The 144179-nt window shown below is 40.8% G+C and overlaps 1 protein-coding gene across 11 annotated transcripts; it reads left to right on the forward strand.

The window, feature by feature from the left end:
* The first annotated feature begins 32420 nt into the window (after nt 1-32420).
* Nucleotides 32421-119559, forward strand: SNAP25 (synaptosome associated protein 25). Of its 11 annotated transcripts, none has more exons than XM_025398269.1 (10): nt 32525-32704; nt 40404-40506; nt 40985-41136; nt 88361-88495; nt 90616-90657; nt 97948-97996; nt 105318-105435; nt 109088-109213; nt 111423-111567; nt 118266-119559. In XM_025398269.1, the coding sequence occupies exons 4-10, from the start codon at nt 88424-88426 to the stop codon at nt 118332-118334; spliced, it is 621 nt and encodes a 206-aa protein (XP_025254054.1). In that variant the 5' UTR covers nt 32525-32704; nt 40404-40506; nt 40985-41136; nt 88361-88423; the 3' UTR covers nt 118335-119559. The 11 variants fall into 11 exon arrangements, with proteins under 11 accessions (XP_025254048.1, XP_025254054.1, XP_025254052.1 ...); XM_025398272.1 differs by lacking the exon at nt 105318-105435 and adding an exon at nt 105033-105150 and having other exon boundaries at nt 32586-32704; XM_025398267.1 differs by lacking the exon at nt 40404-40506.
* Nucleotides 119560-144179: the final 24620 nt, after the last annotated feature.

The following is a 144179-nucleotide window of genomic DNA, read 5'->3' on the forward strand; positions in this document are numbered from 1 at the left end:
TGGTGGGAAACTTTCTACTCCTTTCTGTCTCCTTGAAACTTTCCTTTAAATGTAAGCTAAGTTTTTTCTACTCTGCTTTACAATGAAACTGTGTTCAGTCTCCGCACATTGCTCTTAATATGTAAAGAAAGGCTTCACATTTTTAAAAATTTTTTTCTTTGCTGACAAAAGTTAGCTTTCTAAACTTTTGTTTCATTCAACTTTTAAGTTGTGATTCAGTGACACCCCATATTGTCTAGGGACCCCCGCCCTCCCATGAAGATACACATATGCCAGTGACCTAATAAGTAGAGAATGGTAAGGCAGTAAGAAAATCAGGTCAACAGGAAATTCAGAGTACATGAAAAAAATATGGGCTGGGTTAGATGGCTCATGTCTATAATCCCAGTACTTTTAGTGTCTGAGGTAGGAGGATCTCTTGAGCCCAGGAGTTCAAGACTAAGACCAGCCTGGACAACATAACGAGACCCTGTCACTACTGAGAAACAACAACAACAAAAATTTAGCTGGGCGTGGTGGCGAGACCCTATCTCTACTATATATATATATATATATAGGCACGGTGGTGTGTGTCTATAGTCCTAGCTACTTGGGAGGCTGGGGTGGGAGGATCACTTGAGCCTGGGACTTCAAGGAAGGTTGCAGTGAGCCATGATTCTGTCACTGCACTCCAGTCTAGCCAATAGAGTGAGACTCTCTCTCTCTCTCTCTCTCTCTCTCTATATATATATATATATATATATACACATACACACACACACATATATATACACACACACTCTTCACACCCGTACCTGGTTTTTCCTCCAGGTACAGAGAATTAGAGCCTTCGAACTCAGACCTTATCAATTCAGTCCCTGTTGCTTAAGATCCAGTTGGCTTCCTTCCTAGCAATTATTATAATTTGTAATTATCTCCTTATTTGCAATTATACCATTTGTTTGTCTGCTATTTTATTGCCTATTTCCTGCACTAGAATGTAAGCTCTATGAGACTTCAACTATACTGTTCATTCATATTCCTAACATCTAGTTGAGAACCTGGCACAGAACAGGCTTCCAATGGTTATTAGTTAGATGAATGAATGAGTAAATTTTCCCCTTCTAAATTGAATGGTCTTAACACAGCTTAGCACTTTCGGGCCCATTATGTTAGCTGACTCTCAGAATGAGGTTACTCCGTCTACCAGATAATAATAATAATAATAGTAAGTATTCAGCATCAGAGATGTTAAGTGACTTGCTTGAAGACACCCAGTAAGTGTGAAATATGAATCTTAAATTCAGATCTTTCTTTCAAGTCCTATATTCTCTCCATTTTTACTTGTCTTAAAGTTCTTCAAGTTTAAGAACCATTTTAACATGGAGAGATGGTAGAAAGCCTTCTCATGTCAAAGTGAATAGGGCGAGCAAAATTAGGGAAGGCAACAGGGAGCATTCTGGGAGAAATCTAGTGGTGCATTCTGGGAGCCCTTTCACGTACTTAGCCTCATCCAATGCCCAGGGAGACGTGAGACTTCCCACAGTCCACAGGGCAAGCTTTTGCCTGCCTGTGTTTGCCTGCAAAAACAACTACTACTGTCTCTAGCAATGCCTAGAACCATGTTTCCTGCATAATAAGAAAGTATAAATGGAGGACACAGTATTGAAATCACAAGATAAGGAAGATTAAATTAGGCTCTGCCTTCCTGGAATGCTCCCAGAGCTAGAGCTACATGGGAGCAAGGCCAGCTATCAGATCTTAGGGCTTCTCCTTTAGCAAAGGGGAAAATCCCAGGCCCTGAAGGCATTTCAAGCTTAGGAATTGGTGGAAGCAGGTCTGTCAGGAGCCCGGGTAACACTACAAACCAGGAGAGAAGCTGACAGGAGGACAAGCAATGCTGGCATTTTCCTCCCTTGGAAATCCCAGGGACTCTAACACCAGAGATCTGAGGCTGCTCTGATGCTCCAGCAACTATACAACCTCCACCCTGAACAGCCTCCTACAAATAAGAAACTATAAGATCTGCATTATCTCAGAATAACCATTTGTAGGACTAGAGTCCGTCCATCAGCAGTAACTGTTCTTACTCAACCTTGATAAAAGATTTGCAGATGAGTTGGGCTCTGTTTAAGTTTACTAGGCCTGCCACAACAAGGTAATACAAACTGGGTGGCATAAATGTAGTATCACAGTACTGGTGGCTGGTAGTCTGAGATCAATGTGTTCACAGGACCACGTTTTCTGAAATTCTGGGTAGAATCCATACTTGCCTATTCCTCGTTCCTAGTAGTGGCCATCAATTTTTGGCATTCACAAGCTTGTAGCTGTTCTATGCCAATCTCTGCCTCAGTCATCACATAGCATTCTCCCTGTGGGTCTTTGTCTTCGTGTGATGTTTTCTTCTTCTTATAACAACACCAGTCACATTAGATGAGGGCCCATACTAATGACCTCATCTTAACTTGATTGCACCTGCAAAGGTACTATTCCCAAATTAAGGTCACATTCATAACTACCAGGGGTTAGAATATCTACATGTCTTTTGGGGAACATAATAACCCACGACAGGCTAATACTACTATATTCATTTTTTGGAGGTAGAAACTGAGGCTCAGAGAAACCAAGAGATGTATGTAACATCACTGTGGTGAATCAGTGCCATAGTGGCCCCAATATTTTTCCTGCCTCTCTGGATCTATCTATTGGTAGTACATTTCCCCACAGATGCTGGGCTTGGCCATGTGACTTGCTTCAGCCAATAGGACAGAGCAAGCATGATGCCAGCAGAGGCCTGGGAAGTGCTTGTGCATCAGGATTTCTCCTCTTGCATACTCTGGAACACCATGACCATCAAGTAAATAAACCTAGGCTAGCCTGTTGAGTGATGCATGACCATGTGGAGACAGACTCCAATCATTCCCATGTGACCATGTGAAATCAGTCAGCACCAGCCAAACCTCCAGCTCACCACAGATGCATGACCAAGCCCCACCAAGATCAGGCAAGCTCAACCTGAATCAGCAGAACCCTTAGCTGATCCATAGATTCATGAACAATTATGAGTGAATGATTGTTTTGAGCCACAAAATTTGGGAGTGGTTTGTTACACAGAGAAAACTGATACAGTTACATAGGTGTTAAATGGCAGAACTGGAACTTGTATTCACTTTGAGACCTGTTCATACACTCAGTTCTGAATCAATGGGATGATGGTTCATAATTTTCCTGTTGGCCAAAACATGAGTTTCCCATGTGTCCACCAGCATCAGGCCAATATACAGAACTTCTAACTATACTAAGTTAAATATTTTTCCTTTCCTTCTTTTTTTCCTCCTTCTCTAAACTATGAATAGAAAGTTATGGGTTTGCCCTTTAATTGTATGCTTTCTGGCTTTGATGAGATTGACCAACATCTATGGTGTTAGCAGTGAAGTAAGCAAGAAAAGGGAGAAAATGAGGGCTCTGTAGGTGAAAGAACAGTCATCTTAGAAACCAGTCAATTGGCCCAGTATAACGTAGCATTTGCCTGCCTCAGATGTGTCCCAGGGCAGACAGAGAGTTTAATCCTTGCCCCTCACATATGAAATAGGCCACTGCTAGGATCCTCAATATATTTCTTTTTTTTTTCTCTCTCTCTCTTATGCAGGCTTATGGGTGGAATGCAAGCTATTGGAAGTATTTGAAGATGTGACCAAGGAAGCCATGAGAATTGGAAATAAGGCAGTTGTTTAGAGATGGTCTGATGTGCTTTGGTAAGGTGGAAGGAGGAAAGCAGATGAGGAAAGGAATGTGCAACTGAATCAATTAGCTATTACTATGTAACAAACCATCCCAAAACTGAGTGGCATAAAAGAACAACCATTTGTTATTTTTCATGAACTTACATTTCTACTAGGAAGTTCTGCAAATCTGGATTGGTCTTGGCTGATCTTGGCAGGGCTTGCTCAGGCATCCACTCTCAGCTGCTGAATTAGCTGTCAGTTCCTGGTTCAGGGTGGCCTTGGCTTGGATGACTTGGCTCTACTCCATGTATCTCTCACACTCTTCCAGCAGGCCAGCTCAAGCCTGTTCTCTTGATTGTGGCAAGGATCCAAGAGAACCAGAGAAAGCCAAAATGTTCATGCCCTTTTTTGAGTCGCTGCTTTCAATGAGTCGGCTAGTGTCTCTAAACACATCTCAGCCAAATCCAGAACCAGCGTGTAAGGTCACTAACCAAAGCTGTGGGTAAATGGAGGCATGGAAATCTGTAACCTTTAATGCAATCATCTACAATAGCAAGCCAATGACCATGAAGCTGGACAGAGAAATAGATTCCTGGGAGGAAGAATAGCAAAATGTCTGGAGTAAGAGGAATTGGGGTACTTCAGGGAACTCAGCAAACAGTGTGATGACAAAATGAAAGCACAGTCATGTAATCAGCACATGGGTAAATATTTAGGTTGGAGTCTGTGGTGACCCAGTCTGCAGGTAACCCTCAGCCTGGCCCAGCATTTCACTGCCCTCTTACTACTTACCCAGAAATGACTCTTCTGTATTGACTAAGCAAGAAAGAAGAAACTCTCCTGGAAGACACAAGGGCAGATCCAAGGTTTTCCAGAATGTGGTCTTAGGTCTGTAAATGGCTTTTGGACAGAGGCACGACTGAACATTTCCATGGCTTCTGTGACTTTAAATCACTATCACCTCTTGACTACGCACCTCTTGACAAATTTCTATTTCTTAAATTATAGAATAAGAAATGCTGATTCTAATGATAAAAACACAACAAATAATCCAAAAGTATATAAGATGAAAAATAATAGTGTGGGTTCTATTCCATTCTCCAGATAATAACAACTGCTCTCAATTTGGGCACTTCCTTTCTGTCTTTTTCCTGCACATGTATTTTTTGCATGTGTCCTTTGCATATTATTAACCAGGACTTGGGTAATGATGCCAACATTACAGCATCACTTTCTGACAGCCCTGAAAGCCAGCCTTGTCTCTTCCTTGTTCAACCCTTGTGCCATTCTTCCCTAACCAGAAAAATACTCTACTTGGTAATGATTCTCTCTCTGTGTCTGTGAAAAATAACATGGGAAAGTCTAACGTGGAAATGCTGAACCAGGCTGGGCATGATGGTTCATTCCTGTAATCCCAGCACTTTGAAAGACCAAGGTGGAAGAATGGCTTGAGCCCAGGAGTTCAATACCAGCCTGGGTAACATAGTAAGACTCCCGTCTCTACAAAAAATTAAAATTAACCAGACATGGTGGCATATGCCTGTAGTCCTAGCTACTCAGGAGGCTGAGGTGGGAGGATTGCTTGAACCAGGAGGCTGAGGCAGCAGTGAGTCATGATTGTGCCACTGCATTCCAGCCTGGGTGACAGAGTGACAGCCTGTCTCAAAAAAGAAAAGAAAAGAAAAGATACAAAAGAAATGTTGAATAAAAAATATAGGTAAGAGGGAAACAAAAGGAAATTTAAAAATAAATATATATCAGTAGATAAAACATGGTAAAATGAACAATATGTGGAAAGTGTTGTATCTCTACATCTGGCCCAATATTTAATCTAAGAATCTAATGCAAATTTCTTACATCATGAATAAATATGGGCGATGGGCCTAGAGATCATTTTAATAATGAGCAGACTAAGTGAGGCCTCATACCTCTCATCTCCATGTGTAATCTAATTAATTGGGCCATTTCAGTTGCAGAACACTCATTTCCATAACTGTCTTCTACTTCAGAAGTGTGTGTGTTTCAGTTAGAATTTGATTTGGGTGCAGATGCCTATGATAGAAAATGCAAATGGTGACTTAAAGAAATGAAAGTTTATATTCCTCTCACGTAAGAAAAATTTAAATTTAAATAGTGCAGGGCAGGTTTAGCACTCCATGGTGCCAAGAACAAGAGCTCCTTTTATTTTGTTGTTCATGGCCTTCACCTTATGGCTCAAAATGGCTACTGAAACTCCAGACATCAAACCTGCATTCCAGCCTGCACAGTAGAGGAAGGAAGTAAAGAAGGGTAAAGACTCATTTTCTAAGGAAATTGCTTATCAGCCTCATACAACACTTCCTCATATACTGCATTAGCCCAATTTAGTCATATGACTGCTACACCTAGCTGCAAGGAAAGCTGAGAAATGTTATTCTTGTTCTCAGGGGAAATGTATGTGCCCAGCTAAAAATAAGGGGTTCTGCCACTAAAGAAGGGAAAGGGGATATTGAAGTTCAAGTAGTAATCTTAGACATATAAAGTCATCAAATTACATTCCCCCCGAACCCTTTTGAGAAACTGTGTGCGTAAAGATAGATTATGACTAGGCACTTCAAACTTGTTTTAAATATACAATTGGCTGGGCATGGTGGGTCACACCTGTAATCCCAGCACTTTGGGAGGCCAAGGCGGGTGGATCACCTGAGGTCAGGGGTTTGAGACCAGCCTGGCCAACATGGCGAAACCCCCTCTCTACTAAAAATACAAAAATTAGCCAGGCATGGTGGCATGCCCGTAATCCCAGCTACTCAGATGAGAGGCTGAGGCAGGAGAATCATTTGAACCTGGGAGGCAGAGGTTGCAGTGAGCCAGGATTGTACCACTGCACTCTAGCCTGGGTAACAGGGTGAGACTGTCTTAAAAAAAATAAAATTAAAAAATGAAATAAAAATACAAATAAATATGTTATTTTTTTCAAAGGATAGAAGGAGCATTGTTTAAGTTAAATAATGCAGAAAATTTTAAATGATTGCAGCCCAGTTGATTTCCATATCCCCAGAGGCCTTCCCAACCCAGAGGCTTTCCCATAGAACCATGGGAAAAGATCTCAATTGCCTGCACTCTAGCTCTGAGATAAGACAGGGCTCTCTCAGCCCTTTAAAGCGGGAGAAGGGAGTTAGTTCTACTCCTTAGGCAGAGGGCCTCACCTGTGGCCAGTCAACCCTAGGTTCTGCATGAGTGAGAAGCAGAAAGCCTACTTTGCGTTGCCTCTACCTGAGGAGAAGAAGCCAGGTATGCTCTCAGATGGTTGGGGTAGTGCTTGGGAAGATGTCAGGAGGACCGGGTAGAAGTCTGAGAGTGATCTTCTCTTTGCTCACTGGCTTCTCAGCTAGAAACTGCTGGAGAGGAAGAGGGACATTATGGGCCTGCAGCAAACTCTCTCAGCCTTCAGTTTCCCAATGTATAAAAGGGGATGATAAAACTTGCCTCATAGATTCATTACAAGAGTTGCTTAAAAAACGTTTACCAAAGTGCCTGCCATACACCTCCACTTAACGCAAACAAGTTCCTTTCTCTTCTTCCTTTTGTAATAACATAACCTGATTGTAAGAACATGTTTCCACAAGATAACATGATGAGAAATGTTTGGCAAGATGTTTAGAATTGCAATATGGTAGCTACTGGCCACATGTGGCTATTAAGCACTCCAAATGTGTCTGTTGTAACTAGGAACTGAACTTTTAATTATATTTCATCTTAATTCATTTAAACTTAAATTTAAGACCTGATGCTTGATTAGAGTATTGAAAAATGTTTAAACATATTTGGAACAATTTGCGTATGTGAATTTCCTTTTTCAACTATAAATCTTACAAAATCTAAACACAGACCGAGTATTCCGAATTAAAATTTAACATTCAAATTAAAATGTGCTATATGTAACAAACACATACAAGATTTCAAAAAATATATACTATAAAAAAGAGAATGTAAATGAACTCATTGATAATTTTTATGTTAATAACTTTTATATTGAAATATGTTGGATATATTGGGTAAAGCAGAATACAATATAAAACTCATTTTTTTCTGTTTCTTTTGACTTTTCTGATGTGATTATTAGAACATTTAAAGTTACATAAGTGGTTTGCATTATATTTCCAATGGACAGTGCTAAGCAAGGATAGCAAATAATCATTTAGGTTGAGTCTTCTCATCAAACTGGCTAGTGATTTTGGCCTTGCACAGACATTTCATTAATTAACTGAGCACCTATTCTGAGCTGGGGATAAAGTGGAAGTTGAATCAGAAATAAGCACATAAGAAAACATTGTAAATAAGACAATTTCAGATAATTACCATAGGTAGAAGGATGGAAATAAAGTAATAAATGAGAGAATAATTATCCAGAAATGGAGCTGGTTTCTTTACATGGGAGGGCAGGCAGAGAAGGCCTCTCAGAGCAAGGACATTTGAGTTCAGATTTGAAGGGTAAAGATGAGCTAGAAGTGCAAACATTTAGATGAGGGAAACATTTTACAGAAATATTAAGTGGTTGTGCTCAAGGTCAGTTAGCTAGCTGCTAAGTCAGACTAGCGTTATATACCCAGACTGATCTGTCTCTAAGTCTGTGGTCATATCCATTTGTGAGAGATGCTAATTTTCACTCTGACAAAATTGTTGACACTAATGAACTGCTCTCCCCCTACCCCATTATGTAGAACATACTTCAGCAGGGTATTGGTTGGGCATTTCCCAGTTAGATTCCTAAGAGCAGAAATCCAAAACAACAGTTCTATACAGGTAGGCATATGTCACATCTTGGAGAAAAGCATCCTTTCTACTCTTTTCAGTCTTTTGACTTCCTATGACAAGGACCAATTACAAATATTGCAGAGAATCAATGAAATAGAGAAATAATGGGAATGATTTCTGAGGACAGGAATTAAATAAGTGTATCTTTCCAAAGCTATGACTTATTGGGGTCAGAATAACAAGCTCCAGGAATAGAAATGACCTAATGGGAAAACAACAGCAATTCTGAAAGAGGAATAGTGGGGATTTGGGTGTAAGGGACTAACCATCATGACAGTCCCATGGGAAGTTATTAGATCTGGAAAGGTAGCCATCGCTTCATGCTTCTATAGACCAAAAAAAAAAAAAAAAAAAATGGATGTACAGCCATATTGAGTTACAGAATTTCATAGGCGAACTGATGATGGACCACCAATTTTTTCTCAGACTTAGGACCTCCAGTATTTTTCTTTAACTCTGGGGACTGCTGTGAAGTTACAAATATATGGTATGGAGCCATTTAAGCTCCAGATCTTGATTTTTTTGTTTTTTTTCTGATGCTGCTGCTAAGAGTCCAGAAATCTGGTCAGCCTTTGCTTTACTTCATAAGGAGAGAAGAGGACTGAAAGAAATATTCATAGACACAAAAGCAAAGATGGAGAAAGATGACCCTGGCATTACAGGAAGAAGCCTGGAGCTGAAGTGATTGGGAAGCCCAAAAGGACATTGAAATTTACAAGATTTAAGACCACACCCAAAGTAGCTGTGTCAAAAGAATAATTCAAGTTTTAAAAACTAATTTTTGTTTAATAAGAAAAATTATATATCTACCTCAGAACTCTTTCTTGGGCCCTAGGTTTGTAAATCCAATTTCCCACTTGACTTCCAACCCCAAATAGAAATTAGGATATTTCATGGTCACCCCAAATGAAACATGGCTAAAATAGAACTTTGAGGTTCTCTGCCTAGCTTTTCCTATCTGGGGGAATTGACACTACTTAGTTCCTCAAGCCATACCATCCCACATCCATTTTATCACCAAGTCTTATTCATTCTGCCTCCAAAATATGTTTAGAAACTTTGTCTTCACCTAACCTCCAGAAAAGAGTTTAAGGTTAGGTTTAGGGTTCGGGTTAGGGTTAGGGTCCAAGTTGTCATCATCCCGTGTGGCAAACTGGTGCCCGGGCTTCTCTCCTTGACCTCCAACCCCCAATCCATTATTCAGATGGCAGTCACAAGCCCACCCAGATCCAGGGGAGGAGATATAGACCCCCAAGCTCCCAGTGAAAGGAGTATCCGAGAATTTGTGGCCATTTTATTCTAAACTTACAGAAATCAGTCTCCATCCTACCCATTGTAGAGCACTTCTGGCACTCTCACTGCTTCTGGTCACTGGCCTTGACCAATACGGAAAAAAAAAATCCACACCAACTTCATTCTTTACAAAGCCAGTATTTTGCATGGTTTACCCACAGAAACAGGGTAGGCCTCTGTTGAAACCTTGAGGTATTTAACTCAGTCCAGTTCTATACGTCTTTATTATTAGCTCTGGTTGTGTTTCAACCATTTATTAGTCAGATGGTCTTTGGCAAATTATTTAGTCTCCCTGCGCCTCAGTTTTCTCATCTGAATTAAATGTCCTTGTATCTCATCATTTCTAAGTACCCTGCAAGTCAGCCGGCTCTATGAGAGTTCAGCCATTGACTATGCTCACAGGCCATGGACACACAGTTAATAATAATTTTTTAGGCCGGGTGCAGTGGCTCACGCCTGTAATCCCAGCACTTTGGAAGGCCGAAGCGGGCGGATCACGAGGTCAGGAGATCGAGACAATCCTGGCTAACACGGTGAAACCCCGTCTCTACTGAAAATAAAAAAAAATAAAAATAAATTAAAAAAAAAAAAAAAAACTAGCCGGGTGTGGTGGCGGGCACCTGTAGTCCCAGCTACTCCAGAGGCTGAGGCAGGAGAATGGGGTGAACCCGGGAGGCGGAGCTTGCAGTGAGCCGAGATCCGGCCACTGCACTCCAGCCTGGGCGATGAGTAAGACTCCATCTCAAAAATAATAATAATAATAATAATAATAATAATAATTTTTTAGTTGCATTAGTTATAAGAGGCTTGCTTCTATTTCAACTTTTCGTAGAACATGATGCAAACCTCCTGAGGATCTGAGCTGTCTTGCCCTCCCTCCTCCCCAGCATCTCTAAATTATTCTTACCGACTTTTGATGCTTTGATTGTTTCCATAGCCAATTTTCTAAAAGTTGCTTTTCTTTCTGACCCAGCCAATTTGTCCCTATACCAGTTTTCCAAGCAAGCCCCTATCTGATTTGGCCTTCTAAAAATTTTCTGCAAGGTCTTCTTTTCTTTCTAACTGTTCCAAGTTTGTTCTTGAGTCTTCTTATTCAAAAGAGGCTTCTATACCTTTTGTTATCATAAATTTATAACAAAAAGCAATTTCTCTTGTTTGAATTTTCTTTTGCTCTATGTTAAAAGGACAATGCATGCTAAGGCAGATAACTAAATTCCTTTTACATACTGGAGATTCATTTAAGCTGGGGTAGAAGACAAAGGTAATAAATATTTTTCAAAACTATTAAAAGTTTTAAAAATCAATCATGATTAAATTGCTTACAAAGAGAAGGAATTTGTTTCGTTTATTTCCAAACCTCTTTTTCTAAATTTTGGCTCTGAAATATATATGACTATATCACACATATACACAAATGAATGTAATAAAAGTAAGTTCTTATGAAACGTCATTTAGCACCTTAATCAAACTAAGCCACTTTGAGGCCTCAACAATCCAGAGGAGTAAGGCATGTATGTGGGTTTTAAAATTTTTATTGCAGTATAACATTGACATAGAAGAACACATAAGTAATAACTATGTGATCTGATGAATTTTCACAAACTTAAAACACTCATGTAACCAGCAAAAGGGTCAAGTTTTCATCTTATTTTAAAAGTCTCACTGATGGGCTCTTGAGAAACACCTATGTAGTTGTCCTACTTTGTTATTGACTTTATGTAAGCACGAGGCTGTCCCTCCAACTCAATGATATATTCTACATGACCAGATAGTAGGACTGTGGTTTATACCTCATATTTTTTCTAACATAGAGGTAGCTAAGTGCCCTGAAATGAGGACACCCTCAGTAGATGAATATGAACTATATCAGACTCAGTCTATTAAACATTAATACACACAAATCTCTGCTCTACATGCTTTTGCTTCCTGTTTTATCTTCTACATCACTGACCTTTCCTTCTAAGTCTTTTTGCTGTCACCAACCTCATTGATAAATTATTTAATCAATTATTGGCAAAATGCTTAAGTTTCCTAGAATTCAACTCTTCTTCATCTAAACCTCTCTCTGGCTGAGTTCAATTGGTCCCATGGCTTTAAATAACACCTGTAAGCTAAAGATTCTTGAGTTATAACCTGTACTACAGCCAATTAATTGAATTAATGGCCCCAATTAATGGCCTCTTTATATCCCTTTCATATCTTGATGTGAGCTGTTGCAAAGTCACATTGCGACAACTCATATCAAGAGGTGGAATCTATTTCCTCACCCAGTGAGTCTGGACTGGTTCTATAACTTTCTTTGGCCAATAGAAGGTTGGGGAATGCCAATTGCATTACCAACTTTAAGCCTGTGCTTACTCTTGGAGCCCTCCCTCTACCATATGATCAAACCCAAGGCAGCCCACTAAAGAATGAAAAACCGCACAGAACATTACACTAACTGACCATCAAACAACCCCCAGAAGCAAAGCCATCTAACCAACTTGCAGCTGACTACTGATGCATGAGGTAACTCAGGCAAGACCAAATGAATCCCTCCAGCTTAACCCAGCTAAATAAACAACGTGCAACATCATAGGATAACAAAATAGCTATTGTTTTAAACTGCTGACTTTTGGTGTGGTTTTTTACACAGCAATAGCTAACTGATATAGCAGCTTAGACATATGTGTAGACATGTATTCAATACCAATCTACACCTCCATATAGATCTCTCACAGCCATTAAAAAAAACTACACCAAATTTGATGTTTACCCCATCTAAAAACCTCTTCAGTGTTTTCCTTTCAAAAAGTGGCCCCCTTATTTGTCCAGTTCTTCAAGCCAAAACTCTAGACAATACCATTTAATTCTTCCTTTCCTTCACCTTCCACATTCAATCCATCAGAAAATCCTGTTGATTCTAATTTCTAAATTTTTCTTGAATCCATTTAGTTCTGTTCACTCCACTCACATCACTTCTACCAGTCTAAGCTGCTCATGTCTTATGCCAACAGCACTATAGTGGCCTGCTGTCTGATCCCTTCTGAACCTCTCCAAACCTTTTTTACACAAAAGCTAGTTTTGGTTTAAAAATCCTAGATCAGTCAGTTACCTGCTTAAACCATTCAGGAACTTCTCATCATGCTTAGAATCAAATCCAAATTGGGTATCATGGCCCATGACCTATTTCCTTTCCTTCTCTTCATCTTTCTTCCTGCCACTGTCACTCTTTGACTCACTACATTCCAGCCACATTTGCCCTTTTTTTTTTTTTTTTTTTTTTGAGACAGTCTCACCCTGTCACCCAGGCTGGAGTGCAGTGGTGCAGTCTCGGCTCACTGCAACCTCTGCCTCACGGGTTCCAGCGATTCTCCTGCCTCAGCCACCCTGCTGAGTAGCTGGGACACCAGGAGCACGCCACCATGCCCAGTTAATATTTGTAATTTTGTGTAGAGAGGGGATTTCACCATTTTGACCAGGCTGATCTCAAACTCTTGACCTCAGGTGATCCACCCTCCTCAGCCTCCTAAAGTGCTAAGAGTTCAGATGTGAGCCACTGCACCCAGCCCATGTTTGCTCTCTTGCTTCTCCTGAAATAGCCAAGCTCTTCCTCATCTGAAGGCTTCCGCTCTTGCTCTTTAATCTGCTACAAAAGTCTTTTTCCTTGCTTCTTGCTCTTTGCCTGGTGGCTTCCTTTACCTCTTTCCTATCCCAGATTAAGTCTCACCACCTTTTGAAGGTCTTTTCTGGCCACTCTGTCTAAAGTGGTCTTCCTGCCCCACCATTTTTCTCCATTGTCCCATCCTGTTCAGTTCATTGAAAATGTTACGATTGCTGATTCCTGGTGTATTTACTTAACAATATGTGTTTTCTTGCCTGTCTTTTCCACTAGATTCGAAATCCCATAGGGGCAGGATACCATGTCTACTTTGTTCACTTAGCATCATAAGTGCTTTCCACAATTTTGGCCCATGGTAGGCACTCAGTAAACATTAGTTTAATAAACTAATCTAAGTCTTCTAATAACACTATCAAGTAGATTTTTATCATCCTGGTTTTACAAATAAAAAATTTGAGGGCAGGCATTATTTGTATTACTCATACTCAGAGTAGAGAGACAGTATGGTAACCAGGCCAATTTGTCAGAGAAGTAGAGTGGGGACATGAACCCTATAGTTCCTATACAGAGCCCAATCCTTAATAGCTCAATTCCCATGACTTGAAAAACAAGCAACTGTGCTCTTGTGGGAGGGAGTGTTGCAAAGGGATGTGAAGAACAGAATGCTCCAACCCAGACAGGTGTTTCCCCCTCCTTGAACTGCTGCTGCCACTCACATCCTCACCTAATTAAATCCAGATGCAGGAAGGATGGGATAGACAATAATGGCTGTTCCTCATACTTTCCACTTAGAAAAGAGGAAAATAGTTTCCTGAAGCCTTCAGTGGCTATCTAGTTACATTTCATTGACCAGAATTTGGTTCCATTCCAACTACTATCATTTGCAAGGGAGACCAAGATTGCCACTTCTGATTTATGTTCATCACCATTCATCATCACCTGGGCTAGGCTGGTTCCGCTCGAATGTATCAAGATTCTGATATCTATGATGAAAGGGAAGAATGGCTATTGATCATACTGGCAACAGCATCTACCATAGCAATCGAATTACTTTAGGTTCTTTTTGTCCCACTTTATTCTAGAAAATATGGATGTTATGGATTAAGTCCATGGCCTAAGAAACTTAGAGCTCAATCTGATGACATTGAGTCTTGAAAAAGTTAGTCTACTCTTCTCAGTAATTGATGAACCCACATGTTGTATCCAAATAGTTTCAACCTCCCAGCAATGGATAAATTTATATACCTGGCATAGAATAACAAAACCACACAATATAACAAGGCATTGCCTAATGATAAACCTAAAATTGTCCTGATAGATAAATCCAGCTATGTTTCAAATTCAGCACTTTATAAGCAACCTAAATATGCTAATATCAAAATAAATCACTTTTGGTAAACCTCAGTGTTATCTTGTTCTCTTCCCCATAAAGACAACTTTTATTTGCCATAAAATTCAATATACATATTTCTGTTTTACCAGCAGTCATACAAGAGTTGTTGAAAACTATTTATAGATGAATAGAGACAAGTTTGACCTTGTAGAGCTGAGCTTTGACTGGAAATTGGGAGACTGGGTTCTAGTCCTAGAACTTCCAAAAATTAGCTGTATGAATTTAGGCAAGTTACTTCATTTCTTCTTTGGTAAAATGTGGAGATTGTAAAGATTATATCTGATAACCCAGTTGAAACCATTTGAACCCTATATTAGCAAGGGTAATTGATTCTAGCAGTTACAACAAACAGCCCCCAGATTATAGTGGTTTAACACAATGAAAGTTTATTTCTCACATAACAGTCCAGTTGGATTCATGAGGCATTTTTGCTGTCTTTCCTCCAAGCAGTGCTTCAAGAACCCAGCTCCATTCATCCTATGATGCCACCATCCTCAGCATTTGGCTTCCATGGCTCCTGTAAGAGAAGAGAACATGAAGAACAGAACAGGAGATTTTTATGGGAGGCACATCAATTTGACCAGATACCTTGCCCAGAACCTTGTCACATGGCCCCTGCCTAAATGTAAATGAGGCTAGTGACTGGGTGTGGTAGCTCATGACTATAATCTCAGCACTTTGGGAGACTGAGCCAGGAGGATCACTTGAGCCTATGAGATCAAGATCAGCCTGGGCAACACAGGGGGACCGTGTCTCTACAAAAAAAAAAAAAAATTAAAATTAAAAATAAGCTGGACACAGTGGCACACGCCTGTAGTCTCAGCTACTTGGGAGGCTGAAGTGGGAAGATGGCTTGAGCCAGGAGGTTGATGCTGCAGTGAGCCGAGATCATGCTACTGCACTCCAGCCTGAGTGACAAAGTGAGACCCTATCTCAAAGAAAAAACAAAAAATGAGTCTGAGTAACGTAGCCTGTGAGACCAGAAAGAAGCATCAGGATTGGTGAATATTAATGCCATATCTACCATAAACAATTTTGGAAATATTTCTTTCTCTAAATTCAAAGTAACTAGGGGGAATATTAATCTCATTCTAAATATTTTATTGTGTCACTCCCTATCCTTTGTTTTCAAGCACCTCACACTACTATTATGTGTAATCACAAGTCAACTGTTTATATTTTTATCTCCAGCTGTTGGCTGGGAGCTCACCGAAAGAGGAAACCTTTGTAATTCATCTTTGTACCCTGAGGGCTTAGCACAGAGGCACCTATTAGACCTAAGAAGGATTGGCGACTCTGGACAAATCAGAAAAGAAGTGTTGTCAACTGTTTTCTCCTGGTGATGATGATGGTGATGGTCAATGTCCACTCCCAAATGTTTATATTTGTGAGAGCTGGTTTGTAGGGTGAGCACTTGAGTGTATACTTGGGGGAGGGATGAAATTATGTTTGTTTTAGACTCTAGAAAAATTGGATAAAACAGCAAATGTAATTTTACAGAATGATGGAGAGTGCATACTGAGGTGGGAGACAAATAATAGAAGGAGATGTAAAACTGTCAACCTTGATCCCCACAGTGATGGGGGATGATGGCATAGGAGTAAGTTATGGGATGATTGTATGTTTGTGAACCTCAGTTCTTCTGCAGCATGAACTGGCAGGACCTTCTCCTTGACCACTTCCGGTGACCTTCTGGAGCCCATAGGTCTCACCAGGAGAGGGTATCAGGCCACCAAACCAACTGACGTAATAGTTCTTCTTGAGGACAATCTCTAGCTTGCCCTCTATCCCATCCCACAGGCCAAAAATGCCACTCAGCATGCCCTAACCCAGAGTCTACTCCCAAATAAGTGATTCTGCAGGTTGCTACAACTGAAAGATGCTCACACCCCAGAATTAGAAAACATCCCTGTGGCAGTCTCAGGTTCTCAGCAAGCAGACGAGGAATGCACATGTGAGCTTCCTTTATTTCAAGTTAAAGATGCATTTTCGTTTTTAAAAATTCAGCAACAATAAACATTAGTTGAAAGCCAACTTCTACAGCAGTGCTATTCAATATAGTAGCACTGGCCTGTGTGGCTATACAAATTTAAACTAATAAAAATTCAACAAAATTTAAAATGCAGTTCCTCAGTGTCAGTAGCCACATGTTAAGCACTAAATGGCCACATGTAGCTAGTAGTCACCTTATTGGATAAGGCAGCTGTAGTATATTTCTGTCATCACAGAAAGTTATGTTGGATAGCACTGCTTTAGAAACTGTTTCCATGAAGCTGTGTGCCAGCTTTCTAAGTCAAGTTCTGTCAATCTTGTTTGGTAGAAAATATGATAAATGTTTTAGAAAATCTCAAGAGGACCTTTATTTGGCTGGAATTTAAACATATGCATGCCATTTCTTAAAATATATTCTACATATTTGAAGGTTCAGTGCACCTTGGACAGCCAAATTTCACATCGACAATATGAATAAAATTTTAGCTTCCTGGAGCTCAGTGATAATTATGGATTATAGGTTAAAAATAAAGTCAGTAACTCCTAACAAGAGCATGAGCAATGTAAGACTTTTTTCCAGGTAACATTGGAAGCAAGAAATAACTGAAAAAAGATGTTGCTTATTTTTAAGGGTATTATCTCCAGGTACATATCATTTTAAAGAATAAAATTTTGCATTACCTTTTTCAAAGCACAGACATTTCTTGTACATGTTAACCTTCTAAGCTGTATAGTAAGATATGACATCATTTCTTTCCAAGAAGTTAGTTCACCTAAGAGAAAAGTGAATCAGCTAGGATCCTACTTTATTATTGGTCCAGGAGAAGCAAGGACCCTACCTGACTTCAGGGAGACCATCTGGGCTAGTTATTAGAGCTGTTTATAAAACCCTGGTTCTCCTTCTCTAGGGGTGTGGGAGGACTCACTTCCCCACTCCCTAAAGTAAAAAAAGGCCACATGACTTGACTTGCACAATTAAGCATGAGTAAGAGTAATGAATGTCTCTTCCAGAAGAAGCATTTAAGTACCTGTGCTTGACTCATTCCCCCTTTCTCTCTACGTTGACAATCATGGAATCCCAAGTTGGAACCTCCATCAGCAGATATCCAGTAGTGAGTATGATGAAGAATGGCTCTGGAAATCTACGTTGGGCACATAGCAAGTGGAAGAATAAACTTTTCTTATGAGCCATTATGAGCATGATGATGTTTGTTACTGCAGTATAACATGGCCTTTGCTGACCAACACATCATCCAAATCTAGGTCATATGGTACCAAATGACAACATGGTTCTGAGTCTTTTGTTTCTATGAATACAAAGTAAAAAAGCTGTATGTGTACAGATCAAGAATCAGATAAAGGTGTAGAATCACACTTGACAAAAGCAATCCTAGGGGCCAGGTATGGTGGCTCACACTGGTAATCCCAGCACTTTGGGAGGCCAAGGCAGGTGGATCACATGAGGTCAGGAGTTCAACACCAGCCTGGACAACATAGTGAAACCCTGTCTCTACTAAAAAGATAAAAATTAGCCAGGCATGGTGGTGGGCGCCTGTAATCCCAGGGAGGCTGAGGCAGGAGAATCACTTAAACCTGGGAAGCGGAGATTGCAGTGAGCTGAGATTGTGCCACTGCACTCCAACCTGGGTGACAGAGCAAGATTCCCTCTCAAAGAAAAAAAAAAAAGCAATCCTAGGTCTGATTTCCTACAGACAATAAACATAGAAAGAAGAAATGGCTTATTCATGTGAGCACAAACGGTAAAGAGGTTTATTTAAACTCTGCTGTGAGCTTGGGCCTCCTTTCCTGTCTGGTTGAATTTTAAAATACCGTATAGACTGTGTATACCTATGACGCTTTTCCTACAAGAGCCTTACAATTTTCATTTCTTTCTTTCTAGATATGCTGCCAAGACAATTTTTTTTCTTTAAGAGCAAATAAACCAAAGAAATCAACATCCAGCTTGCTGAGTCACTTGTTTTCCACTTGAATTTTAACTGCAGGGATCTGAAGACAGCCTGTGTTAGGCAGAGAAAGAAAGAGAGAGAGAACGAGTCAGGGAGAAGAGAGGGAGAGAGACATAACTGGAGAGTCAGGGAGAAATTCAAAGAGATGGAGAGAAAGACTGATTCTGGAAAGAAAAGATAAATTAAGTTAAATAGAAAAAGCAAAATTAATCTTTGAAAGGTTTAGTTAAGATATCTATTTTCTTACTCTGCAGTGGGAGCTCTGAATAAAAATATTTTAATAAAAACTGTAATGTGATTAAGGTTTGAGTTGGGTTTTCATAGTGGAAAGAGCAAGGTATTTAGAGTGAAAGATCTAACTTTTGTATTTATTTTTCATTTTTTAGTGTTTTTGCTTTTTTAATCCCAGGCCCTCTACCATTGACTATCTGACTTTAACAAAATCAGCTCGCTTTTGTGTCTTGGTTTCCTCATCTATGAAAAGCGAATAGTAAAACTTACCACATAAGTTGGTAGGGAAGATAGAATTCTATAAAATATATTGGATGATCTGTGAAACCACCTGACACCAAAAGGGAATAACAAATCCCACTTCTCTCTTCTTTTTTACACCATCTCTTTTTAATTCTACCAGAAAGTTTCTTTCTCTATGAGGCTTCTTGAAGACTAACTGTATACAGGAAAATTGTAGTTCTAATTCTGACATTTATTGGAATACTGGGTCAAGGTTCTCCCCTTTCTTATTCTATTTAATCTTCACAATAACCCTATGTGAGTTTATCTTCATTTTACAGAGAAAACAGAGGCTTATAAAGGTTAAAAAAATTTCCCAAATCCACACAGATAGTCTTTTAGTAATCTGTTGCCATAATAATATAGTATTGAAATTTCCCCCAAATTCAGCTGCTCACAACAACCATTTTGTGTGACTCATCAACCTGTGGGTCAACTTGGCAGCTCTGCTGGTTGAAGCTGGCCTCCGTAGGGCCCACTCCCGCAACTGTAGTCATCTGGGCTTTGGCAAATCTCTTTAGTCTATAGCCAAAGAGCAATAAGTGAGCAGCAAGAAACTGAGTAATCTCCGACTCCTTTATGAAATAAAATGCTGATCTTGGACCAGCTAACTAACCTTCCAGAACCCCATGCCAAGGCTTTCCTTTGGTCCAGTGCCTTAAACCCATGCAGTCCTGGGGTAGAAAAATGAGGAAGCCCATACTTCTGGCAGAAAAGCTGCCTCTCATTCCCAAATCCCCCTGAGACAGATGAATGATAGGAGGATGGAGCCTGCCAAGGGCACACAGACAGGGCATACAGAATCGTCTAACCTCTCACCAATTCAAGGGCAGGGCGATTAAGATGCAGAACTCACCACAGCTAGAGATGATTTACATTAATGCTTTAGCATAGCAGCATGCCACAATGTGGTCCACTAACCAACAACATCAGCATCACCTGGGAGTTTGTTAGCAATGTTGACTTTTGAACTTCATTCCAGACCCACCAAATCAGAATCTGAGAAGCATAGCTTCAGCAAGAATTGCAACAGGATTATACCACTGGAAAAGCATCTGTAGCCAGATTTACTGTATTAGATGAATTGACCCTTCAAGGCCCAGCACCTTACTGAGTTTCTGACCTCCCACTCAAGCACTCAATACCTTCCATTGTCAGTTGGCCCTACTCTCTGGGATGAGTGGCTGGTATTTTTGCTTGCTCAGCATGCATTTCCTTCTTTTTTGCCTCATTCTGATTTTTCCTTGGAAGGAGTTTCCTTCCCCACTCCTAGTCAATGTGTGTCAGGTTGGACTTATCATGGCTTCTGGGAATGAATATATGACCCAGGTCTGACCAATTAAAAAAAAAAAAAAGGGATTTTACTGGAACGTTTGGAAAAGTGGCATGTTCTTTTCTGCTGCTGATGGTAATTGGCTGAGTGTATCTGAGAACGAAGTCAACACAGAGATGATGAGAGATAAGTTCCTGATGACATTGTTTGAGCACCTAAATCCAGCCTTGCTTGAAACCATAGATCTGATCCCAGACTGTTGAACTGCATAAGCCAATACATTTCCTTTTATGTCTAAGTTATGGTGGTCTGGTTTCTATAATTTGCAAGCAAAATGGTCCTGGTCTACAAAGCCACCCTGTATTGTAATCTTAATGACCCCATACAAGTTTTTGCCTCAACTTCCTGTCTCTCTTCTGTTTCCAGTCACCTGTGACAGTCATTGTCCAATTTCCAAATTACAAAATTTTTATCTCTTATATTTGCTGTCATAATCACAAGTGGGAATTGACCCCAGAGACTTGGGATAGACACAATTCTTCAATAGCATACAATGGGCCTGGAGTGCTGGGTTCTGTCTAGAAGCTCACTACTCATACATATAAAAAGGGGGAAAGTAACTGCCTGATGGTTAGAAGTATGGAAATGCAGAAGTGTGAGTCTTCCAACTTTGTTCTTCTTTTCCAAGATTTTTTGGCTATTCTGGGTTTCTTGCATTTCTATATAAATTTTAGAACCATACTGTTTATTTTCCCAAAAACATTTGTGGGTTTTTCAGTAAAGTTTTTGTTTTGTTTGTTCGTTTGGAGATGATGTCTCACTATATTGCCCAGGCTGGACTTGAACTCCAGGACTCAAGGGATCCTCCCACCTCAGCCTCTTGAGTAGCTGAGATTACAAAGGTGAGCCACTGTGCATAGCTGGGAAGTACAATTAATGTGATAAGTTTTAAAAATCTAGTTCAAATTAATACCAACTTGATTTTGATAGTACACCAAAACTTTGCTCTGACATAGCTCTATTCCCTCCTCCCTCCTTGGTGCTTTTATTTTCATACAAATTACACATTTATACATTATAAATTCATCAATGTAGTTTTACAATTATTGCTTTATGTAATTTCAATCAGGTAGGAGAAGAAAAAAATACAAACCAAAATAACACAATAAAGCTGGCTTTTATATTTTTCCTGGTACCTACCTTTACTGATACTTTTTTTTTTTTTTTTTTTTTTTTAATGTGGATTTGAGTCACTGTCTAGTTCCTCCATTTCAGCTGAGGCACTTCCTTTAGTACTTACAGGGAAGGTCTGCTAGCAACAAATTATTTTAGTTATTGCTGTTTTCCTTCCTTTTGAAGGATAATTTGTTGAATATAGACTTCTTGGTTGAATGTCTTTTTCTTTCATTATTTTAAATATGAGCAAGTCATCCCACTGCCTCTGTGGTTTCTCATGAGAATCTTAATCTTATTAAGGATCCCTTGTACATAATGAGCCATTTTTCTCTTTCTGTCTTCAGTATTCTCCCTCCATGCCTTTTAGTTTTGATTGTGATGCACGCAGATGTTGCACTCCTTAAGTTTATCCTACTGGAGTTTGTCAAGCTTCTTGGGTGTCTAGATTAATGTTATTCCTTAAAATTGTGTTAGTTTTGGCCATTACATCTTCACATGTTCTATTTACCCATTTCTCTCATCTCCTTTTGGTTTTCCTTTATGCTTACTTGGTTTGCTTGATGATGTCTCACTGGTCTCTGAGGCTCCATTAGTTTTTGTTCATTCTTTTTCCATGTTCCTCAGACTGAATCATCTCAATTGATTTATCTTTGAAGTTGCTTGTTCTTTATTCTGCCACCTCCAATATGTTATGGTGCTTCTCTAATGAATTTTTTATTTCAGTTATGATATTTTTCAACTTCAAAATTTTTATTTGATTATTTATAATACCTATTTATTTATTGATATGCTCTATTTTGTGAGACATCTTTCCCATATTTCCCTTTAGTTCACTGGACATGGGCTAGTTCATTAGTTCTTTAACACATTTATAAGGGCTGATTTTAAGTCCTTGTGCAGAAATTCCAATGTCTATGTATCCTCAGGGACAGGTTCTCTTGACTGTTTTTCTCCTGTATATGGGCCACATTTGTTTGTATGTCTTAATACTTAGTTAAGAACTAGACATTTTAAATAATATAATGTGGCAATTCCAGAAATCAGATTTCTACCTTCATCCCACAGCATTTGTTATTGTTGCTATTTGTTACTACTGTTGTTACTGTCCCTAGCAACAATTTTTCTCTTAAATTCTATTTTGCCTGATATCCACTTTATTCAATTCTCTTTTGATTATTTGCATGGTATATATTTGTCATGTTTTTTTTTCCAATCTATTTGGGGGAGTTTTGTTTGATTGTTTAGTGATTTTGCTGAACCACTCTGGTAAGTCTTCTTTATTGTGTGTGGCCCTGAAATCTCTAGTCAGCTAATTTAATGTTCAGCTTATGTTTGGACAGAGATTTCCTTAAATATCTTGCACAAAAAAGGCTCACAGTCTTTGCTGAGAAGTTCTGTGTATGTATTTTTTGGAGTAATCTTTCTATGCTCCACCAGACAGGTTATAAATTTGCCTTAGTCTTTGCTTCCTGATGATGCAGTCTCAGGTTATGGAGAGGTGAGAGAATAGGGCCTTCTCAGATTTGGGGCATGCACCCAGCTTTCTGCATGTGCATGGCTTTCTAGATTCCCAGGAATATGTCAGAACTTTTCAAAACACCCTATGAACATCCCATTTTCCAGCATTTCCTGTTACAATTTTTGGTCAACTTCTTGTTTGTCTCAGGCATTATCACTGCCTCAGGCAGCTGCTGTGTGAAACATTTGATGCTGATTGTTTTTGACAAATGCTTTGGGGAGATACTGTTTACACTATGTGAGCTCTAAGTTACATCAAATAAAGATAAGCCTCAAGAGTGGTAGTTTTTAGGGAACTTTTTATTTTTTATTTTTACTTTTTTTCTTTCCAACTTTTATTTTAGGTTCAGGGGGTACCTGTGTAGGTTTGTTGCATGAGTAAATTGTATGTCATAGGGGTTTGAGGTATGGATTATTTTGTCACCAAGGTAATGAGCATTGTACCTAATAGGTAATTTTTTGATCCACACCTTCAGGAAACTTTCAGACAAGTTAAATAGTGACAATTCTCTCTGGATGGGACTCTGGGGAGCTCCAAATCATTTCTGCTCCCCTCCCAATGGCATGTAAGTTCCTGGTTTTCAAGGTTGCTAGAAAGCTGCAGAAAGGGGAATGGCAATAGGGCAAGTGAAATGCCACAAAGTTTCTTGTTCTTACCAAAATGCAGATATTTTTCTTGAATAAACGTTCCTCAGATTGTTGTAAGCCTTTGGTTAATTTCTAGATTTCTAAAAAAAATTATTTTAACAATTTTTGCTAGTGTTCTTGTTGCTTTTATGAAGGAACAGATTTTCAGAAATCCTTATTCAACCATCCCCACAGTGGCTCTTTCATAATCATAATTTTATTATTAAAATGTTGGCTCCAACAGACCTCCTGACCAGATGTCAGCTCTCATATCTCATATTTCAATTTTAACCTCAGTATCGTTCCTTAGCATTGCCTAGGAAAACAAATGGGTTAAAATACATTTCAGGGAATCTTTTTCTCTCCACTTTAAAAATCAATGCTGTTTTGGTATACTGAATAAGAAAGGTTGTGGAGTTGCCAAAGCATTATAGGATAGGACATTGAAGACAGAACTTTGCAGCCCACCCAAACCAGGAGAGCTTGCATAAAAGCTTTTTGAAATAATTTTGTTAATGCCATTATTTTAAAGAAGAGTAACACATTCACAGGAAAACAATAATGAAGATTGTTTAAATAAACTAAAATCTTTTTGCATCTTGTTCATTATCCTTCCTAGAAGTAACCATCTTTAAATACTTCTGCTTCAAGTTATCTTTGGTGTTTTAAACCTTAATTTTAAATAATATCTTTTTATTTCTTGATTTACCAATTTTAAATAATATATAAATGTCCTTCATGAAAAAACTGAGAACATTATCTTATTGGCTCTTTCTCCTTTATTACAACCACTGAACTTTGGTACTTCTATTACTTTTTGGGTTTCTGTTGACTAACTTTAAAATTATACATCTAACTTTACATATAATTATACCATGAGTAAATTTTATTTTTCCTTCTATGAACTTTATACTGATTCTTTTAATCCTTTACCATATAAAATGAGTAAATTGTGTTGTTTGCATTATAAAATCTCTTTACATTGCCCCTCCTAAGCCCTCTCCTTTACTTCCCACATCTGACAGCTCTCTCACTACTTTTATATATTAGGCCCCATAATATTCAGATTCTGTTTGGTAAATATTAAGTCATTCATTCTTGGTCTACAGTTTAATTCAAACTTCAAAGATCAAAAAAGAGCATTTACAGCTTATTATTATATAAATAGTATTTATTGCAGAACCAGGTAGGGTGGTAAACTTTTAAAGAAAAAATATTTCTGTGGCACTAAATTTTCACACCAAAAAAGAAAAAAAAGTTGAAGATAAAGGACAAATTATAAATCTTTCTTTAAACTCCATCAAAAAATGCTCAAAATTGTGTCCTATAATATTGACTTCATATTTGAACCAAAAATATATGATAAATTGTTTGCTTTTTCTGTCATTATAGGGGCATTTTCTTGTCATTACTGATAGGAGATATCTATGCCATTGTCTGGTTAATACTATAATTAGCTTTTAAACTACACCGTTTGTCAAATAAACTAATTTTACATTGATTTATTACCATACTTGTTTCCTAGCTTTGGTTCTAGGAAAAAAAATGCTGTCTTAGTTCTAATATTTCCTAAGTTCCTGGTCTTCCTCCTTTGCATAGATTCCTTTGTGAGTTGTATTGTTAAGGTACACTCCTTAGAAAATATTTTTATTTGCAAAAAATGTTCATGGGAGGTAATCGCCCTGAGTCTGTCCACATCTAGAAATGTTTTCATTTTGCCCTTCATTCTTTATTAATATTCTGGCTTAATATAGACTTATAGATGGAGATTTATTTTTCTTGCAGTACTTGAAGACCTGTTCCATTGACTCCTACCATCTGGATTTGTTTTGAGAAGTCCAATTTTGTTGTAATTCTTCCTCCTTTGTATGTAACCACCTTTTTCTTCTCTATGAAGCGTCTAAGAGCTTCTCTAGGGAAAGTGGGAAAATATGCAAAAAAAGAAGCATACTCATTATGTGGTACTACTTACAGTGAACAATATTTACGTAGACATATTCATGGCTGAGTGACTACTTAACAGTTTTGTTATTGACAGGATGGGGAAAAGAGACAAGGGTGATGAAGAGAGTCTTATTATTAGGAAGTCAACTGATGTCTATTTTATAAATCAAGAATTAACAATGTCTGCACATTATTTGGAAACAAAAAAGAATTTAACCAAAGAAAACGCAAATGCCATTGAAAACCATTGCCTCTGGGAAATATAATATAGATGTAGCTATAAGCATATATATAATGTCAACAGGAGAAAACGGCTATGAAGAAAAATAGTGCAGGGTAAAGTAATTTTTAAAAATAGAGATTAGCAACTTTAGCTAGATTGTCAGAGAAGGCTCCTTTGTAAACGTGGCATTTGAGGAGATGACATATAAGATGATCTGGGAGAGACTATTTCAGGTAGAAATAATAACTAGTGCAAAAGTCTTGAGGTAGGAGTACACTTGGTTGTTCAATGGACAGCAAGAAGGTCAATGTGATTGAAATGGAGAGGTGTTGGGAAACGAGTCTGGAGAGGTGGCCAGGAGCATGATCTTGTAGGGTAAAGGAAGGACTTCTAAATGTGATGGGAGCCACTGAAAGTTTTTGAGAAAGGAAATATGATCAGATTTGTCTTTTATAAGTATCATTGCAGCAGCTATGTAGAGGAGATACAGGTGCTAGGGCACAAATTAAGAGGCTACTGTAATATCCCGAGAGAGACGATGGTGACTTAAACTAAGGTGGTATCTGTGGAGGTGCTGAGAAGTAGTTGGATCTGAAAAGTATTTTGACAGTAGAGCAACGAGTGTTATTTATTACGTGTGAATGTAAAAAGTATCCATGAAATAATATAAGATTTTCATCCTCAGGGACTAGGAATGTCAATGCCATTCACTAATATGGAGAACTAAGATGAAGGGAGCCTCTTGAAGTTAAAAAATCTGAAATCTGCTTTGGATATGCTAAGTTAAACGTCCATATTTGCCTTATGTTTCATCACAGATATTGAGTAGAAAGTTGTACATACACAACGCAGTTGAGAAGAAATATTAGGGCTAAATATGTAATATAAAAACATCAACACACAGGTACTACCCAAGGCCCTGGAAATGGATACAACTACCCAGGGAATGATTACGTATAGGGGAGAAAAGTTCCAAGTCTTGAACACTTGAAGTTGAGAAAATGAAAGCAAAGCCAGCAAAGGAGAGTGAAAATAAGAGGCTTGTGAGTATGCTAGTTTGGAAGATGGGACATCATGAGAAAATGTTAATTAAGAATGTAAGAGGAGAAGTAGATTCTTGCAGAGTATGGAATCAACTTATGCATATATATGTTCAGTTTGAGGTGCCTTTCATTCAGCCAGATAAGTGTTCATTAAGAAGCTAGGAATATGACTTTGAAGCTCACAAGAGTGCGTGAGACTGGCAATAGGAAATTAAAAGTCAAATATAGAAAATGATGGTTAAACTCAAGGGTATGAAATCAGATTTTTTGGAGACAACATGTTAAGGAAGAAATAGAACACTGAGTCTCTTGACGTACCATGGTCAGTAGAGAAACCTGAAAGACCAATTAGAATTCTGCATTTCCTGATGTAGAATTTAGAGTAGGAAGTTTTCAGTACCTATTCTAACTCCATTACCAACTGGCTGCATGGTGTAAGATAATCATGTATTAATAGGGAATTAAAATAATAATTACTATTATACATACCTCAGAGAGTTGTTGCAAGAATAAAATGAGATCATGTGTGTGACAGTTCTTCACAACATTTTCTATTTCTTTAGCACAGAGCTATACAAATGAGAGTTATTTAATTTTTTTCTGTTTGGCTTAGAGCACAGAATCTTTCAGAGTGGAGAGTCAGGACAGGTTCCATGGACATATGGAGCTCCCAGGGGGCTTGTGCAGGACTCAAGGAAATGTCCAGCTTTACCTGCTGGGCACAACGATTTTGCTGCTTCAACCCATCTGCTATGGAAAATGAGGAGCCAACAAAAAAGGGAGAAACAGAGGTGAAGGCACCTGATAATGAGAGCTTTAAGAAAGGGAAGGGTAAGTACATGCCGTCAGGTGAACCCAAAAGTCAGTAAAGATGAAAAGTCCATTGGACATGACCAAGAGATTATTGATGCAATCTGCTGATGTATTAGAATGTGCCTTACCTAGGCTGGTGCCTGTTAGCTGGCAGAAGTGTGATGTCCTTCTCTGCTAGTATCAATAAAATGGCACGAGATATTCTTGCTCCATTCCCAGGTATATCCTGAGTCATTCATTTCAACCCAGCTTACCCAATCCTTACCTTCAGAGGTCTTTACTCTTGGAATCAATTCTTGTTGAAGACCTCATATTATCTGCCTCAAAACCACTGATCCACATTGCCATTCTGTTCTGACCTCTGGCTGGTATATTTTGAGAGCATTTTCTGCCCTGATTCTTATTTAAGCTGTTTATTGGATATTGAGGGAGTCTGATGGAGCTGGAGGAGGCTGTACTAAAACATCATGATTATGAGCTTGGGCCCTGGGGTTCAAACCCTAGCTATCCCATTTCTTAGCTGTGTTCTTGGCCAGGTTATTTAACCCCTCTAATCCTCAACTCTCTACTCAATTTTTCCTAGACCCCAGTGCCATGCATATGGCAGGTGTTCGATATTGAGTAAATGAATAAGTTCATACAGATGAAAAAAACAAGACCCAGTATGATTGATACATATCTAATTAATAGCTAATGAAAAAATGGCAATCCTCCATATTAAAGCCAAGCTACATGTCATTTCTTAGAGAAATAAAGTTAACGTCTCATCAAAATGATAGATTTTATTTAGCCAATACTTCATAGTGCTAGATATGACACTTCATAATTTCCTTGTGAATTTGGTATAATTATTGTCTCCATTTTACCTATGAGATAATTGAGATACAAAGAGATTACAGAACTAATATGATTCCTAAAAGATTTACTCAAGGAATACTGTGACCCCTATCAAATAGCCTTTTTGAAATGTACTAATTTGGACTACCATTTTCTCTGCCTCTCTGTTCCTAATCGTCACAGGTTCTTCCTCCCTACTTGACCACAGGCATGTCTCAGCATTGGGAAGGGTCCTAAGATGCATTGTAAAAGAAAGTCTGTAATTTTGGTGCATCAAGGAACAAAAGTGTGGAAACATCCAGCCTCTGGCTGCTGGACACTCCCCTTCTTCCTTCCCATGATACTGTCTGTAGTAAAGAATAAAGTGTTATTTAATATTCTGAGTGTACAGTCCTATTTTTTCTTAACATGGCAAACCAGAAACAGCAACTAATATTCCTGGTTCTCTTTTTACCTTTCACAAGATATATATCTACCTTAGAGGCTTCAGTGAACAAGAACAGCCTGGATAGTTTAAACCTAGAGCTAAACTACTTGAGGCATTTTAAGGTACTACTACTTCACTATACATAAATGGGGTGGGGGGCTGTGTTAAGGGCTAGAAGAATATATGAAGAGAAAGTGGCAAGCAAACCACGTGGAAAGCAAACCAAAGAATCAAAACAGTTGCTCTATCAAACTGAATATTCTTGCGCAGAACTGAGTATTCTTTGCCCTCACAGTGTTTTGAAACAGTGTCATAGAGTGCCAGGCATATTCCAAAGGAGGACCCTGGAGAGAAGGCTTCTGAGCTGGGCTATCTTTAAACTACTTCCAAGTTGACTCTGGAAAGATCACATGGGATTTTAGAAAAGGTATTATTATGATTCCTTATAAAATTATAATTATTGAATCAACGATGAATCTTGCACCTACCTTGGAGATACAAGCTAAATACCTTGGACCTAGAGCTACTGCAAACCAGAATACTTTGGGGCATAATGTACCAAAAAAGCTTCCAGAGGCTTGAATTATCATAGTGTAAATATCCATCTAGCAGAGCAGGTAATTTTCTCATCACTCATCCTAAGCATTAGAAATAACCCACAGCAGCTGAATCATTTTGGAGCAAATTTTCCATCACCTTCCTTCCCTGGGTGATTCAGGCCTTTGCAAACCGTGAATGACATGAATCTGCTGGTTCCCTACTGGCAAAGATGATGATGTTTTCCTGTTTGTTTTTGTTTTGTTTTAATCATGCCATGAGAAAATCCTAAGGAAAAAAAAAAAATCTCATTATCATATTCAAACCATATTTAGGGTTATCTGGTCATCCTTAGCAGATTTTTATGTACCCAATATTTATGTTTCTCAAATTAGACTCTTTTACCTTTCCCAGAGCAAGATGAAGAACCTCTCAAACAGCATCATTTTCAAAGCAAGCACTAGCAATGGAAAACACTGTCACCACCACCAGCTAATCCTGTAGGGTCAGGGTATTTTCTGTAATACCTTGAAATTGTCTGCCTCCCTCTTCTTATCTGTCATTTTTAAAGATGTTATTGTGGGGTATCAGTAGTTGAAAACTCAGAATACCAAGCCAGTCCTTCCCTGTGATTGCTACATAGCTTTTGCCTGCAGGATAAGCCTCCATCACTGACGTAGTTGCTTTTTAACTTTTTTTGTTGTTGTTTAAGTTGGAAAATCCCCCGCCTCCTCCATTCCTTCACAATACTTTCTGCCTGAATGATTTCTAGTCTGAGGGCTATACACATATTTTGTTTCTCCCTCTGCAGGTTTTTTTTTTTTCTCTTCAAACTTCCGCATGCTGCTTTTTTTTAAAAGTGTCACACTTTGGACAAAATGACTATAAAGGATTTTGCAGTACATTGCATTCAAACCCCTTTCCCTCTATTCCAACTTGCTTTATAATGAAAGTAAGAGCCATAATCAAGATACTTTTGTTGGCAATTAAGTCTCTAAGGACTGCAGATTTTCTTCTTTATTGTATGGAAATCTTAAATGTTTAAAGAATAAGTAAACAAATTTCAGCAACATGTCTTTTTTAGGAATTTGGCTTTAATAAACATCCAAACACTGTTAATTATTATGGCATAAACATTAATACGTCAAAAAAGCCTTCAGGTCAGGGAATCTTTAAGAAACAATTATGTCTACTGATTGCGATTAAAGGTATCATTTATTAAATTCTTAACAGCCCGTCTCTTTCTAAACGCAGCGCCTTCACAACTCTTCTTCCCTTACCCCCACCCCGCTTCCCTCCCTCCGCAATGGAGTGCAATCAAAGGCCGTATTATTGCCTAAGCTTGGCTCTCAGGCCAGCGATGTAGGGGTGTGTGTGTGTGTGTGTGTGTGTGTGTGTGTGTGTGGTGGGGCAGGGGAGGAGGAGGGTGCAGGGGAAGAGGTTGTACGCCGCTTTTCCGAACCCAGCTCTAAATGGTTTCTCCTAAGCGAGACAAGGATTTTCCATCGCCTAAAAGAGGCCATCAAGTTTTAACATTGCGAGGCACGACTTCTAATCGCATCCTTCCCGGAAAAGTACAAACAGTTCCTCAGACGAGGTCCCCCACCTCCCACGCGCTCCCCAGCCCGCCCTCCCCGCGGAGAGCCCCGCGACAGCCTCCCCAACACCTGTGAATCATCCGGGACGCTGCCACCGCCGAGCGATCCGCGCACCACCCCCTCCCCAGGCCCGTGCACGGCCAGGGAGGACAGTTAGGATTGTTGCTTTATAATTATCACTTTTAATCTCTAATATGATCAGCACAAGTAGCCTTTGTCTCCCCGCCCTGATTTGAGCATCCTAGGGCCCCCGAGGCAGCCTGCACGGGTACCCGGGGTTTGCGCATTGAGTGAACCACCAGATTCGGCAGCGTCCCAGCCGTCCTTGCTCTGAAGCCCCCACCTCCTCCTGGCCGTTTGGACAGTTCCCTCGGGGCGTCCGTGCCTCTGTGGGGTACCCCTAAGGCACCCAGCAAGAAACCCCAGCGCCGACTGCAAATTCCACCCAAAGCAGCGTCATCCGTTTTTGCCCTCGGCAAACAACTCAACTTCAAGCCTCGAGTCCTCGCAAACCCACGCTGGCTGGGCTAACTCCGCTTCCCTTCTCCTTCCCCCGACTCCTGCAACAGCTCAGAGAGCCTGGCTCTGACGTACTTCAAAATAACGTGCGCCAGCCTCGCTCCCCGGCTGACCACAGCAACGAGAGCTGCAAGCCCTCGACGCTGCTTCGATAACATGAAGCAATCACTCATAAAAATAGCAACCCACGTAGCCTGGCCATATATGGAACTGGCGAGGGTGGACGGGGATGCCCCTCCGGACCCTCTTTGGAGGAAACAAATCGCCGCAGAAATTTCCCCCACCCCTCCCATCACTACCTTTTACCCCCCTCTGCCTTCCCCTCTCCTTAGCTGACTCAATCACCGATTCCACTGAACGGGGGTGGGGGTGGGGGTGGGGGGAAAATATACACACACACACACACAAATTATACATATATTATACATGTATTATAAAATATATACACACATACATATATATACACGCACATATGTACACACACACACACACACACACACACACCAAAGAACATCAGGAATGCAGTTGCGGGATGAACGCTTTTGCCCGAGACCGAGTGTTAAAATGGAGTCATAAGAGTCGCCCCTTTTGGGTGTTTATAGGAGGTGAAAACACGGAGGTTTGCAGGGCAGCGCCGGTGAGCCGAGTCAAGCGCGCCGCAGCCCGGGCCCCGCCTCCGCCCCCGCCGGAGCCCCGCCCCCACTTCCTCCCGCCCCTCGCCGGGCGGCTATTAAAAGCTGCTGACGTCAAAACGGACGGCCATCTTTGATGAGGGCAGAGCTCACGTTGCATTGAAGACGAAACCTCGGGGAGGTCAGGCGCTGTCTTTCCTTCCCTCCCTGCTCGGCGGCTCCTCCACACTTGCAACCTGCAGAGGCCCGGAGAACACAACCCTCCCGAGAAGCCCAGGTAAGGAGCCCCCTCCCCAGGTCGTGGTTCTGGCTCGGGATGGCTGCATACCCAGAAGGGACAGCAGCTGGGCATTCCGAGTGGGCTTGGGTAAATACAAGTATTGGTGCACTTAGGGTGCGGTATTCCGTGTGTGCACGTCTGGTGGGGGCTTTATAAAGTGTTTTCGAGGTGAGCTGCTGGGGGAAGGGGAAACGGGAGCCCTGCAAATGGAGCGACGGGGAGGAAGAGCGAGGGTACGTACCGAATAATAACTTACTCTTTTGAAACAGTAGTGGGACCCCCTCTTTCTTCCATTTTGCGATGCAGTTTTCAGAGATATTTAGGCTGTTGGGTTCCCCCCCCGTCGTTCTAACCCTATTATTTTGACTCTTGTCGTTAGGGTACTATTATCCAGGGAAGAATTAAGGAGGAGGCAGGGTGTGGGTGCTGGGGAAGCGAAAGGAGAAAGGGGGAGTTCCCGCCCCGGGCAAGCTGAGCTGCTGCAGCGACAGCAGCCTCCATGCCCCGCGGACTTGATTTATGCCGCCTGCTCCACGTCAACTGCAGGCTGGCGGGAGGCGGGCGGGTCGTGCCAGGTGGGAGGGCTCTGCGGAGGGCTGGCGCGGGTGGGCTGGCTTCGGGGACTGCGGCGGCCCGCGCTCAGCACCCTGGATAGCAATACCGAGGGCTCGCGCGGGCGCCCTCGACCTTTCAGCACCGGGGACAGCGGTCCGGCCGCAGCGCCGCATCTGCCTGCGGCAGAAATGCCTGGCCAGGGATGGATGTGCGAGGGCTGGAGACCAGATTGTCTCTCTGAGACCCCGGTCTTACGGGGACCCTTAATAGAGGAGTCATAGTAGGTTAAAAGAAAACAAGAAAGAAATAAATCTTGCTCACAGAGACTCCTTTACAATTTCCTGTTTCCCCTCCTCACCTCCTGCATAGCTTCAACAAAATAATATTCTACTTGTGGAAATCTGTGTTGCCCTCTGACCCTTATTTTAGGTAGAAAATAAATACATTTTTTTAAAAAATAGGCATTTATCCTTCAGCAGGGTATCAAGGTTTTTGTTTGGTTTTGTTTTTTAACACAGAGTAGATCTGTCTACAGATCTTGGGTGAGTGTGAGTACTGTATATACAAAGAAACCAATGCTATCTGTTTATAGGGATGATACATCTCTATGTTTCCATTTGATAGAAATGTGAGATTAGCTTAACTAAGCAGAATCAACTTTAAGAATGAATCACTGTTCCTTTTCCTTCTTCCCCCATCCTTGCAATCAGGCATGAACACAAGTATTCATCCACAAAAACACATATCTGAGAAATTTTGCTTGTCCTGTACTGAATAGATTTAATCTCTTTGGCCATGGTTTCTGAATCACTGGAAGTATTTCCTATCAGCACTGGTTATCACAGGCTGATAGCTTTAGATTTTGACAACATTAAGACTGGTCTTCCTCAGGAGAATCGAAGTGTGTCCTTCAGGGAAACGCAGGTAAAGAACCACGGTGTTAAACTAGAACTGAACTCTGACCTAAAGATCTACTGCAATTTCTCTTATGGCACTGCGGGATTTTGCTGAGGTGGTGATAACTACTTTAACCATTTTCTACTCTGAGGCTTGGAGTATCTGAGAGAGCAAAAGTCATCAGTGATATTTCTCTCTGTTTGATATAGATAAAACTGGCATAAAAATGACCAGTGTCAAAATTATGCCATTTGAGTAGTTAGCAAAAAAGAGTAACAGCGTCATTGTAATAATCTATACAACACATTAAAGAAACGCTATCATGATCCCCTTAAAAGACCCCAAATGAGACCTTGGATTGTGTTTAAATAGTCATACCCCCTATCATCTGTATGCTACAGATACTAAAATTTCCTGTCCATATACAGAAGGTGATTTCATTCCCAGCTATTTAATTATTTCCTAGTGTTTTTTTTTTTATAGATGACTATGTGTTTCCATGTCTGTATATATTGATCTGTTATTGTGCATGGATGTAAAATTATTTGGATGGACATTTATATAAGAGTATGTAAATGTATAAGAGAAGTTTATAACTTTGCAATCTGAAGACAAAAATAAACAACTGTGTTTTAGTGGTAGAGGAGAGAAAATATGGGTAGGAATTTTTAAAAATGCTTTAACTTCATGCTGCATGTCCAGACAGCTGTCTGCGTAGTTGCGTCAAATGAAAAGCCTAATGCTGCCGGAATTACGTGCTTGGACATTAGTAATTACTGCTGGGTTTGTTTGCTAGTGGAAGACTGGGGAGGAGCGGGGGAAGTAGAGGACTGCAGTGAAGATGTCAAAGGGCACAGAGCTGAGAGAAAGAAGCAATGTGCACAATTAGAAAGCTAATTTTAGAATAACTTACTGAGAAATTTCAAAAAATATATCATTGAACCATGAATTTAATATTTATATCATTGACAAGCTTCTGGGGAAAAAATTGAGAAATTTCCTATTTTAAGTTTGAATTTTTAAAATCCAGGGCAATGTGGTGAGAAGAGGCAGGAGCAGATGGACATAGGATGAGCCAGGAGTCATTCACACAGACCCTCTGATGCCTGTTTGTTCATCTATATTTACTGCATTACCACCTCAGTGTTCAAATTACAGAATAATTGACAATCCTCTTAACCTCTTCATGGCAGAATCTCCCAAGAATTCACAATTTTATTTTTATTTTGTTAAACACACATATCCACACATGCACAAACACAATGCAAATTACTCCTTAATTAGCTTGTCTAAAGATATTCCTAAGCTCTAAATGTTAACCCTTGAGTGAGGGTTATCAGCTGAGAGACATGTTTCTGCTAGTGACACTTAGAAGCTGCGTAAGCAGTCGGCCTTCAGCATAACATGGAGGTTTGACGATTAGTAGAAATGAGAAAAATAGTCTGAGAAAGAGGTTGAGAGAAGAGACATGAAGGAGAAAAATAGAAAATATGCTTTTTAGATAATTCACTATGAATAAACAATGTTTCTCACGTTACGGGACTGCTTTACAATTCTATAAAGGAGGAAAATCCATGTTTTAAGCCTCAGCACTGGATACTTTCTGCAATGTCATCCCTTGTCAGCAAGGACCAACCTGATAGGAAGATATTGATCAAGCGGTATTCACCAGATACAGAAATGAATCCCATGGGAGATATAAAATCTCATGGTTTTTGTCTTGACCTCAATAAGTTTAGCATCTAGCAATCTTAATAAAAGCAATAAACAATAAGTTAATAAATAAAACCAGAATCAAATGCAATAAAACATTAGAAGACAAATTATGAGGACATATGTGATTAATTTCCAAGTGAATGTGACCAACAGTAAGTAACGTAAATTCAGGGGGGTAACATCACAGTGGACTGGAACAATCTGAGAGAAGAGGCAGGCCTTGAGATGGCTTTTGGAGGTTTCAGAGAGATGGGAGAGTTCTGCTAAGTTGAAGTCACAACATATGCAGAATATCACGTTAGGCAAGCCCACTCTACAGTTAGCAAACCCTAAAAATGCCCATTCATTTGGGTGGAGTGGGAAGCTGGGAGAGAATAGGCTAGGATGCAGATTTGGAGCCTTCTGTAGAAGGGTTTGAATGTCAAGCTGAGAATTTGGTACTTTATTCTCTAAAGTTGATTTCTGAGCAGAAGCTGATATAACAAAGTAACCAGGTCCTTTTACTATCCAGAAATTACTATTGACAGAGTGGATTTAATTTGCATTCTTCCAGAAGTAGAGGGGAGCAAATTGGTATCATAAGAGATGGTCAATGAAACAAAATCAGTCCTTACTGAAGCATCTTTTAAGATCACTTTTCAGGATACATATACCTACATAGACATATAATTCCTGCTTGGAAGTTAATCGCAAGTTTCAATTTTCCATTATTGACTAAAAGAAATTATGCAAGTTGAGCACTTGCCAGGCAGATTGAAAAGAAGGTCAAGAATCTGGTGATGAGATGCCCCAGAAGGTCCCAGAAGGTGCACTTGAATAATAAACATGGTGCCGAACACTCTCTTGCCCTCTGTGAATATTCAGCATTGTGAACTGACTGGAGGAATGAAAAAAGTTGTCAGTTCTTCTGAGTGTGTTTTGAGCAGCATGACAAATAGAACCAGCCTCACGTGGCTAAAAATGGGAGGAAAAAGATGGAATGGTAGAATTTTCAAAAACTGTGATGGGCAGTATATCAAATTTCTTTCCCTGCCTATTTTGCTGACTCTTGCTAATTACCCTCGCTTCAGGGCTCCCTCGAGGTCTGGATTACACCCATTTCCTTTCTAACCTTGTGGTTACTACTCTCACAGCAGAGCTTCAAAATTCCAAATGCTGACAGAATTGCTAAGCCAAAATAGTCAGTGGGTTCATGTAGAGGAAGAAATGGCAATGGTAGATATAGATTTTACTGCCATTTCATTTCTGGCTATAAAGTATCAAGAGACTATCCTCATCTATTCTTCACTAAAACGCTGGCAGCAGAGACACCACAGGATAACATTTTTATATCCAAGCCGACTACCTAGGGGAAAGTTAGAGGTAGTGACATTTGATGCTTTAGGAGGTCAGGTTGGTGGTTATTAAACTGAGCCCAGGGACCACACAAACATCAAGCAAGGTGAAAGGAGGAGACATGATGTAGCACTGAGGAAGTAGGACATGATGAGTGGACAAAAACTTAAAAAAAAAAAAAAAGTTTTACAAGAGGGAAAAAACTTCATAGAAATTTTTAGAGAATCCCAGCTGCACTCTGAACTCCTCAGAATTGCTATTATTGCCTTAACAATAATACCTACTCTTTCTATGTAATTTTCTTCACAAGGATCTCAAGCACTTCACCCAATATAGAAGTCCAAGAAATTTCTGATTTTTAAATAAATAGTGCAACCCACAGACACATATGTTCAGATATAGTATTAGATCACATTTAGTAAGACATAAATTGATTTAGAATGACAGAGATACCCAAAGCAGTGATTAATCAGAATGGGCTTATGGGGAAGAAGAATGTAACCCTCATTATAAAAGAGTTTACCTGTACTGGCTCACTGTTTCCTCCTAACCACCTTGTGATCAGATTACTATTATTATTTCCATTTCACAGATGAGATAACTGAGGCACAGCAAGGGTAAGTAACTTGTCACAGAGCAGAACCAGGACTTACATGTATTCAGTCTGACTCCAGAGATTAAGCTATGAAGTATATTTTATGCTACCTCTACCTCTTGCATCATCCGCATTTTTCATATTGACCAAATAAGGCATAGAGAATGTACATGTGTTTTTCTGCAGTCGTTTCCTCCTCACTTGGGTAGCAAGGCCTGAAGGTAAGGATGCTGCTCAGAGTCAGGAGACCCAGCTTTAGCCCTGAAACAACTGCTTGTAATTTCCTGTTTGGAATCACACAGTCTTTAAATTAGTCAGCAAACCACTGTTGAACTTGGTTTCTTTATTGGCAGAATGATAGAAGTAGACTAGTGATGTCCAATATCCCTACTATTCAAAAATCAATGAAATCAGTGCTGAAAACCCCAGGCAATGGGTCCTGACCTAGTGACTGATGACCTCAGCTGGCATCATCTTAATAATGCTTCAGTAACTGATCTGGACCCAATTGGAAGATTAATTACATTCATCGCCTCCCTTAGCCCAATCCTTATTTTTTTCCCCCTCAAGATTGCTTGCCTTCATCTTTCTGAAGCCTTCCCAGAGTTAAGAAATCCTGTCTTCTTCCTCAAAGCCCTATTCTGAGTCATCACTGCTTTGGGTTTCTCCTGTCCTTCTCAATCAGATTTGTAGCTATCTGGCACATACTGTCTCCTACAATCTGCCTAAACTTTGTATCATTCTGTTTTCAACCGAATTAACTTTTTAAAAATTTCTTTCTAGACCTCTTTTTGATCATCTCCTGTGTCTGACTTAGCAATATATTAGCTGCAGTTCCTTCACTCATCCTCTTACTTCCTCTGCTGCTTAGCAAAGAGGAAACAGAAGCTTTTATAGAATCTGTGAGCTGTAAAGTACTTTAAAAGTTACATTCCTATGTGACCTGAATCTCATGATACTGATAGACAGCTCAAAAACTAATCACATTGGGAGGATGTGGGGTAAAATGACATTACAGGAAAGCTTTAAAAACATGGGACAAGGAGAGAAGGAAGCTTTAAAGCCTATGAGGTCAGAGGTCAGCAGCTGGTGGTAAAACGTTGATTAATTAAATTCATAGTCACACATCAAATAAATTCACATGTCCCAGAGGGGGAAAAAAACCCCACGTTCACCTTGTCACAACCTACTGCAGATTTCAGCATCTTTCCACCAAGGTAAAACACGGTATCACAAGAGGAAATCCTAACTGATTTTCTTATTGTTGACTACAGAGGTTAACTTCAGCAGTGACTGACTTACTGGTAAGAACAAATCTGTATCCCCAAAAAGAGATGGGGGGAAATCCTATTTAAGGATTAGTATTTCCTTTTAAATGCTTAACAATGATTCTAGAGAAATTCAGTCAAATGATGCCTGCCCCCGAGTGACGCTGAATAACACCTGTACTGGGTTTACGGCTTGCTTTCTTTGGTTGTGGAAAAATATATTTCATCCTCTTCTCTGCTGTTGTTGATATGGTTCATATTACTCAAAGATGTCTAATTCTCATGTCTTAAATTGAGACTGTTGGCACTTTCTGCTGACTCGCTGTGTCTTAATCTTCCAAGGTGGTCCATTTTTACTTAAAGAAAAAGGTTATTTTCCTCCAAAGTGGCAGGTTCTACAAAATGACCATCTGGTCCCAGCTTCCCCATCACTTCCTTTATTCAGATGACACTAGTCACAGATCTGGAACTTGAGAGATGACTTTCCATGCCTAGAACCTTGAATCAGTGGTTTCTGTCCTTTACTGATAACAGCAAGTAAAAAAATGAAAGTCTCTTAGGTGCCCCCCTGAGGCCAGAGTTCAGCCCTACACTCCTGCCTCATTCCTTTTTCAGAGAATTCTCTCAATTGAGGTCTGAAAATCCTGCAAGTTGGACAGAGTTTCCTTTCCATGAAGAGTCTCAGACCACGTTGTTGATCTCCTTTATTTATGTTCATCTTTGGTACAGTTTCAAAGAATAATGACTGGCAAATTCCAAAACAGTGAATGTCTTAAATTTCCCTGCAGTTATTCCGAAGTTGGTCTGGGAGGTAGTTATAGGTAAATCACACTGTGACTTCTCTATCAATAAACAGAAAATGCACAGAAATAAATGCTAGAAAGCCTGCTGGGAACAACACTGGCAAACTATTTCAATATGCATTAGCCTTGTAGAGTGAATTTTTTATTTTAATGGGAAAGTCCATTCCTGATTTATGCCAGATAAATTGCTGAATGTATCTACTTTTTTCCAATTCCACGATGACTACCCATGTATTCCTTCATCATAAATCAGCTGCTATTATGGCATTCTTCATTAATTAATCCATTGAACAAATATCTATTGAACACCTGCCATGTACCAGGAAAACATATACTGGTTCCTGAAGTCAGAGCTGTAAATAAAATCGTCATGTTTCTGCCCTCCATGTGTTATGCTAGGTGTCCCCTCTTGAGGTGTCATTATTTTAGAAAGCATGTTTCAATGGGATGCCTTTTAGAATCTAAGACATTAACTCAGTGTAGAAAAGAGCTATGACTCTCTAATCAAAATATAAAACCTATTGAAGGTTTCTACTGAGCTGTCAGTATCTACAGAGAGATTGCTGTATCATAAACAAATACATATTAAGAACCAGCTTCAACCATCACAGAACTCAGTAAATATCTAAGGTATGTCTTTGTGTGAACTTGTCTCTATTTACATGGCAATCAACTAGGATGCCACTAAAATGTCCCTTAAATACATGACTATCTTCCAGTATCCCAGTCTGTTGGGATCTCTCCCTGTACAGACCACTTTCTGCCACTCATGGGAGGAAGGGGTCAAGCTTTAAGAAACATGGTACCTCCTGGGCCAGAAATCCTATTCCCAACTCTAAAACTTATGGAGCAATGCAAGAATAGGTTGACTAAGAAAGGGTCCTTTGGATGAGAGTACTTACCAATCCAATCCACTTTCCTCCTTTGAAAACTTTCTATCATTAAACAAGGTTCAGTGATTCAGGATCAAGTGGAATTATGTCTTAATTCCCCAAACTCCTACTTCCAGAAATTCACCTCTTACCAATGAGCAATGCTCTTATTTCCCTTGTAAGATTGATCACACTGCTTTGTAATTACCTACTTATGTATTTCTCTTCCTTAATAGACTTTGGAAGTCTTTGAGACCAAGGGTAATATTTTAGCTTTCTTTGAATCTTCGGTACCTATAACAGTGCCTGTCACACCCATGTATGCAGGAAATAAGTGAGCGAATGGGGATACCGGCTACCCCTTTGCAGAGAAAAGAATTCTACCACTGTAAGTAATTCTGCTTTTTATTGATCAAATGTTATGATCAGAATAACTCAGGAATTGTTGTGTACCCTTGCACATAGATTCATTCTAAATATTGGAATAAAATTATGTCCCAAGGAATTACTTTTTTTACCGTAACTAGCTGCCAAACTATGGCAAATGGTGTAATATTCTAACCTGTTATTTTATCACTTATGAGTCAGGAGTTAAAATGCTAATGAAGGATCAGAGGATTCTTAATAAAGGCATTGCTAAAATCAGGTTTATATTCAGAGATTAAAAGCCATTCACTAAGAACAGTTTAAGTCAGTTTCATATTTAAAGCCAAGCAATTTAGCATAGATGAAATATATAGTTAAAATGTTTTACTGTTCACTAGGATGAAAAGGATATTTCACACATCCATTTGAGACATATATTACACTCACCAGTGGAGTAGATATATGGCTTTGACCAACTCTTGTCTTCAGGGTCACATATTTGCTGTTGCGCTGTTAGAATTGGCAAGGTGGACACAAGTTTTTCATGTCCATTCCGCTTCCTTAAAAGGGTCCTTCAGAGACACCAATCTCTGGCTTTTCCTCTCAAATAGTCAGTGTCCTCTTGCCTGGGAGAGAATCATAAGCCTGGGCATGATTTGGTAAATCAGTCCCATTTGTCCTTAGGAAAACACCTTCACCAACTGAGCATTGAATTTTGCGTTTCTTTTTTCCCCATTCCTTCTCTTGAAAATACGGGTTAGTTACTCTGCATCCAACTTTCTCCATAGAAGACTGAAGATACTACCACTTAATGAACACAAGGAAAAAAGTAACTAACTTCCTAAATGCCTACTGTGTGCTGCACTAGGCGCTTGATGTGTTATTTCAATTAATTTCCGTGGCAGCCTTAAAAGAGTTCGGAACACTTGTCTCTGACTGCAAAGTCCATGGTTGTCTCCACCACCCCATAAATTATCCCATGAGTTGCATAAAATCCATTGAGAGCCTCTAACAGAAAAGACACTGCTGATACATAGAACATGAGCCAGCCAAATCTAAAAAGCTGAGTCCTCTGAACTAAAGAGCTAGGTGAGATATGGTGGTATAAGTGACCAGAGAAACTATGCGTTCAAACAAGTTCACTGAGCAATGGGTAGAGAGTCAGCTGGCTGCATGCCAGCTCTGCCACTTCCATTGTATAACCCTGAACAATTTAGCTAATCTGAACTGAACCTCACTTTCATTTACATCTATAAAAGGAGAGCAATTGCTGCCATGCTTATATGTCGAGTGGTTGTCATGAGACCTAAAGGAGCTAATGCTTGTGAAGAAGTTATCTCCACCACTCTGAGAAAGAGGAAGGGACTGTTATGTTCAGTTACCTGCTATTTGCCATACCAGATTTCCAGGGTTCTTTATCATAGGTTACATGAAGGCCATATGCTTCTTTTCCTCTTTATTATGTTGTTTGCTTAAATAAACAAGTCTTGGTATCACATTATTTTTTAGCCTGATCAGCATGCATAATAAAATGGGGAAATATGTCAACAGCCTTTGATTTTTCTATTTGTGGGAAGATTTTAAAATGCCTTTGATTAGCATCTCTGCTTTAGGAATGACCTCATGTTTCTCAGAGTAATGCTTAGATACCGAAAGAGGCCCAGTTGTTATTTATACACTGGTCCCCTCTTCCTTAACATCTTGGATTTTAAAGATGCTTGAGGAGTTAAAAGGGATGATATGCAATATGTCCCGCTATTCTTTAGCTTTTGAAAAAGAAATTTTCTATAAGCTATTTAGTGAACCATTACTGAAGCTACATCTGTTGGCTTCATTTTATATTCAGCTTTGTGTTAAGGATTTTTGTTAGGGGTGGGGATAGGTTTCTTATTAAATATTGTGTGTGCACATGTGTTTTTGTACGTGCACACAATACACAAGCAGAGAGATGCAAACCCAGACTCTTTCTTGGAGCCAGCCTTGAATACAAAATTCCTACATGCATTGTCTCATTGTCAAAACCTTTAGTTTTATTCATAAACCAATAAATATGAAACCTGCACAAGCAAGTTACAAGAACAGCAGATTCTATGCTCCTAGGCTGCATTCACAGAATGATTTTTCTTTGAAGTTGGAAAAGGCTTCCAACCCTATATAAAGCAATGAGTTCAAATTCTGCTTTGGGGAGAAACTCTACAGGACAAGAGAGCTTGCTGGGGAAAGATTTGGAAACTCACACTATTTTTTTTGAGCATCTACTATGTGGTAGATATTATGTTAGGCTATCGTTGCTTGTTTCGTATTTAATTTCTACAGCAACCTTTTGAGTGGCAGGTGTTATACTTCACACTTGACTCAGAGAGAATACTGTTTAATCAAGGTCCTTCAATGGATTCTAAGGTGCTGATCACAGCTCTTCCCCCGACAAACCAGTTCATGCATAAACAGGAGTTAGTGATTAAAATTCTAGGCATTTTGTTAAGCAGAATTGGGGGGAAAAAAAGAAGAAAAGAAAAGATTACGATCAGCAGCCAGAGTCAGATTATCGGACTTCCTTACTCCTTTCTAGTTCTACTTCAAGGTTAGACATTGGGACCTACTAAAGGAGAAAGGGCTACAGAAATGTGTGCAGTCAGACAGGATAGCTAGAGAACCATAGGCCCTTCTCTCTTTTTCCCACCCATTCCCCCAAGTGACAGAACCTGCTTCCGGAAGCTTGCAATCTAGGGGAGCAAAAAATGCAAGCTTGCTATAGGTAGGCAGATCCCAGAGAAAAAGCCAAGGAGGAGAAGGGAGTTATACTTGCTTACTGCTTATTTCCCATCTCACAGAATACTTTAGTTGGGGGTGGGAGGGGAAAGTAAAGGAAGGGGTGGAGGGAGTATCATCCCAACACTCATCTTCCCAAAGAATGGAGAGTCCCATTTTATGGGACAAAGTAGGAATTGATGAGTCTTTGAGAGGGAGAAAATTGTTCCTTCTTCTACACAGTTAATAAGAGAGAGAACTTGAGTTTGAATTTAAGATCTCAAGTACAATGACCTTCTACAATCAATGGTTCATTACTCTAGGACACTTGTTCTCCAGCTATGGTATTTAGCAGCATCAGCATTACCCAGGATTTTGTTCGAAATACAATTCCCAGGCCCCACCTAGACCTACCAAATCTGAAACTCTAGGGTGAGACCCAGTAACCTCTGTTTTAATCATCTCCAGGTGATTCTGATGCATGCTCAAGTTTGAGAACCACTGCCCTAGAGATCTTAGTTGTTCCTTCAAACTTTCACATCTATCTCAAACTGAGCCTGTTGCGGATGAGGTGTTTTCAGTGTTCTCAACTTTTCAAAAGCTGTGACTGGGTACTTAGCAAGAGAAGAGCTGTCCTGGACCATTGGATAGAAGTCTCCACTTACCCTCTGATTTAGTAATGAAGATGCTAGTGTTCATCCAGGTGAGTTTGAAGGATGAGGAAGGTAAGCATTCACAGAGTGAGGACAAGTATGTGGAGTGGGGGCCAACAGGCTCATTTATTGTGCTTTGTTTTCTTCAACGATGGCTCAATCCCAGCCCCTAGAATCTTCTCTCCAAAGCTTAAAATCTCATCAAATAATAGAACAGCTCCTTCCCTCCTTCTGCAGTCCTAGCCCATAGCCTCTGAAGGATATCAAAGAGAAAAATGATAAAGGAGTTTCTATCACTCCTCTTCTGTGCCACCTCCCACACTTCCTGCCCCCATCCCCCAGCAATGAGCTACCACAGATGCAGAGAGTCATCCTGGTCTTTTCTACTCATGCCCTGCAATGTCTTGTTTCTGCCCTGGATTAGAATACCAATTGCCCTTGGGAAAAGGATCCTGATGTCTTGCATTGCCCTTTTTTTCCTGTCCTCCTCTTGCTTAGAATCATGGATTTGGAGCACCTGCAGAGATTTTTAAATGGTATTTTCAAAAAAAATTGCAGATGACCAGGCCCAGAGATAAATTTCACACCAAGGTCACAGGGTGAGCACTGCAGCCAAGGCTCCTGACTCAAGCTTCAGCTCTCCTTCCACTGCCCTTTACTGCCTTGCCGCATCTGCCTCCATCTCTTCCAAATTTTCTCTCTGGTGCAGGTCCAATCTCCTGGAGTTTCCAGATCCCCAATCAGGAAATCTCTCATCTGTTGTCACACTCAGAGGTCTTGGCCTCAAATGGTGGCCCAAACTCTACAAAACAGGGTAGGAACATTCTCATAACCCTGAGCTATCAGACAGAGCTTCCTCAAAAATTTGGATGTACAGGTTGTACCCAAGTCCAAAATGTTTCAAAATCTGAAACTTTTTGAGCACCAATATGACCCTCAAAGGAAATGCCTATTAGAGCATTTCAAATTTCAGATTTTCAGATTTGAGATGCTCAACTGGAAAACATAATGCAAATATTACAAAATCTAAAAATATCTGAAATGGAAAACACTTCTGGTCCCCAGCATTTTGGATAAGGGATACTCAACCTATACTGCTTACATCTATTTGGGATTTTCATATTATAGAAACCCAGCTATAAGTGGTTTTGGCAACAATTGAAATTTATTGGCTTAAACAATCTAAGTAAATGTTGAGCAGTCAAGCCATGGGAAAAGCAGAGAGGTAGCTGGAATTCAGGAACAACTCAAGCCCAGTGTGCAAACATTACCAAAGCTCTCTCTCTCACACAACCTCCTGTCCCTGATTCTTTCTGTACATTGATTCTACTTTCTCTTGTTGAAAAACACTTCCTCCCTCCCCATAGCAGAAACATGCACATGCGATTTGTACTCTCTGGGCTTCCACTATGGAAAAGGAACTGCCAATTGTTGTCTGTATCCTCGGTTCAAAACTACCAAGGAAGATCTCTGATTGGCACAGCTTGGACCAAGTGCCCAATCAATTGTGGGTGTGGAGTGGCATGGAGGAATATGATTTCCATGCTGGAACCACACAATTCAGTTGAGAAGAACCAGTTTCAAAGCAGACACAGTAAGCCATCTTTCCTTCTTTTCTCCAAAAGGTTGGGTTGGATAGCACACCACAGGTAAAATCTCTGCTGCTTTGGAAGAATAAACTACTCACCTCTGAGAACATTAAGGAGACTTCACAGAAGTGAGGAAGGATGTTTCTTTCACCTTTCTGTGCTCACACCAACCTGGTTCTGCAGGATGTTCCCTCCATGTTACACTTCATTCGCCAAATATAGATTGTGTCCCCACCATAGACGAGGCACAGTTCTAAGCAATGGTAATAAGCAGAGAACAAAGTAGATGAAGTCCTGTTCTCATAGAGCTTACCTTCTAGTAGAGAAAGACAATGCTATGAGTTAAATAATGTAGGACAGAGACATAGAGTGTTACCCCAAGGAGGTAAAAAGATGATTTAGAAAGAGCTATGAGAGAATGCATCTCTGAGAGTCAGCATTTAATCAGAGACCAAATCACCTGTGGGCTCAATGATTTTTATGCCCCCTTTCCACTATAACATCAGCAGAACTCTAGCACTTGATCCCTGTATTTATCAACAACAAAAAGAAACTTAACCTTGATCTGAATCATATAGATCTGCTTTCCCATCATTTTCTCATTTATCTCCCAGATTTCATGACCAGGCACACTTACAGCTCAAGGATACAGTGAGAGAAAAGAACTTCATAAAATCCAGACAGTCCACAGTGGCGGAAAATGAGGGATAACTAGTCCTCTGATTCACATCTTTCCTCCTCTGGCTCATTTTGCCTCCTATCATGACCATATTATGTGCACAGATATAGAGATGAGCTGGGGCACCTATGTCCTGTGTAGGCTAAAGGGCTCAAAGATTAGAGCCAAACCAAGATTCTGTCACTGGATATTAAACTGGGTGGTGAATTCCCATGAAGCCTAAGATTCCTTCCAGACCTACTTAGGTCACATGCCATGTAAGCTTTATGAAAATATGTGCAAACCAGAGGAAAAAGATATGAATGTGATTCCTTGACCCAGCCAACCATAATATTTAACTCTGTCACGAATTTTCTTGGACACAGTGAAGGAAGGGAAAGGGAGAATCTCCTTCCTCTGCATTTACTAACCAAAACCCATCTTTCCATCAATTACCAAAAAGGCCCAGTGTAAAGCTGAGTTATCTCTGGTCCATTGAGAAGGTAAGCATTAAGGGATGGCATCTAACTGGATAATGGGATGCAGGAAGGTGTACAGACCCTAGAACTAGACCCTCTTCTGGTTCTTTCTCGAGGTGGAATAACTGGGCCTAAAGATGCTGTTAGGCTGCAAGATTGTGCCTCTGGACCAGCAAATTTAGTTTCAAGGTCATGTTCTCCCTAAACTTGTTCTATTCCCTTCTTGTCCTAGTATCCCAGGAGTCTTCTTTTCCTTCTTTTTTATTTACTTGAGCTTGTTTTCAACTTTGTTTGCCTGCGTGTAGCTTTTTGTGTATTATTGAATTGGAAATTAGTCCTCTACCTCAGGGCTTGAGACTCATATGGGTGGCTCTTTTATGTGCTTTTTCCTCCCAACTCTATTAACAACTTTGGCCCAATGGGTCACAGTTGGCTTCTCAGTGAAGCAGGCGAGAGGTCTCCTTAATCATTTTTGAAGTTCCTCTTTTGGATCTGACAGGCTGGTGACTTAAAAGAACCATGTCCTATATAGATAGACTTAAGTTTTATCAGGTCACTTACCAAACAGTTGCATTGATTTATTCCACATCTGTTTAATGATCCTCATTTCTTTTTTTCAAATTGTTTCCCCACTATGACATATATATATATATATTTTTTGAACTTCATGACAGTTCTGAAAAGGAAGACGATACAGAAACCACAGCCATTTCGCAGATATGAAAACTGGGACATAGAAATTTGAATGCCCTGGAAAAGATCACCTACTTATTTGATGACAGAGCCAGTTCAGGGATGAAGGTTGGCCAGATGTCCACTTTCCCAATCTTGCTCTTAATCCATAAATGGAACACTAGTGCTCTATAGGCTTAATACTACCCACAAATTTATTTTATTTGGCCAGTACTGCATTTACAAAATCATTAATCTGAAATGCCTTAAGGCAGGGTACTTCCTCTCCAATTTGCCGCAAAGCCTACCATTACTTATCTTTATGTGACTGGCCCAAGGCATAAATTTTATTATCCTCCCAGTCCTATAGGCATTTGAGTTTGCTTCCATTGCTTACAAAAGTTATGGAATTTGTCATGGTTTTTATGATCCACCAGAATCAGAAATGACTAGAAGTTTCTTGGGTTCTTTTACCACAGCTCTTTCCTATGAATGTCTTCATGAGTTATGTCAGTATTTGGGGAAACACGATTAAACATATAAATTGCACTAAATAGACTATGGCTTTTGATCTGAGTTGAATTCAAGCAGTCTTAGCTTTTTGTTTTTCCCATGGATCCCACTGGCAGTATGGTGAAGATATACTGAAGCCACTTTCAGAGTGATACTTTTTAATGTATAAAATAAAATAAATAGGGATTAGCTGGGCATGGTGTTGTGCAGCTGTATCCCAACTATTTGAAAGGCCAAGGCGGAAGGATCACTTGAGCTCAAGAGTTCAAGAGTTCAGTGGCCTTGAACTGGACCATGCCACTGCATTCCAGCCTGGGCAACATAGTGAGACCCTGTCTCTAAAGAAATAAAGTAAATTTGTTGGCCATGGTGGCATGCACCAGCAGTCCCAGCCACTCAGGTAGGAGAGTTGAGCCCACGAGTTTGAGGTTGCGGTGAGCTATGATCATGTCACTGCACTCCAGCCTGGGCAACAGAGCAAGACCTCATCTCTAAAACATAAACATTAAAAAATAAAAATAAATACGTGGGGACTATATAGGAAACCAATTTTATTAAAATACAGCTATTAAAATATTTTTAGAAAAACCACATTTGTGGTATAATGTGTTTTTTAATTAAAGCATTAAATAACAATATTTAGTGGTAAGTCTAATAACTATCAAAGTGGTAATGAGAATATATGCTATTTTGAGATATCTGCAACAACTGTAAAATGATATGAGGACATCAGTGTCGAGCTCTCCTGCACCCCTGTGGGTGGTGGGATGGAAGAAAGCCAGTCAAGTAGAGGGAGGAGTGGATCCACATGTCATCCAGGTCCAGTGAAACTGTCTGAGCCTGAAGCAGTTATTTTTGTTGTGTAACAAACCACCCTAAAACTCAGTGGTTTAAATCAGCAACCATTTCTTATTGTGTATGGGTCTATGGGCTAATGAGTTAGTTCTTCAGTCAACTGGTAGATTGACTGGCACCTGCTTGGTGTGTTCACTCCCATGTCTAGTGGTTATTGGCGGCTATTGGCTAGGGTATCAGGAGCTGGACCACATGTCTCTCATCCAACAGGCTAGCCCCAGTGTTGGCATACAGACATGGTGGGAGTTACAGAGTTTCTCAAAACTGCAAGAGAGAACAAGCCCCAATGTGCAAGCCCTTTCCAAGTCTTTGTTGAGGCTACATTTGCTATTATCTCATTAACCAAAGTAAGTCACATGGCCAAGCACAGAATCAGTGTGGAAGAGGGATTATGGATCTTGGGAGGGGAATTATGCCAACTATATTTACAAAAAAATCAACCATAGTTCCCATCAGTCTTGGGAGCATAAGTCGGAGAAAGCCCCACCTCTGCCATAGATAGATGGGCTCTTCCCATCCATCCTGGGGCTATACATCTTCCACTAAGTTCCACAAACCAGGAAACTTAGACCTGACTTATTAGTACCCTGTCCCCATAGGCCTAGGAGCCCTCAAGTTTAACTTTGGATATCCTGGTTCAACAGGGCACCTGAACGTCTAGTTGCATCTGTCCAAGGTAGCTAAGGAACCATAGACCCCGGTGTCTGATCAATTCAGAAGGGAAGTCAAAGGGGAAATTTTCTCCTTTGAACATTAAGGATAAGTAAACTTTTCTGGATTCAAACTGGCAGGGTGGGGTGGGAGGGGATCAGCATCTTATTGTTTTACGGTAATGTTGCTTTATCTGTAATTTCACTTGAGCCTGTCTTGGTAAAGACAATTGCATTTTAAGTTTTTTCCCCGTCTCTCCAGAAGTCCCCGCTGTTTAAGCAAATTCTACTTTCTCCTCTAATTACAAGAGCTACCCATAATGTTAGAAACAATTCTCAGCCAGCCCTCTGCCCAATGAGCACTTTGGTAATGGGAACCCAAGGGAGGAAGCAATGGAAAAAAACTCTGAAGGCCTTTCAGCTGTATTGCTGCATCATGGAAAACAAGCCAAGCAACTGCGTGGAAGCCTCGCAGCAGGTCCCACCAGAGCCTTCTTCTTAGCTATTCCAGGGATTAGCAGGGCACGGCTGACTCACCCAGCTGCCTAGCCAGGCACTTCCAAAGGGCATTCTGATACCTGGCTATACATTTGCTCAATTCACTTCAGATATCAAATAGAAGACCCCTAAAGATGAGGCCCTGGGCAGAACTGTCTGTGTCAGTTCCTGCACCAGCTTCAGTTTACTGAGCCTCCAAAGGAAAATAAATAAATAAATAAAGACTTTTAAATTCTTTAATTGGAATGCTGTCCTAGGTTGAGCCCTCCCAAAAACAGATCCTTAGTGAAGGACAAGGGTGCACATATTTTATTTGGGTGGTGATCCCAGGAAGCATTGATGGGGGTGTGGAGAATCTAGGCAGGGATTCAAAGAAAGCCAATACAGAGGGCACTCATGAGCAGTTTGCCAGTTGCTGGGGCTCAGCCCAGCCAGGGACCTCTCTCAGAGAGAGTGTACAACATGCAATAATTGCCTGACCTGAAAGGCAAGGAAGCCAGAGTATTATGCACCAACTCCCATCCTTCAGTGACTAAGGGCTGTTCCCAGACTGTAAACTTGCACCCAGCCCAGCAGGAGAGCAACTCTACACCTCAGATTGGAGAAAGTCCTAAGGCAATGAGTCTTGCCTCACTCACAGTAGAGGTCCTAGCAGAAGAGGCCCTCAGAATATACAGAATAGGCGAGTGCCAAGGGTATATGGTGGGCACCAACTGACTGCTACAATTTTGCAAACTGTTATCACCAGACACCCCAAGTATCACAACAACTGTCTCCAGCTTTGGCACATTGATAACTCGGCCCTTCATTTATTCACTGGGTCTCTAGTGGGTGCCATTCATTTAATATCTATATGACAGGTACTGAGATAAAGTTTTTTCATACATCATCACATCCGATTCTCAGGACAACATGCAGGGTATTATTAGCTTCATTTTATAGCTGAGAAAACCGAGGTACAATGAGGTTAAGTAAATTACCTTAAGTCCCTCAGCTTAAAAATAACAAAGCTGAGATTCCCATCCAGATCCACTTTTAAGCCCAAGCTCCATCCCACAGCAAGCTTCACCCCAATTAGGTGAGGAGTCTTTTCTCCTGCTGAGAAAAGGCCCAGCCATGTCCAGCCCCCATACCACCATTTCTCTCCTGAATCCTTCTCCTCTTCCTTTCTGGTCTCTCCTGTTCCTTTATCTCTTGTTTTCAGGTTGGCTCCATGGAATTAACTTATGTCCCTTCAGCGTTCCAGATCCTTTCCTGGGGAAGTGGGCTATCCCTGTCATTCTCCAGGCCTCCTTACCCTGGGGACTGGGATCACTGTCTGCATGCTCAAGACATCTTTGAATCTCGGAGTCCTTAAACTCCCTCCAACTCATACCCACCCAGCCACCCATGATCTGGTCTTGTTCCACCCACACATGACAGGTGCTTTGGTGGATCCTACTGCTTCAGCGTCCTAGTGGGAAGGAATCAGGGAACCATTTTTTGGTAGCATCTTGCAGGTTTAGTACTGGTCTCACCTGTGGGTCCCAAGCAAATTGAACTGCTTGATTTATGCATAAGCATCAGGCCACAGTGTAATCCCTGATTTACTGTGGTTAATATTTTAAAACTAAGATAGCATGCAACAAGGACTAAGAGAAGGAGTAATTAATTCTAGCTTGGCAGCGAGGGAGTGGGAGGGAGGTAGCAGCTCCTGCAGTCTCAGGGGGGCTCCACAGTAATAAACAAAACTGTAGCTTCCAAGTGGCAAAAAATATAAGGGGAATGGGTGGGTGCAGAAGGATACTGTGCAACTCTGTTTTAGAGTCAGCATATCCAACTTCATGAGGATCATACTTTTATTTCAAAAATAGTATCAATAGGTTGGGTGTGGTGGATCATGCCTGTAATCCCAGCACTTTGAGAGGCCGAGGCAGGCGGATCACATGAGGTCAGGAGTTCGAGACCAGCCTGGCCAACATGGTGAAACCCTGTCTCTACTAAAATAAAAAATTAGGCATGGTGGTGGGCTCCTGTAATCTCAGCTACTCAGGAGGCTGAGGCAGGAGAATTGCTTGAACCCAGGAGATGGAGGTTGCAGTGAGCCGAGATCGCACCGCTGCACTCCAGCCTGGGCAACAGAGCAAGACTCTGCTTCAAATAATAATAATAATAATATTATTATTATTATCAATAAAGCATCAATACTGACACCATCTCTAGTGGGGGCTCTGAAGCCACTTTCAGTGAGTAGCAGATTCTCTCCACTCATCACAGGCCAAAAACAAAAAAATAAAGTTAGGCCTAAAAAAATAAAGAATGTGACAGAGGTTATTGATGGAAAATGCCCTGGTATAGATTAGGGAGCATAAATTTTATATGATTGTTCCAACTGGACCATTTAAATGACAAAATCTAAAGTGTTTTATAGAGAAGGAAGAGTAGGGGGCCTCGAGTCATCCAAACGTCATTTTAAATCCCATCGTAGATTCCAACTCCAGATTCTTTTGAACCACTGAGCATGCTGTGCCACCTCTGTGGCTTTAGACAATAGTCGAATTTCATGCACACGTATATGAAATTCACATAGGTGATATTTCAGGTAATGTAAGTGCTCTGAAGACAAATAAAGTAGGAGGAACAGAGAGAACAAAAGAGATATATTTGGACAGAGTGGGCATTCATCTAAGAATTTTGGCTTTGGAACACAATTGAATTCTTTCTAGGCCCAAGCCTGCAGGTCTTTTTAAAGTACAAAATAGACTTAATTTGGTGGCTGCAGGCAGGTGTACAAGCAAGGGGGAAGAATTATTTCAAAAAGTCATTAAAAATTTCACATGTTCCCACGCACTAACTGAGCGCTCTATGCATATGAAGTCATTGGCTATTCACTCTGCCAAATGCTGCAGGTGATCTCAACATTTCCACTTACAGATGGGGAAACTGAGGTTCTAAGAAGTTACAAGGAATATGCCCAGAACATGGAATATGACCATGCTAGTCAGTGGGGTGGCCATCCCTGGAACCTGCATGACCTTGGGCCAAAGCTTCTGTGCTACTCCACAATGTCCCATGAGCCCTCCCTAAGTAGAGGAGCAGAGGAGGACAAGACAGGGTAGAAGCCCCCTGATTTCGGGGAGGCAGCAGCAAAAACCCACAGGGGCCTTTCTGGAACCCGGTGTATTCATTAGTTATTGCTGTGTAACACTATTACCATAACCCTAGTGATGTAAAGCAACACACATTTCTTATCTCGCAGTTTCTGGGGATCACAAGCCTGGGCCCAGCACAGCAGGGCTCGCTCCTTAGGGTCTCACAAGGCTGCTGGGCACATTTTCATCTGCATCTTTCTCCCCTTCCAAGCTCATTCAGGTTGTTGGCAGAATTCAGTTCCTTGCATCACGCTGAGGGCCCTGTTTCCTGGCTGGCTGTCATCCAGGAATCATGCTCAGTCCCTTACCACGTGACCCTATTGGGGCCACTCACAACATGACAGCTGACTTCAAGTCCAGCAGGAGAATCTCTCTCTTCAGTAAGGGCCAGTCCTTCTTTTAAGGGCCTTCATCTGATTAAGTCAGGCCTAACCCAGGTAATCTCCTTTTTTACTTATCTCAAAATCAAGTGATTGGGAGCTGTAATTATACATGCAGGATCCATTTACGTTTTCCAAATATCATAGCTAATCATAGAATGGCATCCTGTCATACTCGCAGATGTCCCCCATGCTCAAGAGAAGGAGATTATAAAGAACTTGGGCACCAGGACACAGAAATGCTGGGGGTCATTTCAGCACGGCATCCTGCGTGCCAGGAAAGCGTGATCCTGCTTCCTTCCGCCATTCTCCATGCCTCTCTCCAAGGCTGCAGGTGTTCCTGCCCTACAGAGAGCCTTGGTCCACATCACACAGCCAGAGGCCTCCCAAACATTTCTTAGTGGCCAGGCCTCTTTCTGAACTGGGTAATTGTGATGTTTGCAGATCCATCCACCTGCCTGAGTTGGGGCCTACATGCATTGTTCTGATCTTGATTGCCTCAATCTACAATCATCCCTCCAGAGGAGGCTAGGCCTGCAGAGCCCTGGAAGAGCAGGCAGGGGGCTCTAGAGCATTCAGTCTTTCAGTGTTTGCCATTAGCGACCTGGGGAGTGATGCGAATGGCTTCAATTGCTCCGTGGAGCCAGCAATCACAGCAGGCTTTGGGGGTCCCTGACATGAGCTGGAGAAAAGCCTCTGTGAAGCAGCTGCCAGGGTAATGGAAATGTCCTGCGGCCTCGCTGAGCTTTCACGGAGCCAGCAAGAGTCTAGGGCTGCGTGCCCTGCTCAAGAGAGTCCCAGTGTGAACTGCAGGGCCGACATGGGCTTTCCTGACAAAGCTGTTCTTATGCCGAAGAGAACAGCAGAGGCCTTAGCTGGGAAGGCAGGGATCAGTATGGGAGGGCAGGGTGGGTGTGCTGGGGGGAGTGGGGATAGCATCTGTGTTCTGTGATTTACAGGCAACCTAGCAGTGTCCCCTGAGCCTCAGAGTGCATGGGGTGGGCTCCGCACCGCAGCTCCTCCTCACCCTCATCATCCTCATCATCTTCATCATGCACAGTTTCAGCCCACAGGTCCATCAATACCCCCTCCTCCTTCCTTCTGCCACTCCCTATGTATTTACTGAGCATCTATTATATACCAAGTGCTGCTCCGGGCACTGAGAAAACAGGGGTGAACATATCAGACAATATTTCCTCTTGGGGTGATTACATTTTAATGGGAAGGAGCAGACATCAATCAGACAGATGGACAAGAAAAATATCAGATGGGGATGGTGGCTAAGTAAGAGATTGAAATAGGGTGAGGTGGTCATGAGAGACGGGTCAGGGAAGGTGTCTCGAAGGAGGAGATGTTTAAGCTGAGGCCTGATGACAAGAACAGCCAGTCATGAGATGATGTGAACGGGTATTGCAGACAGTTCGTGCCAAGCCTGAGGCAGGGGCAAGGTGGGTGCTTTCAAGACACAGCAATAGGCTGATGCTGTAGGAGGGAAGCGCAGAGGAAAGTGAAGTGTTAGGAGGGAGCCAGATCAGCCAGGGCCTGCCAGCAGGTGGAGGAGACTGGCTTTTGTTCAAAGAGCACTGGCTAGCCCTTGGAATTGTAACAAGGAAATTGATACTATCTGATTTATCTTTCTGCAAGATACTCTGGATTGGATTGGAGCGAGGACACAGCTGTAGCTCCAGAGTATGACTATGGGTGAAGCAACTTAAGCCAGGGAGGCAGCATTCCTTACTAGGGGATCCCTACTGGACAGGAATGGCCAGTGGGTGAGCACCATGGGGGGCTGCTGGAGAACCCTAACTGCTGTCTCCACAGTCTCCGCCTGGAGCAGAAGAGAAGCTGATTCTAAGTCTGTTCCCTAAAAGCAGGAGAATGTATATGCAAGTGACTCAGTGAGGGAGGATTCTCAAGTGAAACCCGTATAAGAAAGTGAGGGGAAAAGAATGGGGCAGGAGAAAGAACCAAGCAAGGATGTGGTTGTAGCTGAGACTAGCGTCTGCTGATCCCAGAGGAGCCCTGGAGTGTGGATTGCATCATAGTTACTCCTGCCTTGAGACTTGGAGTGCCAGGCTTTGGTAGCCGTGAACCGTCAGTCATTGCCCAGCACAGAGGGGAGGGGTTAAAAACTCCCAGTAGGGGAGGGAGCTCCTGTCCGTCAAGGGCAGGGCGCAGGAGAAGTCACAGGTATAAACTCTGAGCCATGTCAAGCCCAGCATTTGGGGAACAGGCGCACCTGCCAGTGGAAAGTAACAGGAATCTGGGCAGAGCACCTCTAGCGTCTGTTATAGTAGCCATGATTTTACTGAGAGAGGAGAGGGAGGATGCCTAGACTAAGAAAGTGTCCTGCTCCAAGAAAGCACAGGACCCACATTTCTAAAAGTAAACAAGCTAACACAGGAGACCTGTTACAGGAGGAACCTCTCATTGCCTACAGATGCTCTCCAAATAATCAGCTCCCAGTATACACTTAAAATAGGAATCAATTTATGTGCGTTCCATTCATCCAGCTTCCCGGGAATAAATTCATTGCATTCTGGAAGGTTATATCTAAATATCCATTTAGCCAGCATAAAAGAAGATTAGGATTAGGTGCACTTAATGAGTACATTAGAATCTTCTACCAAAGGTATCTGATCCTGTTTCTCAGAATAAATGGAGAATAAACACGGCCTATTAGCAAGGAGTGGCTCTTCCTGTCCCCTGCTCTGTGATTGTGGAGAAGAAACCAGTAGCTAAGAAGTAGGGCTGCCTAACAGCTGCTTTTGTGATGGCCACAGCTTTGCTTAGAGGCACCGGCTTTACCATTCAACTTTGTAGCTCTTTGGAACGTAAATCAGTGCTTTCTAGACCTTGCCTGCACATCACAACTCCCTGGGATCTTCTAAAAATCCAGAAGTCCAGGCTGTATCTTGAACCAATTGAATTACAATGTCTGGGAGTACTTTTTAAATAAACTTTTTATTTTGGAATATTTTTAGAGTTACAGAAAAGTTGCAAGGGTGGTATACCTCTCACCCAATTTCCCTGTTGTTGAAACCTAACCTTATCAATGATACATTAGTTACAACCAGGAAACCGACATGAGTACATTACTACTAATCAACCTCCAGACTTTACTTGGATTCCATCAGCTTTTCAATTAGTGTTTCTTTTTTGTTCCAGGACCAATCAGGGGCACCACATTGCATTTAATCATCATGTCTCCCCTGTCTTCTTTAGTGTGTGACAGTTTCTCAGTCTTTCATGGCCTTGACAGTGTTGAGGAGCATTGACAGGGATCCTGTGGAATGTCATCCAATCTGGGTTTGTCTATTGTTGTTCTTGTAATGGAACAAGATTAGGGTTATTAGACTCGGGTTATGGGATGTTGGAAAGAGTACAGCTAAGGTAAAGTGGCCTACTCGTCATTTCATGTCAGGGGATACAGTAGATCCATAGGACATTACTGGTAATACTACACTTTGTTATTTGGTGAACGTCATATTTGCCAGGTCTTTCCACTGTAAAGTTAGTATTTTTCCCTTTCCCTATTCTAATCTTTGACTGAGTCTAGCTCACCCTCGAAGTATGGCATGTGTAGAGGTGGGTGGAAATCAGTCAGAAATCTCTGAGGCACATTTTTATGGCCACCACACTATCCTCATCTCTTTGCCTTAGTTCCCAATCACTGTTTGCAAACTTTCTCAAATGATCTAGGACTCTGCATACCCTCAGTTCCCCTGGGATTGAGACAGCGCTTCCTGACTGTTACCTTGGGTAAGTTATTTAGTTTTGTCTGAGCCTCAATTTCCTCTTCTGCAAAATAGGTATTGGTCAAATATCTATTTCTAGGAGTCATTGCCATGATTAAATTAGATCATGCCTGTAAGACTTTGACTATGGTGCAAACATTCAACAAATGTTCACTATCAATTGTGTTAACAGTCGTAGTAATAATTGCCTTCATTACTCTGACCTTGTGTATCTGATATCTAGGGTCACAATAATGCACCTCAGTGACATAAAACAGTAAGTTAGAACTTACATTTGGGAAAGAGAGCCGTATTATAAAACTAAATCCACCAGGTTTATTTATTATAAAGAAACACTTGGCACTTATTCTATGCCCAGCATTGTTCAAATCATTTTTATAAATATTAACCCATTCCATCTTCATAAAAAGAATTCAAGGTAGGAACTATTATCACTATTTTACCCATTAGGAAACTGAGGCACAGTGAGGTGAGGCAGCTTACCTAAAGGCACACAACCAGTGAGTGGCAAAGCCAAGATTTGAATGTAGGCAGTTCGACTTCAGAGTCCACACTTGTAACCACTACACGATGCTATGTGGTATAAACAAGAAGTTTAAACTGTGTGAGACTGTGTGAAAGGTGGCTGGGTCTCATCAGGAGAGGGAACCCAGTGAGAAATAACATCTGCTGAATCTTTTTTTTTTTTTTTTTTTTGAAATGGAGTTTTGCTCTGTCACCCAGGCTGGAGTACAATGGTGTGGTCTCGGCTCACTGCAACCTCCACCTCCCAGGTTCAAGCGATTCTCCTGCCTCAGCCTCATGAGTAGCTAGGATTACAGGCATGTGCCACCAAGCCCAGTTAATTTTTGTATTTTTAATAGAGACGGGGTTTCACCGTCTTGGTCAGGCTGGTCTCGAACTCCTGACCTCAGGTGATCCACCCACCTCGGCCTCCCCAAGTGCTGAGATTAAGGTGTGAGCCACCATGCCTGGCCATCATCTGTTAAATCTTAAGCAAGCATATGCCAGACAGGAGAGAGGGGCCGGGGTCAGGAAAAGAGAGCTGAGGTGCTTGGAAAGATTGCTAAGGAAACTCCCAGTCTAGTGTGGCATCCTCTACAAAAGCCAGCTGATATTAAGCATTCTCCCCCAAAGCCAACTAATATTAAATTTTCTTTCTGAGAAATATCTCCTTCTGTCTCTCACTGTCTATATCTTGCTCTCTCAATTTCTGAATGTGCCCTTGGGAATTCAGTCCGTCTTGGGTTTTAGGGAGGTTGCAGCTGGCAGGGCATCTCTTTCAATAACTGGAACTGATCGCCAGCATGAAAGAACCTGGACCACTCAAAGCACATCCTCATGCTGTGTTTTCCACAGTTAAAATCAATCCACCCTCCTTCACTTTTAGGTCAGGAGTTTCGTAAGGCAAAGGAAGTTTCTGATTGGGAGAATTTAGATTCGCTATCAAATTATATTTGGGGAAAGTGAATGTTCATTTAAAACTTGGGGGTCTAAAAAAAGTTTTGTTTCTGGGGCAGTGTGGGTTTCAAAGTATTGCATTTACAGTTTCACCCTGGGCCTGTGCCCAGATCCAAAGTCTTGCATCAGAATTCAATTACAAACTTCTGGGTGACAGAAATGCTATCTTCATCTTACACACACACACACACACACACACACAGAGAGACAATTCCCACACAATAGGTGCTCAATATGTGTCTTAAATGAATCAATAATTAAACAGACTCATGATAAGGTGCCATGATTTGCTTATTTGTCACTGCATCTATATTTGAAATCCCAAGAGCACATGTAAATCATAAGCTTTGTCCTTTCCCTTGTCTCATCTTGTCCCCATATAAAATTATCTTTCTACTTCCAAAACTGGCAGCGAAGAAAAGCATCTTAATTCACTTCATGACTGAAATTTTAAACATACCTTTACCAAAGTCTGAGACTTCAAAGCTGTGTGCCCTTCAGCCCAGGTAACTAACAAGTGTTCTCAAGCATTGACGTTATTTAATGGAGCTCATTGGAATTCATTTTATGCCTGAATATGTTGACTCCACTTCTGTCTAAAGCCTGCTAGGAAAACATGGTTCCAGTGTCTTCACTGAGAGCATATTGATTCTAAGCTGAGTCTGAGCTATTTTTCAGCCATTATGTTTCAAAGACAGGGTCTCACATTGAATTTTCCTGGTTTAGAGTAAAAGAGAAAATGGTGTGTGTGTGTGTGTGTGTGTGTGTGTGTATTCGTGTGTGAGTGCATTCTGTGCACATCTGTGCATGTACGTGGGGTTGGGAGAGAAGGTGGAGAGAGAGATCAAAGGGGGTTGTCCTGTTTATTGAGAGGGAGGGGAATTAACTTGCAAGGTTCTTTTTATCAATGAAGACAGAATGATTGGCTGAGCCAGGAAATTTTGACGTTTATCTAAAACATCTTATGGAGAAGAAAGAAAGGAGGCAAGCCACCCTGACAGTGGCAGGGGAATGGGTCCTATTGCTACCTAGCATCCCCAGGGGCTCCATCAGTACCCCAGTCCTCAGCCACAATGCACACACAGCCTCAGTGAAAACTACATGCTGGCTAAAAAAAACTCACTTTCCAGACAAGTCTCCTAAACTTCACACCAAATTTCCACCTTTTAATTTCACGGTCCCCTTGAAATCCAAAAAGAATAGATGTGCTAAGCGTGGCCCTTTAAGTGGAAAGATAAGGACAGAAGAGGAGAATAAATAAATGCCCTGTCACTAATATTCATCCTAAAGATGTATTCACCAACCGCTGGGTACAATATTCCTGTTAGAGCTCACATCGTCGGGCACAATATTTATTGAGCATTTATTATGTCCAGGCACTGTCCTGTATGTAGTGGCAATTTGGCATAAAGGTTAACAGCCTGAGACCTAGGGGAAGGTTGTTTAACTTTCCTGTTCCTCCATTCTTCATGTGTAGGAAAAGGGTGCTGGTAATAACATTGTTATGAGCACTGACACACATAAAGAAGTTAGACACTGCTTGGCATGATATGAATGATTCACAGATGTCAACTATGGTGTTTCTAAGCGCTTAAGATGGCCTCATGCATCCAGTTAAGATCCATATGACCCAAAAGTTAGAAAAGAACCGACAATTTCTCAATGGAAAATGCAAACATCTTTTTTACTTCTTAAAGGATTTGGGAAGCTGCAGAGAACACCCTAGTTCTTCCCAGAAGGGTGCCCCTGAGCTCTCATAAATTGATGACCAACAACAGAGTGGTCAAGAGGTGCCACCAACAACCACTTGTTCTGATCGGTGATGACATTTAGGGCCAGCCCTATAGCAAACTTTGTTTTTGCTTTTTTTTTTTTTTTTTGGCTCCTGAAATGAAATGAGATGACAAGATTTTATTTCATCAGTGACATTCTTCCTGTCCTAGCCCACAACTTCATTATTCCCTTTTAGACCAACACAGGCATTAAACTGAAAATACATTTCAGCTTTGATAGAGGAAAAGGCTAAGAATAGAATCATTGGTTGTTCCTGAGATGCCATATGAAAAATTTAGATTAAGTCAGGCTTCCGTTTTTCCTCTTGGCCTATTTTCTTTTAGTAAAGGATGTGAAGAGATCACCTTCCATGACTGATGTGCCTTCCAAGCATGCTGCATTTCTGCTCTACTTGCTGCCTGCTGCTTACTCATCCTGATAGTCCCACTGTCTCTAAAACTCCTAACATGAAAGAGTAAAAAGAAATCTGACTGCAGGGTATGGAGGGTAGAACTGGGAGAGAGGATGATGACACGAAAGCAAACTTTTGAGACATACTCAGTAGGTCAGTTAGCTTTTGCTTTGTAACAGATGACCCTCAACTTAAAACTTAGAGGCTTCAAACAACATTCATTTATTTAGCTCATGATTCCATAAGTCAGCAGTTTGGGCTGAGTTCAGCTGGACTCCCTTTGTAGTCTGTTGCTGGATCAGCTGGGGTGCTCGTTGGTTTAGAGTACCTTAGCTAAGATGATTTCTCTCTATTCCACAGGGTGTATCTCATGATCCATTAGACTAGCCTGGGTTTGTTCACCTAGTGGTTGCATGGATACAAAGAGGGATGGAGAACACTCCAATCTAATCATGTTGAGCCCATGCTCATGAGATAATGAGACCTAAAAAGTTGTTCTCCCTAATTGAATTGCATGGGAATTATCAAACACACATGTGTGCACAGAAGCCAACAAAAAGTATACTTGGCTTTAAGGATAAGGGTACAGAGTGCAGGGAGACCCAGGAGAACCCATAAAATAGTTGGTAGCCAACCCCAACACCTCATGTAATTTAGCTGTTAACATTTCCCCCTTCAGTGCAAATTATTTTATAGCATATTTTTCTGATTATAAAAGTAATTCATGTTAATTACAGAAAAATAGGCAAAGAGGAATATAACAAGGAAAATATAATTAACCATAATCTCATGTGCAGAGGCAATAATTATGAATAATTATTTTATTATACATATGGCATAACTTGACCTTGTTTCCATCTATATTTAAATATCCAATAATACCATTTGCTATGTGCTATGTGTCAGAACGTCTGCTAACTGCTTTATATGTATTAATTCATTTAATCCACAACAACAATCATTTTTTGAGATGAGGAAAAATGGGGCACAGAGAGGCTAGACATCTTGCCTGGGATCACACAGCAAGTAAGCAGTATCAAAGTAGTGCAGCATCAAAGTAGTGCATCAAAGTAGTGCAGCCCCACTCCTCAGAGCATTTTTGACCCTTAAAATCTGTACTATTGATCCTCACATCCAATGCTACTCAAACGTCAGTGTGCACTAGAATCCCCTGAAGGGCTTGTTAAAGCAATTTGCTAAGCATCATTTCCAGATATTATGATTCATCTGGTCTAGGGCTTAAGAATGTGCATTTCTAACAGACTCCCAGGTGATGCCGATATTGCAGGTTCATCAGCCACTCTGCGAATAACTCTGGTCACAGCAGTGTCAAGGTATGTACTGTTAATTCTGCTTCACAGATGAAAAAACAGAAGTTCAGAAAGGTTCAATAAATAGGCCATGGACACACAGCTTGTCAAGTCTATGTTATATCCATTTTCCAGTTTACTCTCATGGAAAACAATAAGAGCCAACGTTTGCTTCATTTGATAGCTCGTGCCTTTCTTCTGGTGAGGCTACAGTGCTAAGGAGATAGTTCAGAAGTTAAATGCAGCCTCTCTGAGAGCCAGGTTTTACTGGGAGGTATGTGGATTGCAGCCACTCATATGTTCACTCATTCATTCAATTCCTTAGCAAGGAGCCCTAGCTGGGAAGCCCCATCCATGATGGTTGGTGGTAGAATTCCTGCCCCCAGCAGCTTCCACATACTGATACTGAAGTGACTGTTCCTGACTGAAGGAATGACAGTCTCATCAAGTGATGTATGAACAGAAAAAAAAAATGGCACAGAGATGTTACTTTTTGAAGCTATTGACTGGAACCTGATCCAAAGACCTCTGTGCTATTTTCTAACAGCAAAGAGACTGGTATTATTTTGGCGGGTTCCTTACAAGAAAAAAATAACCCTTCTGTAATGACAGAGCCTCTGTGATGTCTGCCTAGATGGAGCGTAGCTTTTGTAACCATGTAGGACTAGCTTGGAGCTCTCTGGGTATCCATCCTTCCTGCTCAGTGTGGGCCACAGACAACAGCATCACTGTGCAACCTGATAGAAATGCTGACTCATAAACCCCACCACAGGCTGACTGGACTAGAATCTCTAGATTTGGAGCCCACGAACCTGTGTTTTAATAAGCTCTCCAGGTAATTTTTAGAAGCCCTAGTCTAACAAGAACCCTGCAAAGCTAATTATTTTGCTTCCCAAGGAGAACAGCTAACCCTCTGGAAAGTTAAAACCCTTTAGGTCTAGGGTTATTTTCTTATTTAGGGAACTCAGTTTCTTCAGAAAATTGCTTACTTTTTAAACCTATTTTTTCAATCAAAGTCCACAAACTATTTTAAAATAGGACTGGTTCTGGTCGTCCAGGGCATTTCTGAAAGAACTTGTTGAGTGTAAGTAAGTGGAAGAGGTATGGCATGACTTCATGATTTCCTGTTCAGGAAACTTTAATCACCTTCCATCTGCTTAACCAGAGCCCTCATGATACACATTGTGGGGGACTAAATTTTCTGAGCACATTAGTCAAGCCCTGCAAAAATGACACCCAAATGACCACGAGTGGTCTCCAGGTCCCCTGAAGAAGAAACCTTAAAGTGTTGCCCCAACATTTACCTCTAGTCTTAAACCCTCAGTATCTTAACCCACAGTCTCTAGGATAGTAATCCTTAATGGGCAAAGTATGTATAGAATTTTTTAAATTACTCATTGGACTCTCCAATAAGTATTAACATGCTCAAATTAATTTGAAATGTATTGCCTTAAATAGTCCAAGGAAGATTGGTGCCAAAAAGCTTCGTGAAACAATTAAAAAACATACACAGTCATGTGCTATGCATTTTGGTCAATGATGGACAGATGGATGGTCCCATACGATAAGAATACCAGATTATTACTGTACCTTTTCCAAGTTGAGGTATCTTTAGATATGCAAATACTTACCATTGTGTTATGGTTACCCATAGTGTTCAGTACAGTAACGTGCTAAACAGATTTATAGCCTGGGAGCAATAGGCTATACCATACAGCCTAGGTGTATAGCAGGCTATCCCATTTAGGTTTGCCTAAGGACACACTATGATGTTTACACAATGATGAAATCGCCCAGTGACGCATTTCCTAGAAGGTATCCCCATCATTAAGTGACGCATGACTGTATACTCCAATTTAAGATCCCAGCACCATGTCAAACAAAAAATGTTATAAAGAAGTGTGAGACATGATCCTTGCCCTCACAATTATTTACTTGCTGCTTTCTGCATGGTAGGCACTGACTAAAAGGATGCTGGTGGAGTGACTTGTCAAACATGAATGTACACAGTATTTTTGTCTCCAGGAGAATTTGTGCTTCAAGGAGAATTTGAGGACCTATCACAGATTCCTGGGGGATAGAGATGATATAAAGAGGGTAATGTAGCATGAAGCAAGAAATACTGGGAAGGATACCTGAGAACCACACAGGAGTCCAAAGGGAGCCTTGGCCCAGGCTGCCAGCCTACTCCAGGAGATGCCATTTGTTCAGAATTTTGAAGGCTGGATGGAAGGCTGGAAAAGGGTTGAGGGATGATATTATGGCAAAAGAAATAGCAGACATTGGAAGGATTACAGTAAAAGTAAGTAGGGAAGCATTTTCATCAGGCATGCTCCTGAGGGAGCAATGATTAATAAGCATGAGATCTGATCCCTTGGAAAATGTTAAACAAACCTGTCCTACCTCCAAAAAGGAACACATAAATCTATTTGAAGGGAGCCATGTTTGCACTTGTGATTAAAGCAGGCTAACCTTTCCTGGGTGGCTTTTGTCTTTCCTTTTTGTTATTCATGAGATCTTCTGTTTTCATTGTATATCCCCTCAGGGTTCTAGGTAAATGAAGTACAGGCCCAGAAAAGCCTGTTTGCCTATCATATGTTCCTCCTAGAAAGTGAATTTAAGGAAATTTTGGATATTTGTGCAGCTTCAGAAAAGGAAATCTCAAATCTGGGGAGATGGAAAGAACAGGAACCTACAGAGACTTGAGGCACACATTCTCTGTACATTTGTGTTTGACAGGTCACCCCAGCAGCACATGCCAAATCAGGATGAGTAAAGTTCATAAGCTTGCTTTCTTATATGGCCGCCACTACCTTCTAGAACCATCTAGAACTCTACCACCCTCCAGTTAACAGGCCCTATGTGCCCTGGTTTGCTCTTGGGAACATTTTATACATCTGCACATACGGAGACACACATGTGCATACTCAGCAGAGGCAATGCATAATTTCCAGAGTTAGTACTTGACCATCATATGAATGTAGAGTGACTATATGTCAGAGATTTATTTACTTCATCCGTGAGAAAACCAGTAGGCAGATCAACTCGGTTCACAGAATATTTGAGGAACAAAGATTTATATAGTCAGTCAGGAAAGGGAGGTTAAAAAAATTGTTTAATTGGGTTCAAAACTGATTAATGCCCCCCAGGCAATACAACTACAATGCTTGAGATTATCTTTTCTACCAGGGAGATATCATTTGCTTCTTCACTGGATGAAAGTCATGTACTCAGTCTTCTATAAAGCAGTATCTAACTTGTCAGTCTGGTCTCTAATCAAGAGTAAATAACAAAAGCTTTTGAGGGTGATTGACATGTTTATCACCTTTGTTGTAGTGATGGTTTCATGGCAGTATACATATGTTAAAATTTAACAGATTGTGAAATAAACCTGTGCATTAGTTGTATGTTCTTTATACTTCAATAAAGCTGTTAGAAAAAAATAGTAAGCCCAAACAAGTTACATCCCCCTAAAAAATTAGATAATCCCCAGGCAATCCTATTAGAAAATGTTCCAATATGATATAAAAGAATTTTCTCATCCTTTTTTTTTAGCTTTCAAGCTTTAGATAATTTTTCTTGACTTTAATTAAAGTAATTGTTCTCTACTCAAAGAGATTTAAGTTTTGGTCACTTACTAAATGTGTAACCTTAGGCAAGACATTTAAACCTTCCTGAGGCTCAGATTCTCCATCTGAAAAAAAAGAAAAGGAGATAATAATAGATCTCTGTTTCATAGGTGTATTACTAGGGTTAAATAAAAATATGCATTTGGGTGCTTAGCACAGCACCTGGTACATATTGAGGACCTAGTAAAGGTTAACTGTTGTTAATTATCATTTCCAAGGAGCAGTGTAGCTGAGGAGCTATGTGAATGAGAGACAATGAGATAAAAAATATCATAGATCAGGGATGAGACCCTAAGGACACTCAGAACTGTGTTCTTGGCCAGGTCACTTGTCTTTACCTTATTTCTGATTCCTCAGCTACAAACTGCGAGGAGTAGATGAGAGCTAAAGCAGGTCCTAATTTTTAGAGTAGGATTCGCCAGGCCTTGGGCTGAATCCTGGTGGGATCCTGGCTTCTTCACATCCAGAATCTCATAAGCTCTTAGGGGCTGTCTGTCCACGATATTGTATCTCAGTGATGAGGACGCTGGATTCGAATCCTGGCTCTGCCACTTACTAGCTGTGGGACTCTAGGCTACTTACTGAACCCCTCTGTGTTGTGGTTTCCTATCTATAAAATGGGGATGATGAAGGCACCCACCTGACATAGAGCTGGTGGGACTATGATACTGAGTTATCACATACCAGGGTCTATACAGTGCTGGGTGGACTCTATATGCTCAGGGATCATCCCTGTTATTATGAGCCCTGTGAATGAGCAGTCGAGCAGCCAACAGTCCCATTCAGCAAGACTGAGGAGTGCTGGTGGACTTCTCAGAACAATGAGACTTGGAAATGTAATTTTTATACGCAGGACAATTCCCCTTTGCGGTGTCACTCAGCAATAACTCAAAAGGTATATTTAGGGGTACTAATACAAGTTGTCTGGCAGTTATACATGTAGTTTAATGACATTTAAACATTTTGTGATCTACATGTCACATACACCCTGGGGCTGGAAAAAAGGTGTTAACACCCACAAAGGGGCTGACCAGGAAGTTCTCAGGGTGACCTAGCCAGACCTTCCGCCCCGCTGACTGGCAGGGTTCCCTACACAGGATGTGCCCTCCTCCTCCCACAGAGCCCACAGATGGCTTACCACCTGCTTTGGGGAAGATGGCTCCTCCCTAGTTCTGGGGCATTGCTCAGCCTGAGCTACAAGATTTATCCCCGGAGGGTTCCTTTAGCAGGCACTGTGGGTCTCCTATGAGATCCCTTTGTTCCCTTTTACCAGCCCATTGCATAGCTTCTGCATGTTTTGCTGCTAAAGGCAATCTATAATTTTACTCATACAGAGAGTTGCTTCATCCATACAGAGACCAGAAATGGCTGGGAGTTTTTGTACCTCACAAGTGGCTTTAGCCAATGACTGACTAATATAGAAGCGTGCAAAGCCCAGCTCTCTCTCCTGGAGGTGAAGCATGCTCTGAGGTGCATTTAAGACTCCAGAGCTCCATGGAGGATGATGCTGATGCTGGCACACCCCCCTTGCTTGACTTCTTCCCCTTTCTTGACCTATCTCCTCCACTCCCTTCCTGATCTTTCCCACCTCGGAGCATTCTCTCAACAAATTCCCTGCACATAGACTCTTAGCTCAGGGTTGGATCTTAGAAGCAGCAAACCCAGGAGGAGCTCCTTTTCCCTGCACTCCCACCTCCAGTAGAGAAGTGCCTCTCTGCAGGTAGCTTATGGAATCCCAAAGGAGGACGGTCCTGCTCTGAAGTTCTTAGAAACGCAGTACTTTGAGCAGTTTCCCCCATCCTGAGCTACCTGCTTTGTAAACACTTTGGGAGCAGGAGGAGAAACCAGATGGGAAGACACAGGCCTTGCAGTAAATGGAGAAAAAAAGCAATTCAAATCCTCCAAGGAAAAAACAGTTCCCCCAAGGCAAAGTGCTGGAGACGCAGACCTGCCTCAGTCTGGAAAATTATTTTTTAATGCACTGGGCAGTCTTGGAGCCTCATGAACTTCTTCCAAAACAGATATAGCCTATCTGTGTCTCATTGACCTCAGGGAAAATCTCCCTATCTCTTCCCTCTTCAGCTCAGCCACCATAGAAAAGGGTCTGTGCCTTCAGACTGTTTCTTCATCTGAAGTAAAAAGATTGATGGGACACAATGGTACTCCTGAGCCCAGCCATTTGTGGCTAAGGTACTTGAAATGATATACAGGGATCCCTTCTTCCCAAGCCATCAGGGCAGCCCATAGCCTAGACTTTGGGTAAGAAAAATATCTGAAAATTTGCCTTTTGGAGTTTGCCAAATCCCAGGGTCCAAGTGGGCCCACGGATGCGAATAATGCTTGTGACCATCAATCTACCAAGTTTCCAAAAGACTGGATGGTACTACATAGATCCACTGGTGTGGCAAAGCACTTCAAACTTTGCTTAAACGGCCATCAAACGATGCCTGCTCCCCTGACCACAAGTGACACCCTTGAGTGTTGTCCACCTTCTTGCATGTGTCCTTCCAGTGGGCAAATAACTCTTTGAGCTATATAGAGACTAGGTGGGAGAGGGGGAATGGGTCGGGGTAAGTTCCTCCAAGTTTCTGGAATAGTCACACACACACACACATATAATTTATTTATTCTGCCAACTCAGGGTTCTGGGGTGGGAATTCACTGTGGTCTGTACACTACCTGGCAATAGGAGGTGCAAAATGTAGGGTTTGGGGCCCAAGAAAGCTAATAAAGAGTACAAAGTGAGTACTACAGTTACTAATGAAGTACCACTCATTAAAACGATTAGTAGGCAAATCTACCTTTCCTGTGACTTAACACAGGAATCATGTGGGTTAGAAGATTTGCGTCCCCCATTTATTGAATATTTTTCTGTTTTCTTGGACACAGTTAAAAATTCTAGCCTCCTTTCCCTTTGTTAATGTGGCTGTGATAACTTTGGGCTTCATTTACTGATTTTACATGGGGCTGTTAAGCACAGAACAGTGAGACTATGATGATTACAAGAATAGAAGTAGCTGGGCGCGGTGGCTCACGCCTGTAATCCCAGCACTTTGGGAGGCCGAGGCGGGCGGATCACAAGGTCAGGAGATCGAGACCATCCTGGCTAACACGGTGAAACCCCATCTCTACTAAAAATACAAAAATTAGCTGGGCCTGTTGGCGGGTGCCTGTAATCCCAGCTACTCGGGAGGCTGAGGCAGGAGAATGGTGTGAACCTGGGAGGCCAAGCTTGCAGTGAGCCGAGAGCCGCCCACTGCACTCCAGCATGGAGCGAGACTCCATCTCAAAAAAACAAAAACAAAACAAAACAAAACAAAATAGAAATAAATGCATAATACAAAACTTACAAAAATCAATTCTATCACATTCAGAATTGGTAATAAATCAACCTTATGTAAATAAAACCTTTATTCATAGATAATGCAAGAGTATAAACAATGTTTCAGAGGGAGAACATGTGAAGTAGAACAGATGGATTTAGGCAGACCTGTTACTGGCAAAGCTACAAGCTGCTTGCAGACAGATTAAAGCCATCTTAGAGAGGATGAGCTTTGGGTTGTTTTTCAACACCTAAGTGTTCTATAAATGAGTAAGAGTTAAAATCAGAGTTAGGTATCTCTAAGAAATAATAATAGCTAAGATTTAGGCAAGAATGTACTGGAGCTAGTTTGTTAGTAGTTGAAACCTTCTTCATGTGCATCTTTCGAGTCCATCCACTATGATGAAGTACCGTTAAGTAACCTACATATTTTATTTTAAACTTCTTTGAGTCATAAACTAATGGAGAAAGAATGAACTATTCAGTAAATGATGTTGAAAAATGAGCTGTTTGGAAAAATACAGAATTAGGGCTTTAATTCTCTCCATATGTACACTAAAACAAATTTTAGCTAGATTAAAACGTTGAATGAAATATGACCACAGAGAAAACTAGAAGAAAAAATGACTTTTTAACTGATTTTGTAATATGCAAATACTTTACAGATAAAATATTGAGGAAATCATGAGTTAAAAGTATACACTGATGAGTCTTTGTAGAAAGCATTTTGGTGATACACCTCAGCTGTCATTAAAACATTTATTTTCTTTGACCTGTAAATCCACTCCTGGGAATCTATTATAAGGCAATAATCCAAGATGTAAATGCAATGTTTGTGTAAATATGTTCATGATTTGTAATATGTGTATTTGTAACATGTGTAAATATGTTTATAGCCTAACTTATAATGGCAAAAAGAAAGGGAATGGAAAGGAAGGGAAAGGATGGGGAAGGAAGAGGAGAAAGGAAACAAAACAACCCTAAACATCCAGTAATAGGAAATTAGCCAAATAAATCTTAATGTGTTACATGAGGGAACATCATGCAGTCATTAAAAATGTCATTTGAGCAATGTCTAATATATGAACATTTTCATAATGTAATTAACTATTAAAAACAGGATAATATGTGTATATCTCATTCTTTAAAAATAAATATATGTATATGCCTGCATACACATGTATATTGATTCTAAATAGTACATTGGCTCCCAATCTTGGCTGCACATTAAAGTCACTAGGGAGCTTTACATATATTGCATCCTGGGATTCATTCTCAGATTCTGATTGAATTGGTCTGGAGTGTCACCCGGACATCAAGATTTTTTTAAAGCTCCCCAGGAGATTTAAATGGGCCCCTCTAGATTTGAGAACAATGGGCATATGATTTTAAAAAGGAAAAAAAAATTATTCACCGAGAAGACTTGGAGAAAGAATAAATATTTATTTAGCCTTCCGAAGCAAAAAGATGTTCACTTGGCCAGGTGCGGTGGCTCATGCCTGTAATTCCAACACTTTGGGGAGTTGAGACAGGTGGATCACTTGAGGTCAGGAGTTTGAGACAATCCGGGCCAACATGGTGAAACCCTGTCTCTACTAAAAGTACAAAGATTAGCCAACATGAACCAGATGCAGTGGCTCATGCCTGTAATCCCAGCACTTTGGGAGGCTGAGGCGGGCGGGTCACCTGAGGTCGGGAGTTTGAGACCAGCCCAACCAACATGGAGAAACCCTGTCTCTACTAAAAATACAAAATTAGCCTGGCGTAGTGGTGCATATCTATAATTCCAGCTACTCAGGAGGCTGAGGCAGGAGAATCACTTGAACCCAGGAGGCAGATGTTGTGGTGAGCCGAGATTGCGCCATTGCACTCCAGCCTGGGCAACAAGAGCGAAACTCCGTCTCAAAAACAAAACAAAACAAAACAAATTAGCCAGCATGGTGGCATGCATTTGTAGTCCCAGCTACTCAGGAGGCTGAGGCAGGAGAATTGCATAAACCCAGGAGGCAGAGGTTGCAGTGAGCCAAGATCATGCCACTGTACTCCAATCTGGGCAACAGAGTGAGACTCTGTCTCAAAAAAAAAAAAAAAGTTCACCTGCTAGCTGCCACCAAATTTCGTAGCATAGTGCCCAGGGAAAACCTTACCTATTTGTATTATTAAGAAAAATTATCCATAACTTGGAAATAAAGCAAAATGATGGATGCACATCTTTCATTTGACATACTGGTCATCTAATGGACCCACTCAAGGATTATCCCATTCTCTTTCTTTGACTTACTATTAACTTTTGATCAGGGTCCAGACTCTGTGAAGTTACATGTTTGTTAATATAGAGATTCTTGTGTCATGGAAATTTAAATGATTCCTGTGTGGTAGAAAAAACAACTGCAAAGGTGACGCTTTTATTGCTCTGTAAGATATTAACCAGCTTTGTATTTCACTTAGTAATCTTATTCCAGTATTATGTATGAATTCTCTTTGAACCAGCTTTACCATCTTTTTGACTCTCTCATTAATGAGTTAATAAATCTTCATCACATACTCCTTCTATATTGTTATGAGACTCATGTTTTTAACTTTTTGAAAGAGTACCTTGAAAACTATCCATGATCAAACACGGATTTAGTGATAGAAGTGAACCTAGAAAACTCATCCTGAGTGGAGACTGATCCAGCAACAACATCTTAGCATTTGACCACAAAATGCTTCCTTCCCCCAATGTTCTCGGAACATGCGCTCTGTGTGGCTTACAAAAATCTCCAGGCCCTTTGCTCACAAGGTCTAATCCAAGTGCCTTTTAAATCCACTCCATGATAATAACAGGGAATGCCAAACTGAGTAACTGGAGAAGTCAAATTTACACACTAGGGTAGTTACACTCACAGTAGTTACTTATCTTAAGTAATTAGATATTTGGGTAAATCCAATGTTACCAATCAGTCTTCTGCCATCATTGACTTCCACAATCACTTCAGAGACACTTTATCATCACGTGGAACTCTTCTGCCATCAGCTGGGACTCCTGACACTTCGGCCAGGGACCTTTTTCTATTTTTTGTTACCCCTGTCTGTGTCAAGTACTTAATGATCTATAAAATTCTAGAATATAAGCTAGTAGCTTTGCTATTTAAAGAAACCCTGCAGTGAATTCACTTCTACGGCAAATACTTTTCCAGGGAGTTTAACTGCTTAATAGGTTGATATATAGTAGATAATGACTTTTCAGAGTGGGATTGTGTTCATATATCCTGGTTTCTTCAAGGAGGGACATACTAGAACTGTTATCTAAGGTTATGTATACAGAAAGATATAAATATACAGATATAAATGGCAGAGCATGGCAGAATATGTATGTGTGTGTGTGTATATATATATATATATATATATGCGCAGAGGTGATAATAATGATGAGGTCCAGGGTGAACCCATATTTTTTGATATGAGATTATCAGATTAATCTGAGGAATATCAATTAGGTTGGCATTTTTGTTTCCGTCACCTCCATGGAAGCAGAATTTGCAAGTGAGTCAGCTCCTTCCTGGGAGTTTGCTGGCTTAGGAAATGTCTTTCTTGTTTCCACAGTGGATCCTGTGACACTGAGGAGCAGATGGTGTTTCTTCCAGCATGGTAAACCTTTTCCAAAAAGGATGGGAGGATAGAAAGAATTAGGTCCATCAGCGTTCTAATCTCTATGACAGTCTTGTGGGTGAAATTAGATTCTGAGGAACCATTTTAAAGGACCAGCTAATCAGGCCTTTTTTTTTTTTTTTTTTTTGAGACAGAGTCTCATTCTCTTGCCCAGGCTGGTGTGCTATGATATGATCATAGCTCACTGCCGCCTCTCACTCCTGGGCTCAAGCCATCCTCCCACTTCAGCCCCCCAAGTGTCTGGGACTGCAGGTGCACACCGCCATGCCGGCTAACTTCTAAGTTTTTTGTAGAGATAGGTCTTGCCATGTTGCCCAGGCCTCAAGCAATCCTTCTGCCTTGACCTCCCAAAATGCTAGGATTACAGGCATGAGCCACTGTGCCCAGCCAGAACCCATTCTTATGAAGGGACCTGGGTTTGTGTCATCAACACTATACATACACCTTGGCTTTCTTCATAGAGCCAGAGACCTCAGGTTTGGAAGATAATTTGCACATCACCTGATCCAGTGTCCCATCTTATAAATGAATCATGTCCATCAAAGGCTATCAGCTGGTTCGTCAGCCTAACCCAGACTTTGAACAGATCTCTTAGAAAGTTATTCTGTCACTGCCTCCCAGTGCTGACAGTTTTATTCCTTAGAGTCTGTTGCAAATTTTCCTCTGCCAATTTGGCAATTCTCTGTAATTATTTTAGTAGACGTAGTTAAAGTAGGTGAAGTTAGTAGGTCTCCTTCCTCATGACATTGAAACTAGATATTATATTTAAGGAAAAAAGCCTCAGAATGGATTCTTCCCTCACTGAAATGTTTCTTAGCAAGCAGACACAATACTAGTTGGAAAACTTGTTCTATCAACACAATGAAGTACCCATTTTCTGTTCACTTGGGCATTCCAGTCAGCACCTTGCATAATGTTCTAGTGGCAGGATTCAGGTGACCTTGCAGTCAGATAAGATTAAAACAAACAAACAAACAAAGTGGTTCTTAAAGTACATTCCATGAACCACCACCAGCAGCAGCATCAGAAAATGAGAATCTTAGAAATGCAAATTGCTAGGCCTTACCCCAGAATCACTTACTACATCAGCAATCGGAGTTTTAACAAGCCCTACTGGTGAGAACCGGTCAAGAAACTCCCCTAACCATGACAGAATCAAGGAGCAAATGTAAGCCTTAGGTTAGTGGCATACTCAGACACACTACACACACGCGCGCGCTCACACACACACACACACACCTGGCTTATATTATGTGGGATGTTAGTACATTTACAGTATTTTTAGCCAATTTTTATATTTTGAACACTCATTCCACCAATAACAAATTATTCCTAACAGTCATTATGTTAATTAGTCAACCTTTCTGTAGATCACAGGCAAAGGGAGTTGAAGCACTAATAGTAGCTATCTCAGGAATGTGGGCCCCTGATATAACTCTTTCAGATGCTAACTGCCTATCTTAGAAGTCTGTATCCCTGCTTAGGGTACCGTCAGTGTTAACTAACCACCTCTTGGGTACAGATTACAACTAATACACATTCATGTCAATGAATTTTAAGTTAAATCACAGTTTAATGGCTAACATTGAACAAGTCTAGTATCTATTCCTTGCAGTAGCTACTGAGTCATGTTCTGTCTTCTTTTTTCCAAGATAAATACCCTCATACCCTCAATCATTTTTAGTATAATGGGATTTCAAAGCCCTTGACCACACTATTCTCCTCTCAGCTTTAAGGTAACTACAAATGAATGAGTATGAACATGTGATTCAGGAAATCACTTGTTCTGTGGACTTCCAGACCCCAGGATAAAGGTACTTACACACACCCTAAATGTTCCACTTATATTCCCTGGGTCACCATACCCTAGACCTTGCTCAAATTCAGAGCCTCTCTTTGCCAAGCTTCCCTTGCCTATGTTTGCACCCTCTGCATGGGTCAGACATATAGAAATATAGGCAAGAATGTGGGTGTGTGATCCATCCCCTTATCGATAGCAATGAATTCCCCAGTATAGCACATATACCTTCAGTGGCTGGTGAAATTAGCTTAGGAGGATGATAGATGAAGTTTGCATTATACATTTTAGAAATTGTGTATCTACTTTAATGTATATTAAACAAGCATAATTAGCCATAACATTTCTGATTTTACAGATATTATTACTTAGAATGAGGCTAAGTTTGAAAGGTGCATTAAAATCAATTATTTTAAAAAGACTTAGTGAATTAACCATGTAGTATGCATTTATGCCTAAATTGTGAAGAAAACATAAGAAGCCCAGGGTTTTGGAAAAACTATTCACAAAGATAAAGAGTTCAGGATATGGGGGCCCTGGCCAGAGTTGTCTTCACCATAAGTACTTTTTCTAGGAAAACAGAAATTATGTCGATCAGCATTATTTACCTGCCAAACTGTTCATATTTTCTCCAGAAGGCAGTAAAAAAGAACACAAAGTGCCAAAACCCAATGAACTTAGCAACACAAACACCACTGATTCTTTGATAAATACCATACAGCTCATATGCCTGCTTTTAATTCAGGAGAGAAAGCATTCTATACCAAGACTAGCACCCACCAGAGAAGATCTAAGTCAGAAAAAAGTAGAGTTTTAGTTTTACTGTGGAAGGATGATATCATGAAATATAAAAATAGCAATTGTCTGAAATTAACAGTAGGAAAAAGGCTACATTGGCCTTAGTCCTGTTATTTTTATATATTCTAAAAACATTCTCAACTAGCAGCGACAAGTCCCTTCCTCTCCACTATTTTGATGTTTGCCATTTCAAGGATACCTTAAGGTGAGCCCTAGATTGGGACTTAAAGATTCAGGCTCTGCATGACTCTGTAGTTTCAAATTACTCCACCTTTCTGAGCTTCCCTTCCTCCTATGACAAATGACACCCAGTAACCCTCAAGTTCTAGCCATTCTGTGATATTTTGAATGTGGAGTCTTGAAATCCAAGTAAGTTCAGTCAGGCTGAGAATACAGAGAATTGCTGTTCTTTTCCCCTCTTTTCCTGATTCAGTGGTTTGTTGATTCCTCTAAGTACATGGCATCCAGTTATCCATATGTGATTTAAAAAAATAGCTCATAAACAAGTGGAAGTTGTCTTCGGTTGGATTCTGCAGAAGCAGATCCTTAGACAGGGATTTATGTGGTAGTGATTTATTAAGGCAGTGCTGGCAGGAGAAACCAGCAAGGGAGTTTGGAGAAGGACAGTGAGGACAGAAGGAAGCCAAGCCACGGAGCCCTTGCCGGCAGGGTCCCAGCTTTGGCATGATCCTGAGAGAATCTTTGGAGTGTACATTACACCTTGTGATTTGTCTCACCTGAAGGCACAGAAGCAGTACAGTAGCTAGTTTTTTGTACTCCCGTGCCAGTCAGTTATTAGCTAGGGGCCTGCCCTGGGGGTGGGGTGTGGGGGGAGTAGTGGGTCAAAAGCTCTCAGGTACTTGCTGCCACTCTCAGTGGATCAGGCGAAGCAACCCTGGGGTGCTCTTACAAAGAGGATCACAGGCACAGAAACACAGAGATGACCACAAAGAACCCCTAAGGGAACTGAGTAGGTCCCCAATAACATCAACTGCTGAAGGCAAGACTGGTACTAAGCCTCAATACACACCAGCTTCCTTCCAGGTGTTGGTGTGATCATAGCAGCACAGAAATAGTTTGGTTTTCATGAGAATGGTGGTAGTGGGGTCTTTCTGTTTGGTCTTAGATTCTGTCTGTTCATGCACTCCTGAGAGGAATCATTTTGTTTAGGGTATAGCAAGGCTTTCTTTTATTGTAGCCAAGTGTTAGCCCCACAGAAGATTACTCATCTCCCAAGAACCAAGCTGTGTACCTCGAAATACAAACATTTTCATCAGTTCTGTCCTAGGAAGGGGAAGGAAGAGACCCAAATGCAAAGGTTTCTTGCGAGAGCTCCTAGAACCATCCCTTCGGGGCGGTTCTCCCACTCCAGCTTCGGGCTGGATGCGGCTGCACTAACAGTAGCACTCGGTAAATACTGGTTAAATGAATGAACCAGTTACTGTGGTTTGCTTAACCATGAACAGAATCAATGAGACAAGACTGGGGCCCCTCTTCTCTCTCTCCTGGTCAGTGAGGCCGCTGTGATTTGGCTCCTAAGTAAACAATCAGGAACTGTTGCATAATACAAACCACAGGGCTAAATACCCATTTAGCCACATTTGCAAAACAGACAAAAGAAACATTGGCATTTTCGAAAAAGAGAGATTTAGGCATAATCAGTGTTGGTTGTGGCTGGATGCCCTGTTACAATTAAGAAATGCCAATGCTGGCTGCATTTAAATGCCAGGCCTCCCCAGACCCAGCACCCTAAAATACAAAACCCAAGCAGAGGCCACTTTTCGCGATGCTGTCATTAATCCTGGACTAGCCCAGGGAAGGGGCATATCAGGGAAGCCAGACTTCCCTTCTCAGAAGAAACCAGATCAAGACTGCATCTATTTATATCCAGACATACAGATATAGAATCCCGTTTAGGAATGGTGTGGGGTGGAATGTTCTGGGAAATAGATTAACCAAGCTTGAAAGGAATTGGGCTTTAATGCTAGTGCCTCTCCCCAGAGACACTGTGGGAGCGGGTGACAATTCTGTGGGCTGGTTAAAGTACTTGTGACTTGAGATCGTTCTTCAGCCAAATTCTCCTATAAGAAGCATATTAATGGTGTTTAACATGTACTATAGCATCAAATATTGAAAAGAACATGGTGGGAAGGAAAAGGGACCCCCACCTCAGATCAAGATGGCCTCCTCAATGCTGGGGAACCGTGTTCTTGTGTCTTTGGATGGTTTATCATGAGGTTACCAGAGTTTCCCACTGGATCGTTGCAAAGACCTTCATCCCTAAGTCATGCTACACATGGATCCTTCCATTCTGGGGGGCATAAGAAGGACCTGTGGTTGTTGTTGAAAATGCAGATACTAGCCCGACCTCCACAGATTGCTTTCCACAGGTAATGTAACTGGGAATCTGCATTTTAGCAAGCAACTAAAAAAGGTTTTGATGCAAGGAGATCTTGGACCATGCTTCTAAGAGGCCCTGTTGTGAGCCATTGCAACTCATCTGTTATCCAGAAAATGGGTGTAAAATAGATGCAAGATGGTATATCAATTCATTCACAAGACATGTGTTCATCATATTTGAAATACAATCTTTTGATTTAACTAAGAAATAGTTTAAAACCAGTATTTCCTGCTATGAAAAGAGGAGATTGAATTTCACGCACAGGAATATTCAAAAATATAGTAACAAGGCGCCAAGTCCATTCCATACTTTAGAAAATTTACATTTATGAACACAGCAGATTTAAGAAGTATCCATTCTTAGTGATAGAAATGTAAACAGAAACTTACAACATGTTATCTGCTGAAAGTGCTTTTTGCTCCGATCCTTAATTTGCCTTAAGACATGAGCTTTAATTATTTGCAAAGGAAAAAGAATAATTTATCAGTACCATCTACAGAGTCTCCAGTACGCAAAATCCTCAGTTTCTTCTTCCCCTGTCTTATACAACAAGCCTTCACAAACCCTGTTATTTGGGAGAGAAAAAACGTCGTCAGTGTGCTTTTTCTAATAACTATCTTCTCTTTGTTTTCTGAATACAAGACTTTATCTCATGGAAGTCCGTCATTTTGTCCACCCTCCAGTGCAGGCCACCATTAGGAGACTCAGAACCAATGGTCCCATGGAGCTTTCAGTCAGCTTGGGAAGTAAATGATGTTGGAAGTCTGTAGGACATGCGAATTGGCAAGGTTAAAATAACATTGCGTGGTGAAGAGTGGAGCACAGGCACAGAGTCACCCCCAAGGTGGGATCTCCGCCTCTCACACCTACCAGCCTAATATGGAGAAAATGTGATTTGGGGCAGCACTTCTCAAACTTAGTGCTTGATATGTTGTTCAGTAAGTGATCCAATCCAATAAGTCTGGGGTGGAACTTCTAACAAGCTCCCAGGTGAGGCTGATGCTGGTCTGGGGAACACATTTAGAGTACCAAAGGTTTGGGGATTTCTATATAATCCCCCTAGTTTTATAGAAAGTTCTTAGTTTGATTCCTATCACATTGCAAGTTCTTGATAAATAACTATTATTATGAAGAGTGTTTTGACAACTAACAGTTATGTGGCATAGAATGTTAGAATAGATGCAGCTGATTTTGCCTAACAGGGAAAGGCTGCTTCAAACCTGGGGCAAATTCTGATGATTCAGAAAATGGAAGGAATCACCTCTCCACCAGTTTCACTCACCCCTTCAATAAGGGGCCTTAGGGAGTTGTCTCAGCAGCAGTCACTGTGCTTAACGATTCCCTTAGAATAAGTACTTTCCATCTTACAGTTGCATTCTCTTTAAGAAATTTCATCCAGTGAAAATAATAGTGCTAAACCCATTTTTGATCATATTCCCATGCCATTACAGCCAGGGAAAGATATTATTAGTCTCCAAGCAAACCCAAGTACTGGCTCTTTCTGGAGGGCAAGAATAGAAACCCGGAGAAAAAAGGGTGACTACTGTGAACCAAATGAGAGCACATTAACCCATGACTTAGATGCTTCGATGCACTAGTTTGATGTTGTTGCTGTTGTTTTGGTTTGTTTGATGAAGATGAGAGACATAAGGCTAAGAGAAATGAATATTTGATTGGACTGAGTTTGATCAAGGTTGTGCCACATGAATAATACAGTGGAGCAGGGTTATGGTAGCAATACTTATCTTCAATACTGATAAAAGCAATAATGCACTACGAAAAGGTAGCAACCATGGACATATAACCAGATGACAACACAGCTGCCAAATGTAAAGAGTAAAAATGGACTGAAACAGAAGAAACTGATGGAGGTAACTCACTGTTGAAGACCTGAACACACCCCTGTCAAAAATCAATAGGTCAAATTGACTTAGGGAATTTAGAGAGCTTGAAAACATAAACCTTTTTCTGCTTGATTTGATATCAATAGATGGGTAGCTAAGAGTCAAAGACAGAATGGACTTTCTTTTCAGACACAAATTAAACATTCATAGCCATTGGCCATGTGTTAGGGTACAAAGGAAATCTCAACAAATTCCTAAAAGTAAAAATCATATAGACCACTTTTAACATACTGAAAATAAAATTTGAAATTACAAAAAAACCCTCTAATATTTAAATCTTAACATCACATTTTCAAATAACTCTTGCATTAGAGAGGAAATTAAAACTGAAATTTAAAGCTATATGGAAATAAATAACAAAGAACATACTATATGCCAAAACCTGTAAGATACAGCCACAGTCACACATAAAGGACAATTTATAGCAGTAAGTATACTACACCCAAAACAAGAAAAATGCCATGTAAATGAGTCATTTGTCAGTTCAAGAAGATATAAAAGGAACAACACAATAACACATCTTAGGAAGAAAAAATAAATAAGAATAAAGGTGGGAGTAGGGCGTGTGGAAGAACCAGTGATTTAAAATACAAGTAGAGATGATAAACAATAGTGAGAACTGGGATTTACTGAAGTGTACCTGTCAAATCACTCTGTGTTGTTTTCCAATATGTAAATGAAACTAAAAATAGTCGCCAGGTTTTTTGTTTGTTTTTTTGTTTTTTTGAGACAGAGTCTCCTTCTGTCACCAGGCTGGAGTGCAGTGGCGCGATCTCGGCTCACTGCAAACTCCGCCTCCCATCTTCGAGCGATTCTCCTGCCTCAGCCTCCCAAGTACCTGGGACTACAGGTGCACACCACCACACCCTGCTAATTTTTGTATTTTTAGTAGAAACGGGGTTTCACCATGTTGGCCAGGATAGTCTCTATCTCTTGACCTTGTGATCCACCTGCCTCAGCCTTCCAAAGTGCTGGGATTACAGGCATGAGCTACCGTGCCCGGCCAGTAGTCTCCAGTTTTTAACTAAAACATGAAATATCCACACACTTTGCTTTTGGAATAAATATGCTTGAAAATGTATTTTTTAAATGACCCAAACTCTTGATCTAACATTTAGCCTAATCTTAACAGTTACCGCTAAGCCTGCTTCATAATCTCAAAGTGGGGATAGTAATAGTATGCACACCGTGTGTCACTGAAAGTTTGTGTAAATGTATATATTATATGAAAAGCACTTAAAATAATTCCCAACAAAGAGCAAGCCCTCCGTAAGTGTTAGTTAATGTGATTATTATTAATAGATAAGGAGAGTTGTCCCGCTTGGTTTATAAAATCCTTTTGTTCTTCTTTAGGCTTTGTTGAATATAGTGAGTTTTCATAAACTTTTGTTGAAATTGAAGGTGTAACTCCACCAGAAAATAGGCAGAGTCTGCAGGAAGAGAAGGATGTATCCTGCAGAAGCTTCACACAGATGATGAACAGTGTGGTGAGACATCAAGATGTAGTTTTCGGCTCTCTGTGATAATTCAGCTCATGGGTGTTGATTTATACATATTTGTTAGTTTGGTTTATTTATTAAAAGAGGAACTGAAAGAAATAGATATTAGCTCAGGGTACACTTTCCTTACACCTTTCCTGAGACATTCCTGTCCTTTGGCACTTGGACTAATGACCCATGTCCCCAGCATAATAGCCATGTCTCTATTCACCTTGTGTATCAAAAAGCACACACTGCCCTATCCACACTCACCTCTCCTCCTGGGCCCTAAACTCATATTTCAGTTCAGAGTCTTCAGCAGGAAAGCATTTTTACCCTAAGGCACCTAAGTAAGCCCCTTGTCAGGGAAGAACAGTTTTCTGTGGAGTCCATTTGCCCCCCATGTCATGAAGGTTTCAGATAGACTTATGTGTAGCATTAAAGAATAAAGAGCTTTTCAAATTACCTTGACACTAAAGAATAACTGCAGCCTGCCTACCTTGAAGCAAGTATCTTGACAGTGACAGACCCTCAGATGTTTCCGTTTCTGATGTTAAACATCTGTCTCAGATGTTTCTGTCTCCCACCACTGCTACTGGGACTGGGAACATTTGTCCGCAGCTGGTTGCAGAAGTTAGAAATTGTTTTGAGGGCTGCAAGGGCACCCTATAACGTTGCAATCAATCGTATAGATTAAATCTGATTTGCAATCCTAAAACCCTGTAGGCATAGTCGATCAGAGGCAAATTTGTTTCTATATCTTGTATTTTACTTCATGCATTGTTTTAAAATATGTTCCAGAAGTCCGGCGCAGTGGCTCACGCCTGTAATCTCAGCACTTTGGGAGGTCGAGGCAAGTGGATCACTTGAGATCAGGAGTTCGAGACCAGCCTGGCCAACATGGTGAAACCCTGTGTCTACTAAAAATACAAAATTAGCCAGGCATGGTGTGCATGCCTGTACTCCCAGTTACTTGGGAGGCTGAGGTTGCACTTGAACCCGGGAGGTAGAGGGTGCAGTGAGCCAAGATTGTGCCACCGCACTCCCACCTGGGCGACAGAGCAAGACTCCATCATAAAAATAAAAAATTAAAAAATTAAAAAATTAAAAATAAAATATGTTCCAGAAAACACTAAACCCACCTTAGAAGCTCCATGAAAAGGGGATTTTACCGACACATATGAACAGAAAAAATATACCGTGTGTGTCTACGGGAAATATATAATGCTCTGAGGATATTAAGATTGATTTTGAAAAGTTTCAGACTTTTTGCTTAATTCTTTTTAGACTAAGAATCTGCAAATAGTTTCTGCATAAAGCCGGGTAGTAACTGTTTTCAGCTTTTCGGGGCATATGGTCTTTCTACTCAACTCTGTTGTTGTAGCATGAAAGGAGCCATTGACAACAGATAAACAAATGGATGTGTGTGTGCTCCAGTAAAACTTTATTTATGGACCCTAAAATTTGAATTTCATGTAATTTTCACATGTCACAAAATTTCTTCTCTGAGTCTTTTAAATCATTTAAAAAATGTAAAAACCATCCTCAGCTCAAGGCCAATACAAAAATAGCTAGATTTGGCCTGTGGGCCCTAACTTCTCCAAAGTCCCTGGTTAATGTAGCCTGCCCCTTGTTTCCCACTCTATATAACTATAGGACTCCAGCCGGGCGCAGTGGCTCACGCCTGTAATCCCAGCACTTTGGGAGGCCGAGGTGGGCAGATCACCCGAGGTCGGGAGTTTGAGACCAGCCTGGCCAACATGGTGAAATCCCATCTCTACTAAAAATACAAAATATTAGCTGGGCGTGGTGGCATGCACCTGTAACCCCAGCTACTTGGGAGTCTGAGGCAGCAGAAACGCTTGAACACGGCAGGCAGAGGTTGCAGTGAGCTGAGATCGCGCCACTGCACTCCAGCCAAGGTGACAAAGCAAAACTCTGTTTCAAAAAGAAAGAAAGAAAGAAAGAAATGCGGAATCAGTGACCCCATTTCAGACCAACTGAATTAGAATCCCTAAGGGTGGGGCCCAGCAATCATTTTAACAAGATTTCTGCTTATTCTGACTCTGGGGGAGGTTTCAGAAGCTCTATCCTGGACCACACCTTGAAAAGTGCTGATTTGGGAACACTGAATGCTACCTGGGGGTGTCAGAATAGTTCATCCATGTCACTTAACATGAATTGAACCCTTACTAGGGGCCTGACCCTTTGCTAATAAGCACTGGTGATTTGAGATAATTAATTAGATACTGTTAGGCTCTTAATAGACTGGGAGGTTGTCTTACATCAGAGCCTCAGGGAATAGTTTTGAGTGGCTTTTCTTCCTATTTTCCTCTGCTTCCTAGTTTCCTCTTTCTACCTGCTCTGCAACACACAAGATGGCAGTTTAATGTGCTAATATGAGGGGTGTATTACAGGCTGCCTTGATCATAAATGCCACTTCACTACTGACATCCTTTCAGCTACTGAAATTGCTATTAATAAACATCCTTATGCCTCTTCAGCTGCTGTCTTTTAGAATGCTAACATGCATGAGTTTGGGGTTTACAGGAACAATTTATTAAACACTAGCAATAAACATCCCAACAGAAGATCTGGAGGTGCACTCAGCGCCCACTCTCCAGCCGTTCTTATTAGAAGAGGGGGAATTGCTTTTTCAGCTTTGAAATTCTGTGTGTTTGAGATCCATTGGATTCATCAGCCCTCCTCCCAAATCGCAGACATTATCTCCGGGTTTTAGAGCAGGACAAAGGTGTGGGAGCTCCTGGGGGAACCATGAAAGTGATGAAACCAAGGGTATCTGCCACATGGCTTCTCCGCCATGGCACCAGCTGCCCATCAGCCAGACCTAGATAGGCTGCTGTCAGCTTGGAGCCAGGGCGCCCTACAGCTGTTCTTCACATGCTGAGAATAATAACTTTGAGAGGAGATTGCCAAGGAAACACAGGAAACTTGAGTATGTGTGTGAGAGACAGAGAGCGAGAGAGAGCGAGAGAGAGGGAGAGAGGGAAAGAGAGAAGAGAGAGAGCATGCACAGAAACATTCATCAGCAAATAGACCTGAAGGAGTTGGGACAGAGCAATAGCACTACAGGTCTGAAAGCACGTGGACCCCTGCCTTCTAATAAACTGGCCTGTTAAAAGGAAAAGTCAATGGCTTGCTTTGGCTGAAGATAGACATTTCCCCCACCAGGAACCCAGCAGCAAAATGTAAAGATGGAACACGGGGCCAGAAGGCACTCTTGTTTGTCACCTCGTGGTACTCCTGTGAGAGGTGCTGCTTGGAGACTGGAGGCTCAGGCACTCTGCTGGTTTCCCTGGTTTCAAGCTTCCACGGGTGCTCAGCACCACAGCAACATGCCTCGTGCCCAGCCGTTAGTAGAGGCAAGCTGATTAACAAATACCGGATTTGTTCCACTCTTCGCCTAGGGTGTGTGTGGGGCTGTCCTGAATGGGCGAGGCTTTCTGAATATTAAACTCCACATCCTTTTTTACAAACAAGGTTTTCTGTAATTTATTCCCCTCAACAACCCCATGAGATTGGTATTGTTTGTCCTGTTGAGAAAACTAAAGCTTAGAGATGGTGATGAACTTACCCAGACTCACCCAGCTTCTGAACACCAGGGCCAACAGTCCAGCTAGATCTGTCTGACACCAATGCCTTTATCCACCCACTCCACTAAATTATGGTCCACAGTCTACTCAACTTCCCCACAGGTCCACTGCTTTACTCTGGAGGATAGATCCCCCGTCACTTGGGAATAATGGAGTTTCATTTCTGTGCGTCTTAAGATTCAGGAGTGACTTGGTGTAAATTCCTTCCAGTGTCTGTTTTCTAGATCCTAATTTCTAAAATGGAGACATGGAAATAAAGTCTCGTGTATTTAAGTAAAACACAGTGTTCACATTGCTACATCATCTCACGAGCACATGTTCTAGTGGCCAGAACACGCATTTGAAAATTAGCAGGCTCATAGTAAGATGTTCTGTCAGTCATTAAATGACTGCCCATAAAACTAACCTCACATAAACTTACTCCATTATTTGTTTAATGCCAGTGGTAGAATAAGGCAACCCTGAAGCTTTGTTATTTCTTGTTTTACTCTGATTTCATATTTGATGCTTTGCCCAGCAGTCACTGGGTAGAGACCTGTGAAACCTGTTATCTCCAAAGAAGTTTCACTTTAGGATTCCTCCTATCTAAGAGCCCTAAATAGTATGATTTTTTTTTCACAAGAGCAATAAATTTGGAAAGTGATATTAATATGTACTAAATTAAAAGCCTAGAAAATTCCATCTTTGTTGAGAAAGCAGTAGAATCGTGGACCTGGGAGGCGAGATGGCAGAGCTTGCTCCCCCAGGATCAGATCCAGGACCTGCCTCTGGGAACTTTTGTTCCCTTGCCTCCCATTGAGTATGTTCCTGAATTTTTTTCATACAGAATTTTCATTTTTGTTTTTCCAAAAAGTGATTGTCATTCTCATGCAAATAATATTAATAATAAACATGGTAGTGTCCCAAGGCCCTAAATCTAATTTCCTTTCCCAGCTTCGGTTTTCAATAGAAGGACAAACACAAATACATTTTTTGGTTAGGAAATCATGCTCATATGCAATGTTTCTGTTCCATTTTAAGTTTCGTCAGACATTTACTAGTTAGTGTAACACAGGCTGCTATAACAAAACAACCCTCACATTTTCCATAGCGTAATAGAAATATATTGTTTGCTCACACGAGAGTTCAGGTATTACAGGCCAGGAGTCACGTTCCTCCATGCAGGGATATGGAGGACCCAAGTTCTTTCTGTCTCATGGTCTCATGGCTTAGCCATCCTTTAAGACTCCGTTTTTCTGGCAGAAGGAGAAAGAGAGGGAGGAGAATACCTGCTTCTGAACTGCCTTAGACTGACAGGGACACACATTGTTCTACTACCACTCATGGACTGTCTCTAGCCACAAAACACCACTTCTTGCAATGGGAACTAGAAATGTAATTCCTGGCTGCACAGCCATTTCCCAGAGATCACGCTCTACCATGCAACAGTGAGGATAAAGCGCACAGTTGACCATCTCAGCTGCAAGACAAGAGCCCATGCCTTCTTCAAATGTGCTACTCACAGAGAGTTTTTCACCCTGTCAAATACCTACCCCACCAGGCCCTTTACCCCATTCCCTTCAATGGCCTGGGGACATGACTTCCTCAGAGAGGCCTGTTGCAAACCCATGGGCACCCATGACACCAGACATGACCCCTAATGTAATTATAATCACCCTGAATCATCTAATTCCCTCTTTTGCTTGCATCTTCCCAATTAGACTGAATTCTGTAAAGGCAGGGAATTTGGCTATCTTGTCCATCACTGTATCTCTAGTACCTAACACTGCCTGGCATATTACAGGTGCTCAATAAATATTGGAGAAGGAAGGAGGAAGGAGGGCTCTCTCTGGAATGGACTCAGTCCTGGTACCCGTCATTTGTACCATGTGGGATTTCAAGAGAGTAGCCAAGAAATGGACTGGTCACCTTTCAGGGCCAAGGACCCATCCTCTTTGGAGTGATAGCAGCTCACCCTCACACAAGCCCTTTTGGCAACCTCTGATGACAACTGAAATAGAGGAAAGATTTTCTGCCTTTGGCTTCCACATGCTTCTAAATACAATGGAATACTGTTCAACAACAAAAATGGAATGAACTATTAATACATGCTGCCAAATAGATAAATCTCAAAATAATTATGCTAAGTGAAAGAAGGCAGACCAAAAGCAGTACCTACTAAGTGATTTTTATTTATATAAAATTGTAGGAAATGCAAACTAATGTATAGTGACAGAAAGTAGATCAGGCTGGGCGTGATGGCTCACGCCTGTAATCCCAGCACTTTGGGAGGCCAAGGCGGGTGGATCACGAAGTCAGGAAATCGAGACCATACTGACTAACACGTGAAACCCCAGTCTCTACTAAAAATACAAAGAATTAGCCGGGCATGGTGGCGGGCGCCTGTAGACCCGGCTACTCGGGAGGCTGAGGCAGGAGAATGACGTGAACCCGGGAGGCGGAGCTTGCAGTGAGCCGAGATCGCGACACTGCACTCCAGCCTGGGTGACAGAGCGAGACTCTGTCTCAAAAACAAAACAAAACAAACAAACAAACAAAAAGAAAAAAAATAAAAGAAAAAGAAAGAAAAGAAAGTAGATCAGCAGTTTTCTGGGCATAGACATGTGGGATAGGGCAGGGACCACTGGGTGGGTAGGAAATTTGGGGGAATAATGGCTAAGTTCATTGTTCTGATTGCAGTCATGGTTTTCTGGGCGTATACATATGTCAAAACTTCTCAAGTTGTCCACTTCACATATATGGGGTGTCCTGTATATCTGTTATACCTTAATAGAGCTATTTAAATAAATAAATAAATGTGACGATAAAAGTGTACTAACCCCAAACCACACCCCTCCAACCTCATCATTCCCAACCCTTGGGTAGTTTGTCTCTTTAGAAATATTTCATAGGTAGATAGGTGTCTATCTCCATGGTAGAATTGGCAAGTATGTATTTGTGGCACCTTTCGGAGAAATAGCACAATTCTCTTGACCCCTGTCTGAGCATGGCTTTCAGATCAGAAAACTGAGTCATGTGGACTGAATATGGGCCATTTAGATTTTCTGGTCTTTGCACACACCTACATGAACATATATAAGCTCTCATATTTTCAAATCTACTTCTTTCCAGGTCCAGAGCCAAACCCATCACTGACCCCCCAGCCCAGGCGCCCAGCCACTCCCCACCGCTACCATGGCCGAAGACGCAGACATGCGCAATGAGCTGGAGGAGATGCAGCGAAGGGCTGACCAGCTGGCTGATGAGGTAAGGAGTGGAGACCTAGGAAGGGAGGCAAAAGATGAAGGACTGAGTGGTTTGTCTTTTTCAGGTTTAGGTAAGGAAAGGCTTTCTTTCAATGTCTCAATTTTAGAAAAAGTAGTACGACTTTGATTTTCTATACAGCTAAGCCTTCTGCAGCCCAGAATGAGTTGATTACAAAACCTGTATACAAATTAATGCCTTGGCCATAACTCTCAATTTCTAGAAATCTTGAGAAGTCAAGGTTCTCTAAGAAAAGAAAGCAATGTCTTTTGGTGCCTTACATTCAGTGCTATGCTGGAGAAGGTTCAGTTCTAAGAACAGATTGTTAACATTTTCAGGAACTTTGCAAGCTGGTTGCTAAATGCAGCCATTATTAAAATTGAATCATATAAACTGACAATTAGATAGATTATATTAAAATCAAAAGTAATAAACACTCAAACCTCATCACTTCCTAATTATTTTGCCACATTTTACTATTATCCAGGATCTTGAGATCCATCCATTGTATCTGTAGGGTGGAAATAAGGTGTAATAATGTGTCACCATGTATCTTTCCAACTTCATGATCAGTAATATGAAGTTGTAGCTTAAAATCAGGCAGAGCTGAGTACAGTGGCTCGCACTTGTGATCTCAGCTACTTGGGAGGCTGAGGCAGGAGGATCGCATAGGCCAAGAGTTCATGACCAGCCTGAGCAACATAGAGAGATTCCCACCTCTAAAAATATTTGAAAATTTAAAAATCAGACAGAGTAAAAGTATTTATAACCCAAGAATCTGCAAATACTGCAGATCAGGACTTGACTTATTGTTTTGCTGATTGCCTAGACTTTAAAAAGTGGAGAAAATATTAATAATGCAGATTAAAGTTAGAAATATGTATGTCTACAGCCATTATACTATGAATAACACAAAAAGAGGAAATCTTCCAGTATTTGAAAGTTATGATTCTCTAAGGCAAAGAAATCCCTTTTGTCATTCACAAATGAAGAAATTTCCAACACATGTCTTCATTGTTTCATTTTCTTCTTACTCATTAACATAAATGAAAATATCCAACCAACATTCATGTCAGAACTACTCTGGTTCATCACATGGTTAGCTATAGATACAAGAGTTCAGCAAAAATCAGTAAAAGCTTTCTGTGAGAATCAATTGGCTGTGCGGAATTTACAATAAAGAGAGTATCGTATATTTTATTATTATTTATAAATGTTGTGCTATTCAAATTTTACATCAGTAAAATAATAACTTTGAATACATGTATGTGTTCGTATATTTTTCCCAGAGAGCCAGTAGTTAAACCTTTACCAGCAGACTGCTGCTTGCAGCCATTCTGTTTCAAAAAGCAGCCAGCTGACAGGTCTTCCAGGGAAAGTTAACATCCTTCAGGTTCCTGCAGAATCTTGTTCAAAATAAGTTTGTCACTTAAAAGCAAAGCTTTGAGAAATCATACTGGTTGTTGGATTCTAGTCGTTTCAAAAGAACTGAGAAAAAAAATGACAACGCCGTGCCTGGGGGACTGTTGCAGAGCTCAGACTTTCCGTCTCATTTTTTCTTATCTAAGGACGAAGATAATTATTATAGCTGTCTCCTATAGGCTAGTCATTTCAAACATGCTTGATTTTTTTCACCCTAAGGCGACAACTTAATTTGTATTGATAAGAACTTCCAATTGTGTTTCTAGGAGCTTTGTAAGAAACTTGATGTTATATTCATCTCGATTCATGAAAAATTATGTTCGTGTTTAAAATTTAATATTCCTGGCCCAGGGAGGCCAAATTAATCCTCTGAGTATTTGAGATAATTTTTCATGCATTCTGAGCACGCAAAATTATCTTCTCCAGATTACTTTGTCTTTGATATCAAGATCAGCTTCATATGGTTTTGATTTTATGAATATAAGCTTTAATGTAATTGCTTTAGGGAATCTGATCATGTAAAAAGCCTGATAGGAAAGAGTTTGAAAACGTAATGACATTTTGTGTTTCACTTGCCAACTGAAAAGAATATGTGATAGAGACCCTTTGTGATTCTCAAGTAAATACAGTATTTCTGACTTTCCAAGACCTCTGGATCCTGCACTCATAAAGCTTGTGTTTGTTTGTTTTTTTAATCTTAGTCGCTGGAAAGCACCCGTCGTATGCTGCAACTGGTTGAAGAGGTAAGAAGTGACAGTATTTTAAGATAAAGAAACAAATCCTTTATGCTGATATATCCTTTCCTAGTTGCTATTATGTTTCCTTAGTCCATGATCCCGTAGATTCCAGTGTGAATGTAGCCTATCAGAAAGGCTCAGAATGAGGGAGATGCTGTATTTAAGTTGCCAGATAGCCATGAAGGCACCTTCACCCTCCTTCCCAGCCCAAGCTACCTCTGTAGTCTGGGAAGCAGAGAAGAATAGAATTTCCAAGTCAGTGCTCTCAAGAAATCACAAAAGATTGTATCACTTTAAGCAAATCAGAGCAATTTTTAATATACAAAGGAATTATCTACATAAAATATTATTTGTAATTATTTTGGTGCCTATAAATTACATCTAATCTTGAGATTCTGTTCTAACTTTAGCCACATATATGACTTTTAAAAATATGTAATGCATATAGGTATATCATTTTAAGAAATTGTTCTATTTAAAGTTAAGCACTAAAATTTACAAAAAAAAATAGGAAAGGCCTTTAAGAAAGGGAAATATCAAGTCCAATATTATAAATACAGAAGCTTTTCTATATTCCTGTCTGGATTAAGCATCCATTTGCGAGGCAGGATTAATGAATCCCAAACTATTTTTAAATGGGTAAAATGGGGCAGACAGTAATAATGGAATCAAAAGGGCACTTGGAGTCATAAACCTCACTCATTCCAATTTGGTAGTACAGCAGTCGGCCAGCAGAATAAATGGATTAATTGAACTTGCCCGAAGGGAGAGATGAAGTGGAAAAAGAATGGGTTGGACTATATTTATCTTAACCTAATAAAACAAGCCTAATAGTTTTTATTCAGTGAGATGCTGTTTTAGCTGTGCTCTGAAACTGCTTATCAGTGTATAGATTCATGTGTGATTATCATTTTTAGAGATCTTGGGCTTTCTCTGGCAGAATGATTAAATGAGCCTACTCCCCTCATGCAACAACATGAAAGGGAAGAAAAGATAAATTTTACAAAGGGTAAAAGGAAAGGCAGCCGCCTCTCACACTCTAGGAGGCAATGTCTTCTTTCTCTTATTTCTGTGGCTTCAGCTTCTCACCTAGGAATGAGATATGGCTAAATATGAATTGCCACTGGAGGAGTGGGAAGGAGGTGGCAAGCATGCACTCCCTAGGAAGCCGGGGAAGTGGGTGGGGCGGGGGTTGAGAGAGTAGGGCGTACATAACAAAATCTGTTATCCCCCAAAATGATAATTCAAGCCTGCAATGTGGCACAAATGGGCCACACGGGAAGGCAGCCCTAGCAAAGCAAGCCCTCAGCACAGGGAAGCAGCATTCTGTCTAAGCGAACAGCAATGTTTTATCTGCACTGTCCTGGGAACGCTTCCGCTCATGCAGAAATACTTGACGAAGAAGGAGGTAGATATTCTAAATCTAGGAGTGCAGGCAAGGCTCTTAGCATGGACTTACTCTCTCTCGAGTTTTCAGGCGGAAAAAAATGAAAGAAGCACATCTTAGTGATATGCCTACATGAGCTCTGATGTTAACCTGAAGGGAGCCCAGAAGTCAACCGAGATATTTATTTGATTGTATATTCTTACATTATCATAATACATCCTTATGACTTTCAACCATAGCCTCCGATCTCATTTTTCTTTTTTTGCTTACGTGTGTGCACATCTGATGTAAGTTTCTGAAATATCAGAACTATCACTAATTTGCCTGCCTGTGCAATGTTGAAATGCTGCCTAGACCGTGGAAAGGAGAAGAACAAATGAATCAGAATGCACACCTTGAACTGATCCCTTACAAATCAAGAGTCTGAGACATGGTCACTTTTTCATGTATCTTCTTAAACTGCAAACCATGTCGGCCAGTCTTCAAAAATGAGTATCTGCTCTAATTTATTCTAGGGGAAAATCTCTCAAAAGCTTATTGGTTGAAGTAGGATTCTCGAATCGTATGTTTTTGTTTCTCCTAAAGCAGTTTTCAATCAAGCATGAAGCTACGTCTTAGAACAAGGAGCAAAAGAGATGGAAGCTATCTCCTGCCTCTAATAAATGAGAGGAGGCTATTAGACTTCCCATGCTTAGGAAATTGTGAGCGAAGTGTTATTAGAGTAGATTGATTTGCTCTTACTTCCTCCTGGGTTATTTTATATTTGTGGTCAAACATCCTGATGTCTAGGACATTGGTTATTTAGATGATATTCTGCTTTTCAATCAAAAAGGGTGTTCTCTAAAGAGAATCTGTATTAAATATTCATCAAGGGCAGAAATCATTTGGAAAACCTGAGGATTGAAGTATCAGGATCTTACTCATGATCCCAAGGTTTGACAGTGCCATATAATTTCAATTGAGCTGAATCCTTATTGAAATTCAGTCTCAAAGACAGGAAAAGTTACTAAACTTGTGAAGTCTCCCTAAGGCAAACAATCTCACTTTCAGTGGAATATACAACTTTACACCATCCTTAATACACTCCAGGGTGTAGCCGTGGTTAGGAGTGGGGCCTTGCTTTTTAATAGTCATCATTATCAGCATTTCAAGGGTAATGTAAAACTACACAGAGGTGAGTGGAGAAAGTTCAGAAAAAATGAATGCCATAGATAGGTAAAAAGGTTAGAAATCATGTAGCACTTTGTTCTCAGCCTGGAGTTAGGAACTTTCTTTTGGTGAATGCATTTCAACAAATATTCACAGAATGCCTAACTCTAGGGATAAGGAAGGAAGATGTAAATTAGTGTCTTGCTGGGAAACAGATATGTAAGTAGCTCTGCAAATTCAAGGCCATATTTGCCTTAGGTGCATAGGGGAGAGAACAACTGATTCTGGTAAGAGACTCATTAAAGTATCCTCAAGGAGGGAATATTTAATTCCAGGAAAAAAGCTAACTCTGCTAATGCTAACTGCAGGAAATGGAGTCTGCACATCAATGTCTTGGGCTATGTAAACTAAGCCCAGGAAAAGCCCCACAGCCTTAGGGCAGGCCAATTCAGAGGCACCACATAGCTTTCATGGAGTGGTTATTGCACAACTAATATTTCATGAATGTTTTAGCATCCTTCTTTTTATGCCAATTTATCTTTCAAGACACTTTGGCCATGCGAAGAGAATAAGCATTCTAAAGCGGTGTATGCCAGACTTCCCACTAAAAATGAAAAAAATCAGGTTGGGGGGTCCTTTTCGAACATGCAGAGATGAGGTCTTTTGGAGAGAATGCCTGGAGTGTTCTAGTTTTAGTTCAAATGTTTTGGACTTAGGGGAAAGCATCTCAGAATGGCAAAAGAAAGATTCGAAACATTCTATAAAGATTGTCTTAGTTCATCTGGAAAATTTTTTTAAAAAATTAAAATAGATAAATAAAAGAGAAAAGAAAGAAATGGAAAAGAAAAAGTAATCCTTCATATCTCCAACTCCCCTGTTTTTAGGTAGGCGATTTTTCCAGCAATCTCAAACAGAAACTAAGAATTGAGCTAAGATAAAAATGGAACCACCTCCTCACACTCCTAGCTACTAAAACACAATACTATTTAAGGAATAAGAGAAAGTAATATTCTGCCTCCCTGAAATCATGTCTCTATCCCTGCCCATCTCCTTAAGCTTCTAGCTCCCCCCAAAAGCAACCTAGTTATTTTGATAGAAGCTGTCAGCAAAACAGCGGAGCCAAACGCAAGTTCTAACATGTACCAAGGTGACATGTGCCAGGTACTGTGCTTGGAGCTATCATTGTCATCATCATCAAATGTGCATTATCTAATTTAATCCTTGTTAGCTTCCTTCTACTACTACTTTAATCTCTGTTTTACTGTAGAGGAACTTCAGGTACACAGTGGTTAAGTAGCTTGCTTGAGACACCCAGGTATAAATGGCAGAGATAAAGTTAAAACACAGATTTACCTGATTTCAGAGTGTAAATTCTTACACATCACACTTCTCTACCACCAGCATCTCTTACAATCATTATTTTTCTTTGAGAATTCCACAAAAAAAAAAAAAAAAAAAAAAAGGGATCTAAGGAAACAAAGCAGCTCATTCTAAGTGGATTGAGATTCTACTCAATGTCTTACTTCCTGAACTCATGGAGATGTCAGCTTCCCATAGAGGTGAACCTTGAGAGGCTGGACCCTCTGAGGCTCATCTTACCCTCATAACTACTGTGAGAAATTATGAGGGAAGAGTTACTGTCCCCATTTGACAGCTGAGACACAGAACAGGTGACTTTAGAGCACTAGCGTTATGAAGATAGGTCTAGAATTCAGAAGTAATGACTCCCAGATCCTGGTTCTGCCCTCCTGACCAAATTGTCTCACACACAAAGGAACACATTTGAGAAGTCATTTATTCATCTACCCATTATCCTTAGTGCCTAGGGCAGAGTAGAGGCTCAATAAACACTAGGAAGGAAGGAAGGAAGGAAGGAAGGAAGGAAGGAAGGAAGGAAGGAAGGAAGGAAGGAAGGAGGGAGGGAGGGAAAGAAGGAAGGAAGGAGGGAAGGAAGGAGGGAGGGAGGGAAAGAAGGAAAGAGGAAAGGAGGGAAGGAAGGGAGGGAGGGAGGGAAGAAAGGAAGGAAGGAAGGAAGGAAGGAAGGAAGGAAGGAAGGGAGGGAGGGAGGGAGGGAGGGAGGGAGGGAGGAACGAAGGAAGGAACGAAGGAAGGAAAGAAAGAGGAAAGGAAAGAAAGAAGGAGGGAAGGAAGGGAGGGAGGGAGGGAAGGAAGGAAAGAAGGAAGGCGGGAAGGAGGGAAGGAAGGAAGGAAGGAAGGAAGGAAGGAAGGAAGGAAGGAAGGAAGGAAGGAAGGAAGGGAGGGAAAGGAAAAAAGGAGCCTGTGAGTGATTAACCAACCTATGGACCACTCAATCTTCTCAATCTTACTTGGCATCCCTATCCTTATCTTAAACATGGAGAAACATTCTGGAAGGTCAGATGTCTCTTCCATGGTCTCATGACTGGTTGCTGGCTGAGCTAAGAGGACAACCCAGTGTTCCTGACTCCCACATCAGTGCTCTCTGCTTCTGTTCTCCCAAATTGGGGCAACCTAAAAAACTCTTGCTCCCTCAAATTAATTCTGTGAATCATTCTAGTGTTAAAACATTCAGCACCAAATTGGACAAATGTGAAATTATACTTCCAGGGCTCCACATAAAAATAAATGGGTATAATAGAATACCAAGAAAGTGTAAGCAGATGAGAGCTGGACTGACCAAACTAAAATCACTCACCTTTTTCCCATCCACTGTCTCCAGTAGAATGGAGCAAAGATTTCACGTGTGGCTTGATTGGGCCCTCGAGGAGAAAGTGCTCTCCGTGATGTCTCTGCCCTCAGCAGAACCTGCATTGTCACATCCCTATGCCTGAATAACCATCTGCCTTTTATAATTTCGTCTCACAAGAAATGGATAAAGAATGCAGAAAAGAGCAAAGAAATCATTAAAACACAGGCTAGTACAGACACAAGCCTATTTACAACCCATGTAAAGAAAATATTTTGAAATGTCTTTTGTGGTCCAGAACCTTGCTACTCAATGTATGTCCATGAACCAGCTCCAAGTGTCAGGGAGCTTGTTAGGAATGAAAAGCCCAGGCTCTACCCTGGCCCTACTGAATCAGAATCTACATTTTACAAGATGATTCATGTGCAGAGGATTCATATGCACATTCCAGTTTGAAAAGTAGTGGTCTAGAAGCTTCAGACACTTGATAATGATGATATTTTTAGTTTGCCTAGATAGCCTGCTATAGATGCATTTTCTGAATATATTTATTTAAAAACACTTATTTTAGAAACACTCCACTCTGGCACATTCCACATATTAATTTGTTTAATGCACATACCACCTCAATGAGATATTAACTATTATCATTGCTGTCTTACAAAGGAGAGAATGACGGAGGTACAGAACAATCAGGACGCTTGCCTGAGGCCCCACAGTTAGGGAACGAAATCACCAGCCTTCCAGCCCAGAGTCTGGCTTTAGAGTCTGTGCTGTCAAAGACCCCTGAGGCCATCCTGGGCCAGCCCTGTCCACACTACATCCTGACTTTGCCACTAAAGCCTATCAAAGTGTGCTCAAAGGCAAGGTAGGCTTTTGTGTCCTGGAGATTTAACTGCACACATTCTCTAAAATGGTGAGTTTCTAAAAGCTCACAGAAATCAGTTTCAGTACTTTATTTTTCAGAAGCACTATTGAAATTTAATTGTTAAAATACTATTTTTTTTAAAAGCCCTTTGTTGGCCTCCACTAGCATCTCTCTCTTTCTTTCTTAGTTCAAAGTACATCAGTGGAGAATAAGCACCATGAGAGAGGTCCTAGCTTAGAATTGCTTCTGGAGGTACCATGAGCTTTACTTGAAAAACCAATTCATCCAAATTGTAAGCAATGCCATTTTATACCCATTAACAGTCGCCCTGTACAATGGAAGGCATTAACTGACTAGGCTTTCTAGAAATGAGGATTCTTAAGTATTAGTGATACAGATATCTTTGTTCCTTCTTTCCTGCCCACCAACTCCCACTCCCTTCCTGCGCATGGTTCAGGTGGCATTTGGTTTATTTGAACAGTAAGGAGATGAGGGGTGCCTTTGAAAGACCTCTCCGGCACAAAAGATCTTCTGTAAAGCTTGTAAAGGAATTATTTTCTCACGCTAGATTATTATGCAGAATGTTAGATTTCAGAATTAAGAGCCCTTATTTCTCATCTCAAACCCATTCTAAATACTGCAGACCCTCTCTATAGAGAGGGAAAATAGGAGAATGAGTTTCCTTTTGAGCTGTGTTTCCCAACCTTTGCGAAGCCATATTCTCTTCTGATGAACCTAAAAACCTCAACCCCCACCACCAAGATTCTTGCACATCTTTCCATGGGGCGTCCCTCCCCAGTTTCACTGATGAAGACTCGGATAGATGGTGCCAAAGAAGAAAATTTAGACTAGAAGATTTCCAAAGGTTTGCTTTCTGTGATTGGTGTTATAAAAACTGTAGACATGTTTATTTCCAAACAAAATTACAGTATAATATGAAGTATGTGTATTCCGATTTCATGCAGGCCTCACCCCAGCCCTACCCCATGGAGACGGTGCTCCATTTCCTCATTCTGCCTAAAGCATCACTGGTAGATCAAGTCCACAGGTGGCCCATTCTTCTACCCCTCCATAACCCCTCAGGGCTCTTGTCATACTTCCTCCCTTTTTTCTTTTGGTCCTTCTTCATTTTCCATTTCTAGGGCTCATTGTCCGCTTACTGATTTCTCTTTCTCTCTTTTCTCTCTCTAACTCCTTTTCAACTTTGCTACCATTATTGGAATGTAGAGTAAAGATGCTGGTATCAGGACTTTGGTTATGTTGGATGAACAAGGAGGTAAGTTCAGATTTCTTCAGTAAGAACAATTCCTCTTCTGAATAATGTGCATTTTAAAATTATTTGTGCATACACAGGTGGTCGTTTTGACATGTGTTACACACGTACATGAATGTGAGGGTTCTAAATTTTTCATCTTGCTTTTTACTTTCTCTGTTGAAAAGATTGGTAAATGTGTGGAAATATTGAGACCTTCCTCATGAGTGAATCAATGATACTACTCTCTCTGTTATATATGTTGGGGTAACAGAATTTTGAAGACAAAAGCCATGGTTTGTTTTTTTTTAAATGATAGTATTTTGGACAGTGTAAGAATTTTCTTATTATCCTTGCCCCTAAACTTTCCCAATAAATTTGGTTTTCTTCTAGTAATACATAGATAGAATGAGCATATGCCATATCATGTTGTCTACTTCTTTTGACCATCCCAACTCAGTATCTAGTAGTTTTGATTTCCAATCACTATGAGTATTTCTTAAATACCTGGGAGCTGTTTTTCGCAGAATATAACCTGAGGGGAATTATCTGGAAAATAGAACATTGAACCAATTGAAATATTTGGCCTGTTTTAAAGATTATTACAGAAATGCCAGAAGCAAGGAAAATCAGAGAGCCGACCTTAATATAGCGTCTCTATACCTAACGTGGAAACTAAAAAGGGTAATACCGTCATTTTTCTTTGTCTCAATGTATCTAGCCCTATGGTGAGATTGTACATAATTCTGGTCACAAGTCAGTTACCTGATTCCATTCTGAATTCTTATCATAATAAACAGATTTCTGCAAAGTTTTTTCTTTTTATTCATATTTTGCAAAAGCATTAGAAAATGTTTTGACTTTTTTTTTTAATGGCAGAGATAAAAATGTACAATGTATTCACAACATAGGAAACCATAAATAAACTCAAAGCATAAATCTCAAGCTGTGGGAGGGAACATGCCTAACAGATAACAGATACAAAGCACTTCTCATAAAATTCAGAGAGCCCTTGCACATCAAAGAAAAGGGCAGCAACCTAAAGGAAAAATGGATGTAAGATAAGACGTCATCACAGATGTATGAAACCATGCTCTAATCACCAACAAGGACAAGGTACCACTTTTTAGAACAGACTGGCATAAATTTAAAAAATTGATAATAACCAGTGTTGTGAATATGTTGGGAAAACAGAAACTTTTATTCCACAGCTGGGCACTGTAGCCTGATCAAAATGTCTTGAAGAATAATTTGATACTATCTTCACATTTTAAAGTGCACCCATCTTTGACCAAGACACTCCACTCCTAGAATTTTACATTGCAGATATACATTTACAGTTATATGAAGAAGAATGCATATGGCTTACTCATAATAATGTAAGACTAGGAACAACTTAAATATCTGTCAGTGGGGAGAGCAACATTAATTGTGGTATAGCCATAAAAGAATTGTTCTGCCAGCAATATAATACATGAGGTAAATCTTTATTTACTGACTTTTGTGGAGTTGGGGTGGGAGCAGGAAGGGACTGGAGAAAGATGCATCATTTGGAGTCCCCTGGGGAGCAAATGCCAGGAAGCAATTAGAAGCAAAAGAGATTTACTGGGGAAATGTTTGTGATAGGTCAAGGGGAGAGGGGGCAGGAGCAGGCAGAGACAGCCTTCAGACTATGAAGCAAGTCTGATGCCTATAAAAGTAGATGGCAAAGGAAGGAGAATTGGGTGGGAAGACCTTCATACTGCAGTGCTGCTCTGAGAAGCCCTCAGCCAGGTCGATGGGGAGCCCAAGAGCAAAGATTGCTGATTAGAGGAGCCTTGTGTTGGGTAGAAATGTTCTAGCACCTACTAGTAGCCCCATTGTGCTCAGCCATTGGCTTGAAGCATCCCAGGAAGAGCCTGGCCTCAATGTAAACACTGTGGCAGACTGCTTACCTGTGCAGCTGGAGGCATCTGGCTGTCATATAAAGACTTTTGGTCTTACATTATTTGCTTGTATTAAACTTTTTCAATAAATATATGCCAATTGATCCAAAAAAATGGAGAAAAATGTTTGAAAAAAGTTGATTATAAACCCCAACGTTTTTCCTTCGATTTTCACAATACAAATTGTCAAAAGTTGTACACAAATAACAAAGTCTACTAGAGTTCCATGTTGAAGGTGTTACAATGGCAAGGGAAGCCTTCAGAACTCCCCAAATGGGTTTTTTATTATTATGTGACTTGTTGGCTGGATCTGTGTAACAATGTTCCAGGCTTTGAAACTCAGGATGCAGCAAGTCATTGCTTTTAAAAAAAATAACTAAACAACGTGTGCCCAAAAGAAGAGTGGTACCTGATTTCCAGTGCAAAATTTAAACGTATACACTCAAATAATTAGCAGTTTCACCTTATTTATTTTTTAAGTTAATAATTTGTAACTTGATGGGGGTGGAAAAAGAGACATTGCAATGGAGGGTACACTTAGGAAAGATTTAGGATAGAGCCTTTTCTCCTGAACAATAAAGCACTGACATAAAGATATGGAAAAGAATATATACAAACCTGGAATCAAAAAGAGAAAACATGAATAACAGGCTTACAAGAGTGATAAATTGCATTGTACTTTGATGAAGAAAATCTAGAGATAATTTGCTGAAATCTTCATAAAAATGCAGAAATATACATTCTTTAGCAAAAATGATCTCCAGAATCAGCTTTGTATTATTCTCTGAGAAACAAAGCAGAATAGAATGTCTGTTTGACAGATTTCCCCATGAGACACTTAATATTCTCAGCTAAGACATTTCAATTATGGCCATACCACAGTAAATGCTGAATTCTTCAGTTAAACAAGGATTAGACTGGGTTTAATCAGATGTGTGGTGAGTAGATAGATACTGATAAGAAACATACAACTGTAACACCCCTGAAAGTGGGTGGTTTCTGGCCAGTCTTAAATAGTACACATTTCATTTATAGTATAATAGGAGCTTAGGACCTTTTTTTTTTTTTTTTTTTTTTTTTAGGCAGTAGGGACCCAGAAGGACCTTTCTGATTGACAGATGAGCATGTCAACAGCTATCTTCATTGCCATTATAAGTGCATTTTAATTTTGCCTTTACTTGTTTAGATCAGTAACTACTTCGAAATTTCTCTTCAGTTATCCTCTACTAATTTTGTTTATGTGTGAGCACCAAAAGTGTTGACTATTTCTACCTCACAGCAGCATGGGAGCCTCAAGAAACAGCCATCCTTCTAAAGAACCATCCCAACCATTGTTGGATCAGGCCAGGCCATTCCAGGTTGTCCTGTTAAATGATTGACTAGGAAATTTCCTATGGGATTCTTGCTTTATGCCCAGGTATCAGGAGACACCAAGGAGCACTGAGCATGACAACTAACCCTGGAAATGTACTGAGCCCCGGGACTTTTATTCCTCTAGAAAATTTGTCACCAAGAGAAGTCCTCAAATGACCTTGGCACTAATGTGGGCTTTTACCTCTATATCTTTTGTTCCTTTTGCTGGTCTTTGCTGAGTTGTATGTCTGTTTTGATGCTGAAGATGTGACTTTTGGGAAAATCTCCTGGGACCAACTCCAAACTCAACAGTGAAATATTTGACTACTGTCTGACAGAAGAAAGACAATGTAAATCCCTGTCCAGAGAGTCACCTATCTTAAAAGGTTCATGGCACTACAAGGTGGCATTTGAAAAACCATCTCTCTAGCTAAAGTTCACTCACCAATATCTGTTATGAATGACTTAGTCATGATAGCCACATATAGCTGTTTAAATTTAAATACATTTCTATATGTTCATAAATGCTAAGAAAAATGAAATTCATAAAGGCAGCATCTTGTAACTGGACATACTCATGAAGGCTGCATACTAGATTAATAGTATTAATGCTTACTATTCTTCTACTGATTTTTACCAAATTGAGAATTCTAAGGGCCCCAAGTTGGCTTACTTAGGAGAGATTAGTAGAAATTTTGTTTTCACCAGTCATTAGAAAAATATTAATGGAAAACATTAATACTGATCATCGAGCATCCTGTCATTGGTGAATCTATCACAAATAACCAGTGATCCAACATCATGGCAAAGGAAAGCCCAAGCTCTGGCCCCAACATATAGTGTCACCTACTAGAAGACGCCCTCCCTACTCAAAATGTTATTCTCCTCCCAGCCCCCCCAAGAATAAACAGAAACCAGTCAGAAAACAAGCTTAGGGAGATCAAAAGCAGTCAACACTGGATGATGTGTTGCATCAGCCTCAGAGATGCTGCTGTCCATCCCAGAATGAGATGCTGTTAAGCATTTCCTGAAAACCATCTTCACAGAAATCATTGGAGTGCTGTGAAGTCCCAATGTGCCAGACATCTCCACCAACATAACTCAGTGCACTCTAAAAATTAATATTATTGCTAGAATTTCTGCAACAAAATGATTCCACAATATTTTTTAAATTAAAGGTTTGACTTAGAATTCATATGTAAATATATATTCAACTGATATTGGTAGTTATAAAATAGTGTTCTAAATCAACTATTTTCTGAATAGTTTTCTGAATCAAATTCAGCTTCAGAGTTTTTTCTTTTAGTCAAACCTTTGCCAAATTAAGCTGGTGACCGATGGCAGAGCCCAGCTTTCTGAAATACGGATTTAGAGTTGCCTGTTTGTTTTTCCCTTTTGATATCAATTATCTAATTCATAGGTCCAATACCTGTGCACCAATTCACATATATATGTTACCTCCTAATCTCTGGAAGCATAGTGAATGGGTCCCTGGTATCTTGTCAGAGAGTAAATATTTTGACCAAAAAAAAAAAAAAAATTATCAACTTGCTTTGTAACTTAGGAGAAACTCCTCAAGAAGGACAGATAACTGCATATGTGTCCCCACGCCATAATCTGTGCTTATTTCAGCTGTCATTAGCTGGGGGCAGCATCTCTCCTTCTAAGCCCAGATGTCTCCTCCAATCCATCTCAAGTCTGCACTCCCAGAGGCCCTTAGCAATTACTTGATTGGGATTTGGCATCTCTATTGTCTGTACATATAATGGTTCTTCATCTGATGAGGAGTTCCTTTCCCTCCCCGCCCCAGTCCCTCCACTTGAATATTTACCTTGATCTACAGACTAACTTATTGCATTCTTAAAAGAAAACTGGAGTGAAATCCTTAGAAAAGAAAAACATCTTCTTGATTTTTATATATATAGATATATATATATATTTCGCCCTTTTAAAAAAATTTTTAATTGTAATTTTTATTTTTGGGATGGAGTTTCACTCTTGTTGCCCAAGCTGGGGTGCAATGATGCAATCTCAGCTCAGTGCAACCTCCATCTCCCAGGTTCAAGCAATTCTCCTGCCTCAGCCTCCCAAGTAGCTGGGATTACAGGCGCACGCCACCACACCCAGCAATTTTTTTGTATTTTTAGTAGAAACAGGGTTTTATCATGTTAGCCAGGCTGGTCTCAAACTCCTGACCGGTGGTGATCTGCCCACCTTGGCCTCCCAAAGTGCTGGGATCACAGGCGTGAGCCACCACGCCCGGCCATATTTAGCCGTTTTAAGGATTTTTTTTTTTTTAGAGCCATCGCTGTGCCTGTATTTATTCAGCAAAAGTTCTCCTGCACTACCTTATTATCTCCTCCAGGTATTCCATGCTAGATAAACAATGAAGTATTGTTTTCACCTGTCATTTCAAAAGCGTAGGAGAAATAGTAGATTCCTCATGAACTGAATTCTGTTCTTTAGCCTCACAAAAGAAAACACAATAGGCTTTTATTTTCCAAATTCACAGTCTGGCAGTTTGGGTCACTAGTGAATGTATCTTGGTTTTTTTGGAAGCACAATTTCCACTGTATAACTTAATGTGAAATTGTGTTTAAGTGATGATATATGCCCTTAGGCTGGAAATGTACTTATCAGTTGTATTCTAGGCATGCCTTTATTCCAGGAGGCATAGGCATGCATGCATGAAAATACAGATGAAAAGAGGAATGGAAATGTAATTAGGTTTTGTAATTAGACAGCCAAGACATCCATTGCTGCCTTCCTTTAATGATCTTTTAAAAGCTGTTTTAAAAATCCTTTCATTGAACTTGTAGTTATCTCAATTTGGTGACACAATTCAAAAAAATTAATCAAGTTGGTGTATGTAACCCTGGCAACCTAGAAGTATGATTCATTCTGATGACTATTGATCTATGTCTGAGATACACTAAGGTCAGCTATGCTGGCAGCAGGGATACCATACTGTCCTATGTTCCAATTCATCATCCTACTTCCAAAGAGACATTCATTCCCTGCTCTCTGCCTGGGCTTGGAGCATGCCCCCCATTATAGACTTGGAAATCAGGGGGCAGAGAAGTGAAATGCCTTCCAAAACATTCATAACAAAGTAAGTCATAGGATGAGAGAGGAATTGCAATGTTCCAGGACTTACAATGTTGCTGTGTGGATGTTACTCTTTTTTTTTTTTTTTAACAGCTTTTATGAATTACATATGCACAATCAGGTGCAGACCATGGCTCCCTCTGGCTAGACAACCACTGCTAGGGGAAGAAAAGAGAGCCATACCCATTGCTTATGATTGCTGCTGCTGCTGTTGTCTCCAAGGAAGAAAATGGATTCTATTTTCTACCCTTATCTGGTTGAGGATGCTTAAAAACCAAAAGATGGAGATATTTTAAAGTTGAAGCAGATACTTTCTCTAGTAGCATTGAATTAGAATGCGTAAAACATAAACTAACACCTTGTTTTTTCCTCCTGGGTTTCACTGGTGCGTGAGTAAGTGAATATGCTGTGCTGTTTTCCTGGACACTCGGAATCAAACAGGCCTTCAACCCCATCCCATCATGTTTGAATTACAAACTATTTTGAGCATCTTGTTTGTTTCCTTCCACCCATACCTGTGTAGGGCAGCGGTAGCAGTCTTCAACAATGCATCCTCTTGGACAATGCATTGTAATATCTCTCTTTCAAATTCTGTTTCACATAGTCATTTCTCATGTTCTGTTGGAGACCCCCAAAAAATTCATTCCACACTGTCATCCCTTTGTCCTAACCAGAACAACTCGATCGTGTCGAAGAAGGCATGAACCATATCAACCAAGACATGAAGGAGGCTGAGAAAAATTTAAAAGATTTAGGGAAATGCTGTGGCCTTTTCATATGTCCTTGTAACAAGTAGGTACTGGGTACCAGCTCTAATCTGTGGCGTCCAGTTTTCTTTCTTTCTTTTTTTTTTTTTTCTTTTTTAATGTCAAAGTGAATGTCTGAAGTTTTGTCTTTTTTTTCTTTGTCCTTTTCCATCTGCTTCATTCTGTGGGGATAAAATACTTGTGTTTAATCAGAACAACTGGAACGCATTGAGGAAGGGATGGACCAAATCAATAAGGACATGAAAGAAGCAGAAAAGAATTTGACGGACCTAGGAAAATTCTGCGGGCTTTGTGTGTGTCCCTGTAACAAGTAGGTGCTGCCTGCCTGCCTGAAGCTTTGGTTTCCCAAGGCCCATCTCCAAGCCTTGACAAGCTCATTCCTGCCAAGCTCATAGGCAGGATGAGCATGTGGCATGCAGAACAGATCAATACCGTCTCCAATGCATTCATCTCATAGCATAGATGATATTAGCAGGAGTTACTGTTGATGCATTAAAAATCAGGCATACTACAGTGAAAGCTTCACTGTCAGCAACTTTTATTGATGAACGTTTCAACATTTTCCGGAAAGTGTACCTTGAGACAGAGGCTAGCCTCAAGAAAGAGGCACCCAGGGAACTTCCTTTTCCCCAACCCCAAGAGTCAAAATTGCAGGTTTAGAAAAGGCTGTGGGTAAGTTTGGAAGATGAGAAACACATATGTGAAGGTTTGATTTTTTCCAAAATAAAAGAGACAGGTAATTTGGCCCAGGGAAGCATTCTATAAATTAGAGAATATGACAGAGATTCTCCCTTTCTACTGCCCACCAGTTCCCAAATTTGGTCGATAGATGCTGCTGCTGTACCCAACACAGAGGCAATGAGCTCTTCAGCAAGAAGTGTTCAAGCCTTACTCAAATTGGACCCATCCCTCCCAAATTTTTCTCCTTGGAAGATCTACCCGTACACTGGCTGAAATGTTGAAATGTGTAGATTTTGCATGCACAACATCACAAAACATTCAACTGTTCTCAAGGTTCTGCAACGCTTTTTTGGAATGTAGCAGAAATGTGACATGTGGTTATAAAGGTTTGCAACAGAAGGAACCTAATACTGAGGGTTCTGGAAGATTGTCTCATTTGACTAGTGGTGGAAAAAGAAATGCATGAGTGGATTGTCCAACATGCATTTGGAAAATTAGACTCCTTATCCAATCTCCCTCACCCCTCCCACATCCCCCTTTTAAAAGAAGACTTTTTCCTAAAAGCTCTCCTGATCCTAGCTTTTAGAATAGAAATTGACATCATTTTTAGCAGATTATATGACCTTTCACATCCTTTAAACTTTGAGGCTGATTTAAAATATCCCACTTCCTGTTTAGGAGGGGGAGGGGCTCAAATTGCAAAAAAAAAATAAAAATAATTTGCTTTTTAAAGAATGATCTACAGTAAAGCCTGATTAACTGGAATCTAGCTAACTGGAAACCTCAGCTGCATGCTCTTGCTCCCTTCCATTTTTAGCAAAAAAGAAACAAAGAGAAAACCTCACATCAGAAATGTAAAATGGTTTTACTTCCAGGGTAGTTTGAATTGTCTTGCTTAGTCTCCATCCTCCTGCAACTTCCACATCTATGACGACCAAACAATAAGAGTTGATCTTCACAGAAAAGGCCATCAAGCAATCAATATAAATGATAACCAAGGAAAGATTCAATCAGGTCTTCTACCTTAAGACTTTCAGGCAGGAAAGTGGCTCAGGAGTCTAGCAAAGATATTCACTCATCACCCATGAAACAAAACTTTCCTCCTTGGCCCCACTGTTCATTAAGAAAGTCATATAATTCATTAAAAAAAAAAAAAAAAAAAAAACTCATTACCAAGCATTCCAGTTAGTCAAGATTTGACTGTATATTCCTTTCCGTGGCAACTTGCCCCCAGGTGAGATTTCCATCCATTTCGTGATAAATTCCAACAGACACATTTTCCCCCCTTCATCAACTGTGTGTGAAGAAAGGGTGGAGGCAGGTTCCCCTGGGATGGATTCTAATGTTCTAATGAAATGATGGCTCCTACGAATTCCACATTTGAGTGATCACTAATTTCCTTAATGCACAAGAGACCCTAAACTAAGCTTCAAAGCTTGACTGAGGTGTTCCCTATTGTGTGTAAATAATGCTTTAAAAACCATGTGTCACAACGCAGTGGCTGGTGGTGCCCTGGACTCTCTGAGGGCTTCGCCCTGTCTCGGCATGTTTCAAGGGACTATGGTAGATGTACGGCAGTGATGTGAGTCTATGTGCAGCATTGTGGGTGCAGTGGTTTGCCTTCTTTCAGAAACGCATACTTCCCACTCATTTGACTTTGCCAAAGATGGTATAGCAGACATTTGACATAGCAGAAAACATCACGAAGTCCATATAACTTTTTTTAATCTGAGGAGGGAGGAGATGGGGAGTTGGAAAAATAACAATTAAAAAAGCCAGACTCTAAGCCCTATTAAATTTAGTTTGGGGATCTTGTTTCATTGAATGGGTCCATGGCCCTTTGGTGCAATAAATTTTGACTGCACTAAGGCCTGCGGCTTGATTGTGGGAGTTGCTGAAATTCCATTGGTACAATTTTCCAGTTTGTCTCTAGGGTTGCTTGGTCCCCAGTCTGCAAGTATTAGAGCCAGTTTTAATAGATGGCTGTGGTCCTCTGGTGAAAGAAGAAAATAAAATGTTAAATTCTGGTGTCTTACACAAGAAAATGTGAAAATGGGACCAAAGAATGTCTCTTGTTTTTGGACTAAAAAGCATGTGGTTTCTACTATGTAAAGAACCTAAAAACATCTTTGATTGCCTTTAATTACAACACCCACCAAAATATGCTGCACATGTTTCTATTGGGCACAATAGGTATGCCTGGATTTGTAAGTTTTTCTCCAAGGCAGCTCAGTGCAATACAGCCCATGGAGACCATACCAGCATTAAACCACTCTCCTCCATTACAACAGCAGGATAGTTTAAAGTAGCAGTTTGTAAGCACTCTCCACCCTGCCCCTCAGCCCAGCAAAGAAGCTACCGAACCTGCGTTTCAAATCCTCATGAAGGCTATTACTGTCCTGCTAGTGCCTTTTTCGAGAATGGTCAACTTCTGGAGTAGTTTGGCTTAAATGAGAATGCTTCACTTTTTACTCATGCCTGTAGCTGGTGCATGAAGAAGACATAGAGGGGTTTCCCTTTTTGGTGCTAGATGGCTTGTTCTCTCTTCTATTTTCCTGCATTCATTTCACTATGCTTCTTTTACTTTTTGTCTCTGTGGACAAAGGTTTGTACATCAACTCTGGATGTATGGTGACTGTTTGGAAGTACCGATATATTATCTAATTCAAATCACTCTAGAGGCAACGCAAAGACCATCACTCTTGGCCAACCACCAATCCTTTATATCCTTTATGGAGAGTTGGAAATGTTAGTTCCACATGTGTTAGGAAAATATATATATATATATTTCACAGGGATCTTTGCATGATGGTTTGTAAAAACTTGGTTGAGGATGTTTTCTTGATGACAGTGTGTTGCTGTGGTGTGATGTGCACACTCTACTTGGCAGTCTTGTTTTGTGTCTGTCTGCCAGTATGTTTTTCTGTGTGTTTTGTGTCTCCAAATATAACCACATCACTAAAATAGAACTAAATGTCCTCCAGCTACCTTAGTCCTTGTCCGAAATCCAAACTAAACCACAAAACAAACCAAAACAAGAACAACCTTGTGGGCAAAGATTGCAGTCCATTGCAATGGACTCGATTGGAAGTGAAATGTTAAGTAGCTGAGGCATGGTGGTGGCCAACTGTTTAGGTCTGGATTATGATATATCGGTATTCTCTAATGCCTCGACTTAAAACTCATTCGCTTGGTTCGATTCTTCTCTTGAAGAAGTGACAATTGTTAAGAGCTTGCTCCTCTACCCCTGTGCCTTGTCACTCACCCTCTCTTTTGCATAGGCTTAAATCAAGTGATGCTTACAAAAAAGCCTGGGGCAATAATCAGGATGGAGTGGTGGCCAGCCAGCCTGCTCGTGTAGTGGACGAACGGGAGCAGATGGCCATCAGTGGCGGCTTCATCCGCAGGTGAGCCTCATGCAGCATGCACTGTAGCGGTTCTCTATTGTCAAGTACAAACAACTCCAAAACTGAATGGTTTTCTAAAAATAACCATTTTATTGCTCATTAATCTACATACCTGTTGAGTGTTCTTTTCTAAGCCTTCCCTGGACCTTGCCTGGGTGGGGTGATCCAAGATGGCCCCATTCACTTGTCTGGTGGTTGACTGGGGCTGTTGGTGGGGCACGTCTGTTCTTCTCCATGTGGCCTCTTCGGCAAGAGAGCCCAGGTTCCTTACATGGTGGTAGCAGCATTCCAAGAGGGCAAGCCTCAGTGCACTTATCAAACCTTTGCTTGCTTAACTTGTATTTGCCAGTTTCATTCGACAAAGCAAGTCACATGACCACATCCAGACTCAATGTGGCAGTAGGTGCAAGTCACATTCCATGAGTTTAATTGAATAGAGCTTATAAAAGAGACTACTTACAGAGGGGTGGGCAGGACTAATAGCAAGGAATGGTGAAGCACTTCTGAGCTAGCAATAGCAGGAAGCTGTTACCACCATAGTCCTGGGGGACAGGAGAAGGAATGATTGCCAGAACCCAGCAATAGTTACGACTGTGGGCAAGGAACTATCATAGAGAAATACAGCCACTACCAAAGCTAACAGGGAGTGAAAGAGGGAAATAAATGCTTAACCTCTCACTCCTCTTGCCCTGCAGTTTCATTGGCCATTAGCCAAAGCCTACTGAAAGCCAGAGGGTAAGAGAAACTGGGTGATACAGTCATGAGGTCAGCTCCTGAGAGCACAGAGCAAAGAAGGTCCAAGAATGGATTTCGAGTGAAAATAGAGAATAATTAGCTTCTTATTAATGATTTATTTTGAAACCTAGAATCAAAAGACAACTTAAATATCTATTTTAAAAAGTTCAAATTATGACTCAGGGGCATTTCCTTAAAAAAAAAAAAAAACTCAAGTTACACACATCAGTCAATTCAGAACTCATCTCTCCCTTTACTTCCAGGGAAAGTAGACCAAGGGTTCTTAAGCCTGGCTGTACATTAGAATCACCAGGGGAGACTTTTTTTCTTTTAATAGCAGTATTTGGGCCCAACCCACACCAATTGAACCAGAATCTCTTGAAGTGAGACACAAGCACCTGTGGCCCATTAAATCTCCTCAGGTGATTCTGATATGCACTCAGGGCCAAGCACCATCGAACTAGAAGTATCTCTTAGCTGTTGATGATCATTTAAATAGACTTCTTCCCTACAGGAAAGAGCTAGAAAGTTCTCCTTTAATTATTTAATTTTCTCTGGCCTGGGCTGCCTTTGAAACCATAATGAGCCAGTCTACATTGGGAGTCATCATGGGGGAAGGATTTTAACCCTTCTGAATATATTTTAACTCAATACCATATATACTAGGGAAATTCTGAAATAAGTACCTCCTTAACTTTCAAGTTGGACTGTGAAAAAATGTAATGTGTGTTGTGAGTCAGCTCCTTCCTCCCATTCCCACTTCATTCAACCTGAAACAATATTCTTTTGTCAAAGTTTTTGACTCTGAAATCACCTATGCACCATGCCACTAAGAAACCTATGGTATTAACATATGAGCAAATAAAAATCATCTTGAACAAGTGTCTCTCCTTGGAGTTCCTGGGAGCAAGCAGGGTTAAGGGGCAGACTGTAATTATCATTACTCTTACCATTGGTGTCAATCTCAAGGGTGAAAAGAGATGAGCACAGAGACTCTGACTTAGCACAATAAGCTTTTTATTGTATTCTTAATTTGAGTCTTAGAAATTTTGAGACTTAATTTGAGTTTAGAAATATTAAGAATATTCTTAGAAATAAGAATACCATTTCTGTCTAATTCCATCGTCATGCTCTGACCTAAAGTCTTTTCAAACAAAATGTTTTCGTTCTTAAACAATAAAAATTGAAATAAACACATGAAGGGGAAACGACATAATTGAAGGAGTGAGAAAGTAGATAAATTAATCTATTTAATATACCTTCTTTAAGAATAGAAATTCAAGGGTTCAAAATGCAATTTTAAACTTTTTTTTTTAAGTGTATGAAAGCTAAAATGTGTTTTTGTACTGGATGGAGATTAAAGATAGATAAAGTTGACATGCAGAGGACTACAGGTTTCCAGTATGCTTTCGGTCCTTGGTATTCAATATGTTTTCCACCCTCTGTCTTCTAAAACTTGCTCTTTGGATCCCAGGGTAACAAATGATGCCCGAGAAAATGAAATGGATGAAAACCTGGAGCAGGTGAGCGGCATCATCGGGAACCTCCGTCACATGGCCCTGGATATGGGCAATGAGATCGATACACAGAATCGCCAGATCGACAGGATCATGGAGAAGGTGAGCACGTGGCAGTCAGCAAGTCGCTACTGCGAGTTACTTCTGAAATGACCATCAGGAAGTGTGAAGGGCATAACAAGATCCTCAAAACACAACCTTGGATTCAGGTGCACTGATAGCTGGAAATGTTTTTCATTTTTCAAGAGAAAAATATAGGACTCAGCAACAGAATTGGAGTGAAAATAAGAGGGTCAAATTTAATCCAGCAAATATTCTCAAAGGCTCCTGTCAGCCAGGCATTGTGCTAGGCACTGTGGGCCACATACACATGAGAAAGACACCACCCCTACTGCCAAGAAATTCACAGCCTATGGGAGGCAACGAGCCTCCAGATGAATTTTTCTATCACTCAAAATATAATTCAGTAAGAGATCCACAGATAAAATGCTAAACAAGGTTAGATAAGGAAAGATCTCAAGAGGCAAAGTTCGGGAAAATCTCAGAATAAGTTGACTTTGAATTGAATCTTGAAGGATGGTTAGTATTAATAGTTTGTCAAGTGGAGGTGGTGAAGGGATAGAATCAGAAAATGGGGGAAGAATGGTCAGTTTAGCCAGGACATGATTATGAGCTTTGTTTTTATAAATGCCAAAGCTTTAACGATAATTCAAAAATATCCAGGTTCCATTTCCAGTTTAACAGTTCACATCCCCAGAACTAAAAATAGGAAATTTTATATTATGAAATTGAGTTTACACAAGGACACCAGACTTGGCTCTAAGATCCACCATGTCAACGTGGGCCATAAGAAAGACTGGAGGGAGTAGACTGGGAAGGGGTGTGTGGGGGGGCTTAAAATTAGAAGAGATTGTAAAGAAACACTGGAAAGTTCCTATAAAGAGACCTAGGGCACCAAAACCTGATATTCTACAACACAGAACTCATAATTCATATTTCCATGTTTCATGCCCTTTCCTCAATCAGTAGGGTCTTGAATATTGATTACAAACTCTTATGTCCAAACGCTAAAAAGGAGAAATAGAGGCATTATAGATTTAATGATAATTGTACATCTATAATCTACTCAGTGTGGATAACTTATGTTGTGTGTTTGTTCCCTGGGAGATGTTGAAGTTCTTTGTCTGATATCCTGAATTTTCTTAACATAATTCATTCCATTTTGGTGAGCAGAGAAGGATACTTTTAAGACTTTTAGAATCATAAATCTAAATAGTAGTTTCTTGGTATGCAAGCAGCCTCCAATGACTTGAAAAAGGAATAAATAGGCATAAAGGGAACACTTTGTCCTGTTGTGTTGTACATACTCCATGTTAAAAACATCTGATTGCATATTTTGCCTGATCAATATGAGCTATGCAAACTTTAGTGTTGGTTGGCAAAATACTCGTGCTTTGCTTACTTTTGCAAGTAACGGCATGCTTATCATTGTTAAGAAGGCTTTCACATGATAAAGCTTTTAATGCTGTGTAAATCAATAGATACTAGAATAATATTGAGAGTTTCAAAACTCACTAGAGCCAACACAAGCTGACCTAACCCATTACGGCCCAGAATAATGAACTAAGAAATCATTGCTGAGCTGCCCTCCAACAGAAAAACGATTTGAAAAAAAACAGGAAGTATTCATTTTCTATTAATGGACCCACTTTACTTGCAGATGCAGCTAGATAATGCATCAAAGCCAATTAGGGTTCCAGAAGGAGAGTCTTTACTAATAGAAGGGTCAAACTCTTATTGACAGAGTTGAACTTTAAGCAAGAAAATATGTTCCTGGAAAGGCAAGTGGCATCTTGATTCTGCCACTTTGCATTTCTAGTTCTCATCTTTAAGGAGAGGTTTTCTTCTAGGCCCAGTGTACTATAAAGACAGAGACATATACAGTTACAAGGTTTAATCAGAAGCCAGGCAGGTGGGATGGGTAATGACTATTTCAATTTGTATCATTCCTTGAGTGCGGAATCACTGAAGTGGGTGAAGGGTCTAATTGCCTTTGAATAATTAGTTTACAGTCAACACTTTAAATAGCCCCCTTTTTTTCAGAATCAAAATCCACATATGATTTAAATAGAGCCCACTTCAACCCAGCATTGCCCCAAATGATCATGTCGCATGAACTGCACAATTATTAATAGATTTCTACCTTTTCATTGAAGTTCTCATTTCTGATAACAGGAAATAGTATGCAGAAGTGTCCTGCATATCTAAGATGTAGTTACAATCACACTGTAGGGGTAGGGACAGTCTTGTGATGTTTCTATCATAGTCTCTCCTGACTCCAACAGCAACCTTTACCCAGCTCTATCAATCATGATCTTTTCTCATCACTTGGATCAAGAGTGAAGTTTTGGGAGTCCTTAACAATGAGATTTTCAATACATCCTCATGGATTGTCAAGAAATTACTTTATTTAAAAATCTAGTTTTCCACTTAAGGGTATTTATATATAAATATATACATATTTATATAAATATAAATAAATATATATATAAATATAAATAAATATATATAAATATAAATAACTAACCTTATATATAAATAACTATATATAAATAACCATATATATAAATAAACAACCATATATAGATATGCCTTCTAAGGTTAAAACATAATTTTTTCAGAAAACTTACTGAATTGGAAGCAAGCCCACATCATAGGGTTTATGGGAACTGTTGCTAAGGAAATACCTTAGCAATGTTCAAACTTCAATTTAAAGTTATCAGTGGTAAGTTAGGCATGCAGTCCCACCTACTCCAGAGGCTGAGGTGGGAGAATTCCTTGAGCCCAGGAGTTCCAGGCTGCAGTGAGCTATGATTGTGCCACTGCACTCACACTCCAGCCTGGGCAACAGAGCAAGATCCCATCTCTAATAAGCAAATATATAAATAAAAATAAAGTTGTCAGCGGTAGATGACAGGCACACGTTGGAATACAGTGAGGTTGATGCTTTAGCAGTCCTCACGTTCTTCTATCAGTGAGAAAACACAGCATTTGAGAGCTAAGACTTTGAGTTCTAATAGGGTTTTGCCATTCACCAGCTCTGTGACCTGGTTGCCTCACCTGAAGGATAGTAAGAGAACCATTCAGACCTAGGATCAGAACAGGCTGGAAGTCTGAACTGGGTCCTAAAAGTTACCTGGCATGGTCTGAAGTTGAGATTCCCAGAGTGTTCAGAAGATGGGCTGAACAGCTCCTTCTAACCTTTTACTGACTCTCTGGTGGTCATCCTGGCCTTCTCACAAGGACAAACATGTAACATATGTTGGGCACTCCAGCAAATTTAGATTTTCTAAATTGAAACATAAGAACTGGAATGGGACAGCCATCATAAATAAAGTCCTACAGCATATAAGTAGGGTGATCATAGGGGCATTCTCCAAATACCAGGAAAACATCTGCAAGGAGATTCCAGACTTTTTTTTTTTTTTTCCTAAAAGGAGCTAATTCTTTTATATAATAAAGGGGCAGTACTTTCTGTGTCAAATATTGCCTGGGGTGGAATTTTCATATACTTCAGAAGTAAGTTAGGTGGAAATCACAGATGCTCATTGAACATAAGTCTGTTTCAGCTCCTCCCTCATCGTGGTACACAGAAATACAAAGCTCCTCCCAGATCCTTTGATGATATCCAGAGTAACCTCATGCTGTACTTCAAATATCCCCAAGTGAAGGCTCCTCAGTGCATTCTTGTACAGGAGATCCTAGAATGTTTGTGCTCAGAAATGCCATCATTTTTAAATGAATTATTTTTCTCATTTGAGCTTTTCAAAGCGTTTGGTCTGGCAACATATTAATTCAATCTACAGGAACATTTCACATTGCTCTGATCCTGTAATTTTCCTTTGCACTGAAGTGTCATTATTTCTGATACCATTTGTAGCTGGAAAGGGAGGGCTTAAGAACCAAGTAAAATTGGAGAGATTATCCATTTTCCAGTTGAGAAACCTAAGGCCAAAAATATGAGTCTGCAGTTCAAAACAATCAAAATCAATGCCCTATCTTACTATGTAAATACCGATTTTAAAAGACAAATCTCAGTTATCCAAACAGATGACAGAGAACCATTGCCAGGTAATTCAAAGTTGTGATTAATGTAGAAATATGTTTATTTTAAGTTTGCAAAGTTCTATTTGAACATGGATAATTCTAATGTCCTGAGAATTCACAATATGAACTGAATACAGAAGACTCAGCTCAGTAGAAATAGGGAAGTACAGCACTGCAATAGGTACAAAGTTGGTAATCATTGAGTGATACTGGTTGAGAGAAAAACAGTTCTGATTCCCCACACTGCCTGGCAACCTCCTCCTCTTCTTCCCAGGCTTTAGAAGGATAGACAGCATTACCAGTCAGGGAAGGACAAAAGAACAGCCTCAACAGAATCGTTGTCTTCACCTCTGCTTGCTGATGCATTTCTCTTAGTGGTGATGGGAATCATTCATTTTCTGGAGTTTAAAGATTTATGCTGGTAGCAGCCCTTGGTTACATGCTGCATATACTGCAAACGTAACCCAAGCAGTAAAGAGATCAACCAAGAGATTAAAGCCAGCCAGTTACAAAATCATGGTAAATGTGCACCTGTTAAAGACAAGACAGTTATGAAACTCATAGAAATGAGTCTTCAGAAATGCACTTAAAAACTATTAAGCATCTCAGAAGCAAGCCCAAGTTTTCGCACAGTAACAATAATAGCAAGATAAACTAATGAACCCTTCATTTTGCAAAACATTATTCCAAGCACATTATGTATATAAACTCATTTGATCTCGACAAATTGAATAGTAAGTGATGAATAGTATAGATTCTGACTCCAGGTTGCTAGCATTCAGACTCTGGTTTCTCCATTTATTAGTACTAAGACTTCAGACAAATTTTCCAGATCCTTTATGCCTGCTTTTCTCATCTGGAAAAGGGAGCTAATAATAGTAGACACTTTATAGTTGATGTTATTAATCTTGATATTGTCAAAGTTTAATGAGTGGAACAAAGTACAGTTGACCTTTGAACAACATGGGGATTTAGGTTGTCAACCCCCATGCAGCTGAAAATTTTTTGACTCCCCAAAATTTAACTACTAATAGCCTACTGTTGACCGGAAGCGTTAATGACATAAAAAGTCCATTGACATCTATGTTTTATGTATTATTTACTATATTCTTATCATAAAGTAAGCTGGATAAAAGAAAATGTTATTAAGAAAATCATAAGGAAGATAAAATACATTTATAATACTATACTGTATTTATTGATACCATCAGTTTATACCATTGGTTTACAAGATGAATCATCAGTCTGAAATCTTCAGAACACATTAAGCAATTCAACTTTTTCTTGAAATGTCGTGACTTTTTTTGCTTTTTGGTAGCACTGCTAGCATCACTGGTGGCACTCTGTTTGGATGCCATGATGTTATTCAAGGTTTACTGTATTGGGCTAAACATGATTTTTTAAAAATGTGAAACTGCAAGAGGTCACTTTTTACTGCACTATGCAATTTACTGGAGAGACGGTGAGAATGATTAGCATCACAGAGCATTTTAAATGGATGTTCACAACACTTGAGTTCACCACAATAGCAGAAGGTGGCTATGACATTATTAGAGTAGTACAGTATGGACTACAGTTAACTTTATACAATTATGATTTAATACTGCATCTTTACATTTCTCTCAACTGCAAATAGTCCCATGCATAGTCTATGTTTGTTTAAGTCTCATAAATTTTAACTTTTCATAGTAGATTTGTATGTATTTTATGGTAGTAGATAATAGACTAGACTAGTATCTACATATATTTTATGCATTCATGATGTGGCTAATATTTTCTTAATTTTCTTAATATTTCTAAGTAACACATTCATCTCCAAGTTAGCCTTAATTGTTGCAAATCTCCAAAGGATTTTCCAATATATTTATTGAAAAAAATCCTGGCCAGGCACAATGGCACGCGCCTGTAACCTCAGCATTTTGGGAGGCTGAGGAGAGAGGACTGCTTGAGCCCAGGAGTTTGAGACCAGCCTGGGCAGCATAGTGAGACCTCATCTATACAAAAAATAGAAAAATTAGCCAGGCATAGTGGCATGCACCTGTGGTCTTAGCTATTTAGGAGGCTGAGATGGGAGGATCACTTGAGCCCAGGCAGTTGAGGGTGCAGTGAGCCATGATCACACCACTGCTCTCCAGCCTGGGCATCAGAGCAAGACCCTGTGTCAAAGAAAGAAAGAAAGAAAGAAATCCATGTAAAAGTGGATCCACACCGTTCAAACCCATGATGTCCAAGGGTCCACTGTACATGCTCATGCTCATTAGCAATATTTTTATCATCCAGGTTGGAGATGAGAAAGCTGAGCCCCAAGATGTAATTTGTTCAAAGGGACGCTGCTAATAAATTAGCCATGGTTTCAATCCTACTGTATAAGAAGTATAATTCAACTTGGTCCAACAGATGTGAATGCCTACCATAGAAGTCATTGAGTGTCTTTCTAGGATAGAAAGATAAAGCATATATAAGCCTCTGCTCTCTGGTAGGGAAAATTATTGAAAATGAAAATTAAGCTTCTACCATCACATTCAAGTAGAGCCATAGCTGTCATTCTGGGAAGACAAAAGAAAGGATGGCCCATGCTGACCAAGGAGGTTTTTAGTGGTTTCCCCCAAGAGGAAGTATTGGACCTGGACCCAGAAGGGTGAATGGATTTTTAAGGGGTAACCTGAGTTCTGTTTCTTTTCCCCCTTTTCTAGGCTGATTCCAACAAAACCAGAATTGATGAGGCCAACCAACGTGCAACAAAGATGCTGGGAAGTGGTTAAATGTGCCCACCCGTGTTCTCCTCTGAATGCTATCGGGCAAGATAGCTCCTTCATGCTTTTCTCATGGTATTATCTAGTAGGTCTGCACACATAACACACATCAGTCCACCCCCATTGTGAATGTTGTCCTGTGTCATCTGTCAGCTTCCCAACAATACTTTGTGTCTTTTGTTCTCTCTGGGTCTCTTTCTTTCCAAAGGTTGTATATAGTGGTCATTTGGTGGCTCTAACTCCTTGATGTCTTGAGTTTCATTTTTCCTTTTCTCTCCTCAGTGGCATTTGCTGAATAACAACAATTTAGGAATGCTCAATGTGCTGTTGATTCTTTCAATCCACAGTATTGTTCTTGTAAAACTGTGACATTCCACAGAGCTACTGCCACAGTCCTTTGAGTGTCAGGCTCTGAATCTCTCAAAATGTGCCGTCTTCGGTTCCTCATGGCTGTTATCTGTCTTTATGATTTCATGATTAGACAATGTGGAATTACATAACAGGCATTGCACTAAAAGTGATGTGATTTATGCATTTATGCATGAGAACTAAATAGATTTTTAGATTCCTACTTAAACAAAAACTTTCCATGACAGTAGCATACTGATGAAACAACACACACACACATAAAACAACAGCAACAACAACAACAGAACAACAACAAAGCATGCTCAGTATTGAGACACTGTCAAGATTAAGTTATACCAGCAAAAGTGCAGTAGTGTCACTTTTTTCCTGTCAATATATAGAGACTTCTAAATCATAATCATCCTTTTTTTAAAAAAAAAGAATTTTAAAAAAGATGGATTTGACACACTCACCATTTAATCATTTCCAGCAAAATATATGTTTGGCTGAAATTATGTCAAATGGATGTAATATAGGGTTTGTTTGCTGCTTTTGATGGCTACGTTTTGGAGAAAGCAATCTTGCTATGAAACAGTGTGGATGTAAATTTTATAAGGCTGACTCTTACTAACCACCATTTCCCCTGTGGTTTGTTATCAGTACAATTCTTTGTTGCTTAATCTAGAGCTATGCACACCAAATTGCTGAGATGTTTAGTAGCTGATAAAGAAACCTTTTAAAAAATAATATAAATGAATGAAATATAAACTGTGAGATAAATATCATTATAGCATGTAATATTAAATTCCTCCTGTCTCCTCTGTCAGTTTGTGAAGTGATTGACATTTTGTAGCTAGTTTAAAATTATTAAAAATTATAGACTCCAGATGATCTGCTTTAATTTCTTCATGGACTCGCCTGATTTTGCACTCACATGAGAAGAGAAAGCCTGGCTACCCTATCCCAGCTACTACAAATCAGTTCTGTGTGCCGAAGACAGTGTGGGGGAAAAGATAAGATTAAAGCATGATTCCAGTGGCAACAGACAACTTGGCTTGGTTCTCATAACCTGCTCTAGAATTACCTTGTGAATTCAGTGTTGACTAAGGAAGAAAATGTAGTTATCCAGAAGACATAGAAAAAAAATTATAGGAAAAATATCTATGGAACTCAGGCATGGCCCTACGTAGATTCAGGTATGTCTGGTGTCTATCAACTCCAATCTTCCTTCCTTTCCACAAAATCTCCACCATCTAAAATTGAGGGCTTCACTACCACACCACCACTGACTCCCTGTTTTTTTTAAACAGCTTTACTGACTCACTATAAAATTCACCCATTTAAATATATAATTAATTTTTTTTGTATATTCACAGAGATATGCAATCTAATTTTAGAACATCTTTATCACTGCCACCAAAATATCCCATACCTATTAGCAATCACTCCCATCTCACTTCTCCCAGCCCTAGGGAACTACTGGTTTCCTAGTTATCTCTATAGATTTGCCTATACATTTCATATAAATGGCATCATACAACGTGTGGTCCTCAGGAACTGGCTTCTTTCACTTAGCATAATGTTTTCAAGGTTCCTCCATGTTGTATCACAGATCAGTACTTCATTCTTTTATTGCCAAATAATATTCTATTGTATGCATAGATACTATTTTGTTTATCCATTCATCAGGTTATGAATATTTGCATTGTTTCTGCTTTTTGACTTTTTTTTTTTTTTTTTTTTTTGAGACAGAATCTTGCTCCATCGCTCAGGCTGGAGCGCAGTGGCGTGATCTCGGCTCACTACAACCTCCGCCTCCTGGTTCAAGTGATTCTCCTTCCTCAGCCTCCCAAGTAGCTGGGATTACAGGCGCCTGTCACCATACCCAGCTATTTTTTTTTTTTTTTTTTTTTTTGTATTTTTAGTAGACATGGTTTCACCACGTTGGCCAGGCTGGTCTCAAACTCCTGACCTCAGGTGATCCACCTGCCTTGGCCTCCCAAAGTGCTAGGATTACAGGCGTGAGCCACCGTGCCCGGCCACTTTTTGACTATTACGAATAATGCTGCTATGAACATTGATGTAAAAGTTTTGTGTAGACATAAGATTTTTTATTCACTTGCCCCACAGTTTTACCAACATCATTGCCTGTCCCACCACAACCACCACTAACACCTCCACCACCATCACCTCCACCACCATCACCTCCACCACCATCACCTCCACCATCACTATCCCTACTCCTACTAACACCACCACTGCCTCAATTACCACCACCTTACCTTTTCCACTGGCTCTACCACCTCCACACCATCTTAACCAGCATGCCCATTACCTCCACCCTTATTACCATTATAATCACCATCATCACCTCTATCGCCACTGTCGCTCCCACTGCCACCCATCACTACCACCAGTTGACCACCACCATCTCTTCTGCCAGCATCATCATCATCACTTCCATCACCTCTGCCACCTCCTCCACCTCTCTCTACATCCCCGTAGTAGCAATGCAGATACATTCATCCTGGTTGCCTTGGTTGACTGTCAGATAATTTTATCCATAAAAACATCTCTGGAGGTTTGGTGAGAGCAATTAAGGAGCAAGAACAGTGATGACAGTAAATATGTGTAGTTCTTTAACCTTTTCCTAAGCCTGAGAACAGGCTCTGTAAGTAGCCAGAGGCTTTTGGAAGTTATTGTAAGGAACAGTAGTAACAACAAACTTATTCCTTAAAATTAAGGTAGTAGAAAGGATGCTAGAAGATGGGAAAAGTAAATAAATTTACTGCATATGTCAAAGCTGACAAGGGGTCAAATACGGGCTACATTTGAAAATTCTGTTCCAGACTCCATCTGTTCTTAGCCAGATGAGTGAGTGCATTTCCACATTGTTTGAGTAATTAAAACCTTTCACTGGATACACGAAAAGTAAGATGCAGGCATTTTGCTTTAAGGCCTGTCACATGATTCTTTCTGAAGCATATTTCTTTTGGTGATTGAGATTATCCAACCACAGCTTGTATGCAGTCATCTCCATTAGGCTAAAGGGAGACCTATGCCCCAGGGATGAATCAGCTCTGGATAATGCGCTAACTCAGAAAGTATATTAGAAATGAAATGATTAGGGCAATGTGGAACACTGTGAAAACTCAATCTTCTACCTCCCTTGTACTTGGCACTGGCAGAGGACCCTTCTACAAAAGACCAGAAGGTGAAGGGTGGCCTCAGATCCCTGTAATAGAGTCCCTTTCTCTTGTCAGACTCTCATTTCTATTTCTGTTACGCTTCTTCCACATCCTCCTATAGCCACTGCTTTCACCAACTTTCCCCAATCTCTGTTTCACTAATTCATTAATAAATTGATGATTGCATTGAACAAGAAAAGGAAAGAAAATTCATATTTTGTGATCATCTTTCTAGTACATGCCAGGCTCTGTGCTAAGTGCTTCATTTATGTTGACTCATTAAACTCTTTTAAAAAAAGAGCTTGGCAATTTGGCAAAACCAGCATTATTAGCCCCGTTTTGCAGATGAAGAAACTGATAGTTTATTTGAGCAAGCTCTCTCAGCTAATAAGTGATATGGGTGTGATTTAAGCCAGATGTATGTGACTTTGAAGTTTTAGAGAGTCCTGGAATATACATTTCAGGAATACACCTCTGTCAATTCAGCCAGCCAAGAAACTCCTAGAGACATTTGGTTCAACAAGGAGAAGCAAAGAAAGATGGATGTCATAGCAGAAGGTCCTGATGAACCTACCTTTCATTCACTCACTCATTTAAGAAATATTTATTGAGCTTCCATTGTATATCAAGCCTTATTCTACATATTGGGAAAACAGCAATAGGAGAAACAAAAAGCAAACAGACAAAGCAGGGAAAATTCCTTGCATTAACTGAACTTACACTCACTCTACAGAGACAGAGATTAACAATATATAAAGTACATGGAATGGTAAATGTTGTAGAGAAATGCAACACAATGAAGGGGGTGCGGAGCATAAGAGGTAGGAGAGAGGGTGTATCTTAGTCCACTTGTGCTGCTATAACCAAATACCATAGACTGGGTAATTCATAAATAAAAGAAATTTATTTCTCGCAGTTCTGAAGACTGAAGTCCAAGATCGAGGTACCAGCATTGGATGTCTGGTAAGGGCTGCTCTCTGTGCTTCAAAGATGGTACCTTGTTGCTGCATTCTCTGGAGGGGACAAACTCTGTGTCCTCACATGGAAGAAGGTAGAAGGACAAAAGGGACTAAGCTAGTTCTCTCCAGCCCTGTTAAAAGGCACTAGTTCATTCATGAGAGTGAAGCTCTCATGACTTTATCACTCCCCAAAAGCCCCCATTTCTTAATACCACCACAATGGGGTTTAGGTTTCAACACATGAATTTTGGAGGGGACACTTTCAATTCATAGCCAGGTGTTATTGTAAAATAGAATGATCAGGGAAGACCTTACCAATAAAGGGAAGTTTAGTCAGGGAATTCTTCAAGATTTAGAGTAATTAAAATAGGTCCAGAGTGACCCACTGGAGAAGCAGAGGCTGAAAGTGACGAAATGAAAGTACAAATTGCCTCTATCTTTTTATTTAATAATAGTGGAGTACCTCCTCTGCTACTCAGTACTCATGTTAAGTATTTCCTACATATGCTAGAATAAAGTTCCAAACCCTTGGCCCATTGAGCAAGGAAGCAAGTTCAGATAATGAGACAAGTGGTATGCAAGGAATGAATGTCAAGTCAAATTTTCTTAGAAGAGTAGAAGGTGTTGACCTCATGGTCCAAGATTTAGGTCTTCATACAATCATCCACTTACTAATTTACCTTCAAACATGTTTGCTGTGTACCTACCTCAGGTTATTTAAGTTTTGGAAACTCAAGTCTGTCTCTTAGAATGTAGGAAATAAGAAAACCAAGGAAAAGTGAACCATTATCAAGGCATTTAACTGTAGTACCTGCAGCTCTCCCCTGGATGAGTTGCCAACACTCTCAGTTGTCTCACTGTTCTGGAGGGGCAATCCCAGACAGGATGCCTCCAACTAGTGTTCGTTCACCCACCATTACACAATCCTTGGCTCCTCTAGCCTCTTGCCACAACACAGCTTCAAGACCATTCTATTCAGGGGGTTGACTGCCTTGAGTTTATGATCCTATCTCCATAAAGAAATCAGAAAAATTTGGCCCATAATCCTCCTACCAGACCTTTCTGATGCCTTGCCCACATCCTCCAAGCACACACTTCTGTTCATAAAAGGCTGTTGTCAGTGAAGAATCATGTAATTCTCTGCCTTGAGGAAGGGATAGCCAGAACACTGAAGTTTTAATGGCCTTGCAAGCAGTCATTAAAAATGGCTGAGGATGGATGAGTGGATACCCCAGCTTCTTTGACCCTAGGTTGAGATAACTCCAAGGGGTGTGTTCTGCATTGTCTCCCAGAGTTCCCCAGCTGAATCAATGTCTAATTGCTCATGTGATAACTCACCTGATAATTATCAATCGCTTTACCGGCTATCTGCTTTTCTCTGTCTCTTTTCCACCTTTCCTACTTTTTTTTTTTTCTGGAATCTCTTCTCAAATAAACTACTTGCCCAAAAAACCTTGTCTCAGGGTCTACTTCAGAGAGTCCTACTAAGACATCACCTTCACAAGATTCATGTCAGCTCCTAAGCATCTCCCCCAAAACACTGCTGTAGAGAAATGTGCTGCCTTCCATCTGCTTCACAGCACTTTTTGGATCCATCATGATTCAGTGAAATGCCCCTCGGCATTCTTTGGTGCTGAGCAAGAAGCTGCATGCAAAGCAATACCAAAATGATTGCCTACACCTACTGCCCTTCACCATGAAATTTAGCCTTTGTCCTCAGGTATCACTACACCCTCCCCAAACAAGGGTTGGAGAAATGAAAGTTAATAGTAAAAGGCAATGTGCTGCCTCCCACAAACTTGCACACTAAAGGGTAGCATAGACATGCTCTGGAAAGAGAATTCAATCAGGAGTCTTGATTAAGACTTCCCTGAGTTTTAGTCTATGGATAAGCAAAATGGACATCATGATGCTTGCCTTACAGGGTGGTTGGGAATCTCAATGGGGATAATGTTCATTAAATTGCCTTGTAAATCTTCCATACCACTAAGATGATGATTAAGGTGAAAGGAAACACAGTCAGCACCATCAGGGTCAGAACCAGGCCTATCTTGCTACTTTCAATTAGAAAATTCACTCATCACATGTATGTGCATAGGTTGTACTCACTGGACTTCCTCTTAGGTTTAAGTAAATTAATTTCACATCAAATATGTTTCATACCTTTCTCGAGTCTACCACTAAACTGCCCAAGTATCTCCATGTTCCCAATTATAGCCGTAGGGGTACTGAATTTTTCACCATTAAAACTCAGTCTCTGACCATTACCCAAAAGTCATCAAGGTCAAGGGCATTAATACTGTTTTCTCTATTGTTCCTGTCCAGAAAATAGGAATAATTCCCCAAATGTTACTATGAGCCCAAACGACTTTTACACTCTACAGTTCTATCTTCCTGTTACCTATTGTTATCATTTTTGCCAGTACTGTTAATGATAATAAGGGAAGCCAGGCAAAAAATTCAAGGAATATGGTGGAGGCGATGAACTTCTGTTATCAGTTAGCTGCTACTAGGTAACAAACTGCCCCAAAACATAGTGTCTTAAAACAATAAATACTTATTTAGCTTGCAATTCTGCAGTTTGGCATTTGGGGATAAGCTTGGCTGGCAGTTCTTCTGGTCTCTGCTGGACTCCTCATGTGATTGTGGTCAGCTACAGCCCACTGGGTAGTTCAGCTTCTGGGAGCTGGCCGGCTATTGGTTGAGGCTCCTTCTCTACGAAGTCTCTCATTCTCCAGCAGGGAGCCAAGGTTTGTTCTCATGACAAAGTCAGGAGTCCAAGAAAGAGATTGGAAGCATGCAAGTTATCTTGAGGGCTAAGCTTTTCACCTCTGACACGTCCTGTTGGCCAAAGCAAGTCACGAGACCCTTCCAGATCCAAGAAACAGAGAAATATGCTCTGCCTCTTGTTGAAAAATTCTTCAGTCACATTGCAAAGAGTGTGCATATGGAGAGTGGTGAATAGTATGCCTGTCTTTGCAATCAATCTGCTACAACCTCAAAGAGGTGTATGGAATTCTTCTCTCCTCTTTGACCCTAGACTCTTACGAAAACAAAAAGTTAAGGTGAACTCTCAGTGTGTCTTAGAGCGAACACATGCCAATATTCTTCCCTTTTAGTGGTATTCAAAAGAAAAATCACGGGGCTTAGTGGTCCGGCAGCCCAAAGGAGGATTTGAGAACCATGAGCAGAGTGATTGTAGGTAGGGCTGAGGGTGGCTGCTGACAGCCTGTTGATAAGACTGACCTTAATCCTGAAACAACAAAACTAATCCCTCCTATTCAAAGCAACAGGGTTTCAGCCACATCATTAACCCCTAAACACCCAGAATTTGAAAGAAAACATTTCAAAATGTACAAATAAAACTGGATCCTCAATTAGCACTTGACAAACACCCTTATTCTGGACACTTCTGTGGTTTTTTTTTTTTTTCCTTTCTATCTTTTATTTATTGCTATTTTGTGGGAATTTGCACTGAAATTTTGGGAGGAAAGGGGTCTTTCTTTTATTTTCCTTTCCTCTCCACCTTTTCTGTACAAAAATACAGTGTTCTCTTTACTAAGGGTACAAAAACGACTGATTACTCAGGGTTGAAAAAGAAATTATGTGTGTCAGAGACAGCTTAAGTATACACAAGATGTATCCTGGGTGTCTGGGGGTGTAGGGGTGTGGGAGGTGGCTGCTATCTTCCGAGGAACTGTTGTACTTCTTTAAATGAACCGTGACAACCACCAGTTTAGGAAAGATGAGGCAAGTGCTAATGGTGTGTGTTTTTAAACATCCAGAGGCTGTGGAGATAGAAAGCCCTAGAGACCTAAATCTGTACTTTCATTTGTTATTAAAGGCAAAACTCCAAATCAGACCAAACAGACTCTCCAAGGGGCTAGAGCTTTTATACCACTCCACTAAAAATTCACTTTGTTTTCCACACGGATCGATTTGGCCATGACAATGGCCCATTTAAATTTCTACTCTCAGAGCTTTCACTTATATACATTAAATGCAAATTGCCTGCTCAGCGCTGAGAATAATTAGCTGTTCTTCAGTCAAGATATCTCTTCTAACTATCTCAACATAATTTGATTCCAAAGCAATGATTTCAAACCAAGAAGAAACTTTGGAGTACCTTGGAAGTGCTTTTCCCAAGTTAGGAGATGTTACAGGATGCCGTCTTAGAAAACAAAACCTGACATAGAGGAATAAGTCTAAGTAGTTTTTTGGCAGTGTGACTCCAGGGAGCAGGAATGAGGGATGAAAAAGTGAATGGTGAAAAAACTCATTGGAAAATCAATGGAGGCATGCGTTATGGAGTTAGCCAGCCAATGCTACAGCCACCTGCACGTTTGATTCTATGGGACAGCTGAGAAGCTTATGAAATGCATATTAGGACCATCTGCCTGGGACAGGAAAGGGAGCTGCATTTGCCCCTCAATTCCCAACTCCTTTTGGTCAAGGATTGCCACACTTTGTTTTCCACAACTATCGATTTGACTGTGACAATGGCCCATGTAAATTTCTACTCTCAGAACCTTCATTTATATACCTTAAAGATTACTTCCCTGTTCTGGGTTGTGTGCATGGATGACAATGGGTTATTTATAAGGCTGTCCTGCACCAGAGGACTAGAGAAATTCCAGGGCAGAAGGGAGAGGTGGGGCTGCGGTGGGGACAGTCAGCTCACACTTCTGTAAGGCTGGTTAGACCCTGCATGAAACTGATTGCCACTGCTGTGGGTGGAATAAGAGACGGGGACAAGAAAATTAGAAGATGTGTTTAAGAAGCATCTACTGTGGGAGGGAAATGAGGGAGAGACCACGCAAGCAGGACACCTACCCAGGGCACTGCATCTCGTTCAGGTTGCATACAGTAACAGCAGCTCCACATTCGCCTGTTCCATATATAGGGTTTCATCGGAGAGTTTGTTTGAAAGCACTTTCACTGTTAGAAGAGGCAAAAAAAAAAAAAAAAAAAAAAAAGAGAGAGAGAGAGAGAGAAAGAAATCTTTAAAAGTCTCTGTTCTAGAATAATTTAGAGGACAAACAGGATGAACTCAAGAGTAGATGGAAAAGCTAAATATATAAATATTCTAAATATTGGTAGTGGATCTAAGGTTTTGGATGACAGATAATAACATCAAGAAAGGTGTTTTTTGGTTGATGTTTGATTTTGTTTCTTTTAATCCTAAAGACCCAGAGGCAATGAACCAGATAGTTTAGCATGAAGAGGAAGACAAGGAAAAGGAACACCAAAGAAAACAGAGTCAAGCAATTTTGACAAAATGGTAACACAGAAGAGAATGAGGAGAACTGACATTACTAGTTAAAAAGGAACAAGAGTTTGAGATCAACCTGGCCAACATGGTAAAACCCTGTCTCTACAAAAGATATAAAGCTTATCTGGGTGTTGTGGTGCAGGCCTATAGTCCCAGCTCCTCAGGAGGCTGAGGCAGGAAGGAGAATCGCTTGAACCTGGGAGGCAGAGGTTGCAGTGAGCCGAGATGGCACCACTGCACTCCAGCCTGGGCATCAGAGCAAGACTGTCTCAAAGAAAAAAAAAAAAAGTATTTAAAAAGGAACTACAGAAAAAAGTACAAAAAGAAGCTTTTAAATAACAATGGTTTCTGAAGGATTGGAGGACAGGGGCTGTTTACGAACTCAGTTCTCCCTTGCCTCTTCAGGCTATTTCTAGTTCGTCTTCCTGAAATAACCTGTTCCTTGGTTGCCCTCTCTTCCTTTATTCTCACAGCCATCACCAAGGTGCCCTTGAATACACCCTCCTACACCACAAAGCTGTTCTCATCCTGGGTCTCAGCTCATCCAACACTGCTCCAAAGTTCAGCAATCTTAAACTCCATATATGTCATTCTCTAACCAAAATAGTCATACCTCCACTCTCTCATGTTCTTTCTTGTGTCTCTGCACTTGCCCTTCAAACTAATCTAAACTTCTAGTATCTGTTTCTAAGTTTTCTCTCAATGAGCCCAATTTCCAATCCTGCCAAGAGCTCCAGTGTGTGACAGCCTCCACTCTCGGGTCAACATCTTTCATGTTCTGCCCTTCAATCCTGGACTATAAATCCCAAACTCTGGATCAATAGAATTCTCTGCCTGACCCCTCCTTAGGCCTGGGGTCCTTGGGAACACAGGAAAATCCTGGACTGGTACCACAGAAAATGTATGATCCCATTGAAGTTCTCATGCCCAGCAGTGGCAGTGTAAATTGGTATAACCACTTTAGAAAACCATTTGGCTGTAAGTACTAAAGCTGTATGCATACACTGACTTGGCAATTCTATTCTTAAGTATCTATTTAACAGAAATACAGTGGTCCTTTTGTACAGGCAAGGAATTAGTTCCAGGACCTCTGCTTCTACCCAAATCTGTGTACACTCAAGTCTTGAAGTCAGTCCTGTGAAACCTGAGTATAGAAAAAGTCAGCCCTTTGTATCCCTGAGTTTTGCATCATATGAACACTGTATTATCCATCCCCATTTGGTAGAAAATAATCCACATATAAGTGAATCTGTGCAGTTCAAACCCAGGTTGTTCAAGGGTCAACTGTATATACTTTTGTTCATGTAAAGACAGGTACTAGAATGTTTGTAGCTCAAACTGGCATTTATCCACATGCCCATCAACAATAGAATGAAGAAATAAATTTTGGCTTTTTTAACATAGAACACCTACAGTAATGAGAATAAGTAAACTACAGTTACATGCTAAAGCAACATACATATGTCTTATCAGCTCAATATAGAATGGAAGAAGCCAAATACAAAAGAGAGCATATAGTTTGATTCCATGTGTATAAAGTTCAGAAACAGGATAAATGAGTCCATAATGTTAGAAGCTAGAATACTGGTAATCCTTGGGGGAAATGGTCAGTGACTAAAGACACAAGGGAAGCTTCTGCAGTGCTAGTAATATCCTGTTTCTTGATATAGGTGCTGGTTACATGGGTGTGTTCAGTTAGTGAAAGTTTACTGATCTGTGTAATATGTTACATGTGTACTTTTCTGTATGTATATCTCAACAAGGAAGTTCAAAATAGTTACCAAAATGACAAATATATGTATATATATAGTCTCCAACTTCATCTGGCTCTCCCTTCAGATCCAGGGGACTTCCAAACACAAAAGAGCCCTTCCTACCCCACCCTTTTCTTTTCCTCTCTCGTAGCATGACTTTTCAATGCACTTAAAAGAAAAAACAAGGCGCTGGACGTGGTGGCTTATGCCTGTAATCCCAGCACTTTGGGAGGCCAAGGCAGGCGGATCACCTGAGGTCGGGAGTTCAAGACCAGCCTGGCCAACATGGTGAAACCCTGTCTCTACTAAAATACAAAAATTAGCTGGGCATGGTGGTGGGTGCCTGTAATCCCAGCTACTCAGGGGCTGAGGCAGGAGAATTGCTTGAACCCAGGAGGCAGAGGTTAGCAGTAGGCCGAGATCACACCACTGCACTCCAGCCTGGGCAACAAAGCCAGACTCTGAAATAAATAAATAAATAAATGAAATAAATGATTTTAAAAAAAGAAAAGATTTTTAAAAAAGAAAAAACAGGCCGGGCGCGGTGGCTCAAGCCTGTAATCCCAGCACTTTGGGAGGCCGAGATGGGCGGATCACGAGGTCAGGAGATCGAGACCATCCTGGCTAACACGGTGAAACCCCATCTCTACTAAAAATACAAAAACTAGCCGGGCGAGGTGGCAGGCGCCTGTAGTCCCAGCTACTCGGGAGGCTGAGGCCGGAGAATGGCGTGAACCCGGGAGGCGGAGCTTGCAGTGAGCTGAGATCCGGCCACTGCACTCCAGCCTGGTGACAGAGCGAGACCCCGTCTCAAAAAAAAAAAAAAAAAAAAAAAGAAAAAACAGAAGTTACCAGCAGGGGCATAGGTTACATAATTCCTTCCCAATATGAAAAATGCTCCCTGGAGTAGTACAGCACCATGGTCTACAATCATAAGGCATAAACCACTTTCGTTTCCTGTCCCTCCAGTTTCAAAATGTCCCTTCCCATCTATGCTGTATTGCCTTCCTGTATCAGTAAGGCTCTTAGAATGACTGGATAATGTAACAGGACTTTAATAACAGCAACTATTTAGAAAGGTGTGGGCAAGTTTAGAGAAACCAAGGAGGATAGTGAAGTCCCTTGGGACTAGCAACAGTGGGGGCCCTTCCTATCCCTAGTCCCAAAGAGGCAAGGAAAGGGAGCAGTTTCCCTGAACCTAGAAAAGGCAGTTTTCCATGGAGAGGACACCGTCTGGCTGAAGCTGTGGCCTTTGGTGAAGGGATGGAGCCAACCTAAGGCAACGTGGAGAGAGAAAACTGAAAATAAATACCAGTCTCCCTACACTCCTACCGTCTGATTTCTTGCCTTTGTGATGACTCCCAAGGGCCAAAGCCTACCAGAAGCTAGCAGATGGGAGTCAGTAATGAGGTCCACACAAATTGGTACTTCCAAGACCCAGAACATGGTGGAGAAGGGTAGAGTGTTGGTTTGGAGGAATGAGTGAGGGCTTCAAACACATTCTCTCTCCATAGGTATCTTTATCCAGTCACACTGACTCGACTGAGGCTGTTGTAGCTGTATGAAACAGTCTTACTAAACGTGCCTCAAGCAAAAGGAAGCTTGTGGTGAAGGTCACACAGAAGAATTGGATTAGAGAGTCATGGAGTCTTCTCTTCCTCTTGCTTAACGGCTATGTGGTATTTCCACTTGTTTGTCTTTATATTCTCACTGCTTTGGCTACCTCATAATGTTGGCTAAAGAGAACCAACCATGTTTTCTCCATTTACTTTTTTCATCCCAACCTTTCAGCTTCTGCTTTCATTGCTTTCCCCCTCATTCCCACAGAAATGAATCCAGTTAGTTCCTCACTTAGGTTCACAACAGGCAACATCATAGGTTGCTGAGCAGCCTATGTTTGGATTGGCTGAGCTCAGTCATGTGCTCACCTTTGGTTCAACGAGCTATTGATGGAGAAGTTGGTCATGTGACACAAAACATGGCTACCTAAGTAGCAGGAGCTGTAGTTGGGAGAATGGGCGCAGTGAGTGAGTACCTGTTGATATCTACATAATCGTCTTAAATCACTAGTGTTTAAAATATTTCCTTATTGGTTTAGATGCTCTTAAAACGGAGACTGACATATGTTCTTGGATTCAGGTAGTTTACTTAAGAGGTGATCTCAGGGAGCTGGAGTAAGAGATCTTTTAAGAAAAGTCACTGTAAGCATTGTTGTCAAGATCACCACTCTGGGCAATGGGGCTCAATTCCATGGGACCTCTGAGAAGTGTACAGAATGCCTCTCAGAACTGGCATCCAAAAGATGGGTGGCAGGAGCATTTATTCATCAGCTCTCATCCATGTACCTAAAGGGTTATTTCTAGAGGAACTAATTTCCCCCACACTGCCATGCTTGCATCCACGGGGTCAAGTAAACTCTCGTAGATGCCCATGGCATTGAAGAAGCCCTGAGACAAAAAGAAAAACCCAAGGTACACACTAAAGGCGAGATGCTTCCTGATTGAAGTGAGTCAAAGCCTGTACAGAATTGTCTACTCATCTATGGCTAAAATTAGAGCTAAGGCCAAGAGACCATGGATAGTTCTAATATCATGCAGTAGTTGATATCCATTGTTGTTTTCATTTCTTGACTCTCAATTTTCCTGTCCATTCTCTACAATCTATCTTCCATCCTTCTTCACCTTTATTAAACCCTCACTCAGGTCACTGTAAAACTCATCATACTTTCTGATTACAAAACAAATAAAATATTTCAATCCTCAGCTACTCTAGTCTCCCTGGGATATTTGATATTGTTAACCTCAACTCAAAAAAAAACTTTTTTGTCTGTTTTGGCAAAACCGCTTTCCCTTGGGTTTTCTCTGACTGCTTTTTGTCGATCTCCTTCGGTTTCTCTTCTTCTGCACATATTTTAGGTGTCTGCATTTCCCTAAGATACTAAATTGGGTTTGCTTCTCAAAGTATACAAACCCAACCTTGCCTATAATAGCTTCAGCTACTACCTTTATGCAAATGATTCCCAAACCTAGATGCCTGCTGCAGGCTCCTCTTCTGAGGCCCAAAACCATATTTCTGCCTGCCTACTAAACACCTCCTTCTAGCTCACCCACAGGCACTTCAAACTCATCATGAACCACAATGACATGCTCACCACCGCCCCCTTCTAAACTTCTCTGCCTTGGGACTGAAACCAGGAACCACCCCCTCATTAAATCAGTCACCATGTCTTGTCTATGCCACCTCCGAATATCTCCTCTGCCCCCTCTTTTCCCATGGCCATATCTGGGATAGCACAGACTCAGTATGAGCCTACCCAGTTCCTGCTTGGGTCTCGCCTCACCCTCTATACCACTCCCAGAGCATAGTTAAAAACCATCAGTCCGATCATTTTATGCCTCTTCAATTCTCCAATAGGTACCTTTAAGATGTGAAAATTCTAGCACTGCGTACGAAGCTATTCCTGATCCAGTGGCTGCCAAAAATTTGGACTCATCCATTACTATTGCTCTCCAATTTACTAAGATACTTGCAGTTATCTAAAAGGATGTGCTTCTCCCACCCCACCTTGGCAAATACCTGCTCATCTTTGGGACTTTATTCAGGCAACTGAAGTCTTCAACTTCCCAAAGCAGATTTAAACACTCCCATTTCAGTCTTCTCAGAGCACCCTATACAATCTTCAAGTATAATATTTATTATATATTGCTTTGCACTTTTTTCCTTTATATTTGTCTCTTGTATGACACTGTGAACTTGTCTCTGTTACTAATGCTTCATAACAAGTAATCATGCAATCTCGGTGAACTACAACAATAAATACTAATGTCTCACGCTTCTTCAGTATATATCTGAGCTGGGCTCAGCTAAGCAGTTCTCGTCTCTGCTGGAATCATTTATGCACCTGTGGCTCAGCTGAGTCTCTGTCTAGGCTGGGCTGGGTTTGGGCAGCTTAGCTGGGGTTTGCTCTGCTCCATTCATCTCTCATCCTTGAAGGCAGCGATGTTTGTCTCATTCCTCGTAGTGTTGAATTGTTGAATCAAAGAGCCCCATGAGATAGCTAGTTAACACTGTATATATTAAACAGAAAATTCTAAGTTAAATTGTGTCCCCCACATTTTCCAAACTCTTCCCTCATCCATGCCTACGAAAGCAGAATACCCTCTCACTCATCTTCATAGATACTATTTTTTCACTATTTCATATAAGACTTCCATGTTTCTTGCAACCTCCCAGCAGAACATTCAAATACCAGGTGGTATTTTTATCCACAGGGCAACAATGACTTGTTTGCCTTGTGTGAAGCTATTTGAAAAAAAGACAGTTGGATGGTTTAAAATATGCCTCCAAATTAGTCAACACTACCTTCAAAAGGTGAGGCCAAATTCTCTTCCCCTCCAGTGTGAGCTTAGTAACTCACTTCTATGGACTAGAATAAGGCAGAGGTGACAATGTCACCTCTGAGACTAGGTTATCAAAGGCCTTGTGGCTTCCTCCTTTCTTTCTCTTGGATCAGTTGTATTGGAAGAAGCCAGCTGTTATGTAAAGCAAGTACTCAAGCAATCCTCTAAGGAGGTCTGTGTGGCAAGGAACTGAGGCCTTCAGCCAATCTGCTTCTAGGAAGCAGATCCTCCAGCCCCTTCTGAAGATGGCAGCCCCAACCAACATATTGACTGCAGTCTCATCAGAGACCCTGAGCCAAAACCACCCAGCTACACTGCTCTTGCATCCTGATTCTCAGAAACTTTGTGAGATGACAAATGTTTGTTGTTTGGGGTTGCTAAGTTTGGGGATAATTTGTACGTGGCAATAGATAACTATTTCAGCCACTTTGTGAACAAGCTATTAAACCCTCCCCTAAAGCCCAACTTTCATAATTACAACATTACAGTGGCTTCTGAACAGCACAAAGGGTAGAAAATAGACTGTCACCACCACCTCCTTGTTAGAATCCCTCTACCTGGTGTCTAAAAAAACAACAAAACAATTACCTACCTTCATTTGAGGCTAATAAAAAACGTCAGATTTTAGAAGGGAATGTCAAAATTGACTGCAAATTTTGACCAGGATTTCTGTGTTGAGCAGCTAATTTGTAGAGGAAGAACTGAAAAGACTCCAGATCATCCCTTTGACTGAAGCCCAATCTTTAATTTTCAAATTCTATGTTCAGCGGCTACCTCGTCAGAGAAACCAGATTATTATAACACTAACCTGACATCTAGTTTATTGAAATGTCACTTGGTCTGTGCTCTGCACCTTGGCCCTAAGAAATAAAACACTTAAGGCCAAATCCTGGTGTAGCCCGAGGGTGATAATGAGGGAAATCATGCGGCTCCTAAAAATAATGACAAAAGGGAGCAGCATCAGAGGTGGTGAGTCACTGTTGTTTGGGAGGCAGGAGAAGGAGAGCAGAGAGAGGAGGAGATTATAAAAAAAGCTGAGCAGAAAATAAACATGGGCGCTGCAGACATGAAACTGAAGGGAGCACCCCAGGCCCCTGGCCCCAAAAAGTTCTCGAGCAGGCGGAGCTGGAGGGCTGGACAATCAGGGAGAAAGCTGCTCACTCCTGGTTCAGCCTGGGGAGCTGCCACCTACCCATGTATGGTGATTTTTCGGGTCCCCAGATCTCTCCTTTAACCACTGGACAGTAGCATCTAAGTCCCCATCATGGCAGAAAACAAATACAGAAAAGACACTTTTACCTAGCATGATGCCAAGCCTGGGAGCTGGGAAAATGAATAGGGCCCTGGGGATTTAAAATTTAACAAGGAGATTGACCTAGGAAGAGTCATATACAAAAGAATGGAGCAAAAGCAATGACAGAGGATCGCACAAGGAATTATGGGAGACAGAGGAGGGCTGTCTATTCAGACCCAAGCCTGGAGGTGGTGAGAGGAGAAATCTGGGAGGCTAACTGGAGGAGGCAGCATATGAGCTACAGAGAATTATGCTGATGAAATATGTGTTGTGGGAGAGAGTGGGAGTCCTGAGTAATTCCAGGAAGAGGTAAATTACAACCGTATTAGTTTCCTATGGCTGCTGTAACAAATTCCCACAAAGCAGGTGGCTTAAAATAAAAGACATTTAGTCTCTCACTGTTCTAGGTGCCAGAAATCTGAAATTAAGCTGCTGATAGAGTCACACTCCCTAAAGAAGCTAGGGTCTAGGGGATAATCCATTCTTACCTCTTCCCACTCAGGCAGCTGCCAGCAGTCCCTGACTTGTGGCTGTACCATTCCAATCTCTGTCTCCCTCTTCCCCTCACCTCTTCTGTGTGTCAACTTTCCCACTGCCTCTGTCTTTTTTTGTTGTTGTTTTCTTTTGTTTTGAGACAGAGTCTCACTCTGTTTCCCAGGCTGGAGTGCAGTAGCGTGATCCCTCCCGGCTCACTGCAACATCCACCTCCCAGGTTCAAGTGATTCTCATGCCTCAGCCTCTCAAGTAGCTGGGATTACAGGTGTGCACTACCACGTTCAGCTCATTTTTGTATTTTTAGTAGAGACTGAGTTTTGCCATGTTGACCAGGCTGGTCTTGAACTCCTGACCTCAATTGATCTGCCCACCTTAGCCTCCCAAAATGCTGGGATTAGTGCGGTGAGCCACTGTGGCCGGCACTGCGTCTATTTTATAAGCACATTAGGATTGCATTTAGGGCCCAGATAATCCAAGAACATCTCTCCATCTCAAGATCATTTACAATACATCTTAAAGGACCCCTTTTTCTTGCGAAGTCACATTAACAATTTCCATGGATTGAGACCTGGTATCTTGTGGTGGCCATTATTCAGCACGCTAGAACAAGCTAAGACACAACCATGCAGATGCCCTGGTGAGCGCACATTTTGACATTTCTCAAGCTTAAGTAGAGGTGAGAGATGAGGTGGGCAGATTACCAGAACATAAAGAATCTTACAAACCAGAATGGGGAATTTGGACTTTACCTGGAGGGCAATAGAGCATCCTTAAAGATTTTAAGTGAGAGTAAAGGGGCCAGCCTCTCTTGACTGGAGATTCCCCTGGCTGGAGTGTGGGGTAGGGCAGGAGAGGGCGAACCCAGAGGCAGGACATTCGATCTTACACTGGGAGTTGTCTTTAGAAGACCACGAATAAAATACAGGTGTATGGCCCTGGAGGGAGAGAGGGTCAAGGACCTCCTTGGAGTCACCAGGTCAGATTTTGTCAGCAAGTGACATCACTGTGGGTTCTGGAACAGAGAGATTAAGGCCCTGAACGCACCTTGCAAGTGTACAAATAGTGCCTAGAATATGTGTGTGATACATGCTTGCCAAATAAAAGAGAGGCAAGAAAAGCGTGTTTTACAGAGACTATGAGAATCAGGGGGGAAATGGGGGAAAGTCAGGAAGGGTTCCCTGGCCTACAAGGTCCTCATGAAGGCACCTGTGCCAATGGGAGCCACTTCACCCTGGAGATGATGTCACCCCCCCACCCCGAACAACCCCCATTGGTGACTGATAGCAGGCCACTGAAGGCTGCCCCCTTGACTCACGGTGGCACAGCTCTGCTGCTGTTCTTGTTCCAGAGCTCCCCGTGGGGTCAGGCTGAGGCTACAACTGAGTCCATATCCTCATTCTTCTCCTGCCTCTGCCCTGTCTTGTTTTCCTCGCCCCATTTCAGATTTCTTCTGAGAGCGCTCCCTAAATAAATCACTTGCACAAGAACCTCCCATCTCAGGCTCTGCTCTAGGAAACCGGACCTAAGACAGCCTCCATTTCTGGTAATGTGGCCCTTGGGACAGTCTCAGCTAAGAGACAGACAGCAAGCAGAGGCTCAAACCACTTGTCAACAAGTTCCAGGAAAACACTTAATTCCACACATGCTAAAGTGAGGGGAGAAGGTTTTATCAACAAAATTGATATTCAAGAAGTAGATTCCAAAAATCAGATGGTCTGCACTAAGTAGAGTGTTTATTTCCCCAGAACTGGTTTCTAATTAAAGACTATTCCTTTGGCACTTATATCACTCTTCTTTGTATTGAACACTTATGCTTTTGTCACACATTTTGTTTTCACTGATTAAATTCTCAAGTCTTTATGGATGAGGCTTCACGTTGGGTTTCTTTATTTCCCCGTAATGCTTATCACAATAGCTGGCATTCAGAAAGGATTCGATACAGGCTCAAAGCTCACACCCTCTTGATTTTACAGACTTTACAGAGCATTTCCCATACTCAAAGCATGGACCATGGACCGGTAGCGTCAGCATCCATCAACTTGGTAGAAATGCAGAATTTCAGCCTCCACACCAGATCTACTAAGTGAGAATCTCTGAGGTGGAGCCCAGCAGTCTGAGTTGTAACAAGATCTCTGGGTAATTTTACGAGCGGTAAAGTTTGCAAACCACTGACATATATGATCCCTTTCAACGTGTTGGGAGATGAATTGATTGGAGAAAGGATAGCCAAAAAAATAGGACAGTGACCAGGTGCAGTGGCTCACGCCTATAATCCCAGCACTTTGGGAGACCAAGGCGGGCAGATCATGAGGTCAGGAGATCGAGACCATCCTGGCTAACACGGTGAAACCCTGTCTCTACTCAAAATACAAAAAGTTAGCTGGAAGTGGTGGGATGTGCCTGTAGTCCCAGCTACTCAGGAGGCTGAGGCAGGAGAATCGCTGGAACCTGGGAGGCAGAGGTTGCAGTGAGCCGAGATCGCACCACTGCACTACTGCCTGGGTGACAGAGTAAGACTCTGTCTCAAAAAAAAAAAAAAAAAAAAAAAAAAAGGACACCAACAGGAATGGAATCTACCCTCAACAAACATGTCTCCTACCATGCACATGACATGGGTGTGTCAGGTTAGGCTTCAGGTGCCCCGCCCCATTACTAGGACTCAGACCTCAAGTTCAACATTGATTGGATTGGACAAACTGTTTATCTCCTTCAACTTCTGTTTTCTCATCACTGAATGAAAACAAACTTAGTACTTACTGATTCACAGTGGCTAAATAAATTATGATATAGCCATACAAAGGAATACTATGCAACCTTAAAAATAAGGTAGGCTTATATCCACTGTTACAAAAAGATGCTCAATTTCTATTTTTATATAATGCAAGATTCTGAGGGGTAAATTGTGTGTGTGTTGGGTGAAAAGTAAAGGACTCAAAAAATTGTTTAAGTTCTCATTACATATATATGTATATTATACATTATATACAAATACTGCAAATACATCACATATATGTGTGTTCCCCATATACATTACATATGAGAGTGAAGTTAAAGGAATCATGCCAGGCATGGTGGCTCACGCCTATAATCCCAGACTTTGGGAGGCTGAGGTGAGAGAAGCACTTGAGCCCTGGAGTTCAAGACCAGCCTGGGCAACATAGTGAGACCTCATCTCTACAAAAAAAAATCAAAAAAGTAGCCAGGCATGGTGGTGTGCTCCTGTAGTTCTAGCTACTCAGGAGACTGAGGTGGGAGGATCACTTGAGCCCAGGAGGTTGAGGTTGCAGTGAGCTGTGATTGCACCACTGCACTCCAGTTTAAGTGACAGGGTCAAAAGAAAAAAAAAAAAAAAAAAGAAAAAGGAATCACTAACATATTCACACGAACACTTATTGCATGTATGTTATTTGTGTGAATGCACGTACAGATATAAGGGTTCTCCACTTTTAACCTCATCTATGATACATTCGCAGAGCACTGACAATATGCTGAGCTCTGGGCAAGGTGCTGGAAATATCAGTGAAAGTAAGAAAATCACAATCTTGTTTAAGAGGAACTTACATTCTAACTAGGAAGGCAGCCAACAAAGAAGCAAATAAATAATAGGAGAATTACAGATTGTCATTAATGTTATGAAAGAAATCATCTAGATGGTGTGATTGCAACTTGAGGGGTTCGTTAGGTAGAGGACAGAGAAGCTTTCCAGGAAGAGGTAATGTTTAAGCAAAGATTGAAGCGGGAAAATCAGTCAGTGATCAGCAGTGCTGGGGAAAGGGCACTCCAAGTGGTGGGAGCAGCATGGGCAAAGGCTCAGAGATGGGAGGGAAGTTATCTTGCTGAGGGAAAAAGGCAGGTCAGTGGAATAGGAGCTAGGAAGAGGCTGGGGCAGTGTAGTGAGTTCGGCTAAGGAAGCACACCATGTGAGCCTTGAGAACTGCTAAGTATTGGCTTTTTTTTTTTTTTTTTAAACAGAGTCTTGCTCTGTTGCCCAGGCTAGAGTGCAGTGGTGTGATCTCGGCTCACTGAAACGTCCACCCCCCTGGGTTCAAGCAATTCTCCTGACTCAGCCTCCCGAGTAGTTGGCATTGGGGGCCCGCCACCACACCCGGCTAATTTTTGCATTTTTAGTAGAGATGGGGTTTCACCATTTTGGCCAGTCTGGTCTTGAACTTTTGACCTCAAGTGATCTGCCCACCTCAGCCTCCCACAATGCCGTGATTACAAGCGTGAGCCACTGAGCCCGGCCTAAGTATTGGCTTTTATTCTAAGAGGAAGGAGAACCCAGCAAAGGGTTTATCCAGCAGACTGACACCAACTGATTTATGTTTCTAAAAGATTCCCAGGTTGCTGAGTGGGCAAAGTCTTACAGGAAAGTGTGAAGGAAAAAGGACGTTACAGAAACCCAGGTGAAATATGGCACAGCTGTCAGGGTGGCAGCCACGGAGTTAGAGCGAACTGGGCAAGCTTGGGAATTACATGGGAGATAAAGCCAGAGTTGTTCTTTTTTTTTTTTTTTTTTTTTGAGACAGTCTTGCTCTGTCCCCCAAGCTGGAGTGCAGTGGCATGATCTTGGCTCACTGCAACCTCCACCTCCCAGGTTCAAGAAATTCTTATGCCTCATCTTCTTGAGCAGCTGGAATTACAGGCATGCACCATGACTCCTGGCTAATTTGTGTAATTTTAGTAGAGACGGGGTTTCACCATGTTGCCCAGGTTGGTCTTGAACTCCTGGCCTCAAGTGATCTGCCTGCCTCAGCCTCCCAAAGTGCTGGGATTACAGGAGTGAGCCACGGTGCCCGGCCCTAAAACCAGAATTTGACAATGAAATGGAAGGTAAAGTATTGGTCTCGGAGTCCTTTGGCTGTGAGTTGCTCTTAGACTGTTCCTACCTGGGACAAATGGAACAACTCAGCCCTGCCCCAATCCCTCTCATTCTCCAGCAGGATGGCCTAGGCACTTGCTCATGGCCACAGCAGAGGAGCAAACCCCACTGCAAAAGAGCAAGCTTTTTCTCAAACCTTTACTTGGGTCACAGCTGCCGACATCCCATTGGCCAAGGCAAATCACACAGATGATATCAGAAACAAAAGGCAAGGAAATAGGCTCCACCTCTTGATGAGTGGAGCTGCAGAGGCTCCTGACTAAGCGCAAGGACACAGGAAGGGCTGAGGAGTGAGGAGACAGTGCTTTTCAAAGAACTAGAAGCTCTCTACTAATAGCCAGGGGCAAGAGACCACAGAGGGTAGCACAGATGTGGAATGTTGAAAATGATAAGTATCTGTCACTATCAGTGACATCAGTCAGTTTAGGATTTGTCAATAAAGTGGTAAGTGCTAGGCCATGAAATGCCCCAGGGCCCTAGGATAAGACAAAATTAGGGATTCTCTGCTCTTTGGACAGTTTGTGTTATCACAACAAAACAAACTGCAGGTGAGCAGAGAGTGACCGGCGAGTGCTTTCATTGTCCCTTTAGCTGCCCTCAAATGCAATGATAAGTGCTTCCCATTAATTAGTTACTTGGTGCCTCCCCTGGTTGGGATTTTTCTGGGCCCCAAGCTGGTATGCTGCCCCCGAGAAGACCATAAGAATTTCTCTAGAGAAACAAAATTCCTGCTACTGTCTCCACACAAACCATTCCTACAGTCAGGTGGGGGAGGGGGGTGATGTGGTCCTGCTGGTGGTGCTGGTGATGATGTGTTTCCACTCTGTTTGGTTTTATGGGTCTGTTTGTTTCTCATCAGCTGTAGGGCCCTTGATGACATCAGTCATCATTTTTAACTTTATTTGGGACATGAAGGGCTAAGCCTCTCCCTAATTTCTAGAAACATAAATAGCAAGGAAACAGAATATTAAACAAACAAGGGCTCTTAACAGAAGGTCTGCAGATGTTGCATGGTTCTCTCTATCACTGCAGATCTGTGGCCTGTCTCCCGGGTGGGGCAAAAAGCCCTGGGGCACCTTACTCAAGAGCAGCAAACAAAAGTCAAGGTCTGGCAACCCCATCTGCTTCCCTCAAGAAGGAAATACTACAAAATAGTAATGTCACGGCCCCTGATAATGCAGTTTCCCACGGGTCTCTGACTTAACCAACATGTCCTTTTACACATAAACTTGGAATTGTGATGGAGGCGGGGTAGACAGCTGGACACACTGCCGATGTTGGCACGTGGTACAAATGAAAAGGTACCATCTGTGCTACTGCTGAAAGATGATGATGCATAGATGTGACTTTTTAAATGTTCCATCTGGATATAATTAAATTGCCTCCTTAAAATAAAAAAATCCATATTTGATATGTATCCTTTATTGTAATGATCTCCGTAAATCCTTCATTATTTTTATAGGATTCACTTCATGAAAAGTATGGCATGAAATATTAAAACCTAAAAACAAAGGTCTCTGGGGAGATGATTGTGGTGTTACTGTTTCTCTGGCTGACTTGTTCTTGATTTTCTTATGACTTTAAAAACAATTACAATATGCAGAATTCCATAATATCCTCCTGAAAAAATACCCTGACTGGAAAACTGGATAGAGAGATAGAAAGAGAAAGTCTGTTATCTATGCATGGGAGGAAGACAGGACGTGAATTTGCCAGAATATCCGGTTGCCTACATTTCTAAACCAAGAAAAGCTGCAATTAATTTTCTTCCCTAAAAACCATGTTGGTTCCAAAGAACATTCTGAGAATAATAATAAGGGTAATTATAATCAGAACTTGAATTCAGAGTGACTTGCTTCTGAAGCATTAAAAGCATAAGAGGGAACAAAATACACGGAGGGGACTCTTAACAGGCCTCTCTCCAGGTACAATTATAGATTTCAAATCTGTTGTTACCTTACCATGGCAACCTTCATCCTTAATTTCACAAATATTGAACTTTTGTCATCCTATTTCTTTGGGGGAGTCCTTCAACTACTGCTTTCACTGAATTCATGTCATTGCCTTCAATACTTAACATTTCTCCAAGTACACACTGTGAGCTCACATCCCCAGACCAAACACAACAGCAAAGACTAGGAAGAATTCGGCTGTGTCCTCAGCAAAAGCACTTAGATGTGTTCTTTTTGGCTGATGAGAACCAACAACCGAACGTAACTCCAAAGGCTGTCAAGTTTAAAAGCAAAATTTTGGTCTTCAATATTAGTAAATAGTCATTAAGTATCTACTGTGTGTTGAAAGCTACAGGAAATACAAAGGTTAAAATAAGCCATATTGTTCCATCTCACGACATTTACAATATAGAAGGAGAATTAGATCCAAATCACTATAAATCAGTTCCCAGTGTGTGATATCCCCAAACCAGCAGCATCACCTGGGATCCTATGAGAAATGCAGATTCTCAGGCTCCACCCCATAGACCTTCTAAATCAGGGTCTCTGGGAGTGGGGCACAGCAATCTGTGTTTTCAAAATTCATCCAGGTGATTCTGGTACTCTCCAATTTTTGAGAATCCCTGCTGTGAAGTAATATAACACAAATGTCATAAGACAGACACAAAATGCTTGAAGTAAAGGGAAAACAACATCCATTTTGGAAAGAGGATGTCCTGGAATGACAATATTTCCATGCAGCTTTGTGAGTTCGCTAAGAAATGGAAATGTAGGAAGTGGATGGAGTAAGAGAACATTCTGGATGAGTGAAACAGGAGCCAAGCAACAGAGTTAAGAAAGTAGAAGGCAAATGGAAGGGTCTAGACTGACTAGCATGTAAGGAGACAGAGATCAAGGTCAGAAGATAGGTTGGGGTCTCAAGAGCCAGGCTGAGGAGGGAGTTATCTAGCTCAGTGGACAATCATATGTTATTCAGGTCTTCAATTTGAGGAGTAACAAGATTAGAGCAGGGCTCTTGGAATATTCATCTCAAGGTTTCCATAGAATAATCTGGAAAAGCGGAAGATACACAAGGGTGGGGGCACAACTGAGTGGACAGTTGCAATAGTTTGGGTAGGTAATAATGAAAGTCCCTACTAGGGAGTTTGCAGGGGAAATACAAAAATGAGGAAAGTAATTGGAGATGCTTTGAAGGACTACATTAGTAGGGTTTAGTAACTGATTCAATATTAAAAGGGAAAGAATGGGAAAATCAACACCTTCATTAGCAACAAGAGATTAGCCATGTCATAAACCGAAGAAGGAGGAGA

The sequence above is a fragment of the Theropithecus gelada genome, chromosome 10 (assembly GCF_003255815.1).
Source record: "Theropithecus gelada isolate Dixy chromosome 10, Tgel_1.0, whole genome shotgun sequence".
Lineage (NCBI taxonomy): Eukaryota > Metazoa > Chordata > Mammalia > Primates > Cercopithecidae > Theropithecus > Theropithecus gelada.

What these genes read in the sequence shown, in the direction of transcription:
- SNAP25 (XM_025398263.1), top strand. Translation starts at nt 88,424, where the DNA reads ATGGCCGAAGACGCAGACATGCGCAATGAGCTGGAGGAGATGCAGCGA. An exon ending in TATGTTGGATGAACAAGGAG is followed by an intron (nt 97,997 to 105,317) that starts GTAAGTTCAGAT and finishes GTGTTTAATCAG; the next exon opens with AACAACTGGAACGCATTGAG. An exon ending in TGTGTGTGTCCCTGTAACAA is followed by an intron (nt 105,436 to 109,087) that starts GTAGGTGCTGCC and finishes TCTTTTGCATAG; the next exon opens with GCTTAAATCAAGTGATGCTT.